At 47.7% G+C, this 141,899-nt stretch overlaps 4 protein-coding genes and 2 long non-coding RNA genes across 8 annotated transcripts; 2 read left to right on the forward strand and 4 right to left on the reverse strand.

Annotated features, from left to right (window-relative positions):
- Positions 1–1,512: 1,512 nt before the first annotated feature.
- On the reverse strand, positions 1,513–28,123 carry LOC122201818 (olfactory receptor 6C75-like). Its single transcript, XM_042907796.1, has 5 exons — positions 28,068–28,123; positions 12,699–12,854; positions 12,107–12,211; positions 4,348–4,512; positions 1,513–2,491 (listed from the first exon to the last, which is right to left on the reverse strand). Exons 4-5 carry the CDS (start codon positions 4,380–4,382, stop codon positions 1,513–1,515), a joined length of 1,014 nt encoding a protein of 337 aa, XP_042763730.1. The 5' UTR covers positions 4,383–4,512; positions 12,107–12,211; positions 12,699–12,854; positions 28,068–28,123.
- An 11,090-nt stretch (positions 28,124–39,213) lies between these two features.
- LOC122202550 lies at positions 39,214–43,796 on the reverse strand. Its single transcript, XR_006194724.1, has 2 exons — positions 43,675–43,796; positions 39,214–41,198 (listed from the first exon to the last, which is right to left on the reverse strand). It is a non-coding gene; the product is annotated as an uncharacterized LOC122202550 (long non-coding RNA).
- A 3,622-nt stretch (positions 43,797–47,418) lies between these two features.
- On the reverse strand, positions 47,419–80,328 carry RASSF4 (Ras association domain family member 4). Of its 3 annotated transcripts, XM_042908062.1 has the most exons (11): positions 80,253–80,328; positions 70,001–70,096; positions 67,500–67,575; positions 58,077–58,219; positions 56,683–56,774; positions 55,839–55,996; positions 52,196–52,297; positions 51,859–51,910; positions 51,222–51,343; positions 50,276–50,373; positions 47,419–49,003 (listed from the first exon to the last, which is right to left on the reverse strand). In XM_042908062.1, the coding sequence occupies exons 2-11, from the start codon at positions 70,060–70,062 to the stop codon at positions 48,943–48,945; spliced, it is 966 nt and encodes a 321-aa protein (XP_042763996.1). In that variant the 5' UTR covers positions 70,063–70,096; positions 80,253–80,328; the 3' UTR covers positions 47,419–48,942. The 3 variants fall into 3 exon arrangements, with proteins under 3 accessions (XP_042763996.1, XP_042763994.1, XP_042763995.1); XM_042908060.1 differs by lacking the exons at positions 47,419–49,003; positions 50,276–50,373; positions 51,222–51,343; positions 51,859–51,910 and adding an exon at positions 51,353–51,834; XM_042908061.1 differs by lacking the exons at positions 47,419–49,003; positions 50,276–50,373; positions 51,222–51,343; positions 51,859–51,910; positions 80,253–80,328 and adding exons at positions 51,353–51,834; positions 74,584–74,901.
- DEPP1 (DEPP1 autophagy regulator) lies at positions 60,645–62,417 on the forward strand. The gene is made up of 2 exons (XM_042908063.1): positions 60,645–60,852; positions 61,422–62,417. The coding sequence occupies exon 2, from the start codon at positions 61,448–61,450 to the stop codon at positions 62,072–62,074; it is 627 nt and encodes a 208-aa protein (XP_042763997.1). The 5' UTR covers positions 60,645–60,852; positions 61,422–61,447; the 3' UTR covers positions 62,075–62,417.
- LOC122201983 lies at positions 66,020–69,305 on the forward strand. Its single transcript, XR_006194406.1, has 3 exons — positions 66,020–67,215; positions 67,296–67,583; positions 69,141–69,305. It is a non-coding gene; the product is annotated as an uncharacterized LOC122201983 (long non-coding RNA).
- A 19,730-nt stretch (positions 80,329–100,058) lies between the features above and the next one.
- On the reverse strand, positions 100,059–125,424 carry TMEM72 (transmembrane protein 72). Its single transcript, XM_042909088.1, has 5 exons — positions 125,355–125,424; positions 107,615–107,681; positions 103,615–103,686; positions 101,915–102,054; positions 100,059–100,537 (listed from the first exon to the last, which is right to left on the reverse strand). The coding sequence occupies exons 1-5, from the start codon at positions 125,422–125,424 to the stop codon at positions 100,059–100,061; spliced, it is 828 nt and encodes a 275-aa protein (XP_042765022.1).
- Positions 125,425–141,899: the final 16,475 nt, after the last annotated feature.

Genomic DNA, 141,899 nt, shown 5'->3' on the forward strand with positions numbered 1-141,899 from the left:
TGAGATCAGTTCTGTTACTCTCCAGCATGGGATTGATACATGCATATGTAGTTAAGCTAAGAGCCAAGAACAGCATTTAAGAGCATATGTGATTCAAACCATATATATTCAAAGGTGAAGGGTACTATGCCCCTTATTTCCTTGGACTAAGCATGGAGGGAATGTGGACCCAAGCATTGGTACTATTTCTGTCATTTCCTTCATAACCACAATGTAATATTGAAACTTATATCATTTTAATTATCTAAGTGCCCTTTGTAAACACTAATACTTGCTGAGCCACGTTTATGACTAGAGAAGAGAGAAATTACTAAATTTATGACATTTCAACCACATGGCTTATTTCAGAGGGAAGAATCAAAATTCAGCAAAGGATTTTGCAATTAATAAATTGTCATCGAAATGTGGAATATTTGCGAGAAGATTGTTATGCATATCAAGGTAAAGTGTGGACTTCCTTTTATTAATATGAAATTTATTGTCAAGTTGGTTTCCATACAATACCCAGTGGTCATCCCAACAGGTGCTCTCCTCAATGCCCATCACCCACTTTCCCCTCCTTCCCCTCCCCCCATCAACCCTCAGTTTATTCTCAGTTTTTAAGAGTCTCTTATGGTTTGCCTCCTTCCCTCTCTGTAACTATTTTTGCCCCTTCCCCTCCCCCATGGTCTTCTGTTAAGTTTCTCAGGATCCACATAAGAGTGAAAACATATGGTATCTGTCTTCTTCTGTATGACTTATTTCACTTAGCATAACACTCTCCAGTTCCCTCCACATTGCTACAAAAAGACTTCCAAAAAAAGATTTTGTGTGTGTTTGTGTGTGTGTGTGTGTATGTGTGTGATTTGATGAGTTTATTTCTTATACAATCTTCACCACAACTGTAGCTCCCTGCTGTCACAACAGAGCACTATTAAATACCATTGACCACATCCCTTGTGCTGTACCTTTCATTCCCTTGAATTATTCATTCCATAACTATATCACCCACTCCCCTGCCCCCATTTGCCCATTCCCCACCCCCTCCCTTTTGGCAACCATCAATTTGTTCTCCATATTTATGGGTCTGTTAATACTTTTTGTTTACTTATATGTTTGTTGAGATTTCACATATAAGTGAAATCATGGTGTTTGCTTTCTCCACTTCTGTCACTTAGCATGATTCCCCCTAGTTTTATCCACGTTGTTACAATGGCAAAATCTCATCCTTTTTTGTGGTTGAGTCATATTCCATTACACACATAAAATCACACCTTTATCCATTCACCTTTCGATGGACACTTGGGTTGCTCCCATACCTTGGCTATTATAAATAATGCTGTAATAAACAGGGGTGTGAGCTCAACAATGTTTTAAACTTTGTTGTAATTTAACAGATTTCCATTTTGCTCGGGATGTGCAGAAATCAAGTGTGGTTGCCAGAATGCCACACTAGGACCCTGTGGACTGCTACATTGGCCAGAATGAAGACCAATGTTTTTCTGAACCATTCCACTCCAAGGCCATGTGATTTTATTTTTGTCTTGATATTTTCATTCTGCACATTGTCTCTCTCAGAACCTGGTGGACCTGCTTATTCCGCAGAGTGTAGATGACAGGGTTCAACAGCGGGGTCACCACCGTATGCACAAGGGCAGCCTCCCTGTTGGAGTCCAGCCTGTTGGTTTGCTTTGGTTTCACGTATATAAAGACACAGCTGCTGTATATCAGGGAGAGGACTATGAAGTGAGAGGAGCAGGTGGAGAAAGCTTTCTGTCGCTCCTTGGCTGATGGGAGTCGCACAACTGTGACTACTATGTTGCTGTATGCAATGATGGTTATGATAAGGGATGTCAAAATGATAAACAAAGCAATGACAAAGGCCAACATTTCAACAAACCTGGTATTAGAACAGGAGAGATGAATCAGGGAACCAAGATCACAGAAGAAGTGGGGGATGACATTGGGGCCACAGAACGATAACTGGGAAACCTTTACTATCAGACCAGTGATGAGAAGGAAGGCCAAAACACAGCAGGCAGTGGCCAAGAGGAAGCAAGTCTTGAGGTTCATGATGGTTGGGTAATGCAGAGGCTTGCAAATGGCCGTGTACCGATCCACAGACATCACTGTTATGAGGAAGAAACCTGTGGCTCCGAGGTATACATACACAAAGGCTTGTATGAAACAGGCAAGAAAGGAAATGGTTTGCCGGCCTAAAAGAAAGATGACCAGCAACTTAGGAATAACAGCACTTATGAAACAACTCTCAAAGAAGGAGAAAATGCTGAGGAAAAAGTACATAGGTGTCTGGAGCCGGGAGTCAGCACAGGTGATGGTGACTATGACAGCATTGCCTGTAATGGATGCCAGGTAGGCCAGCAGGTGCACCAGGAAGAGGACCTTTCCCAGGTGTTGGATGGCAGGAAACCCCTCCAAGGTGAATTCTTGGACAGTGGTCCCGTTCCCCATTTCCATGGGCATCTCTTTCCACAGCATCATCCCTGCTGGTCTTAACCCACAATAAAGACATAAAGGAGGGCAAAGGTTTTAGCGGAGCACATGATTAAGTTATTTGCCTATCCTGGAAGGTGGCTAGGCAGATAGCAAAGTGGTTTACTCAGCTGGTTCTTGAATCAGAAGGACCTGAATTCATTACTAGTTCAACACTGAGTTCTAACCCCTGAGAGATGGGTTATCTTTGGAAAGGTAGTTAACCGTTATGAACCTCACTTTCACCCTCAGTAAAATGAAGATGACAGGATCTGCTTGTTCATGTTCTTGTGAGAATAAGTAAGATAAAGCATGTAGCTCACTTGCCATATGATGCCAATGTTTCTATGTGTTCTCAATGTCTAATTGTAATGTGATGGTCATTATTATGCTGAATAGAATATCATCAGTAGGCAATATTGTTGAAATTTTTTAGTTTTAAAACACTTTACTGTTTTTAACAACATTATTTATTTGTAGTAAACATAGCAGTTATGTTAGTAATATTCACTTTGAGCGTCTCTTTTAATATGTAACACATTCTAAGGTCCAAGCTATCATCATCATCATTTGTTGAGGACCTATACTTGTTCTGTGCTGGTCACTGAAATTCACTATTTCTATTACTCTTCACAGTAATGAAGAGCCTCTTCTAAAGAAGCAGAAACGGAGGCTTAGAGAGATCCAGAGAGCTTAGGTCATTTAGCTGGGACTTTAGCCACAATGTCCAAATCCAGAGTACCTGCTTTTTCTAAATGCAGTGACAAAATATTTTAAAATAGAAACAAATCTATAGTTGATGATCTCTCAACCTTAAGTGCAAGATTAGCTTTACTTATCTTGTTTCTCTCCCAGGTTAGTATCACTGATGAGTTACTGACCTGCAGATTGACATGGGGTCAGAGACGATCTACTTTAGCACTAGCAGTTTGTAGAAGAGACTGGAGACCAGAGATATTTTGGGCTTCTCAACAACATGACATGAACTGTGAATGCGGGATTTACCACCCACCCCCAGAGTTCATGCTGGGTTGTGAGGGCCATGGGAGTGACAATAGTTCACAGGATTAATACACTTAAGAGCATATGCTGGCAACCTATATTCACTCTTGCATGAAAGCTCAGTGAACATTCTTCTCTTTTCAGTCCTCCCAATCAGTGACATCTCTCATGATGGTGTTTGGCTGTAGCATCTCAATTTAAGCTAAAGTTTGGCAGTGTGGAATGTGTCACTCACTAACTCAAGGTGCGCCTGCTTCTTCCAGTTGACCCCAGAAAGTCCACCATGTCACCATGGTCCCTGAGGCTGTCACACACAGGAGTCACCACATGGTGGGCAGGGCTACCTCCTCTAGCTGCCATTGTGTCTCAAGAAAGCAAGAGCTTGCTGTGGGATGAGGGGAAAGGAGAGGAGAAGTAAATGCATTTGTCATAGCTTGTTGTCCCAAAGTGGGGTGAATATGCATCTCATTGGCCAGTGTTCCGGCTGATAAAGCCTTGTTTGTATAGCCCAGAATGTTTCCTACCACAGCAAGGCTACATGGCAGCCTTGCTCACTGAACCCCCAGAAAGGCGCAGACAGACTAAAACAACCACATTTCGCTGCCCCCAGTTCTGGGCTAGAGCTGGACTCTCGGACTACTTAGGGTTCTGCTGAAAGGTCTGGCTCTGCTCCCCCAAGTGGGTAAAAGCCCACCTAACATGCAACATTGCCATCCACCTGCTATACCAGTTAATGGGAGTAGGCAGCTGCTTCTTATTTCAGCCCTGGGTGCTGCTGAGACAAGGGTCCTTCTGCTGCAGCACTCCATGGTCATGGGCACACCTGCTCCAAGACACCTTCTACTGCACTGTGCTTCTCCATCATATCCTCACCTGTCTGTGTGAGATGCATCCTTCATTTCCTGCATCAACAGTGAGAAACAGCTGACATGCACGTTTGAAGTCCCTCTGATATTTTTGCCACAGGACTGTTTGGTCAGCAGCAGGATGGACCCAGCCAGTGAGCAGAGAGTGCAGGTCCCCAAACCTCATTAGATCCTGAAGAGACAGAGACAGAGACAGAAAGTAAAGGCATGATTGGTGTACTGGGGACAGCTAATTGGTCACTGTTGAAAATAAAGTTTACTGGCTCTACCCTCATATTTATCTTTCCATTGTCAATGGTGACGTTGACTCCCAGATGTCCACTGTTCTCTGCCAATTTTTTCAAGGAAATTATATGACAATTTCCCAAGGGTTTCTAAAACCCCAAGTTGAATGTTGCTACTAATTTGAGGTAAAAGTCCACACTACAATTTTCTCCGTGTGGTGTATGCACTGAGGCCAGAGCATAGTTGTTACAAGAATAGATTTTTGGTGAGAAAGAGCTTGATTACACCTGGCTTTCATGAGGCTTTGGGGAGGATACTGGGGAAGGCACCTCTCTTTGTCAATCATTCTCCATGCTTCCACCAACATTATGATTCTCTTCATTACATATTTTCATATGAAGAATATTTTTGTTCTCCCCGATCTCCTTGTAAAAGAAAGCACACAATTTTTTTCCTCTTTAGGGAAGAAAAGGAAGACCTGTGGTTTCTGTAACATCTCTAATCTGGTAGACCCCTCTCTCCTTAAAAAAAATCTGGGAAGTGAATTCCCAGATTCTTGCTAGATGCACATGAAGAAGAGATGTGAGTCTGAGGGTGGAGAAGCTTTATCCATAGGAAGCACCTGCTTGGAAAGCAGCTTCTTCTCCTGGGTTGGGCTGTTGGTGTCAGGAGTGACCTGTTTTTCTGTGGTCTCTGGCCTTCATTGAAATCCAGAGAAGTGGACTAAACTCTCAAAGTGTATTTGAATGCTACCCTGAGGCATATGGTCGATGGAAATTTGTTGTGCCTGAATCTGCCCTCATCATTGTGATCCTACCAGGTCAAGGCAAATATTATAGCAACGTTCAGGAATGTCAACTAGGTCCCACTCTCCCATAAATAGACAAAATCATTTTTATAACATCTGTCCATCTATACACTCTGCTTTAAATCCAGGCAAATCTCTGACCTCATGGTCGTATTCTCAGTTGGCCATGAGGAAAAATAAAGAATAATGGGAGATGAGTTACAGAAGCTGGAACGATATGAGACTATACATCCTCGTATTCAGATAAAGTCTCATTGGCAGAGGTTTTAATTTTATTCAGAGTGAGCTTCATGGTGCAAAATTCCTCTCACTCCTAATCGAGCCCCAACGCCAACATGACTATGGGAAGGTGGGAGGAAAGGGGCTGGTATGTGATTTGATAGAAAGGTTTACAAATGGCATACTCAAGGAAATGGACTGAACTAACTATGTAACATAAGGGATAGTGAGCTGCCATCAAGAAATGTTTCATATTCTCTTCATCTAGTGCCCGTTTTCTGAATAGTGCCTTCATGGCTCTCCAAAACCTACAATTTCTTTATGTTTTTAAATTATACCTTGAGATCTTATTTATCTTGGACATTTTCCAGCATTCCTTGTGCTTTGAGGATTTAGTTATCCAGTTAGAGTAAGGAAAGGGATGAACCTAGAGAATGATTGAGTTGAATTATGTGGGTGGGGTAGAAACAGGTGGAAATTGCTATCTATAAATCTCAGCAGTGAAACTACTTTGTAGGGTTCTGGATCTTCCACTTCTATAACTTTCCTGGTAAGATTTCTTCTACTTGTCCCACATCTGATGTGTGGATGCTCCAGGTGTTGGGGACAACCGTTGGTTCTAGGTGGTGCTTTTAGCACAAGATTCCTAAGTATCTTTATCTCTGTACCTTTCCAGAATGAGATGTGAATGTTATGTTTTGGAAGGTTAACATTTTACACAAAGTATGGAAGAGCCCTCCATAACCTCCTCCCCACTGCAAAAGCAAACTCCTTTGAAATGGGGGGGGGGGGCAAAGTTCACATTTCTAAGTTCACACCTTTTCCAATTACACTCTTAGAGCTTATTACATGAAATAGTTTTGCTGTTAATGGAGGGGAACTACTTAGAGGAGAAGATGAACAGTGTGCAATGGAGAGAAAACTAATTTATATAATCAATCCCCTTTTATGAAATGGGATTTTTTGGCTGGGCTTAAGACATCATCTGATCAATTAGTATTGTATTGGTTGGTGTCATAAAGTCAGGGTCCAAGATTCCTAAGATTCAGTAAACCAGACTGATCTCTTTTCACACATTTGCCTCTGGAGATGTAAGGGTGATCAGAACCTTTATATAGATACTGGTTTGGGAAAGTGTTCTCACGACTGACAACACAATCAAATTCTGTGTTCTTATCCAGCACTTATCACTGCTTGGAGACAGAGGTCCTAAGAAGAGTTCTCAGGAACCAGAGGAGATAAATTGGAATTCGTCAGCCCCCCAATATGACTGGACTGCTGAGCCTTGGGTGGAGGTATCTATCATCATCTTCCTTAGTTGGGAGGTCAGGCGACTCACAGAGCAGGGCAGGACAGTGGCCAGTGCGGGCATAGTGGGGAAGCCCACGCTCACATTGACTGAGAGGATACTGCCAGGGTGACATGTGCTGCATCCTCAGAAGGCTGGCTTCTGCCGGCAGTGTGCCTCACCTTGGTGCATCATGTCTGCTACTGGGGAAAGATACATCCAGCCAAAAATAGAGGAGCTGGGTGGGCTCAGCTCTGCTTTCTCCTCATGCCCATCTTAGTTTGACTCTTTGTCTTGAATGGAAATCCTATCAATCATGGCTAGCGAGGACATGGACACTGAAGGTGGAGAGTGATTCTACATTCAGACAGCTCTTGGAACTTCATTCAGCATTGGGTGTAGGGATCCTCTTTCCATTGCTTTTCCATTTTCCTTCTAGCCTCAGTCTTCATGTCTGCACCTTAATGGGCTTCTACTAAATAGTGTCCTCTATACTCTTAATTTCTATCCCTCTTTTCTCAGTGACAGGATACATAGTGGCGGTGACACTTTCTTGGGGTACACCTCAGTGCTTTGTGTAAGGGAGGCACGATACAAGTCTTATGTACTCTTTCAAAAAGTATGAAAAGAGTTAATGTAATTTCCCCCCAAATTTGTGAACCACAATATTCTCTTTTTTTCCCACTTTTATTGAGATATAATTGACTTATAACATTGTGTAAGTTTATTTGTTTGGGAAGACCTTTGTCTCTCCTTCTATTCTAAATGACAGACTTGCTGGATAAAGGATTCTCGGCTGCATATTTTTTCTGTTTAGCACACTGAAGATATCGTGCCAAGCCTTTCTGGCCTGCCAAGTTTCAAAAGAGAGATCAGTCACGAGTCTTATAGGTCTCCCTTTATATGTGAGGGCACGTTTATCCCTTGCTGCTTTCAGAATTTTCTCTTTATCCTTGTATTTTGCCGGTTTCACTATGATATGTCGTGCAGAAGATCGATTCAAGTTACGTCTGAAGGGAGTTCTCTGTGCCTCTTGGATTTCAATGTCTTTTTCCTTCCCCAGTTCAGGGAAGTTCTCAGCTATAATTTCTTCAAGTACCCCTTCAGCACCTTTCCCTCTCTCTTCCTCCTCTGGGATACCAATTATGCGTATATTATTTCTTTTTAGTGTATCACTTAGTTCTCTAATTTTCCCCTCATACTCCTGGATTTTTTTATCTCTCTTTCTCTCAGCTTCCTCTTTTTCCATAACTTTATCTTCTAGTTCACCTATTCTCTCCTCTGCCTCTTCAATCCGAGCCGTCGTCGTTTCCATTTTGTTTTGCATTTCGTTTAAAGCGCTTTTCAGCTCCTCGTGACTGTGCCTTAGTCCCTTGATCTCTGTAGCAAGAGATTCTCTGCTGTCCTCTATACTGTTTTGAAGCCCAGGGATTAATTTTATGACTATTATTCTAAATTCACTTTCTGTTATATTATTTAAATCCTTTTTGATCAGTTCATTAGCTGTTGTTATTTCCTGGAGATTCTTCTGAGGGGAATTCTTCCGTTTGGTCATTTTGGATAGTCCCTGGAGTGGTGAGGACCTGCAGGGCACTTCCCCTGTGCTGTGGTGTATAACTGGAGTTGGTGGGCGGGGCCGCAGTCCGACCTGATGTCTGCCCCCAGCCCACCGCTGGGGCCACAGTCAGACTGGTGTGTGCCTTCTCTTCCCCTCTCCTAGGGGCGGGATTCACCGTGGGGTGGCGTGGCCCGTCTGGGCTACTTGCACACTGCCAGGCTTGTGGTGCTGGGGATCTGGCGTATTAGCTGGGGTGGGTAGGCAAGGTGCACGGGGGCAGGAGGGGCAGGCTTAGCTCGCTTCTCCTTAGGTGATCCACTTCAGGAGGGGCCCTGTGGCAGCGGGAGGGAGTCAGATCCGCTGCCGGAGGTTTGGCTCCACAGAAGCACAGAGTTGGGTGTTTGCACGGAGCGAGCAAGTTCCCTGGCAGGAACTGGTTCCCTTTGGGATTTTGGCTGGGGGATGGGCGAGGGAGATGGTGCTGGCGAGTGCCTTTGTTCCCCACCAAACTGAGCTCTGTCGTCAGGGGGCTCAGCAGCTCTCCCTCCCTTTGTCCTCCAGCCTTCCCGTTTTCCGAGCAGAGCTGTTAGCTTATGACCTCCCAGACGCTAAGTCGCGCTTGCTGTGGGAACACAGTCCATCAGGCCCCTCCGCTTTTGCCAGCTAGACTCGGGGGCTCTGCTTGGCCAGCGGGCCGCCCCTCCACCCCGGCTCCCTCCCGCCAGTCCATGGAGCGCGCACTGCCTCGCCGCCCTTCCTACCCTCTTCCGTGGGCCTCTCATCTGCGCTTGGCTCCGGAGACTCCGTTCTGCTAATCCTCTGGCGGCTTTCTGGGTTCTTTAGGCAGGTGTAGGTGGAATCTAAGTGATCAGCAGGACGCGGGTGAGCCCAGCGTCCTCCTACGCCGCCATCTTCCCTCTCTCCCGACATTGTGTAAGTTTAAGGTGTACAAGTGATGACTTGGCACACACATATTATGAAATGTTTACCACAGTAAGGTTAACACATCCTTCTCTTCACATGATTGCCACTTTGTTGTTGTTATGGTAAGCATATTAAAACTCTACTTGCATAGCAATTTTCAAATGTGCAATACAGTATTATTAACTATAATCACCATGTGCTGTACCTTTGGTGCTCAGAACTTACTAATTTCATAATTTAAAGTTTGTACCTTTGAATAACATCTCCCCACTTCCCCCACTCCTCAGCCTCCGACAATCACCATCTCACTCTCTGTTTCTATGAGTTAGATATTTTTAGATTTCACATACAAATGAGATCGTACCCTAGTTGTCTTTCTCTGTGTGAGCTTATTTGACTTAGCAATAAAATATGCATTATCAGGTTGATGACAAAGATGACCAGTCTAATGAAGCAGGGAAGTGATAGTTCTTTCAATAAATATAAACGGTATTGCATCAAGTGGGTATTCAAATGGAGAAAATGCAATTTGATGCTTCCTTTATATCATACCAAAAAATGTTAAAAGAGGGGACAAAAAGGAAAGAAACCCAGAAGATGAGCTGTAGATCTAAATGTAAATGGTATAACAATCATCTAAAAGAAAAAAGGCCAGAATATCTTAATGTCTTTAGGGGAAGGCAAAAAAGCTACTTAACCAAGACAAAATAATTTACCATTAAAAATTATATTAAATACCTCTGTTTATTGAAACAGCATTAAGGAAATTGAAAGGCAAGTCACAGTCTGGGAGAAGCTATTTTTTTAAATGTTTATTTATTTTTGAGACAGAGAGAGACAGAGCATGAACGGGGGAGGGTCAGAGAGAGAGGGAGATACAGAATATGAAGCAGGCTCCAGGCTCTGAGCTGTCAGCACAGAGCCCCACGCGGGGCTCAAACTCACAGACCGTGAGATCATGACCTGAGCCAAAGTCGGACGCCCAACCAACTGAGCCAGTCTGGGAGAAGCTATTTTTAACCTGACAAACCTATAAATCAGTAAGGAAAAAGACAATGGAACAATAGAAAACTGGGCAAAATATTTGCAGTGTTCCTTCACAAAAAGAGATTGTACAAATGGCCAATATCATATTAAAATGTGCAGGTTATGTATTTACCAGGGAAAGATAACATAAAACCACAGTACAATAATAGTTCACACAAACCAGAAAGACTATAATGCAAAATTCAGACAATGCCAAGCGTCAATGAGAGTACTGGACTGCCGTTCACTGACGCTGGAAGTGTAAAATTTGGAAATATATTGAAGTTGAGCATATTTTACATGTCACATATTTTCTTGAAATAGTTTTATTTAGTGAATAAGTTCAGTTATTGACTTATTTAGTCAATAAGGTTACTTATTTCCCTTGAAGATTACAGTGATATGGAGGAATGCTTTGTACACAAGGGCAAACTTTGTGCTTTTATAGATTCTAGTGCAGCATATAATTCTGTTTCCATCACAACACATAATGATTCAGCTTTCAGATTATTTATAATACTGAAATAAGTATTACATCAGCAAACTCATTTTTTGGTTGAATCCAAATTTATGTGATATTAAGTACTGCAAAAAGTCAGATAAGAAGTGTCAGTTGGTTGTTAAAGTAGTATGTGGAGAGCATGATAATGCCGTATTTGTGAAGCCTTGTCATTAAAAATGTGTTTGTCCACTGCTCCCAGGACCCCTGAAGGAGAAAACTCCTGGAAGAATAAGGAGTGAATTTTTATTAGAAAAATGCCACTGGGGATCATTGCCAAAGTGTTATCAGTAGCTGGAGAGATTAATATCCTGGCCAACAGATGGAGCAGGCAGACAGAGAGGGAATGAAAGCTTCTGGCATTGTCAGCCCATCTTACTCAATATTTATACTTCACCTCCCCTCCTCCACCCTACCTGCCACTCAGGTTGCTAACAATAAGTCTTCTTCCAAGCATGGTGGAAAACCAATGCGATAGGTCCTCACAATTTGTCAGGTAATCCAAAGCTGAAATACTCTTCTCCCTCATTCTACCCCCGCCAGACAATTATTAAGTCCCTAGTTGCAATGGTTCCCACACTTTGGCATGCATCATTGTCACCTGGAGGGTTTGCTAAAACACAGATTATTGGGCCCACCCCAAGAGTTTTTGATGCTATGGGTGGTGCCCACTAATATGCATTTATAACCCGTTACCAGGTGATGTATTCCTACAGGTGTAGGGACTACACTTTGAGACCCGATGAAGTATTTCACTCCTTTGACATCATTCCAATTCTCTTCCAGTAAGTATAAGTTTGTCTTTGAAGAAGACGACTAGTGAGGGGAATTAAGCCAAGGAAATAATAAGCTGTTTTATATCCAGGAACAAAGTGGAGTATAAGCAAATGAATGCAGTGGAGAATAGGAGCTTCAGGCGAGGGGCTTATTAGAATTGAACTGTTTGTAGGAAGAAGGAATACAAAGAACAAAGAAACAGAGTGACAGGCAAGAGGAAGTTTATTTATTTGTGCTTACTTTGTGTATCAGTGGCTCTGAGAGTCATGAGCAGAAGTGGCTTCAGAGTTAGTGGTAATTGTGATAGCATTATCAGGGAATTCTGCAGGGCTACATAGGACCCTAGTCATCCCTGAACACCATGAGTAAGGAGCTACCATACAGAAATTCTCTGTCTACTTGGGCTTATAATAAAAAGTAACAAATTCATTTTCTAGCCTACCAGTGACTCCAGAGAGGATAAATTAGCAGATGATTAATTCTTCAGGGAGTACTTTTTCCATTGTTTAGGTCAACTTGAAAATATTTTTCGGTGAAACTTACATGCCTGTGGGAAATCATAAAATGTTGCTTTCATTATCTTGCTGATGCTCTAGGTAATTAATGCAGGGAAGTAGTTATCAGGCATTTCCCCCCAGGAAACCTCAGGGAGTCTTCCCTTTGATCTCAGGATGGGGCTAGGCAAGGCAGTTACAACACAAAAGGTGTGCAAATGATTGAATACTACAGTGACTGAGTACTGGACTTTGGCTGGGGAACAAGGAAAATGAGTCAAGATCAGAAGGTGTTCAAACACTGGAGGTCCAAGATTGGATGTAGGTGATAGGCAGAAATAAAGAAGTAAATAAATAACTGTAGGAACCAATTTCAGGTAGGTTGGGGGAAAGATGATATGCCCTGTCTCCCCCACTGAAAATGGCTGTAAAACAGGATGGATCTGGTAGCCATTAGAGGATTCTGCATTGCGAATAGTAGCAGAAGAACTGAAAAGAAGATCAGAATTTGAAGTACCACCAAATCAGTGGTGAGTTTACCATGGTTTTTTTGTCTTCTGGTTCTCTCACTTCTTGGTCCAGTCAAAGCAGAGCAGCAGAGAAGAGTGATGAAGTCCCCATGCTTCTGGCCACAGAAGCTAGAAGAGGCACTTTAGGGAAATGAGATGTATTGGGGAGATTGTGATGAGGGGGAACCTGAGGAAAAAGATCACATTAACTTGTTAAATAACTCAAAGATTTACTCCCAAACTGTGCATGACTAGATCTGATCTTGATCAGCATAATAAAGACTTTGAAAACAGAATTACCAGAAAGATTTCTGGCCAGAAGCCAGACTTCCCTGTTGATGCACATGTGTGACTTATGTGAATATTTTGCAAAGGTTTTGAAAAGTTCACTGACGTTGAAACTGTAGACTATAGAAGATGGGATGCAACTTATGGCCTGAACCAAATCAGGTCCATTTCTTGCCAGAATGAGGAAATAAACACTTTCCAAAGGGTTTTTAAAAAGACTCAGAGTCGGCAAACATGATATCCCAGTTCAAAAATGACTCAGCACATGAAGAACCAGGAATATCTCAATTCTTATGAGAAATGATAATGAACTCTGTAATAATGACATCAACTCTCACATGACAGAGATGTTGGAAGTATCTGACAAAGACTTAAATCAATTATTTTAAAATATTCTAACAAGAAATTAAAAGCACTTGTAAATTAATAGAAAAATAGGACTCAGCACTGATATTTAAAGAAGCAAATGGAAATATTAGACCTGAAAAATACAATGGCTAAAATATAAAACTCCCTGGCTGAGCTCAGATGCTAAGTGGAGATGATGGATAAAATTGTCAGTAAAATTGAAAATAGATCAGTAGAAATTATCCAGCCTTGAAAAGGAAGAGAAAAAAAGACTTAAATGAACAGGTCTTCAGGGACCTGTGGAAGAATAAAAGGTATAACTTCTTGTCATCAGAAGGACAAGCACAAAGAATTCAGTACTGAAAAATGTATTTTAAGAGATAATGGCTGAAAACTTCCTATATTTGGAAAACCATATAACCCTATAGATTCTAGAGGCTGAACAAAGCCTAAAGAGGATAAATCCAAAGAAATTCCATGCTAGGACCAAACATAATTAAACTGTAGAAAACCAAACACAAAAGAAACTATTGAAATGAACCAGAAAAATAAAGGTGTTTTACCTGTAGGGGAAGAACCATTTCAATGACTGTGGATTTCTAATCAAAAACTGCATAAGGAAGTGTCACGATATTTTTCAATTGCTGAAGGAAAAGAACTGTCAACTTGAAATTTTATACTTAGCAGAAAGCACCTTTAGGAATGAAGGTAAAGTGAAGATATTCTGAGTTGAAGGAAAGCTAAGAGAATTTGTTGCCGCCAGATCTGCTGTGAAAGAATCTAGGAGTAAAGGAAGCTCTTGATATTATTATTTTATTTCTTAATTTATTTTTAAAATTATTTATTTAAAGAAAGTTCTTAAAGACAGAGGGAAATGATACCAAAAGAAAATGGTACATCAAGGATAATAAGCACGAGAAATGGTAAATATGTTGGTACCTAGTCTGCTTTTGAGTTCTTGAAAAACACATATGATGGTTGACAGGAAAAATGTCATCTGCAGGGGTTTCAGTGTATACATATATGATATATAAAATAATTAAAACATACATAGGAGGCTACTAAATTCCACTTAAGTGGTTGAGTGTTTTTCTAGGTGCTTGTCCACCCAACACTTTGGGAGCAGGGCCTCCATGCTGCAAGCAGCCTGGCGGCACCACAGCTGCTGTGGCCTCGACTGCAGCAGGGAGCCCTGCATTGACATGGACCAGGGTTTATTCAGGGTGACTTACAGAGGAGGAGTTAAGATGGTGGAGAAGTAGGGGGACCGGGATTTCCCTGGTCCCTCAAACAGCTGTATGGAGGTCAGATCACTTGGAACACCCAGGAAATCAATCTGAGGAGTGGCAGGTGGAGGGAGACAGCTTGGTGGACTCAAGGGTTACTTCGGTGAACAAATCAAAGCACACCTGGTGGAAGGTCCAAACACTCCCCCACTATGAGCAAAGAGGAGATTTGCAGAGGACTGACCAGTGGGATAGAGCAGCCCAAACACAACTTCCTTAATTTGAGGAAGGAAACAGGCATCCAGATCTAAGAGGCACAGAGACCTTGCTTCAAAATCAATAAAAACAGGTTAACGCCATGACATATCATAGTGAAACTGGCAAAATACGAAGATAAAGAGAGAATTCGGAAAGCAGTTAGGGACTAATGGTCTTTAACCTACAAGGGTAGACACATAAGAGTAGTAGCAGACCTGCCCACTGAAACTTGGCAGGCCAGAAGGGAGTGGAAGGAAATATTCAATGTGCTGAATGGGAAAAATATGCAGCCAAGAATTCTTTATCCAGCAAGACTGTCATTCAGAACAGAAGGAGAGATTAAGGCTTTCCCAGAAAAACAAAAACTAAAGGAGTTCATGACCACTAAACCAGCCCTGCAGAAGATCCTAAGGGGGCTCTGTGAGTGGAAAGCAGGAAAGACTACAAAGAACCAGAGACATCACCACAAACATGAAACCTACAGATAACACAATGACACTTAATCCATATCTTTCAATAATCACTCTGAATGTAAATGGACTAAATACCCCAATCAAAAGATATAAAGTATCAGAATGGATAAAAACACCCATCTATATGCTGCCTACAAGAGACTCGTTTTAGACCTGAGGAAACCTGCAGATTGAAAGTGAGGGGAAGGAGAACCATCTCTCAGGCTACTGGACATCAACAGAAAGCTGGAGTGCTTGTATCAGACAAGCTAGATTTTAAAACAAAGACAGTAACAAGAGATGAAGAAGGGCATTACTATCATAATTAAGGGGTCTATTCATCAAGAAGAGCTAACAACTGTAAATGTTTATGTCCCCAATGTAAGCACCTAAAGATATAAATCAATTAATCACAAACATAAACACATATATAGATAATAATACTGTGATTGTAAGGGACTTTAATACTCCACTTACAGCAATGGACAGATCATCTAGACAGAAAATCAATAAGGAAAGAATGGCTCTGAGTGACACATTGGACCAGATGGACTTAACAGATATATTCAGAACTTTTCATCCTAAAGCAGCAGAATACACATTCTTCTTGAGTGCACATGGAACATTCTCTAAAATAGATCACATACCGGGTCATAAAGTGTTGATTATAATTAAGTTGTGGAAAGTTAAATATGTAAATTGTAATTTTTATAGAAACCATCTAAAACAATCTATATAAATAGATATTATTTTTAAAGACCTGATCAATTAAAATGGAATAATAGCGATATTCAAAGAACTCAAATGAAGGCAGGATATAGGGAAATGAATGAAGGAAAAACAGGAACAAACACATAAAACAAATAACAAAATGGTCCACCTAAGTCTAAACATATCAATAATTTCATTAAATGGAAATGACCTAAACTCACCCAACTAGAAGGCAGAGATTGGCATTGGCATTAACAAATACTGAAAATTCTACTTATGGGGTATCCCAAGTAGTCAAACTCTTAGAAATAGAAAGTAGAATGGTGGTTGACAGGATGGGAGGAGAGGGAAAGGGGTGTTGTTTGATGGAAATAGAGGTTGAGTTTTGCAAGATGAGAAAGCTTGAGAGATTTGTTACACAACGATGTGGATATATATTTAATGCTATTGTACTGTACACTGAAAAAAGGTTCAGATGGTAAATTTTATGTTATGTGATTTTTACCACAATAAGAAGGCAGAGACTGTCAAATTAAAAAACATAAAATTGAAGAAATAAAACAGGACCAAAGTATGTGTGCTTTACAAAAACAAATCTGAGATATAATGACCCAGGTAGTTATAAGCAAAAGGATGGAAAATGACAGAACATGCAAACACTAATCAAAATAATGTTGGAGTAGCTACATTAATATCAGACAAACTATACTTCAGAGCAAAGAGAATTACCAAGAATTAAAAAAAAAAGATTACATAATGATAAAACTGTCAATTCGCCAAGAAGCTGCAAAATTCCTAAATGTATGCATACCTAGCAAAAGAACTTCAAAATACTTGGGACAAAAAAAGGACAGAATTAAAGAGAAACAAATCCACAAATATAATTGAAGACTTTAACACTCCTCTATTAGTAATGGATATTACTGGGGGAAAGAAAATCAGCAAATATGTGGAAGAACTGAACAACACTCTTAACTAAACAGATATAATTGACACAGAATACTTTACTGAACAACAGCAAAATATACATCATTTGTAATTGTACTTGAGCATTTGCCAATATAGACTTTTTTCTGTTATAATATATATTTTAACAAATTTACAATAATTTAAATCATACAAATCATATATATTCTCTGACCATAATCATATTAAGCTAGAAATTAATAACAGAGATAACTGGAAAATTTTCAGGTACTTGGAAATTTTTAAAAAATTTTTAAATTTATTTTTGAGAGAGAGAGAGATGGAGCATGAGTGGCAGAGGGTCAGAGAGAGAGGGAGACACAGAATCTGAAGCAGGCTCCAGCTCTGAGCTGTCAGCACAGAGCCCGATGCAGGGCTCGAGCTCATGAACCGCGAGATCATGACCTGAGCTGAAGTCAGATGCTTAACCAACTGAGTCATCCAGGTGCCCCCAGGTACGTAGAAATTATATACTACACCTCAAAATAATTTCTTGGCCAAATAGAAATTATTAATTTATTTTAATCTATTATTTATTTATTACCAGTAAGAAGTATTAAGGAAAATATTTTCATATTTTTAATATAATAGTGATAATATATATAACATATCAAAATTTGTGGGATGGAGCTAAAGCAGTGTTTCCAGGGACATTTATAGTGTTAAATGGTTATAAGTAAGTCGCAAGCCTTGCCCATACTCAGTGGAAGGAGATTACACAAGGGTGTGAATACCAGGAGGTGAGATAATTGGAGGCCATGTGAGAGTCTATATGCCACACCACCTTTATAAGATTTCCAGTGGAATAGAGTTGGAAAGGTGGTCAAAGGTAAATCTGTCCTTAGAGGAGAATGGATTTTATTAGCCTTCTACACAGAAAGTGTTTAGAAAAAAAAGTGACTAATCTCTCCTTTCCCTTCCCGTCTCATGTCTCTATCTCCATCCCAACACAATCCCTTCCTGCAGCCAGTGTTAGTTACAGAGTTTGTAGCCTTCCTTAAATGCTTGTGTGCTTGAATACTCATGTATTAACTATACTTAAGTAGATTCAATGGGCATTTTTCTCTTTATAAAAGTCAGATCATATTGATTACATTATTTTTAAGCTTGCTTTTTTCCTCTTAAACTTTTCACTTTGAAATAACTTTAGACTTACCAAAAAAAGTTGCAAAATGAAGGCAAAGAAATCTCATACACTTTTCATATAGCTTCCTCAAATATTAACATATAACCACAGAACAATGATCACGATCAGGAAAGTAATATTTAATTTGCATAGTATATTTTTTCAGTTGTCCTAGTAATGTCCTTTTTCTGGTCCAATGTCCAATCCTGGGCACATATTGTATCCAGGCATAGTTTCTTGTCTCCTAGACCTTCTCCAGTTGGGGACAGTTTCTTCCACATTTCATTGACTTTCATGACTTTGATACTTTTGAAGAGTGCTATTTATTTTATACAATGATTGTCAATGTGGGTTTATCTGATTACAGTTAAGTTATGAAGTTTTGTCAAAAATCCCATAGAAATGATGTGGCTTTCTCAGGTATATGTTGTCACCATATCTTATTACTGGTGGTATTAGTTTACTAGTAGTTACAGGTAATCGCTTGTTTAAAGTGGTGTTTGTTTAAAATTAATGAAGTTACAGGACTCAGTTAGGCGTCTGACTCTTGATTTTGGCTCAGGTCATGCTTTCATGGTGATGGGGTCAAGACCTGAATTGGGTTCTATGCTGACAGTGCAGAAAGCCTGCTTGGAATTCTCTCTCTGGCATTCTCTCTCTCTCCATCTCTCTCTGCCCCTCCCCAGCTAGCACATGCACTCTCTCTCTCTCTCTCAAAATAAATAAAATAAACTAAAAAAATTAGTAAAGCTACTATTTTTCCCTTTGTAATTAATATCTTATTGGAAAATGCTCTGAGACTATGTAAATATTCCATCCTTACATTTTTGCCCACTCATTTAGTATCAAATGATGATTCTTGCTTGAAACAACTATTACTGAGGTATTTTCAAATGGTGATATTCTATTTCCATCATTCTGTCTACACTTAATAGAGTTCTACTGTTTTCCTTCTCTCCATATTTGTTTATTTATTCAATTACTTACTCATATCAGTATGATAACTCACAGGTATTTGTTTTGTTTAATGACCTTTATCTGTTAGTACCACTGTTCATTGTATTGCTCAAATTGTTCCATGCGTGGCCACTGGGAGTCCCTTCAAGTTAGCCCCATGTGCCATTTGACATGACTCCATTATTTTGGGGGCACCTCCTAACTTTTTTACACCCCAAGGACCTCACCTTGTTCTTTCCTTTAAAAAAAAATGTTTTAAATTATTACTATTATTATTTTTAATGTTTATTTATTTTTGAGAGAGAGAGAAAGAGACAGAGTGTGAGGAGGGGAAGTGCAGAGAGAAAGGGAGACAAAGAATCTGGAGCAGGTTCCAGGCTTTGAGCTGTCTAGCACAGAGCCCGACTCAGGGCTTGACCCCATGAACCATGAGATCATGACCTGAACTGAAATTGGACACTTAACTGACTGAGCCACCCAGTAGCCCTTATTTTTATTTAAAAAAATTTTTTAAAAGTTTTTTTAATGTTTATCTTAGAGAGAGAGAGACAGAACATGAGCAGGGGAGGGGCAGAGAGAGAGAGGGAGACACAGAATCTGAAGCAGGATCCAGGTTCTGAGCTGTCAGCACAGAGCCCGACGTGGGGCTTGAACCCACAGACTGCGAGATCATGACCTGAGCCAAAGTCGGACGCTCAACTGACTGAGCCACCCAGGTGCCCCTTAAAAATTTTTTAAAAAAGATTTATTTATTTTTGAGAGAGAGAGAGCACAAGCCAGGAAGGGGAAGTGTTGGGGGGAGACAGGAAATCTGAAGCAGACTCCGTGCTGATAGCAGTGAGCCTGATGCAGGGCTGGAACTCACACACTGTGAGATCATGACCTAAGCCAAAGTCAGATGCTCAACCGACTGAATCACCCAGTGCCCTTATTTAAAAAAATTTTTTAACGTTTATTTATTTTTGAGAGACAGAGAGAGAGCACAAACGGGAGAAGGGCAGAGAGAGAAGGAGACACAGAATCCAAGGCAGACTCCAGGCTCTGAGCTGTGAGCCCAGACTTGGGGCTCAAACCCACGAACTGCGAGATCATGACCTCAGCTGAAGTTGGATGCTTAACCAAGTGAGCCATCCAGGGGCCCCTTCTTTCTTTTATCTTTTTTAAAGTTTTTAAATTTAATTTGAGAGAGAGAGAGAATGAGCAGGGGAGGGGCGTGTGTGTGTGTGTGTGTGTGTGTGTGGACAGAGCCCTGAAGCAGTCTCTGTGCTGAAAGCAGAGAACCTGATGCAGGGCTCATGAGCCATGAGATCATGACCTTAACTGAAGTGGAAGGCTTAACTAACTGAGCTGCCCAGGCACCTTGTTCTTTTTTGTAGAAACATTGTAATCAGCCATGGTTCCTTTTATCATGGTGACTTAGGTCAACTCAGTCCGATCATGATTGGTGCATGTTCCTGTTGGTCATCAGAAGCTTTCAGTTCTTTAACAGAGCTTCTTACCACTGAATCTAACTGTGTTTATTTTGCTTTCCTAGGACTGGTGGTGTTGTAAGTCCTCTTGCACATGCCTTATTTGATTACTTAGGTTTTTAAAATTATAAATAGATAGGAACTTGTGATAGAAACCCTTCCTGAGAGAAGTACAGACTTTCCACATTGTCATTTTAGTTCACTGTTATTAACGAAGTTCTGAGGTTCTCTCTCCTTTTTCTTGCCTATATTGTTTGACCCTAGCTTAAATGTTAAAAGGGAAGCTTCATAAGGACAGGGGAGTGATTGAGACTTTTTTATTCACCATTCAGCTGGCTTTGGGGACTAATTTGTATTAGGCCAGCTTTTACTTTTATTTATTGCTGGAACAATAAATGCTTCCTCTAGAAAACACTCCAAGGGCAGGTTCCATCTTGTCTGTTTAAAAAAGATAGCACTTTAACACATGAGGCCTTTTTAAAAATTAAAAAAAATTTTTAGAGTAACAATTTATTTAATTTTTTTAACATTTATTTATTTTTGAGAGAGACAGACAGACCTCTAGTGGGGAAGGGGCAGAGAGAGAGAGAGAGAGAGAGAGAGAGAGAGAGAGATACAGAATCTGAAGCAGGCTCCAGGCTCAGAGCTGTCAGCGCAGAGCCCCATGTGGGGCTTGAACCCACAAGCCATGAGATCATGACCTGAGCCCAACCAATTGAGCCACCCAGGCACCCCTTATAATTTATTTATTTAAACTTTAATTTAAAGTTTAATTTAAAGTTTAATTTAAAATTTAAACTAAATTTATTTATTAAAATTTATTTAAATCAGGAGTAGATCCCAGTGATTCATCTTACATATGACACCCAGTGCTCATCACAAGTGCCCCCCTTAATGCCTGTCACCCATGTAGCCCATCCCCTCACCCACCTCCCCTCCAGCAACTGTATGGAGGTTCCTCAAAACATTAAAAATAGAACCACCCTACGACTCAGCAATTGCACTACTGGGTATTATCCAAAGGATAAAAAAAAATGCTGATTTGAAGGGGCACATGCACCCTAGTGTTTATAGCAGTGCTATCAAAAATAGCCAAATTATGTAAAGAGCCCAAAGGTCCATCAACTAATGAATGGATAAAGAAGATGTGGTGTATATATGCAATGGAAATGGAATATTACTTGGTGATGAAAAAGAATGAAATCTTGCCATTAGCGACAATGTGGATGGAACTAGAGTGTGTTATGCTAAGTGAAATAAGTCGGCCAGAGAAAGACAAATGTATGATTTCACTCATGTGGAATTTAAGAAACACAACAGATGAACAGAGGGGAAGGGAAAGAAATACAAGATAAAAATATAGGAGGTCTTTATTCATAGTTCCCTACTTCAGAGCTAATGATTTCCTGGCTATTACAGTTTTATAATAAAACACCTGACACACCATTTCATAAGGACCACTAGATGCTGGCTATGGAGACTTTCCTTTTTTTGTGCCCAAATGGGTGTCTCTGTGCCCACACCAAACCTTCTTCAAGCAGAAATCATAAGTATTCTCACTATAACCACAATTCACGTGCTTATATTCTAAAATAGTACAATTTCACTAAACATGATTTAGAATTGCAAAGTTTATCATGGGGAACTTTTGAGTTGGTGAAGTTAAAACATCTTGGAATGACTTCCAGAAGGAAGGAAACGCACCAAATACTCAGAAGGAAGTTGTTTTGATTGGTATGCTGAGGGCTCAAAACAAAATTTTGACTCCATTACAGCCTTCCTCAAAATTCCTCTGGGAAAAGCTAAAGTTAAGAGCACACTTTATTCGTATCTTCATACACGGGCCCTTATTGTCCCTTCTTGTGTCCTACCTGCTGTGATTTCACAACTTAGACTACTCTCCTCAACATCTTCCCCCAGTAGACTATTGATTTAGTGGGTCATTCCTCACTCCAGATTGCTTTGCCAGAACATAAATCAAAGGAAGATGAATATAAGTTGAATTATATTAGAACCATAATGAAAAAACTTTCCAAATCACAGAAAAACCAAAACATTGCTATGGGATTTTGAATTATATTAGTAATTTACTGGCCAGGGACTCTAGATTTAAACCAATTAAGCTTTCTCAGATGAAGACAAAATTTATTGAAACCTATCATGTGGGAAAGTTAAAATAATTTTTAAAATTCCATCATGGAAAACACTGAACAAGGCTTAGAAGCAGTAAGAAAAGTAGGTCATTTTTGAAGCTATCAAGATTAATAGCTACAGTTATAAGCAAATAAAAAAGACAACTCTAGACCAGATTCTAGAATTCTGTTTCAAGAAAATTTTAAACAATATTCTCAGGTGGACTCTAAGCTAATGTAAAAGTATCCTTGTCCTTTCTTTGTATAAGTGGGCTAAAATATGAAATAGGGAACCTAGTCAAAAATTATATGAGAAATTGTAGTTCTGAGGTTCTCCAATATTTGGCTGAACATTTTCAAATGCACTTGGAAAAATTGACAAGCTTAGGGCCAACAACAAATGTATGGCCCTTGAGATATAAAAAAACCAAAAACCAAAAACCAAAAAAACCCCACAACTGGTCCCTGAAACAGAGATTGAATTAAAAGGCCCTCCATCATCTAAGAATTAAAGAACTATTAATGATAATATGTGCAGCTATATAAGCAAAAAGGTAATGGGAAGAGTCAGTGTCCCACATTATTTAAAAGCAAAACTAATCATCCCTTTCACTGGTCCTTGTAATACTTCTGTTTTATCTATAAGGGCTAAATAGACGAGATTGTGGCTCAGTTCAATATTTGTGTGTAATTAATATAATAGTATACTTTGTTTTTTTATATAGCCTCGTCCAAACAGCATAGTTTCCTTAGTCCTACCTGAGGATAAATTCTTGTGTAACAGACTTGTGCTCAGCATTCTTTACTATCCCAGTAGATAAAGACAGTCAATATCTACCTGCTTCAGGGGCGCCTGGGTGGCTCAGTTGGTTAAGCGTCTGACTTCAGCTTGGGTCATGATCTCGCATTTCCTGAGTTTGAGCCCAACGGCTCGGAGCCTGGAGCCTACTTTAGATTCTGTGTCTCCCTCTCTCTCTGTCCTTCCCCTCTCACACCATGTCTCTCTTTTTCTCTCAAAAATAAATAAAGATTAAAAAAATTTTTTAATCTTATCTGCTTCACTTGGGGGAAAGTTACAATGCACTTAGACAGGGATGACTCCGTAATGTATTATTGAGGCTCTATCTTATATCTCCTGACTTTTAGATCAGGATATTTTTTTTTTAATATATGAAATTTATTGTCAAAATGGTTTCCATACAACACCCAGTGCTCATCCCAAAAGGTGCCCTCCTCAATACCCATCACCCACCCTCCCCTCCCTCCCACCCCCCATCAACCCTCAGTTTGTTCTCAGTTTTTAACAGTCTCTTATGCTTTGGCTCTCTCCCACTCTAACCTCTTTTTTTTTTTTTTTTCCTTCCCCTCCCCCATGGGTTTCTGTTACGTTTCTCAGGATCCACATAAGAGTGAAACCATATGGTATCTGTCTTTCTCTGTATGGCTTATTTCACTTAGCATCACACTCTCCAGTTCCATCCACGTTGCTACAAAAGGCCATATTTCATTTTTTCTCATTGCCACGTAGTATTCCATTGTGTATATAAACCACAATTTCTTTATCCATTCGTCAGTTGATGGACATTTAGGCTCTTTCCATAATTTGGCTATTGTTGAGAGTGCTGCTATAAACATTGGGGTACAAGTGCCCCTATGCTTCAGTACTCCTGTATCCCTTGGATAAATTCCTAGCAGTGCTATTGCTGGGTCATAGGGTAGGTCTATTTTTAATTTTCTGAGGAACCTCCACACTGCTTTCCAGAGCGGCTGCACCAATTTGCATTCCCACCAACAGTGCAAGAGGGTTCCCGTTTCTCCACATCCTCTCCAGCATCTATAGTCTCCTGATTTGTTCATTTTGGCCACTCTGACTGGCGTGAGGTGATATCTGAGTGTGGTTTTGATTTGTATTTCCCTGATAAGGAGCGACGTTGAACATCTTTTCATGTGCCTGTTGGCCATCCGGATGTCTTCTTTAGAGAAGTGTCTATTCATGTTTTCTGCCCATTTCTTCCCTGGGTTATTTGTTTTTCGGGTGTGGAGTTTGATGAGCTCTTTATAGATTTTGGATACTAGCCCTTTGTCCGATATGTCATTTGCAAATATCTTTTCCCATTCCGTTGGTTGCCTTTTAGTTTTGTTGGTTGTTTCCTTTGCTGTGCAGAAGCTTTTTATCTTCATAAGGTCCCAGTAATTCACTTTTGCTTTTAATTCCCTTGCCTTTGGGGATGTGTCGAGTAAGAGATTGCTACGGCTGAGGTCAGAGAGGTCTTTTCCTGCTTTCTCCTCTAAGGTTTTGATGGTTTCCTGTCTCACATTCAGGTCCTTTATCCATTTTGAGTTTATTTTTGTGAATGGTGTGAGAAAGTGGTCTAGTTTCAATCTTCTGCAAGTAGCTGTCCAGTTCTCCCAGCACCATTTGTTAAAGAGACTGTCTTTTTTCCATTGGATGTTCTTTCCTGCTTTGTCAAAGATGAGTTGGCCATACGTTTGTGGGTCTAGTTCTGGGGTTTCTATTTTATTCCATTGGTCTATGTGTCTGTTTTTGTGCCAATACCATGCTGTCTTGATGATGACAGCTTTGTAGTAGAGGCTAAAGTCTGGGATTGTGATGCCTCCTGCTTTGGTCTTCTTCTTCAAAATTACTTTGGCTATTCGGGGCCTTTTGTGGTTCCATATGAATTTTAGGATGGCTTGTTCTAGTTTCGAGAAGAATGCTGGTGCAATTTTGATTGGGATTGCATTGAATGTGTAGATTGCTTTGGGTAGTATTGACATTTTGACAATATTTATTCTTCCAATCCATGAGCAGGGAATGTCTTTCCATTTCTTTATATCTTCTTCAATTACCTTCATAAGCTTTCTATAGTTTTCAGCATACAGATCTTTTACATCTTTGGTTAGATTTATTCCTAGGTATTTTATGCTTCTTGGTGCAATTGTGAATGGGATCAGTTTCTTTATTTGTCTTTCTGTTGCTTCATTGTTAGTGTATAAGAATGCAACTGATTTCTGTACATTGATTTTGTATCCTGCAACTTTGCTGAATTCATGTATCAGTTCTAGCAGACTTTTGGTGGAGTCTATCGGATTTTCCATGTATAATATCATGTCATCTGCAAAAAGTGAAAGCTTGACTTCATCTTTGCCAATTTTGATGCCTTTGATTTCCTTTTGTTGTCTGATTGCTGATGCTAGAATTTCCAGCACTATGTTAAACAACAGCGGTGAGAGTGGGCATCCCTGTCGTGTTCCTGATCTCAGGGAAAAAGCTCTCAGTTTTTCCCCATTGAGGATGATGTTAGCTGTGGGCTTTTCATAAATGGCTTTTATGTAGATCAGGATATTTAAAAAGCTGTCCATATTGACCTATCTTGATACAAAATGTCGATGATCTCCTTATATACTTCACTGATTTATTCTTCTAAAACTGATTCTAAATATCTGTTGACTGAATTGGTTTAAAAAGGATGCGGGGTGCCTGGGTGGCTCAGTCGGTTAAGCGGCCGACTTCGGCTCAGGTCATGATCTCGCCGTCTGTGAGTTCGAGCCCCGCGTCGGGCTCTGTGCTGACAACTCAGAGCCTGGAGCCTGTTTCAGATTCTGTGTCTCCCTCTCTCTCTGACCCTCCCCCATTCATGCTCTGTCTCTCCCTGTCTCAAAAATAGATAAACGTTAAAAAAAAAAAAAAAAAAAAAAAAAAAAAGGATGCAAAGTTTTTAAGGGAAAGCTTATGTGTCAGCCAAAGGTAGAGGTTATTTGGGGAAAGACTGTCGACTATACAAAATTATCCAAAAATATTTTCTAAAAGACAAATGAGAGAATTTCTTGGATTTACTATTTATTGCAAATGATAGGGTCCCAGTTTTTCTGAACTATTAAGGTCTTTATATGAGCTTCACTCCTGTGGAACTCAGAAGTTAAAGATAATTATAGTAATATCAGACTGTCCTTTCAACAACCACCTTTGCTGGGTCTTCCAGATTATGATAAACCTTTCTTCCAGTATGTCCAGGAAAGTTCAGGTCATGGTCTAGAGGCATGAATGTAAATATAGCCATTAAGGACACATTGTACATAGCCTTCCCTGACCTACAGGTTTATTTTTCCTGCCTCTGAGCAAATGGAACTCTAGCTAAATTTTTCTACTAGTGAAGGTGGCCACTGTTTTCCCCTTATCCAATGACTGGGCTATGTTGTGTTTTTTAATGGAATTATCCATGCTCAAAGCTGGTTGTCTGGATATCCCCTCCAAAATCTTGATATGATAGTATTTGTTGATGGGTTTTATCTAAAAAGTGACAAAGGTCAATACCACATGTGGTTTGTCCTTTGTCCAGGCAAGAATTTTGAAGTGCATTTTTTTTAGGTTTGAGAGCAGTGTGATTTCCTTTAATAAACAGCTGCACAATATCCCATCGTATGACTGTGCCATATAGTTCGTTATTAACTGAAGCCATAAAGTTAATTATTAGAAAATAACTAAACTAAAAGCTTCATATTCAATGACATAAAAGATTATTAATATTCTATATAGAAAAATATGTTTATATATAAACAAATCAAGTACAAAATGATAGATTGGAAGAAAATATTTACATCATACCTGACAGATAAAGGTTAGTATCCTTAATATACCAATCATTCCTAAGAGAAAGGCAAACAATTCAATAGAAAAATTAACACACAATATAAAGGACAATTCTCAGAAGAGGAAATGTGCATGTCAAATATACTAACAATCAAGAAAATGCGAAGTAAAATAATAGTTAATAGTGATTCAACACTTTATCCATCATATTGGCCAACGCTAAAAAGAATTACAACAGTAACGCAAGCTAAGGGCACTGGGAAAAGGCTCCATTCCTCTGCTGTGGTTGTGTGAATCACTACAACTTTCATGGAACAGAACTTGGCAGTATCTAGTGACATTTAGAGCATGCATACCCTTTGATCCAGCAATCACACTTGGGAGATCCATTCCACAGAACTTAAAGTCCTAGTATATAAGAATCTATGTGTAAAGATTTGTATCCCAGACTCGACCTCCATACTAGTAACTTGATGATGATGTATTCTTTTTTGAGGCCATTGTGGGGATTAAAGATAATATGTAAGAAATGTATTTTGCCAATTAGTTATCAATATTTAAAATACGTGGGAATAGTATGGGATTTCCCAAAGAGGACCCCACCTTTCCTAGTCTGACTCGTCATACATCATCCTCTGTACCTGGTGTTTCCCATAGCACAGCACTCAGCAGAAGCCAGCAAGAAAAGAAGGAAATAACAGCAAGGAATAGCAGAAATAAATTCAGCAGTCAGGGAAAGAAGCCTGTGCTTTCTCAGCCCATTATGAAGAGACCCTGGAGGGCCACCTCCTGGAACTCTGGTTCACCAGTCTATTGATGTTTCTCTCAAGTATTAATTACTCCCAGAAAGTTTAGAGTAAGGGTGAAAACTCTTACTCGAGTTTGGAGTAGGGCAGAGGCTGAGCCCTGGTCATATCTGCAGGGATCCTGGGGTCTGGCCATTACCTGCTTGTCTCTAATGGCTTTATTATCTCACAGAGGTGGGTCTCCCAGTGGATACCTCCAGGGAGCTTAAAGGCTCTGGGGCAAGTTTTCAGGGACCACTTCTAGCCATAGGTGATTCTGGGATCCTTTGTTAAATCTCTCCTAGTAGGTTAGATACATCATGTGGGGAATTAGGCTTCAGCATATGAATTTGGGGGGACACAAACATTCATTCTATAGCAACTCTCCCAAGGGGCTGCCTTCCACTCTCTGAGATTTCCCCCGTTAATTACCTGTATACATATCCTTGCTCAGGCTCTGCTTTTGGTGGTGTCTGAAGCCAGAGTAAGTTCATTTTTCCTTTTTAATTCCAGGACAGTATTTCCTTTCCATTATTCTGCACTATTTGCCAACAACCTGAATGACTCAGGGCAGATGCTAGTCCGGAGTCTCCAGATAATAACATAGACTGGATGACACTCTGATTTTGGTTTTGTGAGACCTTATGCAAAGAACATAGTCAAGCCCACCCAGACTTCTGATCAACAGAACTGTGTTGTTTTAAGCCACTAAATTTATGGCACCTTGTTTTCTCACTGATCTTGAGTCAAGGAGCAGGTTGAGAGATAGAACCTGTACGTGTTTAGTGTCCTTCCAAAATTCATGTCCTTCTTGGAACACCAGAATGTGACCTTATTTGGAAACAGAGTCACTGTGGGTATATAATTAGTTACAATGAGGTCATGCTGAAGCAAAGTGGCTCCTTAATCCATTATGACTTGTATCTTTACAAGCAGAAGAGAAGAGACACAGACACAAACAAAAAAGGGAGAAAGCCACATGAAGGTGGAGGCAGAGTTTGGGGTGATACCAAGGAGCACCAAGGATTGCTAGCAACACTGGAAACTAAAAGAAAGGAATGGAGCCCTCAGAGCGAGACCATGGCCCTGTCTACATCTTAATTTCAGACATCTAGCCTCCAGAAATGTGAAAGAATCCTTGTTCTGTTGTTGAAAGTCACCTACTTTGTTACACCAGCTCTAAGAAACACATCTAGGACCTGTGTCTTCCTGCCCTTTTAGGTGGTCTTTGTTTCACCAATCAAAGCCTGAGCTCTTCACCAAAGGAAGCCTATGCTATCATTTCCTTAATCCAGCCTTATCTGCTAATAGGTTGTCTATCATTCTTAAGTTTTAGTGAGACTGTGGGTTTTTATCATCACAGATTTCAGCGGGAGGGAATAGGAAACCACTAGAGGCTGCTAGACAGCACAACCATCCTGACCGTTGTTGATGATCATGCATATTTTGGAAAACTACCACAAATCTCCTCTGGAACCAGGTGAGGGGCTAATTAACTAATTAGCAAGATCATAAATATTGCTAGAAGGTAAGAGAGTACTTCAATCTGTTACATAAGCTTTGCCTTGATTATGGGGCTTTGAAAGTTTAAAAGGCCAGCTCTAGAAAGGACAGGCATCTGGTCAATTTCTCTTCAATCTCAGAAAGGGAATAAAAGAATTTATGATTGTCAAGTGGTATCATTTGGAATAACATACCCTCAGCATCAGAAAGTGGATAAGGAGAGAGAAAAGAATCTGAAACATACAACAGGATACATCCTCAAGCCATTCTTCTACAAGAATGTAGAAAACATCCATCAAAATGCAAATCTGGTTCTGCTTTGTCCCTATTTTTATACCCCTCTAATGGTACAGGGGTATGCCTTCAGGATATCAGGCCACACTTCTTAGCTGGGCATTCAAGTCTCTCCATGATCTGTGCCCTTCCTAACCTCATCTCCTCTACCCCCGCAGCATAGGCTCTAAGCAGAAGCCACGCTGGGCTATGCACACCCCCTGAATATTCCATGCTCCTTTACCTCTCTGACTTTGCCCACGTTTCCACATGGACAAGCCTTCTCCTCCCCCATCCTTCTCTCACTACGCTAGCAAATCCTTCCCTGCCCTTCCCAACCCAAGGTGGTTCCTTCCCCCTCCTAGTGCCTGCTGTAGCCAGTGCAGGTCTTTGTTTTGCACACATCCCCATTCCTATGCAGGACCTTGTCTCACAGTTGACTTTTCTTCTACGCAGAGAGCTCCTAAGTTGGTTCTATGGCCCAGTGAACTCTGATTAAGATACGAAGTGGAGCGCTGACTACACATTTAGAGTTGCATCAAAGGCAAGCAGCAGCCTGGTGTCTATGTAGTGGAAAGCCATAGTGGCCCATAAAACTTAATATATATTGAGCAGGCTGTGGCTACATAACTTTTTAAGTCGAAAGAGCACACATCCTTTAAAGGCATACCTTTCCCATTTTCGTGACTCATGTACCACAGTAACCAGATTTTATCTCTGTTATTATTTCCCAGTAAAAGAAACCAAGATCCCTTGGAGGAAAACGGATTCTATGGCTCAGAAAAAAATCACAGTGGGTCTGGACTTACCAATAACATGAGGTGAGGATGCTTTCAAGAAGTCAGGGGGAGGTGTTCCCAGTAGGGAAGATGAAAACTCAGAAAAAAATTTAGGATGAATTAGAACAAGTTAAGCCAGGGGGCACCTGGGTGGCTCAGTCAGTTAAGCATCCAACTCTTGATCTTGGCTCAGGTCATGATCTCATGATTTGTGACGGTGAGCCCTGAATTGGGCGCCGTGTTGACAGTGTGGAGCCTGCTTGGGATTCTCTCTCTCTGCCCCTCCTGCTCTCTCTCTCTCTCTCTCAAAATAAATAAATAATTTTAGAAAAAAGAACTAGTTAATCCAGTGTAAGGCCATGAGTTAATAAAATATTGAAGAGTTCATATTATGTGATAAAAGAGTAGTCGTGATCTCAAAACAGAGGAGTGTAATCGGATGAAAACAAATTTTTTTATTTTAATAAGCCTCAGAATATTAATATAAGGAATTTTTCTCCTAATTATATGTTAGTAAAATGGTTTTATGTGTATACATGTATTTATATGTAAGAATATACAAATATGTATTTTTTATCTAAATAAACAGGAAAGAACAAAATAATGTGTTCAGAATAGTAATATGCAGTCTGAAGGGCAAGTTACAAAGTATATCTTTAATAATTCTGCCACAAAGAGTAAAGTTAAAACTAGTGTTTGAGTTAGCTTAAGAAGTTTAAGGGAAAACTGACTATGAACTTTTCTCAATTTAAGTGTGAGGTTAAAAACAAATTTAAATAAATTTGCTCTTATTACTTCTGCATAGATATTACTTATTGGAAGTCCTCAGAAGACTTGATGTGATAAATGTGAACATTTAGTAGCATTTTTCTGTGAGAATGGATACAAACATAATACGAAAACATATACAGAGAGATGAATTATTTTTTCTTTTAAAGTAGTCACATCAGAAAGTATGTGCTCACTGCAATGTTTCCATTACCTAAACTATTGTTAGATTATTCATTTGGAAATTTAGAAATTGTTTTCAGAGCTAATTTATAAGTTTTAAGAATATAAGTCCTATTCTTTTATTTTTTTTCTTTTCTTGTGTCTTTTCTGTCTCTTCTTCTCAATTACCCTCCCCACCCCCATCCCTTCATTATAAATGGCGTTCCTCCTTCCCCTTGCAAAACACATCCATTAAAGATGGGAACGAGCACTGTCATCACAGTTAGCAGGCAGATTGTGGCTCGAGCTGAGAACTTCCGATGGCAGCCTCTTAAAGATCCACCTGTGACCCTGAGATCCCTGGGGTTGCCCTGGCTGACCATCCTTCCTACGACCTAGTGGTTCAATTCTTTCTTTAGCCATCTTTCCTTACATCTCTTTGTTTTGTTGTGGTTAGCCAAAGTTGGCTTTGGCAGCCTGCAGCTATAGAGTCATAACTGAGACAACCAACCAATTTACTTGTCAGACTTGACTTCATTTGATGGATGGGAAAACTTAGGGTCCGAGAGGAAAAATGAATTGCCTAAGGGCATGTGAATATTCCACAACGGAACAGGATCTGGAACTCAGGACTAATCACTCCAATTCAGACATAATTTCTCTTATACCATACTGCCCCTTATATTCAACACCCCCTTTCCCTCCATACCCACCCCAGGTGTACCCAACCGCTGAACACAAATAAGTTCCCATACATGGACTCTGTGATAGAATTCAGCCCTTTAGAAGTTGGGGAAAGAAAAGCACAGGGAGAAGGATTGGAGGAACGAGTACTAGATGAGATGGTATGTTTATGAAATGCAATGCTCCTTAGGACTTCTTGCCCACCAGGCAAAGGTGACAAAGGCATTGCTCGGGAAACACCCCCCCCCCCCCCCGATTTCCTGTTTCCCCAGACTGTCCTAGTCTTGCTACAGAAATGTAATTGGCTTTACATTTATATTTTAATTGTAAATATAATGCATGTACATGCTCAAAAGTCCAAACTCTGGAAAGCAAACTGTTCTTCCAGCTCTAAAGCTCTGGCATCAGTCTCTACAACTGCATTCAATTCTCCATGGGGTCTAGCCTTGTCTTTGAACCTTCCTGTCAGTGGCCTGTGCTGCACAAATTCCTTGAGAAGAGTTTTTCTGAGCAGAGGGGTGGATGGAAGCATGGTGACTGAAGGGAGAATGCCAAGTAAGGAAAGGGGAAAACAAGCACAGGCAGATCTTTCAAGGAAAGCAAAGAAGAGGGGAGCAGAGAAAACAGCTATGGTTTGGTTAGCAATCACTTCAGGTGATTTCTTTTCCTCTTCTGCCAGGACAAGAAAGGTACCTACTTATCCCTCTGTGCCTTAGAAGTAATTTAATATCCAAGTTACTGAAGAAATGGAATGACAGTCAGGTAATTTGACTGAAATGTGCTTAATCTTAAAAATTATGTTTGTATTCCCAAGGACACTTTACTGAATCCCAGATGACTGCAAAGAGTAGCCTTAAGTTTTCAACATTTTGAGTATGGTATTTTCAAAGGAAAATACAAATTGAATGTGGATCAGCTATAGTCTGGTTTCCATTATGTCTCCTTTGCTCCCATGCAGTGACAGTTCAAGGAAGTACAAGAATCCCAGTGTCCTAGGGGCTCCTGGGTGACCCAGTCGGTTAAGCATCTGACTTTGGCTCAGTCATGATCTCACAGTTCATGAGTTCAAGTCCTGCGTCAGGCTGTGTGCTGACAGCTGGGAGCCTGGAGCCTGCTATGGATTCTGCCTCTCTCTCTCTCTCAAAAATAAATAAACATTAGAAAAAAAAAAAAGAATCCCAGTGTCTTAGAACAGTGAAGACTTTTGTGACGGAGTATCTTCTGTTTCCTTTGCCCACATGGTGCCTTCATTGGGTGGACATATTTCTGAGTCTAGGGATTTAATTTGTTGGTTTTCTTCAGTGGTGAAAATCTCCTCAAGAGCACTTACTAAACATGTTTCTGTACGAAGTGAGGCAAGCAGACCCCTGAAAATGACATGGGGTCCATCTCCAGCTCAAACAAAATCCATGAGGACATCATGAAAAATAAGCCCATGAATGAATACTTTGGTTGCTTCCATATCATAGCTATTATAAATAATAGCCTTGCCCCCTTTTTTTCTGGAACACTTTCCATGGAATACAGTCTTTAACCTGCATTAATATGCTATATAACTTTCAACATCAAAGAAAACAAGGGAGTGTTTAATGAATGAAATGAGGAAAGAGGATTGATATGTGTAATCCTGTCCTTTTGCTGGCTGGTCTCCTGTTGGCTTGTGAGGAGGCCCAGCCAATAGGGGGCAGCAGCAGCATTTTGTTTCATGCTCACTTCCAGGGTGAATGCTGTGTCTACTGCCAAGAAGGAGACCATAGTCGACACCAAAGCTGATCAGACCTTTGGTCCCACTGAAAGACTTTCCTACAGGAGACTTCAGCATGCTCTCCATACTTGGGAGCCATCAGAGTGCAGCCCTTTGCCTCTCCCCAAACCACCATTCACTTTTTATCAAAGTCTGCAAGAAAAACCATAGACATGACTTGTAAAATTGTCCTTGGAGTAGCAGAGTTGAACAGCCAAAAGGTCCACAGAACCAAGGTAAAACAGAACCTAGTTTTGGATCCGTTTGGTTTTCAAAGGGCAAATAAATCCATACTTATGGGTGTCTATGCAACTAAGGTAGATCCAGCCAGAGAACCAGAAGAGCTGGAGGCTGTGTATAGAGTCAACACTCATTCCTGTTATACTCTATTCTGGCAAGTCTCCTCTCTCTTTGAGGTCAAGGAGGTTGGGACTGTTACTTTTACTTTTGATAGCCATAAAGGTGTATCCATTTCACATGATCTAGGATGGGATAATGAGATGTTTAAAAGACATCCAAAAGACCATGGACCTTTTGGTCTGGTTTGATGTTGAATAAGTTACTTGAACTCTCAGAGTCTGTTCCTTTATCTAGACAATGGGAATAGTATCCCTTGTGAGCTGAATTGTGTCCTCCCAAAATTCATATGTTGAAGCCTTAACCCCCAATGTGAATGTATTAGTAGATAGGGCTTTTAAGGAGGGAATTAAAGTTAAATGAGGTCATGAGTGTGAGGCCCTAATCCAACAGGACTAGTGTCCTTATAAGAAGAGACCCAGGGAGCTCTCTTCTCTCTCTCACCCCCTCCCCTGCATGCACAGAGGAGAGGCCACGAGAGAACACAGTGAGAAGATGGCTGCCAGGAAGCAAGGAAGAGAAAGCAGAAAACAACCCTGCCAGGACCTTGATCATGGGCTTCCAGCCTCTAAAATAAGAAGACAATGCCTGTTATTTAAGACAACCAGCCTGTGGTATTGTTATGGCAACCCAAGCAGATTAATACAGAATCTAATGTATGTAAAGCATCTAGCACAGGGTGGTGCAAAGATGAATTTCATTCCTCAATATCTTCCATGCTTAGACACAGATATTCAATTTTCTATTACAGTTGTTTACCCAGATACTACCATAAACATCTCAAAATCAGTATCTCTTAAAACAAATTCATCGTCTTCTCCCCAAACCTCCTAGTCACTTGGACTGGAAACCACTGTGATGTTTCCTCTCTTGCTTGCACCTCAAATCTGTTGTGTCTCAGGCCTGTCCATTCTATCACCACAGTATCTCCTTACAAGACTTCCCCACTCCAGATCCCCTCTTTAATTTCTTCCTGCGTGGACTACTCTAAAAGTCCTCTTGACTCTCAGTGCCAGCAAATGGTCTACTTGATTAACGTCTCTACCTTTCAAATCATCTAGATAACATTCTGTCCAAATTACAGACTTAAAACTCTTCCAAAAACGTCAGACTTTCCAATTTTGGAGATCTGGTATTTCTTGGTCACAAAACCAATATTAAATGTGTGTGTGTGTGTGTGTGTGTGTGTGTATGTGCGTGTGTGTGTGTGTGTTAAAGTCTGCAAAGTCCTTAAAATGCTCCAGATCCGGCTTTAAGGTGAAAAACGCAGAGTGTTGGGTCATTTAAAAGTTGGAAATGGTGGTTTCCTAAAATGATATAGACTCTATGTATATGTATTTTATAACTCCAAAGAGCATAAAAGAATTTGGGTCATTAAAAAATAATCGTCCAATTAGGGGAAGGTGAAATAAGTGGGCTTTCAGGTCCCTTAAGACCATGAGAATCTTTTTCCTTAAAGGTTGATGCCATTTTATACACATTCATTCATTCATTCAACAAATATAAGTGTGTACTTTGTGCCAGGCTAAAGAATGAACTACACAATGAGCCAGGACCTCCAAGAGGATAGAAAGTTTGAAGAAGAGGATAAGGATGGCAGATAGGGGAAGAAAAGTTCTATGGGGGACTCTTCAGCTAGGTAGGTATGATAGCTGACAAGTAGGCTAGCAACTTTCCAGAACTAACTTCTTACCTCTTTCTCTAACCTTCTTTCTGTACTTCCCTCTTACCATTCTTCACTAAAACTTTGACTTGATTGACTACTGTAAGCCAGGAGCTCACAGTCTAGTAGGAGAGAGGAAGAATGGGAGAGATTGAAACATGGATCACTACAATTCAGTTTAAAGGAAGAGCATCTAAAGAAGGTCCAAGGCTGACATCCTGGGTGGTCTACCTCAGAGTAGGTACTGCAGGATATTTGCAGGATAAGCAAAGCTACAGAGCAGTTTGGAGTCGCTGTCAGTGTGGGGCAGGGAATGGAAGGAGAGAAGATTTGAGGCCTGAGGCAGGAAGGGAAGCCCTGTAGATCCAATTAGTCAATTGGGTCTCTTCCAGGGGAGTTTTTCTTCTCACCAACGGGGTTGTTCTCCTTCGTGGGTTCATCACCTTCCAACCTACACTCTAAAAACCTTTGTGCATTTCGTCTCAAACTGTTTCACTCTTAAAGTAATATTTAAGGTTCTTCTGGAGGCCCCAGCCTTATCTCCCACATCTCTTGGATAAAACTGGACTGTTAATAAAGCAGCCGCTCGCTGTTTGCTGGGCATTCTTCTGTGTTTTGCAGCTTCGATACCATCATGCAGCTGGGACTTTCCCCTCCATGCTCTCCATACACACAGAGGCTTCATATTCTTAAAATTCTAGTCCAAGTGTGGCAAACTGACAAGAAGGGTTGTGACTTTTAAAATCTGGATTTCTCTTGGAAAGTCAAGAGCTGGTAAGTCTGGGCCTGAATCTCTATATGGCAACAAGGGGTTGAACCTGAGTCGGGTTATCTTTTGGAGGGGACAGGCACCCATTTACAGAACACATGTCTTTGGCTTCACTCATTACATTAGCTGCCTGGCCTCCACAGCCTTTTCGGTTCCATTCCCTAATATAAATGTCATTCCTTTCATGATTATTTCCTTCCTTCTGGTACTAGATGTAAATTCTCCCAACTTGAATAGCATCACACTGTATATTCATCACCTGTTTTCATATTACTTAAAAAAAAAAATGTAACCTCCCTTTACTCCCAGTCTTTTATACATGGCCAGTACCTACTTTTATACATGGCCAGTACTCAACAAATTTTTGTTTCCTCAACAAAATGAAAGCTTCTCCTTCCCCGATATGGAGTATAATCATTGTGTTTGTGGCCATGTACTTCTATTTTGAACAGGTACTCCCATTACTTGTCAAAAAATTAATGGATTCTAAAATTTCTCTTAGAAACTTAGATGGTCCTTGCCCTTTTTAGGCATCTCTTTCTCTCCCAGGGTCTTGCCTCAATCAAAGTAAAAGAGAACTCACCTTTAAATTTATGGGAGTAATACTTTTGCCACTGACAATTTCAGATTGATAGAATAGCTTCTCTGAAGAATAGACTGTCTCTGGCAGTCTAATAAGCTAATCAGTAAATTCTAAACAATGTCCCAGGCACCATGCTAAGCTCTCTGCCTGCATTTGTTCATTTAATTCCATCCACAAGTCAACCATAGGCATCTTCTCCAATTTAGGCAAGGGCAATTATTCAAACTGCCCAGTTGCTAGGTAACTAAGATGTAAACCTAAGTAGGTAGATCCCAGGGCCATCTTCATCATTAAATCCTGCCCATCCTTATCAATGAATAGTACTATGTATCTTGGGATTTTATGTGAGCACATCACTACCCTCCAGTAATGGGTTATAGTAGTTCTCAAAGTGTGTCCTAGACTGGGGTGCCTGGGTGGCTCAGTCGGTTGAGTGTCTGTAGGACTTCGGCTCAGGTCATGATCTCATGGTTCATGGGTTCGAGCCCCCCATCTGTGCTGACAGCGTGGAGCCTGCTTCAGATTCTGTGTCCCCCTCTCTGCACCTCCCCGGCTCATTCTCTCTCAAAAATAAAATAATTGTAAACATTAAAAAAAAAAAGTGTCCTAGACCAGTATATCAGCATCACCTGGTAGTCTGTTAGAAATGTAAATTATCTGGCTACAACCCAGACCTACTGGATAAGCAATTCTGAGAACAGACTGAGGAATGTTTTAACAAGCCCTCCAAGTGACTCTGATGCACCTTGAAACTGAGAACCACTGGGCCAGAGGAACTGCCCTTATGCTCAAACAGCACCCTGTGCTTGCGCTCCTAGTTTAGTTTCCCAGTTCCTCTACCCAACTACTCATTTAACCAAAGTTCCTTTAAACTAAGGGTGTCTTGATTGGCTTTATTTCTACCATAGTTATGAAATGACTGAATAAACGAATGTGGAAGGCAAAGACATTGAACAACACCGCTTACTCACTAGTGTAGGGCGAATGAAATTTCAACAATACTTTAAAAAAACACCTTGGAGCTTTTTTTCCCCCTCTTCTCCAATACAACATCCAGAGACTGTATAAGAAAAGAACCTGCCAGAAGGATAAAAGGATTCGGTTTAGTAAACGTGAGTGAAGGTAGAGATTCAGCAGAATATTGAGGGGCAGCATATTTTCACATGAGACGGTGTTTAAAGAGGCAGTGCCTGTCAGATTTACATTCTCCCGTAACTCAATTTCTAGCAGGGGAACATATCCTTTAATCAATTTAAAGCAGCTGTGATACTTCTCTGGTAAGATGTCACAAAAGCAGATGAAGGCTGCCGCCTGTACGTTAGGTCCTACGAAAGGCCACCATGTTATTGACCTATTTGCTTCCAGTTTTAGGGCTCTGAGAAGACATGCATACCACAAACTGGGAATACACAAAAGTCTGAAGAGGATTTGCTTTACTTTTCTACAGGATATGGAAGTCTATTCAGGGTAAAAATATAAACTATGAAATCTAACAATATACAGAGGTCTTTCTATTGCAGGTTGCTGTCAAAATTGGCAAATTCATTAAAGAAAGTGGTGTTGGTCCCAGACAGAAGTTACTCCAGACACAAAACTGCTATAAATAACACTCCTCAGAATGGCCCCAGAGCCATGCCCCTACTACAAAGTGACTTGGCTGTGATTCAGGGGACACTTGCTAAGCAAATGATCAGGGATCAAGTCTTTTGTAGAAGATAACTACAATCACCTGGTACTCACCAAACACTCTGTGGATATTCTGTTGAATGAAACTGTTGTCAGTAAGGCATCTTCTATGACTTGCACTCAAATGCAAGGCCAGGAGGGAAGCCAAGTTCAAGCTTGAGGAAATAAGAAACAGGCAAAACAGGGATTCTTCCAAAAGCTCTGATTTCTACATGTTGCCTAAATCACTGAAACAATTTCCCAGGAGCAAAATAAACAGAAGGTGGTCGTATGCAAAATATTTCATTTTCTTTATTTTTATGGATGTCATTAATACAGCAGGAACTGGTATGATTACAAAAGATACAAAAAAATCAGAAGAATGTTAGCTTTCAATAGAAATTAAAACCTGAGCTGAAGGCTGATCAGAATGTCTGACACTTGGCACTGTCCTGACAAAAGTTAAGAAACAGGTTTGCTCAACTTCATAAATAATTCGTATCGACTCAGAGGAAGTTAACTTACATTTCAAAATCTACACATTGAGCTACAGATGCACGGACACTGGAGTCAAATGGCTCTCACTGTCGACAAGCATTTGTTTAAGATAACCAGTGTTACCTAAAACTCTCCAAGGGGGAAAGCAGGGAAGCGTGTAAATTGTAGATTTCTAATTAACAAGTTGAGATGTGCTGGTAGGATATGGTTTAATTATTTATTCATGTAGATCTAACAGGCTGGCTCAGTTTGTCAGAGGGTAAGCGAATGCCGAAAGCCAAAGGCATGGGGATGGGTGAACATGAAGCCACCCCAACTTCTCAGAAACAAGTGGCACAGTGTAACACCATCTCAAAGAACTGTGCTAGTGGGAATAGGAGACTTGTGGTCTACTTCAGTTCTCACTTTGGCTTCTAGAGGATCTCTTATTAAGCACTGGGTGAAAGACAGGGAAATTCAATTCCTTTTATTAATAAGTGTCCATAAGCAGGAGGGAAAAACAAAAGCTAAGTGAACAGGAGTACATTTTAATATGTTGAGTCTTGAGTCATACTTACATACCAAATGGTTAATATACTACAAAACTTTACAAACATAAAATCTCCTCATCGGCTGCAGAACTTCCACACTAACGGAATTAATTTCTTCTCCCTTTTAATTACTTCCACAGAAAGTCCTAAAACTGAGGAGTCACTAGAATACCTGCACTTTCACACGTGCCATTAAAACATAGTTATTTTTGTCAAAATGATGCAGGAAGCAATTATCACATGAGGTCAAGGATCTTATATTCTCTCAAAACATAGTTTCGGGTTTTTGTCTTCCAAGTTACATAAAAAGAAACGAGACCAGCTGGACTTGTAGTTTTTCTCAGCCCAAGGTCATTAAACTCCCAATGTCTCCATGCTAGGAAAGGATACAGTATTTAAGTGCTCTATTACAAAATATCTCCAGTTCTAAAAGGGACAGCTTTTATTTTTGTATTTAAAAGAAGGCTGAAGCAGTGCCCTTTACTTAGCGGAGACCAGCCACTGACTTCCTACCTGTACCAGCTTTCCAAGATGACACTAAGTGAGTTTTTGCCCTAATATTTTTGCCCCGGGTTTTACGAGGTTTCTCTTCTTTGTGCACCTTCATGTGCTGCCTAAGATGAGAGCTCTGGCTGAAGCATTTGCCACATTCACTGCACTGGTAGGGCTTCTCCCCTGTGTGGGTTCTCTGATGTTGAATAAGGTGGGAACTCTGGCTGAAACATCGGCCACACTCATCACACTGATAGGGTTTCTCTCCAGTATGAATTCTCTGGTGTTGAATGAGATTTGAACTCTGTTTAAACCTTTCTCCACACTCATCACATTTATAGGGCTTTTCCCCAGTATGGATCCGCCGATGCTGAATGAGGTTAGAGCTCTGAAAGAAACTTTTCCCGCAATCGGCACATTTATGGGATTTCTTTCCGGTGTGAATCTTCTGGTGTTGAAAAAGAGTTGAGCTCTGACTGAAACTCTTTTCACATTCAGTACATTTATAGGGCTTCTCATCCAACCTTCTTCTCAGTCTACTCAAGCTTGAGTCAAATCGAACAGTCATTCCCCATTTTTGCCGCTGCCGGCCTGTTTTGCGTGGGTTCTCATAAGCTTTTCCTTGGCTTGAGCTCCGAGAAATACCTCCCTTAGGTTTTCCTAACCTCATGGTGATGAGCCAGATGTACTCTTAACACTCTGCTCTGTTCTTCTGAAGTTTCACCTCCTAGAGCTCCTCAGCTCAGAATTTTCTGCGTAGAAGAAAAAAATAAAAGCCAACTTAGATCATTTGTTAATTATTCAACTTTAATACCTCTTCAACCCACTAAAATTGTATCCATGCTTAAATTAACAACGTATCCAGTACAGGGGTGCCTGGGTGGCTCAGTTGGTTAAGCGTTGGACTTCGGCTCAGGTCATGATCTCGCTGTTCGTGAGTTCGAGTCCCATGTCGGGCTCTGTGCTGACAGCTCAGAGCCTGGACCCGGTTTTGGACTCTGTGTCTCCCTGTCTCTGCCCCTCACCCCCTCACACTCTGTCTCTCTCTCTCTCTCATAAATAAACATTAAAAAAAGTTTTGTTTTTTTTTAATGTATCCAATACATATGAAAGACAATTCTGGGGGAAAAATACTTGAAAAATAATTCTAATAATTCCTAAGGTTTCAACTTAATAAATATCCCCGAATTTTGACCAAATTTACCCATGGAGTTTTTGTCTGTTGAGACATGACAAAATAAAAGTGATAATGTGAAATATATGTTTTTATTAGGCATTGTCAAATGGATATATAATTCTGAAGGATGAAAAGGCTGAGACAAAATAATATCTTCATGGGAACAGAAGAAATAATTCCAAAAGACAATCAAAATTTGGGTAATAGACTATCATTACATTTTAGTATTTACTCCCATGTTAAAATTCTACTTTCTTACTGGTGACTACATAAGGCATCCAAATGAAAATGAAATGACAAATCATACTACTTTATTAAATATTTTTGTTTATCCTTACTTGGTTAGCCATTCTACTTTCACTGCGTGAATACTACTTGGCTTTAACTTTGTAGCATAAATTGCTTTGACAGTAGGAGCTCCCCTCTAGGGAGTGGCAAGTTTGTGAATCAATTCAATAACACGGGATGAGAAAAATATAAATGAAGAGATGCTTTAGTATTTTTTCTAGATTCGAATGATCCAAGAAAGAGGACAATTCTTTGAAAATTTGAAACAAGGGAACTGTTTTTGGAGAGAGGAAAAAAAAATTACAGAAGAACTTTTAGTGGACAGTGGAATAAAACGGAGTAGGAAAAAAGCGGGGTGAGCAGGGCACAAGAAAAGGAAGGGCGGCAAGTTTACATGCAAAAGTAGGACAGAATTTTGTAAATACCCAAATGCTAGGAAAATTCAAATAAATGAATTTCATCTATTTAGCTATTTATTGAAATCATGGCCATAAACAAGTAAGTCACTAACTCCAAATAGGTGACAATGTGGGATAAGATGGGCTACAAAGGTAATAAAATTATTGGAACTATTTTCCACATCTTGTGTCAGAAAGTAGACTTTAAAATCAGAATAATTACTCTGGGTCTCTGCATACAAGCTTATGAAGCAAATAACTGAAAATACAAATTACATCACTGTTCTTGCTTTTCCTTCATCTCATATTGTATAATTGAGACTCTAGGCCTGGTAGTGCTGAGGGCTTTATTTGGATATTTAATAATTAGCTCTGTTGTAATTATGGTAAGTATCAGAAAGAGCAAACTGCACACACTATCAATTACTGAGAGGGCACCACTCATTCCTTTAGTGAATATTTACGGAGTATCTATTACAGAATGTATCTACTTACAGAATATCTATTACAAGGAAACATTTGTTAGGCACATGGTCTTGTGTTCAAACAACAGCTATAATGGGACTTACACATTGAAAAAAGAAATCATTTTTCATACTCTAGAAGTCAGATCTGGTAGGAAACTTTTAGATTGTGCAATCCACCCAGAACACTACAGATGAGAAAATCATGCTGAGAGGTAGCCTGTGATGCCAGAGACTGTGCTATGATATTTCATTCTCGTAGCAGCTTCACGCGACGATCTCTATTTTACAGCTAAGGAAAGGCAGGCATACTTCGGCCAGGCTCCCAACCCCTAGCAGCCAGGCCCCAGAGCTCATGCTCTTCAGTGGAAGACCCAAGTGCAGCCACAACTTCTAACACCAAGTCCAGCGCTCCGCCCCGGTGCTCAGCATAATTCCTCGGCGGGTGGAGGTATTAAGGTAAACCCGAGCGATGGGAACTGTAGTCGTGCGAACACGCGTACCGGAGCGGGCCTTGCTTTCTCTCGCATAGAACTGGGAAGACAATAAGGCTGCTACATCATCAGGGTGTTAGAGGTGTAAATGAGTCAGTCTCTGCGGGTCGCCCCTAACAGCCCTGTGCTACACAAGCGTTTGTTCAAACTAGTTAGTCCTGAAACGGCGATGGCCGGCGTAGGGGATGCGGCCCGACTCGCAGGGACTCCCGCGCAGGCCTCCGCCCTCCCGAGGCCTCCGCCGGCCGCTCCTCGCAGGCCCGGCCCGCCCAGCTCCCTCCGCCCCCGCCCCCGCCCCGTGGCTCCGGGAGCGGGGGCCCGGGTCCGCGCCGCCCCGCGGCGGCCAGCTGGCGCCAGAGCGGCCTCCGAGCACCGAGCACCGGGCCTCGCGCCCCCGGCCCACTCACCGCGCCGCGGGCCGCCGGCCGCCACCCTGGCTCGCTCACTCGCTGGGCGCCCCTCGCGCCGCCGGAAGTGAGGGCCGCGCCGTCAGTCGGCGCCGAGCTGCCGCTCTAGGAACGCGGTGGGGGCGACCCTCTATGGTGCTGGGCCCACCGGAAAGAAGGAACCGTATGCTTCTCCTTGTTTGTTTCCCGCTCTCGCCCCTCTGATGGCATCCGGAGGCCGCCGGGACAGCAAGACCTGTGGCGGGGCCCCTTTGTGGGCGCCCAGCGGCCTACGGGGCCAGCAAACCAAAGCCCGATCAGTCAGGGCTTTCTTAAGGCAGCGCCGGCCTGCCCGACCCCCTAGACCTCATTCTTCCTACAAGTATTGAGCACTTATGAATTATAAGAGGTACTTCTGGAGAGCCGAAACTGTTACCGATAGTTTTTCATGAGTCACCTGTGTTGAATTTTTTTTTTTTTTTTTTTACCAAGTAAATGTCAAGATTTTTTTTTTTTAATTCCAGGGTAATTTACTGTCTTATATTAGTTTCAGGTAAATTTTAAGATCTTGATTTGGCTTTGTTAAGCAATTCCTGAATGGGCAGCATCCCATCTGGGAAGTAGAGATGCTCCAAGGAGTTGTAACAAAATGAAAGATTTTTATAGGAAGGAGGGACAATAAATTATCAGCAAAAGAAAAAAAGTGTTGTTACATTTTGGGGGGAGGGAAGGAAAAGCAGGGTTTTTGTCATGCAGATGACCTCACTAGTGCCCATCAGGAAATTTCAGGTGTTAAAAGGCCACAGTCCTGGGACAGATTGAAACTAATTAAGTCTTGAGTTCCTGTTGTGGGGGAGCGGCACAAATGACCCCATTTTGGGCTTCTTTAACTCCTTAATTATCACCAAAAAGCCTTTGCAAAGTGGAAATGATCATACTCTCTAGTTCAGGAAACCAAGACCTAGAGAAGTTTGCTCAGGTTTATACAGTGTGTGAAGTGGAAGACCAAGGATTGGGAGTGGCCTTTTCAGCAACAGTCTTCTGATTTTCAGCATAGTCCCCTGTTTCGCTTTAATAATGATCTCTCCTGATTATTCTCTCTTACAAGCTCCTCCTCCTTCTCCAGCCTGGCAGGTGCTGGGTCATCTGACCTTTCTTCCTCTCTGTGCCCTCATTCCCCTGTTGAGCTACTCCAGTCTGATGGCTTCAAATACCATCTGTTAAAGCTGGAGACTGCTGACTTGGTAACTCCAGCCTGATCCTGGGACGCAAATATTATTGAACTCCAGGCCTGTATCTGCAATTGATTACTCAGCTGCCATTTGCATGCGTGATGGACACCCCAAACCTAACATACACCACAAAGGAACTTATGACATTCACCCAACCTGTTCCTTCAGTGGTCTCCGTCCCAGCAATTGATGGCAACTCCATCTTCGTAGTTGCTCAGGTCAAAAATCTTGATGTCATTGTTGTCTCTTTATCCACCCCAAACCCAAACCCAATCCAATCCTCAATTCTGGTGTCTCTATCTTCAAAATCTACCCTGAATCGAGCCACTTTCAACACCTTCACGACTATAACCTGCCCCAAGCTGCTGTCATCTCCTTGAAGGCTGGGGCTTTTCTGGGAAACCACCCAGCAGGGACCAGTGTGCCCTTGAGCCTGGTGGTATTTGACAAGCTCATTCTAGGAAGAAGCGCCTACACACGTGACACAGAAGCCCCGTCTCAGCAGGGAGTGCCGCTGCATTTGGCAACAATGCAAGGGAGCCTGGTCACACGTGTGACCCAAGCACAGTAACAGGAGTGGTCCACACACAGGGACCCCTGGACAATAGTTCTGTCTACCAAGCCTGAAACTTTGCTTTCTGTTTCCTTTGGGTTCCCTGGGAAAGGAAACTGTGGGAATTCCCATTCCTGGGTTTGTAGAAAACATTCTATTAAAATCCTGGCTGGGGGGGGGGGGGGGGGGTGAGGGGGGGCGGGATAAGCAGAGCCCCACCCTGCATGTTCTGAGTCCAGGCGCAGGTCAACAGCTGACTTTCTTTCAGACAATCTCAGCTTGTGGGGCCTAAATACAGCACGTGTACATATGCTGTTTTTACGCTTAGAATGGCTTGGCTATGACTGCACTTCCTGCCTGATCACGGCTGAGGGACTGAGGCAAAGGGGCTGCTGCCCACCTGGGCACCTAAGAAGGATGTCCTGCTCCTTCTCCACAGCTGCAGGGTGCCTGCGTCCTGCCCACCTTGGGGCACATTGCACACTCCTGGCTCCTCCACAAATCACCTGGTCAGACTGAATAAGCCTTGTGCTTTGTTTCCCTGCGACTAAAGGCCCAGATGTATCCTGGGTGAACACAGAGCTTTATTGTGAAAGTAGGAAGGTCTTTAATCCGTTTTCTGGTAAACATTCCAAGCAGGTGGCATATGGTTATCACATGAGAAAAACAAGCTGTTTTTTGGTTCCTTCTGATAATTTGTTCTGGGCAAATCACCCTGTTTTTCCTGAGTCCAGGCCATCTTTTGCAATCATGTTGATTTCATCCTGTGTTTATTATTTTCTCTGGTTGAGACCTGGCCTGGGAAGGCAGGCTTGTTCTAGGAGAGGACACTCACTCACAGGAGTCTGTACTTTGTTTTTGGATACTTTTATTACCTGAGATACTAGTTAGTGAGGGAGCACGTGAGAAATATCGTAAGCTCTATGGAAAGAGGAAAATAGAGCTCCCACACAAACCAGCAGGAAACCACAGAGCCCAGCAGAGAAAGTCTGCAAGTGTGGGGTCACTGTGAGCTGAATTAGCAGCTTTTCAAATTGCCTCTGAAAAGCAAATATGCTGTTGATGAAAAGATTTGCTAACCCCTTAGATGACTGTAGAAGTGTACATTCCCCCCTTTCCTATACAACTTGCTAGTGATTTTTCTTTGCTATGATAGTCACAAGTTAATTTTGATAATGTCTATTTCAAAAGTGATCCTTATCTAGAGATGTCTTGAACAGTAATATTGTAGCAACTGCAAAAAAAGAAAAAAAAATCCCGAACACCGAAAAAACTACAAAATGAAACCAGGGACTGCTTTCAGAAGGTCTCCTGATCCAGTGGCTTTCCCCTGGGCTTTGTCTTTCTCCTAAGCTGGCACGTGTTTCTCAGGCTGGAGTGCCACATACTCCAACCCGGGCTCAGCCTCAGGCCTCCTTCCAGGGACTTAGATCAGCTCTATCCTCTCTGGTCCAGCTCTGCTGTTCCCCTGGCCCTCCTGGGTATCCAGCTTGCTTCTCCAATTGAGGGTACCCCTGAACACCTCCCGGTGAGGTGAACCGTGGCTCTGTCTTTGTCCCTCCAGGGCTGAGCACAAGCCTGGCATAGTTACCGCTGAACAATGGATTGGCGGTTGTCCTAGACCTGCGCTTGTCAATAACGGGTTGGGGAGTAGAGCGACCTGGGGGAGCCTGTTTGATTTGTTTTCTACCCTCGCTTACGTAGAGATGCTGCCATCCCATCTGAGCTCCTGCCTGGAAGATTCCTATGGTCCTGATGCCAAGATTTTGTAAATCACGGTGGCCCTATTGCTTATCATTCGGGCTGCCCACAGACCCCCATCAGTGATTCTTTCTCTGTGCCCTTTGGCTGCCTCTGTCCTCAGGCCCCACACCAGTCCCAAGGATGTGCACTGAAATGAAGGAGTCACGTTGGGGTCTAGAGCAGTGGGCTGCCCCCAGCATTGGCTCTTTTGCCAACTTTGGCCACACGTATCGTAGGATAAAATTTGAGAGGTTCGAGCAGGGAGTTAGGGTGGACACACACAACAAAAAGAAGGCTTGGTCCTAACTCCTTCACTTCAGCACACCTTTATTGAGCACCTGTGAAATTACGTTGCCAAAGGAGAACAGAGACGACAGAAACTACAGGGGATCTCCCTGGGGCATCTCTGCATGTCTCTGTGACGGCAGAACTAGGTCAGGGCACCCCCGGCACGAAGTTCACCCTGAACAGTGGATCCACAGGACAGGGCTGCTCCCAAGCTCTGCTCTTTATGGGGGCCAGTAAGGAGCCACTGCACGGAGCAGAGTTGGGATCTCTCTTATATCTGGAAGACTCTCTAGTTCTTCTCTTTAAATCCACTATCCACAGGCCCCAGTGGGAAAAGAATTTTGTCTTTAATTTGCTCTGGTTTGGACAAACACTTCACATGACCAACGTAAACTGTTGCACAGTTGTGCAAAGGCCTTCTTGTTCATTCCAGAAATTCTCCAACAGCTGACAAACCCAAATTTTTCTGGCCCCAGGGGGGTTCAAAGCGCTTTCTCCTCAAATACACATTTCTTCTCATTGTGCCCCTTTGACGGGAAGCGTAGAGAGTGGAAGAAAGAGACCAGAAAGGGCAAGAGGCACACAGGTATCCATGGGACAGCGCGACGGGGACGGACCATTGCCTTCCCGAGTCCACCACATGGCTGCCCCCCGCACAGCCCCCTGGACTCTGCTCCACACATGCTGGCACCCTTCCAACGCCACATGGGCCACCTCCTCCATGTGATCAAAGTGCCATGTTTCCTGCAGCAAGCTCCTTATAAGAATTCCTTCAGGTCTCACTGAGGATGTTAAGAGTGAGTGCTGCAGAGGGAAGATGGTGCGCTCATGGTCTTACTCCTGGTCTGACCTCTGCTGCCAGGGTGCTAGGCTGCATGGGGCTCGTGGGGTGGGCGGCCAGGGATGCCGTGGAGAAGTGATGGCCGGACACAGGGCACATCCCGTGTCTGCTAGCAGCCCCTGCTTTTCCCAGCAGAGTCCGGAGCTGCTGCATGAGGTGAGGGCAGACGGGGATCTTGTGGGTCACGTGGATGAGGCGGTGGGGGGCTTGTGGCTGTGCAGAAACTCTGGGCCAGGCCCTGGGAGAGCAGACAGAGCGCACACCTCACGGGCTCGATCGGGTACTGCTCTCCTGAGCCAGAGAGGTACGGCGTGCACAGGACCGGCCGCGACATCCAGCCCCATACTCTGGCCAGCGCCACGGCTTCGGGGCTACTTGCCGCACAGGCAGGCCTCACACAGACACCCCACCCGGCAAATTTCTGGCTCCTCAGGCCTGGCTCTGGGCCCTGTGAGGGAGCCAGGAGCCAGGGGCACGGGACTTATGGTGCTCGGGCAGGTAGACATGTAGAAGCACGTGTGCTAGACTCCTCAGCCGGTGGCTCTCGGTCAATGTGACCGATCAGGGCCTGGCCACCGGCACTCGGTGCGCACCGGCCGTGGGGGGCTTCGGAAGAGGCTGGTGCCGGCTGGCTACTCGGCCTCCACCAGCTGCTCCAGGCGCTGCAGCATCGTCAGACGCAGGGCTTGGAACCTGGAGGGAGACACAGTCAAGGGGACTCGCTGACACGGGAGGACACAGGGAGAGGGGAGAAGAACGAAGGAGCACACAGGTGCCTGGGCCAGTAGACCCGCGGCTGGCAGCCGTCATCTCTCCTCCACCAAGGAGAGGGAGGAGCCAGGCCCACACCCTGCAAGACGGCCGGCTTAGAGGAGCGGACAGACAGGGCCTCACACCCTGCTGGGCTTCAAAAGCAGAGCGCGCTGTTCCTTTCTGAAAGGGGCGTGCTGGAGTGGACAGGTGGCAGGGCAGGGATCGGGAAGCCTGCGCTCAAGCCCAGGCTCGTCAGTGACCTGTGCTGCGACCTTCCTCACCTCAGGCCTCGGCTTCCTCTCCGTGCACTGAATAGACTGACCAGGTGCCCCCCAGGTCCCCTTCCAGCTCCAAAACCCTACAGTGACACTGCAGACTGCACGGTGGACCGTCCTCTCTGACTGGGGGTCTCTGCTGACTGCCGGAAGAGGCCTCACCGCATGGACGGAAGCCCGCGGGGCGTGGGGAGGGCCGTGGCTTTCCAAAAATCACTCAGCCAGAAACCGGAATCCAAAGCAGTCTCCCCACCGCAGGCCCTTGCCGTGAGCAGACTCCCTCCTTCCCTTCCTAAGGAGGGGGACTCCAGCCCTGGCCCTGGCTGATGCCCCAGGTGCTCTCCCTGCCCCACCCTCCACCCTGCAGGGGGACAGACCAGTCACTGGGCTGTGCATCTTGGCTAACCTCGCCCAGCCGGGCCTTGATGTATCTTCCCCAGGAGCCGGCTCACCTTTCCATTGGCCAGGTCCCCTGCGCCCGGAAACATCGGCTGTTACAGAAAGCTCCAACAGCCACCGCTTTGGGGCAGGCTCAGAGAGCCCACTAGCACAAAAGGTGCAGACCAGGCTGAAACCGCCCTGAGCAGGCCCTCTCCTCACTTGCCCCTACAGAGCTGTGTCACCAGAAGAACTCGTTACCCTGGCCCAGCACCCAGCCACACTCCTGCCTGACTCTCCCACTCAGTTTCAACAGCTGTGCCCTTCCCGTGCTGGTGAGGTGCTGGGGCCAGATGGGCGGCTTGCACCGCAGCCTGCCATTCTGGCAGACTGTCACCCCATCTTGGTGTCAATACTGAGCAGGGGGCCAGAGGGAGGTGCTGGGGAGCCAGGGCTGGAAGGCGAGGGGAGAGCTGTCCCAGCCCCAGCCTGGGTGCTCTGCCCTGCACGCTTGCCCTGGTGTTCAGGACCCACGACTGGCTCCTTCTGTGCTGCTTACTTCATGGTCAGTTTGATTATTTCTCTTTCCTCCTCTTCTTTTAATTTTTCAACAAAACTGTCCAGCACCGGCATTTCAAATTTAATGTACTGAGCGACCTAGAAAATCCAAGAACATTTGAGTGTGCTTTCAATTAGAGGCCAGACATGTGTTTTCTTTTCCTCGTGGCTTCCACGGCAGCCAAATCCGGCAATGTCTTATAGCCGAGGAAATGGCTGCCCTCCTCCCCAGCCAACCCCAGCACTCTGTCTGCTCTGGGATGGAGGACAGATCGGCTCATTTTTACCTCACAGGCCACTATCATCCCTGGGACGAAAGGTTAAGCTGGATGTGAGGAAAATTATTCAAGAGAGAGCAGGACCACACTGGGTATTCTTTGGGGTGGGGGTGAGGGGGACCGGGAACACCACTGTTTCTATCAGTGGAACGAATCTGCACTAGTCTGTGAATGGTCTGAGGGATACAGGGTCACCGGCCTTTGCCTTGGGTTCAAACCCTATGGGCCTTTCCTGTGTAGGGGAGTTTGGCAATGTGCTCACTCCTAGCCCAGGACTCAGGCTGTGGTAAGACTTAGCCAGCTGGCTCCCTTCCACAGGCCCTGGGTAGGTCCTAGTTAAGGAGCCCTTGTGTAGGTCTTTAAGGTAATAACTAAACACACTCTAACAAAGGAAAAGTTTCTACCTGCCGAGGGGAAAAGCACAGGCTATGGTTTTCTAGGACCCAACTTCTTTTTTCCCCTAGGCCTGCTGTTAGAGCTGGTGGTCACTGACAGGAGGAGGGAGGGCTGGAGCCCTCACTCTGCCAGGCTTGGGGCCCTTGAGGACAGCTGTGTGGCCCCTGGAGACAGGGCCTGGCCAAGGTGCCCTTCAGAGCCCTTGGGGCCCCCATGCTGTCATCCGGCTCTTCCTTCAAGAGCAGGCTTCCCAGAGCCTCAGCCCCAACTCACGTCGTGGGGGACTTCCTCGCCCAGGTCGGCTTCCATCAGGAACATCCTGGCGATCTTCTCACACGGCCCGTGCAGGATCCTGGAAATCAGCGGGTACTCACAGTCTTTTAATTTTGTTCGCTCTGAAAAAGAAGGCAATTTACAAAATTCATGGGGCATTAGTACTGCCCCTCATTGTTCCAGGCCGGGAATCTGGTAGAAAATGGATGTCCGGGGGGCCCAGGAATCTTCTCCAGGCTTGGAAGAGAAGGGTGCCCGGAATGACATGTGATTGTGGCACAAAGCAAAGACCCAGGTCAGAGAGGAATAGGAGCCGAGGGAGAAGCAGAGAGGGCAGAGTGGCCATGGGGAGGCCAGTGCTGTACAGAGGGCCGTGCGGGTTCGGCAAACGTACTTGGGGGGGAACCTTCAGCTCCAACTCCCGGACCCCGACACATATCCCCCAACCCCTCCCAACTGAGCGAGGCTGGAGATGGTGACTTCCCTTGGGATTCTGAGAGGCATAGCGAGGGTGGCTGGGTTTCGGTCTGGCAGAGGCATTCGTCGTGGCCCCCTGCCCAAGCAGCACGGCCATTGAGCCTGCCAAATGGACAGCGGCTTTTGTTTTCATGATCTGGAAGCACAGGCAGACACTTACCCCCAGACTCGTGAACAATGTAGAGTGCAAATTCACTGGGGCCATTTTCCACCTGTACAGGCAGTGATAGGCAGTCAGACCACGGCTTTCTGGGACAAGACGGACAGAAAGGGATCCCTGGCAGTAACCACACCCCCAGTGCTACACACACAAGTCCCCAAGGATCCTCCCCTCTCCCTGCTCTAAATCCCAGAGATGCTGCTTCAGTCCAGGAAACCTTGCTAGACCTTCTACCCAAGAACCACGGGCACCTTCCCCAGCCTTTGCCAGCCCCCTCCTCCAACAAAACAGCAAACCATCAGCCTCCCGGGGCAAGGCCGCTCATGGCCAGACTTACTCGGAACTTGTTCAGCAGCAGGGTGAGCACGTGCAGGGTTGTCATGGTGCTGTTGACCCTCACGTTGGTCACAGACCCATAGGCAGGAGTAAACACTGAGGTCTGTGGAGGGAGGCGGAGAGTTCAGGGCAGGGCCAGAGGGACATGGAAGTGACATCAGGCAGGGTCTGGGCACACTGTCAGCCAAGTGGTCCAGAGAGACAGGTGAACCTGGGCTGTGGGAACACCTGTGCTTGTCCGGTCACAGGTCTACACACAGCTGTGCCCGCATCTGGGTGCACTTGGGGAAACTGTAGTAACAGAGGACTGAAAGAAAGATGCCTCCAAAGCTGTCAGGGCCAGCTCTCTGATCCTAGGAGCCATTCCCATGGAAGTACTTCACAGGGGGTGGGGGGGGTGGGGGGGACCAGTCTCCTTCTCACTCTGTCTCTGAGTCAAATTGCCAAGTGTCTGTTGATTCTAAGACAGAAAGTTTTCGAATCCGTCCGCTCCTCCCCATTCTCCCAGCAGTACCCGAGAAGAGGCTGTCCGTCTACACTGCCTAAGTGTCCCACCTTTCTCCTGTCCAATCTCAGCACTTTCCATCCATTCTCCACCCTGCTGCCCAAAGGAACAACCTTTCAAGCACCTTGCAGCTCTGTGTGTTCTGGACCAGCTGCGTTAGCACAGAGTCTTGGCTCCCAGCCCCAGCCTCCTGAATCAGAACCCGCATTTTGAGGAAACCGCCAGGTGATGCTTTCCATACAGGACAACTTGAGAAGCACTGTCTTTTAGCACGGTTCTTGTTAAAAGTCTCTGAAGGCTTCCCATGGCCCAAACGGCACCATCCACAGCTCCTCTCACTGTTTACACATGTGGTACGATGATTCTCTCCCCGTCTCCCTGTGGTCCAGCCACACAGACTCTTCACATTATGTTCCTTGCCTTTGCCTATGAGACACCATATATCCAGCCAACCAGGGCATCGCCTGAGGCTTCATAGTCCTCAATGAACACTAGCCAGGTTATAGACCTGCTTAGCATTTCATCCCAAATCTTTGATTGGCTCCTACAACAGCTTTTCGAAGTACCTGTCACTAGTCTTCCTTTTAAGAAAGGACGCCGAAGCTCGGAGAGGTTAAGTAGCCCATCAGGGTCACCCATCTAGAAAGGACAGAGCCATTGGAAAGCCCTTGCTTTGGATCCTCCCTGTGAGACTCACTCCCCCCCCCCCCCCCCAGGTGAGCTCTTCCTCACTTGCCAACACCAAATTCAAATTTGCACATTCCTCCTCTGTGGTCCCAGCCCCGCTGTCCCCAGGAAGTAACTGGAGCTCGGGTGTATGAAGGACCTGCTCAGTGTCCCCAAGCACCAGGGTCAGACTCAAATCCAGACCTGCCTCCTCCAAAGTTGAGACGTAGAATGACTCTGGGAGATACAGAACGCCGGAATAGGCTTTCAGTCCCCAAGAAATATGGACTGGAGGAGTTAGGCCATTTCAAGGAGAAGAAAGGTCTTGTCAACAAGACGTTGTCAGTGCTTCTGCCTGGTGCCTTCTCTCACGATGATACTGACCAGCTCCACGTAGGAACGAAGCTCCCATCTTTGCCATCTCTAACCACAAAGGTTTCTCTCGGGTAAAACACATTGGAATCCAACAGCCCAGGGCAAAGCACTGGGACAGGTACCAAGTTTAACCCGGTCTGGAAATCATGTCAACATCACTGCGAATCACAGCAGTTTTGAAAAATGATGGAGTCTTGAAGTAATAGTGTGCAGTCCTCAGAAAGAAAATCCAGACTAACAGCCTCAGGAAGTCAATTCTAGGAACTTCTTTTCTCCCATTGCTGCCTGTGACTCAAATACTGTGTCACCTGATTTCTAAGGACACGGATTCTGAATGGATCGTAAGTAAGGTGAGAGAGGGGGAGCCCCTTACTCAGCCAGGAGATGGGAATCCACTGTCCAACATGCCTAAAGACACTAGCTCACGTCCTGGGGTTTAGTCAGTTTGCCTGGAAGAAGGAACCCACCTTCTGTAGGTAAATCTGTCACTGGGAGAAAGAACCACCCTGACTGGATTACAGGCTAGTGGGTTCAGTGTTGGGCTGGCTGAGGAGCCCTTCTCGCCAGAGCAGCTCCAATGGGCCGAGACAAAAGCTCTCGCTGGTCATTGCTGTTCATTTTAAAGGATACAGAGTGCTCAGATCTCCGTGTCTCTGGGATATTTGTAATGACTAAAATAAGGCTTAATGTGCCAGACACACATCTTAGAGATGAGTCACTCTCTCAGAAGAGGGGGGTAAACGTACTGGAGATAAACCCCACTCTTTGGTACCTCGAGTCACGGATCAAAATGTTCCTTTTTTAGGAACATAGAAATACAAAGAGCTTAATCCCATGCAAATATTCTTTTAAAATTTTTGACTAATTCCTTAAACTAGCATATAAATATCTAATATGCTTACATAACGCCTTACAGACCAACCCCCTTTGGAACCAGATTTAAAGAATATCCAAGCCAGATTGTGAGTCCTCTGGCTAATCCAAACCATTCTTAATCTCTGCTTAACCTCAGCCCTACCTCCCCTGTGCCCTTTCAGGAAACTTGACTCTCAAATAGTCCTGGGTTTTCCTGCACTTAGCAAAGATAACCTATTGTCACCCCTGAACACTCACCGCCAACCCAGCACAGAGTGGAAGGCGGGTCCTGACAACAAGCTTGCCTTGCTGAATTCTTCACCCCGAAGTCCAGGGTGCCCCCAGAGCACTCGAGTGGCTCCTGGCAGGCCTCAACTGTGTAACCGTTCTTGAGATCTGACCCTGAGACCTGCCTTTGCCAGGCCCCCTCCCCCTCCCATGAGTCATTGCCTATCAAGACGGGCAGCTGCCTCAGCTGGAAACCCCTGCTTCCATTTCCCAGCGCTGCAGGATGTGGCCCCGTTACGGGACACTCCATCCGGGGCCTCACCCACACTGCCACTCATGCCATTTATAGCAACAATCAACTTCTCCTTTTACACTTCGGTTTGTTTAGGGACTGATGTCATCTGGGGAAGGAGATCTCTTCCTAGGGTCAGTACAATGCGCACTCGGACAAAAGGCTAAGTGCTGGGAACCAGGAGCAGGGCAGGTTCTCTGGGACACAGGAGCACATGCCTCTGGGCGCACCTCAACCGAGGGGGCTAAGCTGCCCTGTAAGAATGCCAGTAGCACGTCATGTTCCCACAAAACCATCAGCTGAGCTCTGGTGGAAACCTCATAGAAAACTGCCTCATCAGACGTAAACATGGCATTGCTTTCCAAAAATCCATGCAACTTATGAAAATGGATGGACAGTGAGTAAGCATGTGGTAAACAAAACAAAACAACACAGGCTTTGGGGTCACCAGGTGGAATGCTTTGCTTTGTTTTGTTTTGTTTTTTTGAATGCTACTTTGATGTGACTTTGGGCAAGTTCTTTCTCCCCCTGAGCCCATCCCCCCCATGAGGACACAGATACGACCACCCCAGTCCACAGGGCCAGGGTGACGGTGAACCCTGACAAGACTTCGGTGCGGCCTGGCCTAGCGAAAGCCCGACAGTTGCACCCGTGCAGGCTGGGGGCTGGTTCCCCGTGGCCTCAGCTTCAGGGCCCAGGGAAGAGGCCGGGCTGGGACATCACCTTGTGGTTGTAAAAGTGCCCGTTGATGGAGAACCGATGTCGCCGGATCCTCTGGGCCTCGCCGGGCGTGCGGGACCGGGGCCTCCTCTGGATCACACAGGCTGCGTCGCTCTTGGTCCGCATCAGCTGTGGGGTCTCCTCATCCTCCTCCACGGGCTCTGCAGGGAGGAATGAATGAGAAAGTTGGTCCCGGGCGGTGCACAGGTCCAGAGACCTGCTGTGCTGCCGTGCATGGGACCTGGCTTCCTGGGGCTTTGTGGTGGCACCACGCTACAGCAGACAGTAATGTGAATGCTGCTGCTGTGACAGAGGCTGGGGTCCAGCTCGGGTGATGCCCACTTTGCAGACCGGAAAGGTGACCCCCAGGCAGGATGACCTATGTCACCACACCACATGGCCGTGGTGTGGGCCTCTGTCTCTGGGCACTCAGGGCAGGTCTTTGGCGGCCCTGTCCCAACCCTCTGAGCCCCGACTGAGTGCGAGAGGGACAGAAGAGCAGTCTGGACCCCAGAGTGTGAAGATGTCCCAGAGGTTCGCAGGGCCAGGAGGGCACCATGCCCACTACTGATGTCTCCTTTCTGTAATGCAGCACGGTCCAGGGGACTCAGGCAAATTATGTCAAATAATGTCACCTCTGCAAGCCTCTGCTTCCTTTGCTATGAGGAGCTGATGAGACTACCTCATACTGAGGAGGGATTCAGCCAAGTGTTGTTCCTGAAGACAAGTGAAGCCACTCTGTGCCCCTCCACAAAGCTGTCCTTCGGAGACAGTCCTGACCCAAGCCCTTCCGCTCCTACCCGGGCTGAGTGAGACACGGTCCCGGGTAGCTTGAGGCCCCACTTACCTGAGCTGTCTCTGGAACTCTCGGTGCTGTGCGCCGTCTGAGCGTTTGGCTCCTGGGCAGCGACCTTGCCATCCTGAAGAAGCGGCTCCTTTCTGAAAAGACAATCATGGTGCTCACAGAGCTGCTGACAGAGAGAAGTAGCTCAAGTTAGAGAGACAAGGATGGATGCCTCTGTGGACGGGACAAAGGTGAGAAGCAGGGCAGGCTGAGGTAAGGCTGGATTTCACACCGAGTTAATGCAAAATATTAAAAGAAGAGCAAAGAATTGCCATGGTGTCTGCTGGAGGGAGAGGGAGTCGGGCCCGTTGACCCGAGTGAGCTTGTCCCTGTTGCATAGACACAGGGACACAGGCGGTGCCCATGCACTCCTAGGCATAGACTGGGGAGGCGCTGTCTGTGGCCAAGCGCTGAGCGGGCCTTCTGGGCTTCCCTCAGGCCTGATGGAGCGTTGGGCAAGGGCAACCTTGAGGGGCTAACCTCTGGGCCTCTGGGCAGGGTGGACTCCAAGCGAGGGTAGCTGGTGCCAGGCTGGAGAAGGGCCTCTGAGGGTCCTGCTGTCTGTCTGCTCACGTGGCTGCTTTACCCCAGGGAGTGGGATGCATGAATCGCACTAGCAGCCTTTCTAAGAAGTCCGTCCAAATGCTATACTCTCAGTCTGCATGGGGTGCAACGGGGCGGCGGTGGGGGGTGGTGTTCAGTGCCCTCAGAACAGCACCTGTACTTGAATTTTCGAAGGGGAGAAAGTTTTGAATTTCTGCCTCTCAGAAGGATTCATTATAGGCAGGAGCAAGCAAAACACAGCAGCCAACTGCCCTTTATTGGGGGTGACAGGGCAAGAGGAGGCAAATGTCCACTAAGCAATAAAATAGGGACCTGTTGTGTCACGATTAAAACGTATTTCTGATATTAAGATAAATCTGGTATCGAGTCCAAGTACATTTATAAAAACAAATTCTGATATTAAAATAAAAGCAGAGCAGTGAGAGGTGAAATCTGTGTGAATTTTTGAGCTAGAACAGATGCCAAAAAACATTCACTTTGTCCAGGATGGGGGGAGCCCCCTGGCTGTAGCTTGCCTCCTTGCAGATAAGGTGGTTCCCGTGAATGTATGAAAAACACAACTGGAGGTGATGGGAGTCTGGAAAATTCTCCAAGAGTGAGGTGACTTGGTCATCATCTAGAAAGATCACTTGTTGGCAGGTGAGGCCATGGGCTCAGGCAGTCGCGGGGTGACAAGGATTAAGGCTGGCTTGTGCTCTCATGTGCCCCATGATGGAGCACGGCTTCTGCCCTGAGACTGAGGACCCCAGCCCCCGAACCTCTCGAAAAGTAAGCGGGGTTGAACAGTTGTCAGGGAGGCCCCCTGGCCCTGCCTCAGCCATCCCGGCACTCACAGGTGGCAGCTGGGCTGTCCAGGCGTCCAGGAGGCTGCCGACAGATGCACTCGCTCCCTGTCATCCTGGATCTGGAGCCGGATTGGCCGCCTCAGTCCCCAGGCAATGTTGAGAAGTCCCTCAATGATCAAAGCGCCTTCCTCCTGTGGGGACCCACACAGGTTAGCCTCAGTCCCCAGGGCGGCCCTCCTCGGGGGTCACTGCCCACCCTCCCCCAAGCCCCCGTAAGGGCCAGCCTGTCATCCACAGGACGCCCTGCACACTCTTGGCCGCAAACACATCCTCTCCTCCTTGGGGTTCTCCCCAGGGGGAAGGTACACAAGCCTCTACATGCTCCAAGGCGTAAGGCCATGTGACTGACCAGAGGAAACCTGGGGCGTGCCCTTTCACTGCTCAGCTCTCGTCTGGCCAGGGGCACGGCCTGGGACAGAGCGGCTGAGTCAGGCGTCCCACAGGAACCCAGCTGCTATCCAGCAAGCACGTCCACACAGGAGTAAGGAAACATGTTCCAGAGAAGCATGGCCACAGTGACACCAGTGCCAAGCAGAGAGCCTTCCCACACCCCTCCCCCCACACTGCACCTGGGAAGGAGGCCCCACGGTCACCAGGTCCTGCTGGGAACATGTGCAGGGCGCTGGATTCCATTCCCTGCTGGTCCTCGGAGCTGGTCTCAGCCTCACCCTTCTCCCCACACTGCCACCATTTGCCACAGTAACCACTCGAGTGGGCCGGACCCACCCCCATATTTCCAAGCTGCTTTCTTTCCCGAGGGCGTCTTGCTTTCCTCACCACCTGGACACAGCCAGTCCCGTGGTTCACCACTGGCATGAACACTCAGAAGATCTACAACAGCTCTCATTCTGTGTCCCCAACCAGACTTGATTTCCTAAGGTCTGCAGATGGCACAGCTACCTACTGCCCTTCCGCCAGACTCTGAGGTCCTCATTGTCAGAACCCTCCAGAGGCACCCTCAGCGAGTGCCCTCAGGTCTCAGGGGTGCCACTCACACCCCTCAGGTCTTTTTGATTCTGTTTCCGACCTAGTTCAGGCTCCTATGTATGCGCGACCACCTCCAGGCTCCTTGTGCCCAGCCTAACGGCCCCCACGCGTGTGCCTGGCCAGGCTGCTTCAGAGCATCTGTCTGAACTCTTCTCGGCCTCATTTTCCCCAGAGGTGTGGTCCTCCCAGCTCCAGGCTCCTAATCTGCTTTGATACTAGCCTTTGGGCAGTGAACTTTGAACATCATTCTCCCATTGCTATCTTGAACATCACTCTAGATTCACAAATTCCATTTCTTTCTCCTTAGAGGCATGGGAAGCCTTGCAAGAAGAAGGGACCTTGTAGAAACTTCTTCATATCCCTGGAAGGCCTTACGGGGGATGTGCCCTGCAGTGTTGACTTCATACTAAGTTAGTCATCGCTTAAAACACTCCGCCATCCACAGAGAAAACAGTTCCACTTTGTTCAAGGTTATCAAAAGTACACACAGCTTTCTGGAATGGCCTTGCACTACTTGTTAAAAAAGAAAACAACAACAACAACAAACCAGAGTGATTTTTGATAACCACTGATGTTTCACAGTCACAGATAGGTAACTAACCCTCCCAACAAAGGAGAGACTGGATTGATTCACTGGAGTTAGAGGGGGCAGTAAGGAAACCCAAAGTGGGGTTCCTCCGAGCTGCTGCCCCACCTAAAACACCTCAGCATGTCTGTTCACAGAGACCCGTGCCTGCCGGCCCGGCTGACCCGGGTGGAGGGAGATCAAACCAGTCAGGTGCTGGGTATGAGAGTCAGGAGGAAAAGAGAGCACGGCTGGGGCAGGGCAGTGGGGCCGGACACGCTGAGGCTGAAGCTTCAGATATGCCATTGGAAGGCTCTGGAGAGCTGGCAGGGAAGGAGGCAGGGGGAATTGCCCTGGGGCTGGAAGCAAGGAGCTAAAGCAGAGCAGAGCCTCCCAGGTCAGGGGTCAGCTGTGCTGGGGACTGCTGGCCCTATGTCCCTGCATGGGCCGCGTATGAGCCCCCACACTGTCCCCCCAGCCACGACTCCACTGTCCCTCAGCCTGCCCCCTATGGAATGGAGGGGAGGCCCTGTCAGTCTGCAGCTGTCTCTGGTCAAATCAGAGGAAACCAAGGTCAGAGGAGGACCTCCGGGCTTCTGGGCAGCCCTCGCCACACAGGTGGGGAAGTGCATGCAAACAGACAGACAGAGGCAGGACTAGAATGTGCTGTTCCAAGGCCTCATGTTTCCGTAAGTCAGGAAGTCATTGTGTACCCTCAGTTCTGGGTGTTAGCGAACACCTTCCTCCTTACTGGAGCCCCCTACTCCTCCCTCTGCCCTCCACTCCCTCACCCTTATTCCACTCGCCCCTACTCCACTCTTCCACAGGAATGGTGCCCCTCCCTCTCCTGCCCTGTAGAGTAAACATCCCCCAGGGCCTCCTGTAGCTCCAGGCTGGTTGCTGGGCCAAACCCCGCCCCACCCGGCTGTTTTCCTCCCAGAGCCTTCCTGTGCACTGCTATTTTTGGCCCTCGTGACAGTAATTGATGGCTGGTGGAAAAGTATAAAAGCAACTGCCACACCTCCAGGTTCACCAGACGGCTCCCGGAGGCCAGCGCTCCGGACAGGGGCCAGTTGTCCCCACATTCCACGCGGGACGCGGGACTCAGCCGGCTGGGCCCCTCGGCCCTCCACCCTGAGCTCTGTGGGTCTTCCCAAGGACTGTCCTTGCTCATCCGGCATCCCTGCTCTCCCCACGTTCCCTCAGCTACAGGTAAGAGGGAGCAGCTTCCTTCTGGTTTGAGATAAAATGGAAAGGTTTTGTTTCTCTTCAAGGGCAGGGACCTACACAGCCTCACTGGCTACAAGAGACCGGGGGATGCAGTTAGCGGCTAATAGCTGCAGAGGGCGTCCCATTCGAAGAGATTTCACGTGTAGGGTCATTCCATGTGTTTCTTACATCCTTTCCAGCGGGTATTTATAACCCTGTTTTATGGACGGGTAAGGGGGGCTTGGAGAGGTGACCCTGCCATAGGTCCCCAGGTCAGGAACTGGCAGAGACTGGCTTTACTCCCAGGTTCCCTCTGACTCCAGTCCGTTAGGCCGGCTTCTCTTATTTGTATAGGTTCTTAAACTACAGGAATGACAGATTCTTAAGCACACGGTGTCCAGGGTTAGCAGGAAAGGGAGAGTCCAGGAGATCCGAGCCTGGGCTTGGGGCTGCAGACTTCACTCTGCTCTCAGGCCCATGATTCACCTAGGCAGCCTCTCAGGTGAGGGAGGGGACACAGGAGGGGTGACAGGATGGCAGACGCTCACCGCTGGTCCTCTGTCCACCAACAGGGTACTGCTTCCCATCGCCGGCAGCCATGAGGTCCCGGCTACTGGTTCCTGTGGCCCACCTGCCCACGATTCGGGAGACCTCGGAGGAGATGCCGCCCGGGGGGTCTGGGCAGGAACCCCTGGCCTCCCCCAGCCTGGATGACTATGTGAAGTCCATTTGTCAGCTGGCACAGCCCACTTCAGTGCTGGACGCGGCCACAGCCAGGGCCCAACTTGGCAGACCGCCCCAGCCAGCCCAGGCCTTCGAGACGAGCTGCCCTACTGAGTCCCTACGGGACATTACTACCCGCTTCAGTGGCCAGCAGCCTGCACCGCCCAGGGATGGTGCTGCTGACCCCCTGGACTGGCTGTATGGGGAGTCCCAGGAAAAGCAGCCAAGTAGGAGGGACCCACCGAGGCGGACTGGCTCCTCTGCTGACCCCTGGGGTCCACAGAGACAGATGGATGGTGGCAAGGCCCGAGGGACCCCCGGAGGGAGACTCTGTGACACCAGGGTGCAGGGGCACTCTCTGGCAAGGCCCTCAAGGGACCGGCACCAGGGCTCCCGGCCTTCCAAGCCACTCTGTGGGACTGCAGCCTCCCCCCCACCCCCCCGCCACGGCAGCACCCTCAGAACTCTCTATTTGCACCTCCCGGTGATCCATGAACTCTGATCCCTCCCAATAAAGGCTTCTGTATAGAGCACGCTGGTCTGTGTCACCTTCTGGCCCTCTTCCCCTGCGGTGGGCGCTGTCCCCGGCAGGTCTCTGAGAGGGAGACACCTTTCTGCAGGGGCTGCCCGCCTTGGCATTTCATAGCGAGACCCCCTCCTCTGAAGAGTGAGAACAGCCTATCTGGCATGATGTGGTATTACTGACCCCGCTCGCACTGTTCCTTGCTGGATGATCACCTTGGGCAAGTGACTTAATGTTTCTGTTCATTGGTTTTCTCATGGGTAAAATGGGGTAATTAAAGGGACCTGTTTCTGATGAGTAAGTGGGATAAACCCACATGCATCATGGGGGGTGTGTTGTAAGCCCATACTCGGAGCAGCTACTGTCTATGTGGTGGCTTCAGGGTGGGGAAATGAGGTCGGTGGCAGGTAAGAAGCAAAGGTCTCAGCCCCACGGTGATTTCAGAGTGAAGCCCTGGGCACTCCAGAGTCAGCCTCCTGGCTCCCACCCTCAGAGCCTGTGCTCCATGTGGCCCAAGAGAAAACAGCATTTCCCGAAATGTGCCCGCTCGGGTTTGGGGGGAACTTATCACCAGGGTACCTGGGGGTATCTCAGTGGCTCCAGCTCACAAGTCCTGTTGTGTCATTGGGGGTGTGTTGTCCATGCTGAGGGCTGAGACAGAACCTGCACCAGCTCAGCTTGCAGACCAGGTGGCTCCGTCCTCACTGTCCCCATCCCTCCCTCCACCCAGGGGGCTTCTCAGCTCTGGGGCCAAAGTGCAGGCTGTTGTCCAGAGCCCTGCTCTCCGGCAGGTCTAGCGGCCAGGGCCTCACTTCACATGACCTAAGGTCTGGGCCAGCCCTGGGTCCTCCAGCCTGGAGGCGTCTGGCAAGGAAGGAGGTGAGGGTGAGGAATAGGGGAGAGGAAGGGTCTCCTTCCTCAGAGAGGCAGGTGAGGCATCAGAGAACTCAAAAGAATCAGGCCTGAAGACCCATTACCCTGCTCCCTTCGGCCAGGTCAGAGCTGGCTGACCCTGGTCAGTGCTCAAGGGACAGAGGGGAGAGGAGGAGGGCAGAGCTGGGGCCACATTCAAGTTCACAGCCTGCTTCAGTGTCCTCTGTCTCTTCTGTGGGCTATCAAACTATTTTCTTCCTTTCCTCTTCCCTTCCTACTTTTTTTTTTCTGTTTTAAAATTGCTTTTCACTTTAAAAATGTTTATCTGCCCTCTTTTTGAAACATTTAAAAAAGTTTATTTATTTTGAGAGCGAGAGAGCCAGGGAGAGCCACTGAGCAATCAGGAGCAGGGGAGGAGTGGAGAGAGAGGGAGAGAGAGAGAGAGAGAGAGAGAGAGAGAGAGAGAGAGAGAGAATCCCAAGCAGGCTCCCTGCCATCAGCACAGAGCTCGACGTGGGGCTCAATCTCACAAACCGTGGGATCATGACCTGAGCCGAAACCAAGAGTCAGATGCCCAACCGACTGAGCCAGCCGGCGTCCCTATCTGCCCTCTTTTATGTGTGTTGAGTGGGGAGGCAGAATGTAAACCATACATTGAAAAGTTTCAGACAAGTAATTTACTCAGTTTCCTTATCTGTAAGATGCGGTCACCAACCCTGCCCTCCACACCCCACAGGGTTGGGAAATGGGGCACGTACTCTTGGAGATGGAGTTAGAAACAGCATATACGAATGCCTGCATCTGCCACAACCTGCTGGTCCCTGACCTTCGCTGGCAAATAAGTGTGGGGCAGCCTTCAGCCAGAACATCCGTAGGAGGCGGCGGGGAGGGCTGACCTGGGAGTGGGTGCTGGCTGGTGCCCACAGGGGTTGGGCTTGCCTCGCTGTAGCCCCTTCTACGAAGCTGTGTGAACCAGGGTCAGAGGGAGGCAACTAAGGATGAGTGAGCTTGGCCAATTCTCCCCAAGCTCAAAACCACGTGGCTGCATTTGGGACATCAGACAGGGCTCTGGCTCCTCTGCTAATATGTACTGAGATGAAAGAAGCTAATGATATCTTCAGAAGGTGTCCCCCCACCCCCCCGCCACCACCAAAAAAAGAATAAAGGGCAGGGGGAAGGGGTTTCTGGCATTATTCCAAGCTTCCCATGAGACACAACAGCCTAGGAGAGAGTCCCTGTGATGGGGGTCCTATGGAGAAGTCTCTTCCCCACAGCCACCAGTGGAGTGGGAAAGGACACAATGACCTGAACAGGGGGCAGCCTGGCAAGCGCTTTGGAGCTCTCAGGGGAACTCGTCCATAGCCGAGTACTCACCCCAGGTGCCAGTGGTCTGTCAACTGCCTGTCATTTCTGCCTCCAGGCCTTAGAGGAAGGGGGGTCATTTTAAGAGGGAAGGGGATCCTGACTTTCCCCACCCTGGGAGAGACAGAGACCCTGAGCCCAGGCATGCTCCTCCCCTTTCTTCCCCTGCCCAGGAGCCTGGCGCCAAGGATGGGGACTGGGTGTTGTGCGTGCTCACGGCCACCAGGGGGAGCATCAGAGGCGGGCTCCCTGAGGGGGCCACACGCCCCTGCACGGCATAAGGGTCCTGCTTTTCATCACAGCGATATATTTACCCACTGGTATTTCCAGGTGGTCCATTTTTCTCTCAAGAAGCCACCCAGCCTGGTTAAAATGCTTTGCTATCTTTCAAAAGGCACAGATGGCTCCAGCTTGCTCAAGCTCTTCATTGTAATACAAGCAAAAGTATCCAAAAGCAAAGTTTATAATACAATAGAGGAAGCGGGTGCCTGGGCCTCCTGAGTGGGGATTCCTTTGCCCTTTGGAAGCTGGGGGAGAGTTCACAGGGAAACACTTGACCTAGGGCGTGGCCCCTGCTCCCTGACACACTTCATTTCTCCAAGGGCTCTGGACCCCCGAGGAGACGGTGGCAGAGGGGGTGTCCCCAAACTGTGGCAGGCCACAGCTGCTCTGGGGGAAACCTAGTGACAATGGGTGGGGGGGAGGTCTCTTCTGGGCCCCACATGGCTCTGTGAGGGCGCAGCCTGTGCTGAGCCCCTTGGTAGCTGGAAGGCCCCTTAGCTTGCTGATTGAAGGTGACAAGCAGCTGCCTGCATCCCCGAGGCCCCTCAAAGCTTAATGCTGGTAATGCTGTTGCTGTGTTACAAATTCGGCGCCCACGCCTTGCAGCCACGCTGGCACCTTCCACTTGCTGCAGTGTTTACCTTGCTGGAGACTTCAACTCTGAAGGCCTCAATCTCTGTCTGGAAAATGGCCATTCTGATGTCACAAAGCTCTTGTATTGTGAGAAACGAGTCGGAGGCAAAGTGCCTGGTGCCTGTCTGCCCCACCCCTGAGGAGAAGCCGGCCTGGGGTGGCCCCACAGTGCAAGTGCCTGCAACTGGGAATTCTCTGAGGTCCAGGAGGTCCCGGGGCTGCATTCCGAGAAACGGTGGAGGCCTGAACACCGGGTGGTGGGTGGGTCGCTAGGCCCTTGGTGTCCAGGAACCAGTCATGCATTTCAGCATCAGAACTCGGTGCTGCCCAGGCCTACAGCCCGTCTCTATAGTGGCGATCACCTCCCGAAGACACATACTCCCTCAGGCTGGCATCCCCTTGATGGCTAAGGCTGTGGAAGTTTCCTGCAAGGTGCTTTCTGGCTCCGGGGAGATCACGTCAGGTCCTCATACCTTTTGTAGGTTAGGAACATGAAAATCCCCAACTGCGGGGCGTTAACTTCTTACCACGGGGGCCCGTCGAGAATACCTCTTCCCCTTTTTGGGTCTCTCACTTTTCCACGTGGCCTGTCCCATCACACACAAACACAGGGCACAGGTTTGGGGCTTCCCAGCCCTGTTCCCCACACAACTGCTCCTACAGAGGGGACTGTCTTGGGGAATCCCAAGAGTCAAGACCAAACTCTAAGAGTAGCAGTTCTCAAACTTGGCCTTCATCGCAATCCCCTGGAGGGCTTGTTAAAACACAGCTGGGAAGATAAAGAGTTTCTGAGTCAGGAGGCCCGGGGGAAGGAGGGTGATAAGAATTTGCATTTCGAGCCAGTTCCCAGGTGACTTTGGGGCTGCTGAGCAGAAACCACCTGTTGAGAGCTGCTGGGTCTTACATCAATCACTGAATGGCCCAGGGCTAAGAAGCAGGGTGCAGCCAGAAGACCCCATCGCATGCCTCCAGCACAAGGACTGAAGTGGGTCCAACTCCTCGCTTAGTATAGATTAAACTGTCCAGCACACTGGAGCTCGGGACTCATCTCAGCTTGCCCTGGGCCTGCACTTGCCGGTTAGTCACCCAGCATCTGTGCTCAGGTGCTACACCGTGCCTGGCCGGGGGACACGAAGCCGGGCGGCAAGAAAAGAAACAGCAAAAGCAGAGATAGCAGGGCGGTGGCATCAGAGCCCTTCCAGCAGCAGTACAGAGCAGGGTAAGTGGCCGATAAGACGCGTATCAGAGAGGCTGCTCTGCAGAAAGAAGAGCGGGAGCGAAGGAACAGTGCAGAGGGGCTGGGAGACAAGCTGTCAGGGCTGGCCCCAGGCCCTGTGCAGGGCGGCGGGTCCAGGGGAGGTGGCGTGCGAGGTTGGCGCAATTCCAGGTCGCACTACTGGCAGGCCAGTGCTGCCTGGACTGGGAGCCAGCTGCTTCCCTCCCCTCCAGGCTCCGGAGCTGTGTGACAGTAGCCTGGCCTGGGCTGCGTTTCACGTACGGACGTGTTTTGTTTAGCCCGCTTGGTGTTTCGAGGTTTGGGAAATTGCACATGAAATTCCAGATGTCTGACTTCTCTGGCTCCCTGGAGCCCATCTTCCTGCACAGCAGCAACAGGTTCGGTCCGCAGGGCGACAGCGTCTGCAGACAGCACGTGCTCTCGAGTCCTCCACTCCCCACGCCTGCCCTGTCTCTCCCGTTCTGACCTGCCCAGCTACGTGAGCATCTTTTGGGGAGCTCTCCTCCGTTTCAAGCCTTCTCTGATGTCTATTCTGATTGGCAACCACAGAGACTGCTCCCACTTCTTGATTGCCCTGTGAACTTGGGCAAACCCGAGCCCTGTGCTGAGTTCCTTATTTGTGCTGTGGGCTGGGCACAGAAGGGACTGGCTGTGCGGTCTTAAAGATTTTAGTCTCCAGGGTCCTGGCAATTCACGTAGGCAAAAATCTCAGGTGGAAGGAGAAGAACTGCAGGTGATTATTTCCATCTGCTCTGAACTCTTGCTGGGGGAGGGAGAGGGAGGGGACGCTCTGACCCTCAGCACCCCTTACAGGACGTCCGGGAGAGAGAGCTGGTAACCTGGTCTCTAACTCAGAAGATGGGCGGACTCATACTTCATTATCCTAACTGGGACACTTCTCAGAGTGAAGGGAAAGGTCTTAATAATGACCCTGGAATAGCAGGTATAAACCAGGACTGTCTTCAGCAATCCAAGATAAACGGTGACCTATGAATAAAGAAGAGAAACTGGCCTTACCTCTCGATGTCTCAGCTGAAAGCTTCTGCCCTCGTGGTAGCAGTTGTAAGTTTTTAGCAAGCTTAAGAGCTCCGACCTAAAAAGGTAAACACACATATAATCTTGGGGCGTGGCAGGGCTTTGGGACGTGATGATACAGGTCTCTCCAGCCACACATAATCAGTTTAGAGACTAGACTCTGCCATCAGACACATGCCTTTTAGTCTTCTAGAGGTTTCCACATGACAGACCTTGTGTAAGGTGTAGGGCTGGGAAAAGAAGGAAGTGAGCTCACAGCCCATAGAATTGTGCAAATGGTGTTTGCATGCTTTCACTATCACAGATAAGAGTTCCCGAAAATCTCCCTGTACTTTACTTCTGAGTCATTTCCTCAATAAATCCCCCGGGATTGGATTATTGGCATTTGAAAGACTCTTGCTTCCCCCCTCGGCTCCCCCCCACCAATATTACTTCCTGTGAGTGCCTGGTGTGGCTGCTCTGGGGGCATCATGAGGGGTGTCTGCCTCTTCCTCATCCTGGCTTTCTGGAGGTCTGACCAAGAGGTGAAGGTGACAGCTGTGAGATAAGATCCCGAAGGTCTGAGGGAGGCCACTCTGCCCAAACGCCTTCTCCCCAGAATAAAGGGAAGCCTTAGCGGATAGAAGCCGGTCCCTGCGCCCAAGCTGGGCTCTGCCGGGGAGTGCAGTCCAACAGATAAGAAATGCAAGGCACACGCGTGCTTTTAACCCTTCCAGCGGTCACATCACGAAGGAAAACAAAACAGGTGAAATTAATTTTCATAATGCATTTTATTTTATGACACAATATATCTAAAATATTTTCATGTCCACATGTAATCAATATGAACATGATGAATGAGGCCTTATTCATTATTTTATTTTGTAATAAGTGTTTGCCACCTGTATTTCGTATTAATATATGAACGTTTTACATAAACGTTATTAACGAGATCTTGTTCATTATTGTATTTCGTAATATGTCCTTGCCACCTGTCTTTTATATTAACTGTACTTCTCCGCCCGTAAGTCATGTGCTTGGCGGCCACACGTGGAAGTCACTCCCCTGCTGGCCGGGGCCGCTTTAGAACCTCTCTGGGCAGTGCCTTCACTGACACTGGAGCACTCCAGGGAGTGGATAAGCAAAACCTGCCGTTGGTGCCCTGGTGTGCTGCCTGATGTGGGGATGACGGTAACTGATGACGGAAGTGATTCACCTGTGGTTCAGTTAATGTTATGGCATTAACATTGCAAGAGTCAATGCTGCATATTCGCTGTGCTTGTAGGTGTATCAATGCTGAACATAAACTTATTAGGATATATACACATGAAATTAATCACGTTATGGCTATTATTATGACTTTCCCCAAAACTATATTTTTTTGAGAGAGAGAGAAAGAGAGACAGAGAGAGAGAACGAGCAAGCAGGGGAGAGAGGCAGAGAGAGAGAGAGAGAATGAAAGAATCCTAAGCAGGCTCTACCATCCCAGGACCCTGGGATCATGACCTGAGTTGAAGTCAAGAGTTAGCTGCTCAACCGACCGAGCCACCCAGGCGTACCTACTGTTATTCTCATTATAAAATTTAAACCGGGGATGTGAGAGTATGGGCAGCACTGTGAATGGGATGCTGTCTGTTTTCTCAGGTGTCTAACTGGAGGACCCAGGAAGCAGCTCAGCAAAAGCTAGGAGGCTGGCTTTTCTTCAAGGAGGCAAATAGGAGCTGCCCAAATCTAGAAAATATTTGGGCCCAGCACGCAAAAAGCAAGAGAAAATGAAAACTTACGTTAGTTCAGAAATACATTTGAATAAATACTCCAAGCATTTTTTTTATGGTAAGACGGAGTAAATAAAATTGAAAATAAGCCAAGCTAAAAAATCATCATGTCAATAAAATAGGCTTTTTTCAAGAACAACTCTAAACCTATTTTGAGTTTTATTTTTTCCCCAAACTGTTTGACACAATAAGAGTAGTAGTATTGCTCTAGCTTTTGTTTTTTTTTTTTTTCAACTTTTTTTTTTTTTTTTTAATTTTTTTATTTTTGGGACAGAGAGAGACAGAGCATGAACGGGGGAGGGGCAGAGAGAGAGGGAGACACAGAATCGGAAACAGGCTCCAGGCTCCGAGCCATCAGCCCAGAGCCTGACGCGGGGCTCGAACTCACGGACCGCGAGATCATGACCTGGCTGAAGTCGGACGCTTAACCGACTGCGCCACCCAGGCGCCCCAAGCTTTTGAATAAATTAAATGCCATCTGTGCAGAGTCACAGTGGACATGGCCATGCTTTCCTGCTTTTGCGGGCCTGAGGGGGCAGGGGTCAAACCCTCAACCCAAAGAGATCCTTGATCTCCAGGGCGCCAGGCTTCAGAAAGAAGTGCCCCCATCACTGTCCCTGGGGCAGGCACATGGTCCTATCTATGAAAAGTGCCCAGAATCCCTCTACCCAAAGGCTGCCCATGGCAGGGAGTGACCACCAGACCCCCTCCCTGTACACAAAGGCTTACTTCAGGATAGACTTGCTGTCACTGATGGGAACATGAGAACTGGGTGGACAATCTTCCTTCATGTTCTCCTCTTGTCTGTAGCATCAGGGAGGCTACCTGCAGGGAAGAGGAGGAAGAGCATACAGACAGGTGAGCCGGAGAAGGAAGTGCTGGCCAGTGCAGTGCCCAGAGCCCTGTTGTGCAGGCCTTGTGGCTCCAGCCTCACCTCCCCCCTCCCCCCTTCCACCCCGGGGCACAGGGTGGCCATAGCTCTGAAGGATCAGGCTCAGAGGACTTAATGGGGTCCCACACCCCACACGGGGCAGCCACGTTTCCCTCGGCGGGAGACAAGGTCAGAACTGCTGAGCTAGCTGGCACCCAGTACCAGCCCAACAGCCGCCCTCCCCGAACCTCTCCATAATCCCTAGGGATCTGGATCCGTCTCCTAAACGTTTCAGACCACAGGCTCTCTTGCCTCAGCTGGGACACCCTAAATGATGGCTACTGCCTCCATCACTCCTCCAGCCCCCCAAAGCACCCTGGGCCTTTCTCCTCCATTCCCACTGAGCTCAGGCTGGTGGCCCTTTGGAACCAGCACACCTGGGCCGGCTCTCCTGGTGATGGGTTAGTCGGTACTGGGGTCACTACATGCTGGAGACCGTGTTGAGCATTTTCTATGAATTATCGTTTTTACTCCTTACAACAACGGTATAAGGTAAGTACTATCCTCATACCATTTTATGGGCGAGAAAACAGGGACAGAAGTTAAGAACTTTGCCCAAGATTCCCAGTGAATCGGTGGCAAAGTCATTGTTTGAACATAAGCATTTGGATCCTAGATCCTGGTCACTAAAACCCATCTCGCACAGTGACTTAGACCCTCCAGACTTCCTTTTCTTATTGATACAATGGGGTAATCTCTATAAAGATTATAAGATTGCTAGTTGATTCACACATGAAACCGTGTATTCACAACCCAGAAGGCTTCACGGAGTTTCTTAAACCCTCCTGGGGAAATCCACTAGTGTTTTTTTCTATCTTGTTGGCATCTTCCACGCAGATTTCTACTACTTTCCCTCTCCAACTTACCCTGGCTGAGAACTTTCTTATTGAGGCCCCCCGTGTGTCAGGCAGTGAGCCACAGTACCTCTCTCTCTCCCTATCCCAGTCATGGCCCTGTCTCTACCTTTCCTCTCAAGTTGCAGCTAGGACTCTGAGGGGTTAAGTCACACTGGGAAGTGGCACAGACAGGGCACACAGCCTGTCTTTCATATCACAGAGTGGCTCCTTCCCCAAACCCCAATATCTGTTCACACAAACCTGGCTCAGTCGGGTCTTCCCCACCTCTGTGTGTGTGCAAATGTTCCTGGGGGTTCGGGGTCAGGTTCAACTGCTGCTGTGTCAATGCCCTCAAAGTGGACAGGGTGCTCCGTCCCCTTGGGCCCTGACTCCCTAGCTGAACACACTCTCCTCCCACTTGTTTGATATCACCCACAAACAACACAGGCTTGCTTTCTGTGTTGGTGTGTCAGGCCTGAATGAGCATTTGATTCTGGAAGCAGGGGAAACAGGGAGAAGGGGAATGAATTGAGGGAGGTGGGCTTCTCAGTGACCTCAGAATCATCCTAAAAATACCTCCCTTCTCCCTGGGTCTAGAGAGAAGCAAAACAGGATCTAGACAGAGGTCAGACCCTACCTCTATAGGGCACAGGGCAGGGCACTGTGGGGTTCTGGAGCGGGGGCCTCACTGCTGGGCAATAGGATTTCAAAATCGGGTTTCAGTTCCTCAGCACCTCAGTCTCCAGTGGAAAAAACTGCTCTGCAAGGCTCCCTCTCTGAGGAGTTCCTCAAACACTTCCATGCAGAGCTGGCTTCAGCCCAAGAAAAAAGTATCTGAGTTTCTCACTCAACACTGTTTCTGTGGGTCCCTGGCACAACTGTGTCTTGCTTTACACAGGCTCATTACTGGAAGGGAAGAGCTGGATTTACCCAGAAGTAACAGCAGGCGGTTTTCCCTCTGGCCTCCTCTGTAGCCAGCTTCTCTCCCACCCCTTCTCACTTCCTGCTCTCAGCTCTAGCTTCCCCGAGCTGCTCTCATCTCGCCTACTGTGCTCTCTGCTTTGTTCTCCTTTTGGGTCTTGATGGAGCTATTCTCTGTCCAGAAAACAGCCCACTGCTTGCCCTGTATTCTGCAAGCTAGCTCTGCCAGGAAACCCTTGCCAGAGTGGTCCCCTCCTCTAGTATCAGGAAAGGTTCCTCTCTAGTCTAGCACCTGTTCTGGGCTCCTGGATGTTCTGGGCCCGCAGGGCCTGACCCATTGAGTGGGGAGCTGACAGGACGACGGGGGAGTACAAGTGGGGGAGGTGGGAGGGGAGGCTGAAGCCGCAGACTTCTGCACCACGGATGATACTTTTCTGGCTCACCTCTTATTTCCAGCCCCGAGCCCGAGCCTGACACACAGCAAGAGGCCCATAGATGTCTACTAAATTATTGGATGGATTTGAGAAGCCTCATGGGGTCCTCCAAAGTCAACTTTCCCAGAGTTGTGCATCCCCAATTGGAATAAACCACGTAAAAGTCTCCAGGGGCTAGGAAAGTGACTCAGCTGAGACACTGGTCAGTGGAGTCCATGGGGAACAGGGAGACACATTCCTTCTCTGGAGGGGCAGCTCTTCTGGCGTTTCATGAGAAGCCAGAAATCTGCATCTGTAAAGGCTGTATTTCACTGTTTGGAGTTGGACACTGTGGCGGAGACATTGCCCCTGGGATGATCTGTGATAACTCACATTCCTCCACCCCCCCCCCCGGGTGGCCATGTGACTAACATGTCACACGCTACACATAAGAGGTGTTGTGTGTGTCACTCTCAGACTAGTGCACTCAAGCCAGCCTGTGACCCCGTTCTTTGCCGTGGTGATCCAGAAAGCCACATGTCCCGATTGGTGCAGCTTCCAGATGGTCAGCCTAGGTCCCAGAGCGCCTCTGCCGACTAGAGCTCTCTGCCAACCCACGGCGGATATGGACTGGGAAAGGGATTTTAATAAATCTAAGCTGCTGGTGTCTCAGGGATCTGTTACTGCAGCATAATCTACACTATCCTAAGGCCGTAAATTATTCAATTAAAACTATATAGTTTAAAATTGTAGCTAGACAAAACATACTCGCAATACAGATGCCTTTAGCGGGGCTCTGGCGTGTGACTTCTGATTCATGACAGGACCCAGTTTACAATACTTTGATTCTCCTACAGCATGTGGGGACTATGCTGATTTTGCTCTATTTAGGAGGAATACTTATAAGTGAAATCTCTGTAAGTCAAGCAGTGATCAGTTACAGCTCTGGGCCAGGGGCTGCCAAAGACCCTCATGGCTCTAGCTTCCTGCCTTTTCCTCTCTGAGCCTTCATTTTCCCATCTGTACAATGGGGATATTGATCTCCAGCAGGTTAGACGTTTTCTTAACTATAGAAGACTTTTTTTTTAATTTTAATTTTTTTATGATAATGTCAAGTTTAATCTGCCAAATATACAAGTGGGGCTTGTGGAGCATGTTCTCCCTGGGTGTCACACAGGAAACAGAGGTTTCTTGAAATGATCAACGGGCAAGGTTAAGAATGGGCCCTGGCTCTAGCCAGAAGGGTGGGAATGGGGCGGGGAAGGGCAGAGGGGACTGGCTGGGGAGGAGCCGTGACCCTCAGGGACTCAGGGCCACAGGCTCCTGGACAACAGCCCCTCTGAGTGAGCACCCAGGCAACACAGACCAGGGCTGGTTGTCAGCAGCCGTCCCTCCGTGCAACCAGCCCCTACTGTGCCATCTACAGGACAAACGGAAGCTCTTCGTACCCCACCTCCCAGGCTTCCCCAACAAGAGTTCTGAATTCTTAAAACGGCAAAAACATTCAAATGGTTACATATGAAATGCTGTCCTGCATCTTTCTGTCTCGAAGATGGCAGCTGCCCCTTCCCACCCCACCATGCCCCACCCTGCGATGTTTTTTTTTTTTTAATTTTATTTATTTTTTATAGACAGACAGCACAAGTGGGGGAGGGGCAGAGAGAGACGGAAATACAGAATCCGAAGCAGGCTCCAGGCTCTGAGCTGTCAGCACAGAGCCCGACGCGGGGCTCGAATCCACAAACAGCGAGATCATGACCTGAGATGAAGTCGGACCCTTAACCAACTGAGCCACCCAGGCGCCCCTCCCCCAAACGCTTTCTAGGCCAAGATGAAATGGAAGCCTGGTTCCACTGAACTTGGTTCACATCGAATATTTATGCAAATCAGATTAAAAGGGGCTGCTCAGGTTGACAGTGAGGTGGGTGGCCGGGATCCCCCATCCAGGGCTTTGCCTAGGGCTCTGTATAATATTATTTGCAAAGCACGGTACAAAGTAACACATGAAACCTTCCAAGCACTGGCTTTCGGGAGAACTTTGCCCTCCAGAATCTGCTTTTTAAAAGGACATGACCAACAGGCCGAGCGGCTCTAGCCGGAGTCAGGTGGCATCAGCTGGGGGATGGGGTCAGGAAGAAAGTGGAGAAGGGTCCTGGATTATAGGTGGTCAAGTGAAGAAGGAAGGGGGAAGGCAGCCCATAAAGTAAATACCTTAGCTCGGCAGGAATGGAGAATGGGGTTGTACACTGTCCCAGGGGAGGGCAGGAAATGAGTGAGCAAGGCTGGAGGTAGGCAATAAAGGGCCCACTTCAACAAAGGGGGTCTCTTCCAACTTGCTGGGCTGGGTCTGAGCCTTATGTGGCAGGAACCTTGGCCCCTAGAAAAACAGTATCTTCTTTGAGAGAATGACGGACTTCTGATATGCATCATCTGTCTGTCTGATTCTCACATGTCCACCCTTCCACCCGGAGGAGACAATGTCTCCACCTCCCTGAGTTCCAGACCTGAGCTTGCGGTCACTCATAAGATCTCCATTCCAAATCTGAACACTGTGCCTTTGTGCCTCCTTTACCAGACTGAATGTTGAGATGATTTTCATTCATTTTGATAATCCCAGTGTCTTGTAGAGCTCTAAAGTGAGGTGTACATGCACCTTAGAGGTGCCCTAGAGATAAGTGCCGAATGAGAGAGTTGCAAGGGAGGGAGAGAGAGAAGAGAGCAACAGGAAGAAAGCAAACAGAGATCCCTCTCTGTTTGGAACATGTACCTGAAACTGCCCCTTTTTAAATATTCACTCTCTTCGTGCACTGGACACGGCCTTAGCGAATCTCTTAGTGGAGTGCTTTTCAACCTTTAATAAAAAGCACAATCTCATATTTACAGGCAGAAGTCCAACGCACAAATGGATTATAGCAAAGCTACTTTGTGGGGTGCCTAGGTGGCTCAGTCGGTTAAGCATCCAACTTGGGCTCAGCTCATGATCTCGTGGTTCACGAGTTCAAGCCCCGCATCAGGCTCTCTGCTGTGAGCACAGAGCCTGCTTTGGATCCTCTGTCCCCCTTTCTCTCTCTGCCCCTCTCCTGTTCTCACTCTTAAAAATAAATACACATTTAAAAATTTTAAAAATAAAAATCTTAAAAAAAAAAAAAAGCAAGGTTACTTTGGTTGAAGCTGGAGCGGGGGAGAGGACGGGCTGGGGCTGGCCTGCCACCCTGGCGCAGTCCAAAAACCAGAGTGACAGATGCAGCTGGGCAGGCCAACCCTCTGGCCCTAGGATCCAGCCCTCTTTGTCCTGGCCTCCACCCCTCCCCCAGGGCCCCAGGGGACACAGCTCAGGTCTCCGGGTTTTCTTCCCCAGGCCAGACTAGGCTCTGTTCCCAACCAGAGACTCATACAGCAGCCAGGGCTCCTTGTCCCCCAGAGAAGGGCCCCCGGGGCGACCTGCCAGCCATGGTTACCTACCTGTCCCCAGTGAACAAGCAGTGAACTGTTTTTGCTTTCCACTTCAGTGGCTGCTCCGTCAGCCATGCAGAGGGGCTGCTGAGGACAGCAGGCACCACAGCCTGCCCTTGCTATTGTCTCTGGCCTTTGGTTTGGGACAAAGGACACTGAAGCCTTTACAACTGCTAGGCTTGGCCCATCTCTCCCTTGTTTGTGGTCATGGAGCCGGTTATCACAGAAGGCAGCTTTGTGGCCCTTCGGGTCACCATGACAGCCCGATTCCTACTGGCCAGGGCCGAAGGGGAAAGAAAGGCTAAGAGAGTGGGGTTTCCAAGAAGCCAACTGAGTACATTTGAAAGCCTTTTCTTTCACGACTCCGCGCTGCCTACTTTTCCCTCTTACAATGCCCTCTCTTTTCCTGAAATGATGGCAAAAATAGATGGTCATTGTCCTCACTTGGCAAAATGGTCAATGCGTCACTATCCAAATTAAAATGCTCCGGGGATGTCTGTGAGATCTGGGGGCTTGGTAACCTCTGTTCTAACGCTTCATCAAGTTATGATTATTCTCTTATTTAGGCATGATTACAATCCAATGTGTAAATAAAGCGACGCGGGAAGCAAAAGAAAGGAGGACAGAGGTGTGGGGCCCAGGATGCTCCTGCCAGAAGGAGGCAGGCTCCGAGAGAGAGGGCAGGTGCAGGGACACTGCCTCGCATTCCTGGGAAGCCGATGTACTCCGCTCAGTAGCCCATGACCAGCCAGGGGAAGCAGGGGGCACTGGAAAGAAGGGGCCTTAAAGGGCCCCCCTCCAACCCCCCAGCACCTGTCAGCCAGCAAATGGCGGAGCTTGGCCATGAAGGAAGCTGCAGTGCCTGCTGGTACCAGCTGCCTCCGAGAGGACGTCTGGCCACACACGGGCTGCCCCTCAGCGACACATTTTTGCTGAGAAAGCCAGTTGTTGGGATGCAGACAGCAGACAGCGACTCAGCAGCTGCTGCCCCCCGCCCCTCCACACTGCTGTCCTTACCCTCCCCTCCATATCCATGGCTGTCCACCCCCCTCCCTCTGCCGCCATCTGCCCGCTGGCTCAGCCACAGCCCTCCTTGCCTCAGCACGGTAGCTGGGAAGGAGGTCCCAGGAGGACACTGTGCACACTCCAGATGGTGGTGATGGTGGCTGAGAGAGGGCAGGAGAGGTGGCCGCAGAGACAGCAGCCACTCCATTCACTGCCATCTCCTGGGCTGACTCACGGACCCCAACTCGCCTTTACTGCATCCTCCCGCCTCCTGGGCTCCCACCAACAGGTCTCCCTGAGCCCATTCTGGCACCCGGGTCTCCCTGACACCATTGCCCTTCCTCTGAAGAGCCTGGCCCTCTGTCCACACGTAGGCTGGCCTTCCTTACGGCTTCTCACCCGAGCGCACAGGCAGCGCTCACCCAGCCCCCTATGGCAGGATTTTGGGCTTCTGCTCTTGCTCTCAAGGCATGGCAGCTTGAGGCAAGAAAGCCATTTCCGACCCTCCTGCTCGCTCTCTCACACACACTTGGCCATGTGGGACCCTTCCTTGCCTATGGAAGCAGGAATCCCCTCAGCCATGCTTTTTGGGCCAGACAGGTGCTCAGAATGACCAACAGCCTGAGTGTCTGGGGCCAGAGGTGCGGGGGGGGGGGGGGAGGCAAGCCCTCCAAGGGTTCAGTGCCAGCTGCTGTTGGGCCACACCGGGTGCCCTCTGTGGCTTCCCCCACCCCTGCTATCTACTGCACCAGGCCTGTGTGCCAAGGGCAGTTGCTGGAGGTGGTTTCTTGTGACACATAGTGGGGCTCAGAATCTTCTGGGCCATAGAGCCCTTTGGAATCTCTTGAAATAACACACACTCCCCAGAAAAATGCACATGTGTGCGTGAGTGTGCAAGTGTGTGCACCAAATTTGCATACTACCGCAGGGGCCTTGGGAAGTCCCTATTCATGTGCCCCTGGATTCCCAGAGCCCAGGTTAAGAACTCTGCTGAAACGTGTCACAGCGAGAGGGAGGAGGCAAAGGGGCATCCCAGACAGAAGTCTGGGTGTGGGTTTCGCTGCAGCATCAATGTGGCATGTGACGTCACCACGTTGTGCCAGCCCTTGGGCCTCAGTTTAAGCAGGATTGTACCGGCAGCTGATCTAGAGCGTCTTCAGGGTTCTTCCCAGCTCTGCAGCTATGGGGCTGCATGGCCTCCCTGCTCCCATCCCCCAAAGTCAGGCAGGGCAAGGGGAAGGGGTTCCAAATCTCTCCCTCAGCAGTGCCTCCTGGGGAAGGAGGTCAGACAGCCAGAAAAGAAAACCGAGCAAACTCTAAGTTCCCCTTTCACTAGAGCAGAAGCTCTGGGAAGTGTAGCCGCTTTCTATTTGGTTTTAATTTACTTGAAAACAATTCCAAAACACTTCCTTCACTGTACTCTGTGACCAGATACAACCCAACCTTTACAAGGATCCGGGTTTCAAGCTCTGCTCTGTGATTCTTCAGCTGTGTGACCTTAGGCCAAGTCCCATTCCCTCTCTCAGCCTCAGGTCCCTCATTAGTTGAATCACTGACTGCTATAAGATGGGCCTCACAGCAGGCTCACCCATAATAAACTGAAGCTCTCATGATAGGGCACAACGGGGTGTGCTCTGGAGATGGGGACAAGGGACTCAAAGAGGGTGGCAGTCCTCCCCTGGAGTGGCTGTGAGCAAGGACATATGGCTGAGTTTGCTCTCAAAACCAGGGCCCAGGTCCCCAGAGGCCCAGTCCAGAGTGCCTTCCAGTAGACCTCCTGGTCAGGGTCTCCCCGTGAGGCTTCGCACTTACAGGATCTGAACTGAGACATGCTGAGTTCTGTTCATGTCCTTTGTTCTCTGTCATTGTCCAGGTGACCTTGACCCAGGGGGACCCTGGACCTTCACTCTGTTCTCGACCTCCAGGCCACCCACCGGAGTCTCAGGGTGGAAATATGGCCTCCCTTCCCACTTTCACAGGGGCTGTTTAATCAGTAGCGTCCACCTCATTTTCGCTGTCAAGTCGAACCGCCAGCACTACCCACACAGAGAATGATGACAAGAACTGCTGAAAATACACTTCACCACCGACAGAGAGCTGAACCACACCCCATTACAACTTCCAGCCAGAAATGTTTCGACTTAAGTTTAATGCGGTCCATCTTCTCTGCTCACCCTTCCCCTTCTCTCCCCCCCTTTCTCTCCTCTCCCTCAGTCTCTCCTTCCTCCCTTCTTCCCTTTCACACCTCTCACCCTGGTGGTAGCAGCTCAGGGATTATACTGGGGAGCAGGAGGCAAGCAGACCTGCATTAACCTGTCAGTTCTACCAATTCACTGCGGGTATCTTTTTTTTAAATCATGACTACTGGCAACAAATCTTGACTGTACCCTGAGCAGTTAAACTATAGAGAAGCTAGGAAGGGTTTCTTCTGCCTTCCTAAGTGCAAGTGTGAGGCTTTGGAGTCTAACCTGCCTGGGTTCAAATTCCAGAATCCTAGCCCCACTTGCTGGGACTTTATTTACTTTGCTTATGAAGTGAGTTTACTAAAGCTTTCCTTACAGTGTTTTAAGAAAGCACTGACCAGCACTAACCCTGCACTGATCCTGGTGTGGGAGGAGGCTCTCCCTCCCACAGGGCTGTGTCCCATTGTAAAAACACTGAAGCATCTCTTGGGGATTAGAAGTGCCTGATTGAGTGTCAGGAGCTGGGGCGGCGAGGGGTGGGGCGTGGGGGTTGGAATAGGATGGTGGGCAGGGTGAGCTCTGAAGTCAGCTGCTGAAATGAATGAGACCTGGCCCAACAAAGTCTGAGTTCAAATCCTGTCTCAACCACTGACTCATCTGGGTGAAAATGGACAGTTCCATAACTCTCCATGCCTCAGTTTTCTCATCTGAAAATGGGGAAAATGAAAGTATCAGGGCTGTGAGAAGTAGGTGCCATATTGTGCTAATGACCTTTGCACAGGTCTGGGAACAAGGCAAATCCTCTGTAAATGGCGTGGTGAGGCAAGCCCCTCCTTCTGCTATTATCTCGGCGCCGGTTTTCCATCTGTGAAATCCGAGAGTTGTGCCAGAACCTCTTGGAGCCTCTCCCCACAACTAAGATCAATGCTTCTAGGATATTGCCTAAGATGAGAGGCAAACTGGGCAAAGGTGTAGCCTGCGGCCGCTCTCACCCATCGTGCTCAGGTTTGAGCCCCTGAGGTGCCTTCCCTCTGGAGAAGGTGGCTGGCGCAGTGCCCACCCTCAGCAATGGCCGGGGCTGCGCCAGGCTGGCAGGGGGAGGGAACTCTGCACGCGGCAGCCAAGGGGCACCGGTGCCCAGGCTTCAGAGCCCATGGTTGGGGGCGGTCTTGGGCTCGGGGACGGGGGTGACGGTGCTCCGTGGATGCCCCCAAACTCTCCTGCCTCTGCATCACTCACCGTCCGCTCATCGCGCCGTCCAGAAGCCGCTGCCAGTGCTGTGCCCTCGCCGGCACTCGAGCTGTGCAGGCAGCGCTTACTGCCCCAGTTCCCTGGGGCTTAGCGCGTAGGGCCCGCCCCTCCCCCGCCCCTCGCCCGGCGCCGGCCAATGGCCCGCTCCATGTGTCCCTCTGCGCCCCGCCCCTCCCCGCCTCTCCCCGCCTCTCCCCGCCTCTCGCCTCGCGCAGGCCAATGGCGCCGCCGCGTCCGTCCCGCCCCGCCCCGGGCACACAGGGGAGGGTGGGCTTCGGGCGGTGCCCGAGAGGCAGCGAAGAAGGTTCGGGGACTCGGGCCGGAGAGGTGGCCCCGCGTCACGACGAGGGCGCCCGGAGACGCTTGGAGGAAGCAGTCCCGACTCTGCCGGGAGGGTCCGGTGCGTGGGCGGAGTCTGGGACCCTTGGGTGATCAGGACCCTTGGGTTTCCAACAAAGGCCACTTCGTGGGTACCAAAATTACTAGTGTGCACTGGGGAGGATGTTATCAGTTAAAGCCAGGCCGTTGTCATCTTTTTCGCTCAAGGGGCACCTGTGTGTGGTCCTACTGTTTGGTGTGGCCTCTTAGAACTCATTCTGAGTTTAAGAAATACGATCCGATGGTAAAGAGGAGGTAAACTTCTCGGGGCCCCTGGGTGGCTCAGCCAATTAATCGTCCACTCTTGATTTCCGCTCAGGTCCTGTTCTCATGGCTCCTGTGATGGAGGCCTGTGTTGGGCTCTGTGCTGACGTTGGGGAGCCTGCTTGGGATTCTCTTTTTTTTGCCACTCCCCTGCTGGTGTGTGTCTGTGTGCTCTCTCTCTCTCTCTCTCTGTCTCTCTCTCTCTCAAAATAAAAATAAACTTAAAAAAAAAAAAGGAGATAAACTTCTCTCCCAATCACCGCCTACCGGATGGGGATTTGCTTGCACAGAGGCAGAGGGGACAAAAGCACACAGGCCTTTTAGAGAACTCAGAAGCTCATTGTTTCTGGGGTATGGAGGGGGTGGGGGTGGGGTGGGGAAGAGGCTGATGGAAGCATTCGCAGTTTCTGTTTTACATCACCATCCCTAGTCCTGACCTCCAGACCTCTTCTCTTGAACTCTCAACACGAATCATTTTAGTGTCATTCAATCTGTGGTTCCTAACTTTGTAGAAACAGATGTCCATTTTAGAACCTGATACGTACCTTCTAGAAAAATGCGGGTATATTCAGCCTGGGATTTGAATTTATGGGCCCTTTGGACCCCTCTTGAGAGGGGCTGTGTTAATTATTGCTGCTGGATTTGGGGTCAAGAGATCGGCTCTGCTGTCTATTTCCTGCATGAGCTTGACATGTTGCAACTGCTCAGGGCCTCAATTTCCCCACTTGCAAAAATGAGGGGGCTAAAGGTGACCAGAAATACTTCACCTTTGCCCTTACATGAGTTCATGGAGAATGGCCCATCCTCTGCCAGCTTAGGGCCTGTGGTCAGGGACTTCCACTCCTGCATAGCCAAAAGTTCTGGTCATCAAAGCTAAGGCCAGTAACTGGTGCTTCTGAAAAATTTTCAAAAACAGTGAGCAACAAGTGTCCATCAACTGAGGAATGGATTAAGAAGATGTGGTACACACACACACACACACACACACCACACCACGCAATGGAATACTACTTGACGATGAAAAAGAATAAAATCTTGTTATTTGCAATATCGTGGATGGAACTGGAGGGTATTATGCTAAGTGAAATAGGTCAGTCAGAGAAAGACAGATACCATAGGATTTCACTGATATGGGGGATTTGAGAAATTTAACAGATGAACATAGGGTAAGGGAAGGAAAAACATAATAAAAATAGAGAGGGAAGCAAACCATAAGAGACTCTTAAATACAGAGAACAAACTGAGGGCTGATGGGGGTGGGGTGGGGACGTAGGGGGATGAGCTGAATGGGTGATGAGCATTAAGGAGGGCACTTGGGATGAGCACTGGGTGTCATACGTAACAGACGAATCATTGGGTTCTACTACTGAAACCAAGACCACACAGTATGATAGCTAACTTGGAAAACAATTATGTAACAAAACAAACAGACAAAAACAGTGGGCAAAATTCAACATAGCCCTTAACCTCTGAGTATTCATCCTGTGCCCAATAGGATAAGTAAGCACAGCACCAGGGTAACATGCAATTTCCCTGGGACTTTCCAGCCCTTGAGAATGAATCATTCCCTCTTATCTGGTTGATTCTGTGTCCAGGGCCAGGACCGGTCTGGAAAGATGATTGCATTTGAGGAAGCAACCTGATGTGTCTTGCATTCCCACTGTGTGTCAGGCACTGTGCTAGTGCTACACATCGGGGACGCCACACAATCCCCTCGACACCCCCTGGGGAATAGGTGTTTCCACCTGGATTTTACATGGAAGACAAGTGTCCGTCATCAGGGTCCTCAGTTCCTTCAGAAGGATGATCACCTTTTCCTTTCACTCAGTATTCAATGAAACTGTGTTTGGTCTCCAGCTCACTTATGGTGGGTGTTGTGGCTATTGTTAGTTGCCAATCCATTATCCATTGTCTTCTTTGGAGAAAAGAGAGGAAGGAAGTAAAGGAATGGAAAAGGAAGAAAGTTGAGAGAGAGAGAGGGAGAGCCAGGAACTTGTTTGGAGCAGAGCTGTGCCAGTCCCTAGCGACAGATTGTGACCACTGCATTTTTCATAAGGCACTTGCACCATCCCCACAGTGGGTGATGAGATTAAGTGAGTAGATGATGTGACTCATATTTAAAACACTGGAAGATAAAATATCAGTTTATAGCACACAATGTAAATGTAAGTTGCCTCTTACGAAACTTTTGTTTGCAATATTTCAGTTACGTGCATTAGGCTATGATATGACATGTTTCTCACTGTGGGTTATGGTCAAAAAAGCTTGAAAGTGATTCAGTCAATCTTGACGGTCCTTTCCGTGGCTTTCCCAACTTCCTTTGAAGCTAGAAGGGCCATATGACCTACTTCTGGGCAAAGAGACAGGGAAAAGCATTCCAGGGGTGGGGGTGAAGTCAACTTTTGCTTTCCTAGGAGAAGGAACAAATACCTCTTTCACCTGCCTTTCTATCTCAGATGTGGATAGAATGTGCTATTTCTGGAGCACTGACAGCTATTTTGAGAACATGATGAAACACATCCATAGGCTAAGACTAGTGGACCATAAGGATAAAAAGAGTCTGGGCCTTATTAACATCATGGGGCTCCTGTACCTTGCCTGCACTGCCCACTCTAGACCTGTCATGGAGAAAAATAAACCTATTTGTTTAAACTGGAGACTCCTAAGTGTTTTCTGTAAAAGGACAGATATTAAATATTTTGGGCTTTGTGGGCTAAATAGCCTGTGTTGCAACTACTTAACTCTGCTGTTGTAGTTTGAACGCATCCATAGACAACGTGGAAACCAAAGGGCATGGTTGTGGTTCAAATAAGACTATTTACAAAAACAGGTGGCAGGTCACGTGACCCTAGGCTGTTGTTTTCCACCTCTTTTCTTAGATGATCTTCCCCCCTTTATTGCCTCTCTGACCTCATCTCCTACTTCCCCTCCTTCTCTCTGCTCTGGTCATACTCTTTTTCCTGCATAGGTCCACTCCCACCACAGGGCCTTTGCACTTGCTGTTTCCTCAGCCTGGAAGGCTCTGCCTCCACAGGTCCACAGGGTTGGTTCCTTCGCCTCCTTCAGGTCTTTACTCACAAATCACCTTCCCTTTGAGGTCTTTCCTGGTCCCCTAACCAGAATGCTCCTCACTGGCCCACATGTACTACTCTCTGGCAAGCTGTATGTTTCATTTCTTTACCATGAGCTCCTTGAGGGAGGAAGACTGATTCTGTTTTCTAAGATACTGACTCTGGAATGTGGTAGTGTTTAGTCAATATCTGGCATATGATTTTTTCCCCTTTTCTGCCAGATTCAGATTAGAAAACAGATTCAAGGAAGCTCAATTGCCCATCCAAGAGGACATGGTGAGTAAAGTGAATAAAGAATCTGGGTCTGGGACACTGTGTTTGTGCCACCAAGGAGTGGGGGTAAAGCCACATCTACTCTGTTGGAAGAGTAGTTTCTGCAAGGCTTCTTACCCTAGCACATGGCCCCAGGAAAGGGGGTCTTTGAAAGTCCATTAAGGACCAGGGCATTATCCTGTTCACCTGGGGCAATTTCACGTTTTATAGTGTTCCTGCATCAGAAAGTCTTTGGAGAAGTCATTATTTTGTGAACAGTACAAACTAACTTGTAAGATCCGTAAAAGGCCACATGGAAACAAACACAAATGGATCCAACATTTTTAGTCAAGAAAGAGCCACAAAGAACGAATTTGTGTTTGATTTTCGAGGGGGTAAGTGTACAGGAGCCCGAGTCTGATAAAACACATGTGACTTATTGCATCAGCTAAGTCAAGGAAGAGTGAGGAATTGCCTTCTTCCCTCTGGTGCTTTGAGAGGCAAGTTGTGAAAATGCCTGGGCATAATCACATGTTGTCGAGATGCAATTTAGATTTCTCTGAGTCTTGAAATATAGGTTTATGTAATTGGACATAAATGCTATTAATAATGAGGATCACTTTCAAGGCCATTCCCTTAAAACAGTAAAGGTGAGTTTGCATTAAAATTGCTAGTTAACTATCTAAGGCCTTTAAGGGATGACTTCGTATGACTTTTTCCCCCCTTCACTCTCCCTGACATAAGATTCAGAACAAGTGATTTTTAAAGGCACTTTTTCAAAGTCTTCACGATTTCAAATGTATATTCTTTAGGAAACAATTGGATGATTGCACTTGTTTGAGATCTGTAAGATCCAGTTTAAACCAAGCAACTTTTCTTTGCCTTTAATGGGCTCCATTTTATTAAACCCACCAGCAGGAAGAGGCCACTTACAGAATGCTCCTTGCACCACTTGGTCTGATGGAATCCTTGAGCAGGGAGGTCATCCATTGCATGATCTTAACACATAGAAGGACTTGCCATCAGTTTTCAGATGATTTCTCAATCTGCATACCATCTACCCTTCCTTCCTATGTGAAATGGTTTTCATTAACTCCATTTGTTAGCATATCAATAACAACTTCAGGTTAATATATGGAACTCTTTAACCCATGCTAGAGGCAGGCTGAAAATGAGAATTTATTCTCCAAATGGACATAACTTTGCATAATGTGTGCCACATAATTGCCTTCTTACACAGACACATACATACATATACATGTACACACACATGCATGCACTTTATATACTACGTATTGTTTGTCCGTTATGGTTATGCTTTGGAGAAACTTTGTATCCGATGTTGCAGAACTAGTAAGTGCTTAGGCACAGGGTTTCCTGGGATGGAGAGAGCTTACTTTAAATTTTTAAAAAGTGTTTTTATTTTTGAGAGAGAGACAGAGCACAAGCCATGGAGGGGCAGAGAGAGACAGACATAGAGTTCGAAGCAGGCCTCAGGCTCTGAGCTATCAACAAAGAGCCTGACTTGAGGCTCCAACTCGTGAACTGCGAGATCACGACTTGGGCCAAAGTCAGCCACTCAACTGACTGAGCCACCAAGGAACCCCGGAGAGGGCTTGCTTTAAAAGGTGATAGCTAGGGGTGCCTGGGTTGCTCAGTTGGTTGGGCGGCCGACTTCTGCTCAGGTCATGATCTCACGGTTTGTGAGTTCGAGCCTTGCGTTGGGCTCTGTGCTGACGGCTCGGAGCCTGGAGCGTGTTTCAGATTCTGTGTCTCCCTCTCTCTCTGTTCCTCCCCCGCTAGCACTCTGTCTCTCTCTCAAAAATAAATAAAGATTAAAAAAATTTTTTTAAAGGTGATAGCTAAAAATTGCTGATGAAACTTCCTTTTGGGGAAAAATATCTGCTTAGCTCAAGCCCTTTTTCTACTGGGTCTTGAGAAAAAGATGTCACCATCCCTAGGTCTGCTCCAAAGAGGGGGCACCTGGGTGGCTCTGTCCGTTAGATGTCCAACTCTTGATCTCGGCTCAGGGCATGATCTCACAATTGTGAGATCCAACCCTGCATCGGGCTCTGTGCTGACAGTGTGGAGAATGCTTGGGATTCTCTCTCTCTGCCCCTCCCCTGCTTGAACACACACACGCTCTCTCTCTCAAAATGAATAAATAAATTTTTAAAAAATCTTAAAAAAAAAAAAAAGACATATGTGAAGACAAGGGTGGCATGAACATCCATAGTCAGAGAGCATAAATAAGTCTGGTTTGTAATGAGTTAAAGGTCTTTCCCTTCACCTTCTCCTCCCTAGGTTCCTGACATTGGATATATATACATATATATGATTTTGGCTCATCCAACAGTACAGATAAGAAGATGCACTTCTTTAGAAGGCACATCTTTCGGGGCGCCTGGGTGGCTCAGTCAGTTAAGCGTCTGACTCAGCTCAGATCATGATCTCACGGTTTGTGAGTTCGAGCCCCGCATCGGGCTCTGTGCTGACAGCTCAGAGCCTGGAGCCTGGTTCAGATTCTGTCTCCCTCTGTCTCTATCCCTCCCTGACCAGTGCTCTGTCTCTAAAAAATAAATAAGTGTAAAAAAAAAAAAATTTAGAAGGCACAGCTTTCCATTTCCTTAGGCTTTCCCTGTCTTCTTGAGCCTCCTGTAGATCTATGTGACCGCCCCCCCCATGCACCCACACTTCATACACTTTGCCACCTTCTACTTGGGCTATGCTCCTGGGGGATCTGGGGGATGCTGACAATGTGGGGCTGCCAGAAACTCAGTTATTATGAGTGGACTCCGTAATGGCCATGAGTTGCTAATATCTCAGAAATAAGATGAAAATAACTATGGCAATGCCAGATGCCTGAATAAGTTGCATTTTCAATGGAACTAGAATTTTAATAAATGACTTTATGCTGTTCAATATTTTGACTCATTTAACAAATGGCAAGACTGTTTGCTGGACATGGCATGAAACAGTACAAGGGCAGGAGGATTTACAGAAGGACGGTTTTGCAAAGTATAATTTCTTAAGTAAGGATTTCCCTCTACAAAGAGTCTGGTGTTGCCTGAGAGCCAGAATTCCTATGAATAGACACATACTGAGACTCAAGGGGGCAAGCTAATCAACGATTAGAACCTTCCCTCAAGCCAGGATGTTAAACAGCCAACGGAAGTGGAGACTTTCGACATGGAAAAGAAAGGAACCTTGAGAGAGCACAGAGCATTTGCCCAGACAAGGGCCATTTGTCCAGTTCCTGGGCTTTGTATTTCAAAGCAGATCATCCTCAGGGCACTCTGGGGAGACTCCCCGGCTGGAGACTGTGGCTCCTGCTGTGTCCTGGAGGGAAGTACAGCCCCGCTACCTCTTCTTACAAGCGTGCAGTTTCCCAAGGAATGTAAGACATCCTCAACGGAGAAGTGGCAAGCTGGCCGGACTTGACCTGTGAACCTTGTGTTTAAAAAGATGTTTCAGCTGGGTTGACCTCACCTCTGAACCTGCCCTCAGAGACACCTCTATTTAGTTCTTGGTATGACAGGGGTCGGCTTACCCAAGGTTTCTTCCCAGTCTTTGTAACTTTGAACTCAGGATCTGTGTGTTGGAGGCAGGATTGTGCCATATAATAATAAACATCTTGACTCTTGTGTCCATTTGGGAATCATCTCTGACTTTTCGCTTTGGAAACTTCCTCTCAACAAAATAAATAAGATGTCGACCTTACAGCTGGGACAGAATTAGAATGATCAGTGCAAAATCTTTGGGGTAGGCCAGCAAGCTGGAGACTCAGATGAGAGTTGATATTGCAGTCTTGAGTCTAATATCTTCAGGCCAGCACGCCGAAACCTCACCCAGGGGTTCTCTGTTACAGTCTTGAGGCAAAATTTCTTCTTCCTTGGGAAGCCTCAGTCTTTTCTGAAAGGCCAACTGACTGCGTGAGGCCCATCGTGTTTTCCAGGAAGGTAATCTGCTTTACTCAAAACAAAACAAACAAACAAAAAACTTCACAGCAACTTTTAGACTGGTATTTGACCATGTAACAGGGTGCCGTGGCTTAGCTAAGTGGACGCATAAAATTAACCAACACAAGCTGTGAGATTGATCAACACTTTGTACCCCATCTTGTCCTTCTCAGGACAGACTCTGTGGCCTTGTATCTGTGGCAGAAGCTAGGCATTCCAAGACTCTTCGGGATTAACAGTGCCTTCTTTTCCAAGGATTTCATGTTTTAATGTACCTATATAATCCGTGGCAAGTTTTGAGGAACTTTGCTTCTCTATCTAATGGATCTAAATTAGAAGTTGGCATTTTCGGTAAAGGGCCAGATAGTAACTATTTTCATATTTGTTGACCATACCATTCCTCCTGCCACAAATCAAGCCGTAGGCAATCTGAAATGAATGGTATGGCTGAGTTCCAATAAAACTTTATTTACAACAGCAGGCAGAGGGCGTGGATTTGGTCCATGGGTAAAGATAGAGTTTGGGGTGATATCAGACCTTTTCTCCCCAGCAAACCTGGCAAAGGGGAGAGAAAAACCACACTCTGGCTTGAGATGCTTTCAGCTGTGAGGCATAAAAAACCCAAACAAAGTGGATTTTATTATCTCATATAATAAAATAGCCCAAGAATGGGTGGTTCCAAGGTTAAGTCAAGGTCTGAAAGACATCTCCAAGGACCAAAGTTCTTTCTACTTCCGTACTCTGTCACCTTCAGCATATTGGTCGGTTTAATTTCACCTGGTATTTGAAAATAGTTCTTACATTTCCTGGCAGACATGACTACATTCGATGGAAGAAGAAAACAGATATGGTCCAGTGCAGCTCATTTTTGTAGCAAGGAAACCTTTCCCAGAAGGTACTGGACCATCTCTCTCAGTTCTCACTGGCCAGAATTAGGGTGTGAGCATTGCTATACAGGATGGACCCTCTGTGCCTGGCTGGGTAAAAAAAACATGGCTGGCCAAGAGGAAGAAGATAGATCGACCATGAACATTCAGGCTTTACCAGCAAGCAAGCGATCAACAGTGCCCCTGGGAAGAAGCCCAGCGATGCCTGCTCTAATCCCGGGTCTATCACAAGAGGGGGGCTGAAGAGGGGGTGGGGGAAGTTGCTGCCTTGTGATAAGTGAGCAGGGTTTGAAGGGAGAGAAGAAGGGAAACAGTCTGGAGAGAAGCTCAGGAGAGCAGTTTCCTCTGTGAAGCGCCATGTAAGGGGTGGGTGGGTGGGAGGCTCTGGTTAACTGTGAAGGAACCCTAGCTAGAGAAACGGAGCCACCCAAGCCAGAAAAATGGGAACTGAAAATGCCTGTGGAGAAATGAAGAGCTCCAAGGGGACCTGAGGCCAGAAAGCTTCCCACTCCCTCACCCAGTTGCCAGCCAACTCCGGGCTCAGGGGAGCGAGAAGCCTTGGGAAGCCAGCTGTACTGGCTGGTCTCTGCCTGCTAACCTCCTTTAGAGCCTCCAGGGACTGGAGTGCAGCAAGGAGGAGCAGCGAGAGATCTGGGCCCCAAGAAAGAAACTGGAGGGGTACACCAGGTGTTTAAACCGCGTCCCTGGGTGTCAAGGTGACATTGACTTAATTATTCCTTCTTGCATGGGGTGGGGGACACTCTGCTGAGGCTGGGATTTTTGTCATGGGCTTGGAGGCAGGCCATGCAGGAGAGCTGGACATAGCACCCAGGCTCTGCTCTGGCCCATCAGCCAATGAGGGAAGTCCAAAAGGTGCCCCCACCCCTCCAGTATGAGTAGGCCAATGCTGATCAGGTGTAGGGACAGGGTGGAGAGCCCATCTGACCCTTTCCTTTCCTTTTCCCTTTCCCTCCCTCTTTCCTTTTCTTTTTTCAAGAATATTATTTTTTAATGACATAGGATCATGGATAATACACATGCTTCGTTCCTATCTATAGTTGTACCTGCATAGGATGTGCCAACAATCACATTAATAACCAAATAAACTCCATGACTTTGCTTGGGTGACACAGTAACTGTCACCAAGGTTTCCACCCAAGCAGGTGGCAAATCGATTCTGAATGGAAGCTGGTACCACCTGTAGGGAATCTAACTGTGGGGATAGTTCATCAAGGCAGCTGCAGAATAGACTCACTCTGTTGAGGTGAGGGCACTTTGTGCTCGGGATAGAAACCACGCCCGGGCATGTGAGCACAAGGGTGAAAAATGAGGTAAACCCAGTCACCACCAAAGTGGGGAGCTGGCCTTCTGCCGTGTTGCACCTCAGCCAGTTCTCTCCAGTCTCTGGCTCTCTTGATCCCTCCCTGTCCCTTGCCTCCTCACCTTCTGCAAAGCACTGAAGCCTGGCACACACTCAGGTCTCAATTCTGTCAGTTGTTACTGTCATTGTTGGTGATACTGCTCTTTGCCTTACGCTCTTTCTGCTGCACAGAAGTCTCCTTTGTCACGGATGGAAAATTCATCTGCAGTCTTCGGACTCTGATGGCCTTGGCCATGCTTCCCTTGTCCCAGGATGGACAATTATGTGCCTGATAATATTCTAGTCCTACTTCTGAAGCTCAACACAAATCTACCTTCATAGATTTCCTTTTGAATTCATGTCTCACGGCATATTGTTTGCAATTTCATTGTAGCCTTTATATCTGCCTCTTGTCAGCCATGCTCACGGTCCATCCTATGAGATCAGACAGCATGCCTGACTCACCCCTTCAGCCCAGCACTTTGCATGGTTCACCAGTAGGTGCTTAATGAATATTTGTTGGGTTAAATTGACTTTGATCACTAGTAACCTATGTCCTAAGTTTATATTGGTGCTGTTGGTTTCCAAGAAAGGAACCTGTTCCACTCTGGAAAGAGGAACCCAAGACCTGAGGTCTAGGAATATCTCAGCGAGTTTCCTGGGAACTGGAAAATGAAATGATAGTGAGCTATCACACCCTCATCCCGATCAGAGCCTTGCACGGCCTCAGACAGAAGCGGCTGTTTAGGGACAAATGAATCACCACAATCATTGCCCATCCACTTTACTTGTGACCTTCTCTTTAAGGGGAAATTTGATTCGAGACTCACAAAGGCTTTCAGTATCAATTAGGTGGTAACCAGTCCATTGGAGGGGCTCTTGCAGCTGCCCCAGTATATTCCCAGTATACTTCTCCGGTTCTAATGCTCCCCTCTGTCCCAGATCATTGTCCTAAGAGATTATGCAAATTTCCCAGAAACTCACGCTGCACAAAACATCGCACAGCCTATCTTTAGACTCAGAATTGGATTTCCCTTGGGCCTGCTCTGAAGTCTGGGCAAATGCTCCCGGTTAATGCATACAGCTGTGCACTTCTCCCTTATGCAGATGGCAGGACTTTTTGGAGATGACCTAATTCCCTCAGGCCCCAAATCTCAGCAGAGCCCCATGGGAATATACTCTTGGTCTCCTGGAAGCTTCTTTTTATGAAGCTGTTTTCACCCTGGTCATAATGTGAAACTGGAAGTAACATGTTTCACTTAAATGACACTTGGCTTCTTTAAATTCCCCTTCTCTTCTGCACAAAGGTCTTGACTTATCTGTCCTTCCTTCTTCTCAGAACAATGATAAGATAGCCAGCCCGGCAGATCCCGTGGAAGCAGCCCCTTTCCAGCCAATGGGGACAGTCCCTCTGTGTCTTCCAAGAGCCTTACATTTCCTTCAGTCTCCAGGTGGTCAAACAACTGACTCGTCACCAGCAGGCCAGCAGCTGTCTAGACTCTGGCTGAGCCCAGAGCTTCGAGGGGGAAGATGCAGGCTCGATGACTGAGCAGTTTACAGAGAAGGCTTGACATTTTGTGCAGGCAGGGGGTGAGGCAGGGAGTTTTCCCATTTGGACTTACTAATGAGTATGTTTACTCTGAGAGATTAGTGAAGAGTGGGACTGCGTAGAATCCAAGGAAAAGAGGCTCAAGTTTGTTCCTAGGATAAACATACCACTGCAAGGGATGGCTCCATACTGAGCTGAAAGGAGTAGGTGGGAAAAAAAAAAAAAAAAAAAAAAAGAGGGCGCCTGGGTGGCTCAGTTGGTAAAAGCTTCCGACTTCAGCTCAGGTCATGATCTTGTGGCTCCCGGGTTGGAGCCCTGCGTCAGACTCTGTGCTGATAGCTCAGAGCCTGGAGCCTGCTTTGGATTCTGTGTCTCCTTCTCTCTCTGCCCCTTTCCCACTCATGCTCTGTCTCTCTCTCTCTCTCTCTTAAAAATAAATAAACTTAAAAAAAAAAAAAAAGGATTAGGTGGGACTGACAGCCCCACAGAGGGAGCAGAGGATACCAGAGCAGCTTTAGGCTCCCATGTTCCAGGAAAGGACTATTCAAAGGGGGCCAGGGGGCTGATGTTTACTGAATCTCTGCCAACTACCAGTCAAGTCTTGGAAGTAGGTTCTATTATTATCCCCTCTTTACAAATGGGGAAGTGGGGGCTCAAGGGGGTTTTATGAACTCTGGCCACGTAGCTGGTGAAAAGCAGATCTAGGGCTCATGCTCAGGTCCGGTGCACTTGATGGTCAATGTTTTCATCCATGCAATCAATTTCAACAAGGTCATGGCAAAAAAAAAATTAAGATATAAACTTCTGGACTGGCAGTTTAAGGAGCTCAGGGGAACTCTCTCCAACAAAACAGCTATTTAACTGGAGAAAATTATAAATATCAATTATTTAAAATCTCTGGAAATTGTCTTAAAGGCATAGGGCAACTGGAGAAACATTCATTTAAGAGTATCCACTAAATCTTGGTGAGAATGGGGAGGGTCTATGGCATTGGAACCATGACTCACTCCCTCATCCCCTCTTAGCTCTATCTCGTGGAGCTGGTGCTCCACTCTGGGCAGGTGTGGCCGATGACACAGGGGCTCCCTCTCCCTCTAGCTCCCCATCTAGGTTACAGTTTGTCTCCAAAGGTGCAAAATGCTGGTATTTCTCATCCTCACAGCCCTGTGTTGCAGAAGTTCTGTTCTATTCTGAAGAGGCCCATGCCAAGATGACCGAAGCTCCCCTTCTTCCAGGAAGCCCTCACTCCTGCAGGAAACACTCTGCTCCAGGAGCAGCGGGCAGAGAATCTGGGGCCTCAACTGCCTCACCCCACTCGCTCCCAGGATGGAGGCTCCACACTGGGAGAGGCAAGCTGAGAACACAGAGGGCGTCTCCGTCTCAGTACCTGCTTGTAGAACAGGGGTGTCACTCAGGGGAAGCAGATTTCTGTCCCCATCTCTGGCTCCTGCACAGTGCTACGGATGTTCTACCCTGGGGAGAAAGCAGACAGTGTGGATGAAGGGCTCAGAAGGGCTGTGTGTTGTTGTTGGGCTGCAGCTACTCAGACGCCGTCAACTGGAGGCAGGGCAGACTTGAAATCATTCCCCAATTCACACACAGCTCCATCAGCAAATGGTAGATGCCTCACTGGCACAAGAGGCTTCATTAAGCACAATTTCTGACCAAACACTAGGCTAGGGGCAATTCCTAGAAAGCCAGGCTCAAAAATAAAGTCACCCATATGCCTGTCAGGCACACAGCCCGGCACACAGCTTTCTGTGTCCAAACTTGGACTCTCTCAGGAGTGACACGGGAGGCAACATCCAAGCTACTGGTCCCTGGCTAAATGTGGGGAAAAGTGTAAATTTCTAGAACTGTGATAGAAGTCTCCAAGTTTCACACACACACACACACACACACACACACACACCAGTGAAGGGTAAGTATCTAACTGGCCAAAGGCACTTAATCATAACTTTCAACTGATAAAGGGCTTATGCTCACCCAGGGGAGGCTTCTAGAGAAACAGGCTAAAATACAAAACACAAGGAGGGGCGCCTGGGTGGCTCAGTCAGTTAAATGTCTGACTTCGGCTCAGGTCATGATCTTGCAGTTTGTGAGTTCGAGCCCCGTGTTGGGCTCTGTGCTGCTGGCTCAGAGCCTGGAACCTGCTTCAGATGCTGTGTCTCCCTCTCTCTCTGCCCCTCCCCTGCTCACGCTCTGTCTCTCTCTGTCTCTCAATAATAAATAAATGTTAAAAAAAAAAAAAAAAAGATTAAACACAAGGAAAAACATCTGAGCAGGACATAAGAGACCAAATGGGAGAAACGGATCAACTTCACAGAATTGGTCCAGCCAAGTCAGTAGACAAATGATGACAGGCTGGGGAGGGGGAGAACGAGTATCCAAGGTAATCGTATATTATTGAAAATGTCCAATTGTGAACAAAATCTTGAGATATACAATGAAAGAACGTGTGATACCCAGGCAATAGACACAGTGTTTGAGGGGGTCTGGAAGTAGGACTTGGTGACAAAGACTTCAAGGCAGATATAAATACGTTCAAAGGAAAACTAAAAAAATTGAAATCATGCCAAGTGTGTTTTCCAAACTCGGTGGAGTTGAATTAGAATATGTGTAAATCTGGGGTGCCTGGGTGGCTCAGTCGGTTGAGCGACCGACTTCGGCTCAGGTCATGATCTCGCGGTCCGTGGGTTTGAGCCCCTCATCGGTCTCTGTGCTGACAGCTCAGAGCCTGGAGCCTGTTTCAGATTCTGTGTCTCCCTCTCTCTCTGCCCCTCCCCTGTTCATGCTCTGTCTCAGAAAGGAATGAACATAAAAAAAAAAATTAAAAAAAAAAAAAAGAATATGTGTAAATTAAATAACATATTGTTAAATGGCAAGCAGGCCAAAGAAGAAGTCAAAGGGAGCTAGAAAATACCTTCAGATGAATCAAAACAAAACTCCCCATATTAAATCATATGGGATGGATGCAGCTAGAGCAGTGCCCAGAGACAGATGTATAGCTGTGAATGCATATATTGAAAAATAAGAAATATCTCCTATCTACAACCTAACTTCTACCTGAAGAAACCAGAAGAGCAAACCAAATGCAAAGTAGGCAGGAGGAAAGAAAATGAAAGATTAGAGCACAAATACATGAAATAGAGAATATAAAAACCGTAATGAAAAATCAACAAAATTGACAGTCCTATAGTTAGAAGGACCAAGAAAAACAGGGAGAAGACTCAAATTACAGAAATGAAAGGGACTATAATGTAATATTATGAACAATATTACACCAACAAAGTAGATAACTTGGGTGAAATGGACACATTCCTAAAAAGATGATAGATGTGTTAATTGTGGAAGTCATTTTACAATGTATATGCATATTAAATCATTACTTTGTACACTTAAATATACACAATTTTGTCAATTGTACCTCAATAAAGCTGGAGAAAAAAGGAAAACCAGTCCGTGTACAAAAGCATGAAAAAATACAATATTTAGGAATAATTTTAACAAAGAGAGGCAAAACTTGCATGTAACATTGAAAGAAACTGAAGATGATCTAAATATACCATGTATTCTTGGGTGGAAAGACAACATTGCGAAGATAGAAATGCTCTCAAAATTGGTCTACAGAGTCAACGAAATCCCTATCAAAACCCCAGTTGGCTTTTTTTGCAAAAGTTGACAAGTTGATCCTAAAATTCATATGGAAACATGAGGGACTTTGAATCGGCAAACCATCTTAAAAAAGAACAAAGTTGGGGGGTTCAATCTTCTGAGTTTCAAAGTATACTTACTACAAAGTTACAGTGGTCAGAATTGTGGTCTCACACTTCCTAGTTTCAAAACACACTTGCTACAAAGTTACAGTGGTCAAAATTGTGGCAATATAAAGGCAGATGCACAGATCAATGGCATAGAGTTACAAGTGCAGAAATATATGGTCTATGAATTTTCAACAAAGGTGCCGTTAACAATTTAGTTTGACAAACGGTACTGGGACAACTGGATATCCATAAGTAAAAGAATTAAGTTAGATTCCACATCACAACATGCTCAAAATTACTCCCAAGCTGATATTTCTAAGTTTAAGAACCCAAACTACAAAACTCTTAGAAGAAAATATAGGAATAGATCTTCATGACCTTTGGTTAGGCAATGGCCCCTTAGATTTGACCACAAAGGAATAAGCAACAAAAGAAAAGAAATAGGTAAATTGGACTTCCCCCCAAATTAAATCTTTTGTGCTTCATGGACACCCCTGAGAGAGTGAAAAGGCAACCCACAGAAAGGGAGAAAATATTTGCAAATCATACATCTGATAAGGGTCAAGTATCTGGAATAGATAAGAAACCTTTACAACTCACAATTAAAAGACAACTCAGTTTAAAAAAGGCAAAGCATTTGAATAGACATTTCTCAGAGAAGGTACAAAAATGGTCAATAATCACATGAAAAGATGCTCAATACCATGAGTCATTAGGGAAATGCATATCAAAACCATAACGAATGGATGATTGTAATAAAAAAGACAAACAGTAACACATGTTGGTGAGGATGTGGAGATACCAGAACCCTCATACACGGTTGGAATGTAAAATGGTGCAGCACCTTTGGAAAACAGATTGACAGTTTCACAAGAAGTTAAACGTTGGGTGACTGACCCAGCAATTCTGCCCCTAGGCATACATCTAAGAGAAATGAAAATATATATCCACCTCAAAACTTGTAGATGAATGCTCATAGCAGCATTGTTCATGATAGGCACAGAGTGTAAACAACCCAGATGTCCATCAACAGATGAACAGTGACACACAGTGTGTGTGTGACATATCCATATAATGGAATAGTATTCAGCCACAAAAAGGGGTAACATGAGGATACATGTTACAACATGGAGGAACGCTGAAAACATTAGGTTAAGTCAACAAAGCAAGTAAAAAAGTTCACATATTATATGAGTCCATTTATATGAAACGTTCAGAATAGGAGTATCTATAAAGACAGAAATTGATTAGTGGTTGCTTTCGGTGGGGCTGGGGTGGTAATTGCTAATGGGTACCAGGTTTTTTTGGGGGGGGGAATGATGAAAATTTTGGGAACTTAGATTGTGATGAATCTGATGATGACTATACAAAAACCAAAAGCCATTTAATTGTGTACTTTAAGTTGGTGAATTTCATGGTGTGTGAATTATATCTCAATAAATACATCTTAAAAACTAAAAAATGGAAAAAAGAAAAAAGGAAAACAACCCTTAGTACTGATGGGAGTCAGAGAGGACATCTTGGATGGTCCCCAGGGCATGGGTCCTCATGATTGAGGGTCCGCTGTGGCTCTCTGTCGAAGCCGGAGGATGGTGGCTACACCCTTCCGAGGCTCAAGCATGGGACTCTGGAGTGGCCTTGCCGCTGAGACATATGCTGGTGGTGTTTCCTCAGTGCTTCCTTACTTTGGGGCCTCTTTGAAGAGCACTCACACACAGTGTGAGGCCCCCACAGCGATGGGGACGTGGGACATGGGTGGTGTGTAATCTGAACATCATTTTCCCCACTTTTCTCAGTTGAGTCATTGCACCAACCCTGAGAGAAAGCTGTTATTCCCACACAGTACAGGGAGAACCCGAGACCAGCGACCTGAGGAAGGCTGGCCAAGGTCAATCAGCATGTTAGCGGCAGAGCCAATGATCCCAGCCCAACGCTGTTCTACTGCCAGTTGCCCTGTTCCACATCTACAGAATGTCTGCCCCACTTTCTGCTGAGAAAGAGAATGGGACAGGCTAGGGTCAGTCCCTCTGGTCTTTGTCCCTGTCAGGGATAAGGGCCATTATACCATCTTCACAGGGATAGCAGGGGATGAGGACGTGGGTGGAGAGTGTCTCGGCCGAGAGTCAAATGGCGACATGTGGTACTCATCTGCCTCTCACGAGGTGCCACTTTCTCGTCTGGTCTACTGACAGAGGCACGGGCTGCAGCCTATTTAACGACCTCATCCCAGCTTTGTTGTGGTTTTGGGCGGCAGTAAGAGTGAGAGCTTTACTTTGCTGAGCGAGGCCAGACCGTAACTGTCCGAACCTCTTGCTCCAGAGCCCTGCAGACTCTCCCTTAACTGAGGACGGGCACCAGGAAGCCCAGATGTCACAGGACGGTACGCACACCGTGTCACCTGGAACCCCCAATGTGCAGCTCCCTCTAGGGACCATACCAAGCAATGCTCTAGCCCTCGGGTTTACAGAAGTTTATTTGAAATCTGACACTCTGATAGCACACTTCGGGGTTGGCTTCTTGTGACCTGGGCATCCATTCCACTCTACTGGCTTGGGTTCTGAGAACAGAGCAGAAGTTTTGGGGTTCCCCAGAAGACCACCATGCCTATACTGTGAGGGTGTCTGTGCCCATCATGTCCCCCTCCACGTGTGACGGATGCAGGAGCCCTGCCCCCTCTCCACGTGGGCTCCTTCTGTGCACCGGGGGCCTGCCTGGGACACCTGGCCCGGTAGGAGCTGGGGGCCGTCCCTGCCTACCAATGTTCTTCACTCTCCCCCGGGGACCCTGGGACCCTGAAGCTCTTCTTTGGTGGCAGCTAAACAGCTCTGCCGCTTCCGGCATCGAGGGTTCATGGGAACATATTTCTTTGTTCTTTTCTCACTTGGTTTTACAGGAGACCTGGCTTCGTGCAGGAAGAGGGCTGCTCGTTTGCAACACCTATGGGATTCTGGCACCAAAGTGATGACTGGACTGGCTGTATTCCCACACATTTGCCGTGTGACTCCCAGGGGATGTGGAAGGAACACGTGTTTCTTACCCAGAACCTAGAGCAAGTGCTGGAGGAGTTGCTGTGGCACAAACTGGTCAACAGTGTAACTATTTTTTTGAGCTTGCCCATTCATCGAGCTTGCTTCCCAAGGGTAACGGGTCTGCTCCTCCTTGCCACAATCCCACGGACCAGAGGACGCTCTTTAGAAACAAATACCATGGTGAAAATCCTTTAGGAAAGGTCTGATTCGAATTTCTTCCTTCATTCTAAGCGGACTGTCACTTCCACAGCCCAGGGGCAGAGGGCTAGCCTGCCCGCCCCCTCTCCTATCTCCCCCCTCTTTCCTTCCTCTTTCCCCCCTTACATTTTAAACAAATGTGCATTTGTCACCTATTCTGCCACCACGCACCCTCACCCACACGTGGCGGGGCCACCTCTCTGTGCTGAGTGTCTCCAGGGCACCACCCCCGTGGTCCCTGCATGCCCGAGGTACTGTGTCCTGTGCTGCGGTCTTCACAGCCGGATCGTTGTCGGCTTTCAGGACCTTTCAGTTTACATCATCTACTTGGAATCTCGGGAAAGTTTATGTGGTGGGGAGGCAGGGAGTTCTCAGTGATGCTTCTGGAATGAGCCTCACTCATCCGGCCTGGTTTTCCCTGCAGGGAGCACAGTGTGGCATTGTGTCCCCGAGCGCCTGTGCAACTCAGGCGGCACAGGGCCAGCCCCAGAGCACGCAGAGAATGCGGCCCACTGCTCGAGCTGCCCCCTTCCTGAAGGCCTGAAGCCGTGCCTTCCCTGCACATCCTGAGCCAGCTCGGCTGGGGCTTGGGGTCTATGGCTGCCTTCACACCTGCCTTTGAGATGCTTAAGTAGCCCACGCATCCTTGGGCCTTCAGAGCTGGATTGCGGCATCTGACGCGAGATGGACAACGAGGCCTTGCTGGGCCCCGTGTCAGGAGCAAGAGAAGCTCATTGGCTCTTGGGGCTGGAGCAGCCTTGTGTGAAATGGGGCTGATGGTCTCTCTTGGGGAAAGCACAGGGACTTCCCCACCCCCTGGCCAGGAAGGAGGAGCTTCTGTTGGCTTGAGACAGCACGAGCTTCATCTGTGCCTTGCCAGAGGCGTCTCCAGGATCTGCCATGCCACTTGATGGTCCCAGTAGCCCAGCTACCACGGGGATGTCTGGTCACCCCTTGAAGCACTAACCTGTGAAGACCCCAAGCTCCCTGGGAGGGGGGCCCTCAGATGTCAGGAAACTCCAGGCAGGGCCATCGATCTATGCAGACCCCTTGCTGAGTGTCCCCTCGGCTGGAGCCTGTAGCTCAGAACAGGCTGGCGTCTGTGAGAGAGGACAGGAAGGCAGGGGCCTGCGGGGGAGGGATGATGGGGGTGGTGTCAGAGGTGGTCTCCTCTGGCTCGCTGTCCCCCCCGTCCAGGTCTTCGGTGAGAGACGGGATGATTCTGACCATGCTGTCTTCGAAGTGCACCTGCTTCTTCTTGACCAGCGAGTCGGCTGGCTCCAGGGTCAGCTCTGTCAGGGTGTCCGGGCACTGGAGGGCACCGGGCTTCTTGGTCCCCTTCAGGATGCTCTTCATGTGGATGAAGAGGGAGCCGGTCCCCTCCTTGAAGGCCCCGTGGAAGGTGTACGTTTGCTCGGTGTCCCCAGAGCCAGTGGTGCTCACGGCACTGCCGGAGGGGTCCGTGTACTGCTCTGGGGGAGCGGGCGCCTCGGGCTTGGCCTTGCTCTTCTTCCGCTTGCTCAGCAGGAAGTAGGCCAGGCCAGTGATGATGAGCATGGAGCCTGGAAGGGATGTGGGAGGTCAGCATGCTGGGTGAGTGCTGGAGAAGGGCCAGAGGCCGTCCAAGCCCGCTGTCCCAAAAGGCCATCGCGGCACCCTCAGGCCCTCCTGTGCTCCAGCCTGCACATGTGACTTGTCCTCACGCACCTACTTCACATTCAGGGGGCAGGCCTGATGCCCGGCTGAGGGACGTCAGCAGGGCCAGAGCTATGCTGGGGTCCTCACCCTCATCGTTAGCCAGGGGGCCCCATGCCTGAGGTCCCCCGCCTAGTGACAGCCAACCCTGGTTCAGCCTGCCTGGCCTCTCATCACCGTGCTTGGCCTCCCTGCTAGGACAGCGTGTCAGGCTGGACCTTCAATGGGTCTGCACTCTCTTCTGAATGCTGGGCTCCAGCGGCTGATCTGGGCTTCCTTCCGTTCCCAGCAGCGGGGACATGCTCCTTCCTCAGCCTCCCCAGTGAACACAGAGGAAAGAGCAAATCCTATGGGGTGGGGCTGGCCTAGCATGGGCCCCCCTCCTGGGGGCCCCCCACCCCCAGCTTCCAGGCCAGAGGTCCCTCTGTCTCAGGCAGAGATTGCTGCTCTGGCCAGAGGAAGCCTCCGGGCATCTCTGAGGAGCGGGAGGCTGTGGCTCGCTCTGGCCTCGGCAATGCTGAATCCTTCTCTGGAGTCCACTGAGGGCTGTGCAGAGTGGCCTTGAGATGCTATGACAGGTACATGAAAAGAAACCACAGGGAGGAAGAGGAAGCTCTGCCTTTCGACTTTGTTTCCCTGGGGCAGCTGGCTTCCTGGCATTTTAGGTGGGTCACGAGAAGGGACAGAGTTTTCACAGCTAGGGAGGAGGGGAGAGGAGGGTATTAGCCGAAGAGGTCATGGACAACACTGAGGGGCGGGATCACGGAGTCCTGGCTTCTAGGATCAGACACTAGGCTACTGGCAGGCTCTGTGAAGTTGGGGTGGGAGAAGATGAGGAGGCTTTGAGGGTCTGCCCTGGGTCCCATCATGGGATACCTTCCAAACCAGGCTGAGGAGTTTGCCCCTGAGTGGGTAGGCACTGGGGAGACAGGGATGGGTTTGTACAGAGAAATGACCATCTCACGCCCTCCGAAAGCTCTGACCACACAGAGGCATTGGAGGACAAGTCTCTGTGGGTGCAGCCTCTGGATACCTGCATGAAGGGACATTCTTGCCCCTTGACAGCATGAAGGATGTCTGACACTTCCTCATCCCCAAGATCTAGGCCGGAGAAGTCAATGGGGTCAGTGGGGGCCCCGGGAGCCAGTGTCCGTGAGGCCTGTGAGAAGGGGATTCAGCCCTCCCTGCTCAGAGCCCATCTGTGGTGGGGGTTGCTGGCCTCCACTAACTCCTGGAGGTCCTACCTGGGATGGTCACGTGCCAGACCAGGACAGGGTGGAGAAAGCAGGCCACAGACAACAGCATGTATGCCAGGAACTTCTGGAAGCAGCCCAACCAGCGGGCTTTCTCCCTTGCTTTGTAGGCTAGGGACGCTGGCCGACACCTGGCGGGAGGGAGTCCAGGATTAATAGGAGACAGGAAACAACCCAGACAAGCCCCAGCAACAAGTGAAGCTATTGGAGGCTGGGACTGGGTCTTTCTGTGTCCATGTTCTCTTTAGTGACCTCCGGCTGAACACTCCCCAGGGGCTGGTGTTCTCACCAGGGGTTCCACAGTTAGGGGTCTTGTCTGAGTCCCTCCAGAGGGTCCACAATTTTTCTGAAATGCTGTCTAGCCCTGCCTTTAGGTCAAGGGGGAAAGGAGCCAAATGATATCAGGACTCAGCCAAGACTGGGAAGGAAACCAGGGCCCCATTGGGAGGTCCCCCGTGGAGTGGAGAAGGCACACAGTAGGGGAGATAGCCTGCTGGGACAGTTGTGTTGACTGTGCACTGCACAAGCTGCCTGGCCACCTGTATGAACAGGCTGGAATCCAGTTATACCTTGCTCACGGAGTGTCACCTAGGCATAAGATGGCATCAGCCCGGAGGGGCTTTTTTAAAAACTGTCACACAAGGACCACACATGGGTCTGGCAGAGGCCTGATGCTGAGCAGTTTTCCTCAGGGGTGTTGCTTCCAGGTTTCAAAGGAGGATAGGGCTTGCCTTTAGGTCTATCTCCTTCATCCTCTGAATTGGTCTGGAGCAGGGCTCTGCACAGCTGAATTCTGGCCAGGCAAGTTTGGGGGCAGTGGAGGGGCCTGGAGGATGCTGTGCTGGTCCAGAGCAAGGCCCTCCACCACGGCCATGGCCATGGCTCATTGGTGCCCTCTGGTGGACGTTGTTTTGTGACCAAACCCGGGCTGGGAGAAGGGAGTCCAGAGCAGGGAGAAATGCCCCTTCAGCTTCAGGGCTCTTCCCTGCCCCCTCTTCCCTGCCCCTCCTCCTTCCAGAGAAGTTGCAAAAGATCCCTTGGCAGTAACATACATCAGAAAGGAGGAAGCCTGTGGCCTCAGGGCTGGTGACCTTGGGAGGCAGCTGATAGCCTTGCAAGGTACCGGGACAGCTGGATTTGAGGCCTGGCTCTTTCCCTGACTACCTAGAAACCCAACTGTTTAGGTTCTGAGAGCTGTGGTCCAGGGACAGCCCTTGGCCACATTGATGACAGCTTCTACAAACTGAGGCTTCCCAAGATCCTTGCAGCCCCTGACTTGTCCCTGGGTCCCAGCAGGAAAAAGAACCAGTTCTCAAATCTAGTTCTGTTTACTCCAAACCTGTCCGGCCTTCTGCAGGGTCCTCACCCCTCTGTGGGTGCCTTGGATGGCAGGTGCAGGTATGATCTGTTCTTGGTGGTGGGGACAGACTCTGCGGGGAATTCTGGGTGGGAACAGGCCCTCAGTGAATGCTTCACTCTACTCCCCTGGTTGGGAGCGGGGAAAGGAGACCACTGAGCCGTGCGGGCCTGATCCCATGTCTAGGCGGGGGCTGGCCGCACTGTGGGGAGGGAAGCCATCCGCAGCGACTGCAGGAGCAGAACATCACCTGGGCTGTGGCCTCACAGGTGGGGGTATCTGGGAGCATCTGGGGCTGGGAGGTGGTGGAGGGGCTGCTCTGGAGGGTACTTACTGGAAGCAGATGGTCAGCAGCTGAGCCACAAAGTAGGCCCCTTCACACACAGAGATGACAGCTCCTATAAACCTGTGGAGGAGACAGGTAAGGGAGGTCTGGTGCCATCTGGTCCGCGCTTCGCTCTCCCATAGCCTTTTTTCTCACAGCATCCGGGGCTCCTGGCCAGGCACAGCCAGCAGACTGACCAGGGGTCTCCCGATCTGATGCTGCCGCTAAACCAACATCTGCCAGGAGCTGCCTTCATGCTAGGACCTGGGCCTCAGTGGAGGGGTGGGGGCCAGGGCCCAGACATGGGTGAGGGAGTATGGGCCAGCAGGGGAGGCCGCCTTGATCCAGGCCCCTGTGTGGACACTGGCAGGCACATACTTCTACTTACCGTCACTAGGAGGACATTCACTGCTTGGCTGTAGAAACCTGAAGGCTGGATCTGTTCCAGACTCCTTCCCTTCTTCCTCTTTTCCCACTGTCCAAACCGTCTCCAGGAGGGGCTGGTTGTACTCCTTCCACGGTTTAGAGTCACTCCCATTCTCTCTAGCCTCACCTGTCTGACCTGAGTTTGGGCACTGCCCTCTCAACCCCTGCACTAGTCTCCCCTTCTCTGCCTCCCTGATTCCCTGCTTCCCCTCTCCCCTTCCTGCCTCTCCACTCTGCCCCTACTGGGCTGCCCCCAGGGCTCCTTCTGACACCTGAATGTGACGGTATTCCTCCCAATCCAGAATGCTTCAAAAGTTCCCTGTGCTCCAAGTATGGTCCAGGGGGTTCCAGTCAGAATCTTCTGGGAAATATGTAAAATCATAGATTCCTGGGTGAGCCTCAGACTTTATATATTAGAATCTTTGGGAATGGAACTTGAATGTTTTGTTGGAGGGTCCTACTGGCCCATAACATGGAAATTTCTTAGCATGCCTTTAAAGTCTTACATGAACTTCTATAGTCCTCTGACTACACGGGAAGCTACTAGTGCCACAGGGCCTTTGCACAGGCTGGTCCCTCATGGAAAGACTCCCCTTTCCTCCTTTTTCTGTCTGGTGACCTCTTGCTTCTCCTGGTTTTCCTGTGTGACCTGAGCCTCTGTGAACGCCTTTTGGCAGTTCCCTCTCTAATTCTTCCATGTAGCCCAGGCCCACTGCGGCTGGGGGCCGTGGTTTCCTCAGGTTTCTGGGCGTTGCCCCTGCTACTGACCAGCTGTATGCTTATAGGCAAGCGGCTTGACCTATCTGTGTGTCAGTATCCTCATCTGTAAACTGAGGGTAATTACACTGCTTCAATAACATTGCTTATAACAACTGAATGAATTGATATTTGCAAAGCCTTTCAAATGTGGCACATAGTGCTCATTATATACATGTTAGTTATTATCTTTTTTCTTTCTCTCTCTGTGACCATTTAGTAATTAATCCCCATTCTCTCCTATTCTCTTTATGTCTCCCAGTATCTCCCTCTTACTCCTTAGCTATTAAATTGGGTAACTAACATTTATATAATGACAACGATGCGCCAGCTATGTCCTAAGGGCTTTCAAATATCAATCCATTCAGTCCTTGTAACCATATTACTGTTGAGGCACTGTAATTACCCTCAGCTTACAGCTAGGGGCCTCGAGGCACAGAGAGGTCAAGATCCTTGCTGTGGTCACACAGCAGATCAGCAGCAGGGGCAAAATTTGAACCCAGCACTCAGACTCCAGAGCCTGTGTTCCTAACAAGCACACCAAGGTGCATGCTTTGTAAAACAAGCGTCATTGCCTGGGATGGGGGGGGGCAAGGAGGAAACTGAGGCTTGGGCAATAAAGTGACTCACCAGACGTCCTGTTTGGTGCTATAGAGGCTGTGCCTCTTGAGGCCAGGGAAGTCTGCTTACTCAAGTGGGGCAATGAATCCAAGGCTAGAGCCCTGCAGTGGCAGCAACATCCTACAAACCAAGGCCTCTGTCCAGGGTGCCACACAAGCCACGCAGACCCTTCAGCTAAAGGTGTGGCTGCTGTTTGTGGGTGCATGTGAGGAAGACAGTGAGGGGCCTTGCAGGGAGGAGGAAGATGGGAGAGGAAGCCAGGGCAGAGAGAAGTGAAGGACAAGCGAAAGCCAACAACAGCTCAGTTCCTCCTGGAGAGTGCGAGGGTCCCGGACATGCAGGACGGAGTGGCCGTCCTACAGCCACTGCCATCGATGCGCTGCCACTGCCTCAATGCGCTGCCATCAAGGACTGAGGACCGCTCTGAGGGAATGCAGAGGCAGGAGTCTGAGATCTGCAGGGAAGCCTGAGTGAGTGCAAAGGAGTACGGCAGAGGAAGAAGGAAGAGGGAGGCTGGCGTTTAGATGGCCCTTGAGGTGTGGGTGGCTGTGAGCTCAGGAGGGTGGTGGCTGCCCGTCCCGTGGGGTTATAGAGCAGTGCAGGGTGCAGAACCTAAGCCAGTTCACCGCAAGGGGCAGGGGGACCGGAGGCTGGAAATAATGTCTTCGAGGACTGGCCGCAGAGTGACCAGATGGGCACAGCGTCCTCTCAGGAAAGGGACAGAGCGGTCAGGAAGGGGCAGGGTTCTGGGCAGAAAGCAGTTTGCATTAACCGGCTACTGACCTGACCTGTTACAGCAGGATGATAACCCTACCTCTTACTTGAAGTGACCGTGTGGGTGAGCTGCACAACCGTGCGGAGAGGGGGAAGGCCGGGCCCGCTTCTGGATTCCGGAAAGACAGCGCAGAGCGGCGGGGACAGGCTCAGTGGGACATGGAGGGTGTTCAGAGCGAAGAGAAGTCACTTTCAGGCAGAGGGGGCTTCAGGCTCCGGGCAAGCTTCCCAGGGCAGAACGCCAGGAAGGAATATCAGGCTTTGGGAATGTCGAGGTGGGTGGAAAATCACCTTGGGTGCTCACCGGGATGAACAACGGGCTAGGAGGTGAGGTGGTGCAGGTGAGTTTGAGAAAGAGTCAGAAGCTCCGGGGGTGGAAGCTGAGTGACAAGAACTAAAATGGAAGCCAGGAAATGGCAGAGAGTATGGCCGGGAGACCCTGGCAGCTGCTGAAGGTTCTGGAAGAGCCCTGTGTTTATAGGTGGCTAATTGTGTGGTGGTGTGGATGTGGGCTGGAAGGGTGGAAGATGGGAGATGGTGGGTGTCTAGCAGATTGAAGACCTGCCCTGGGCAGTGATGAGGGTGGATGTAGATGGGGAGGAGAGGGAGGAGCTGCAGAGGCAGCCTGGCCACCCTGCAGGCCAAGCCCAGGCTCCCTGTGTCCCTCAGGATGGGGCTGCCGAGAAGCTGGTTGGTCAGAGCCGGCAGGGACCCAAGGCTTTCCTCGCTCCCTGGGTCACCACCGCACAGAGATCTCCTTCCTGCCGGGAGGCATTTGCAGAGGCAGCTGGCTGGGAAGGATGCTGGGGAGGAGCTACATGGGCCCAGGCCTGAGTCTGTGCCCTGTTGCTCTTATGTTTGGTGACGTGGCTGAGCTGCTTACTCCCTCTGAACCTTCTAACCTGAAAAACTAGGACAGTGTGCACTTCTGTGATGCGGTCAGAGTAAAAGAACATGATGTAAATAAAACCTTTTTTGTGTGTGTGCATGGCATGTAGAAGGGCTCACAAATATAGTCTCTTGAGTTGATTCCTCTCTCTTTAAAACAAGAGCTCAGTTAGTGGTTGCTGAATAAAGAAATGATTGGAAAGATAGATGGGTGGGTAGAGGGCGGCTGGCTGGCTCGCTGGCTGAATGGATGGATAGATGGACGGGTTGTTGGACGGATGGGTGGATGGATGGATGGATGGGAGGATGGGTGTGTAGGTAGATGAATGGAAGGAGAATTGTTTGATTTATGGGATAGTCCAACTAAAGCCCTGCTTAAAGCAGAGAATATCCTAAAAGCCCTCTCTACTTCTTCTACCTGTGGGATGTGATGGAGTTAGCATGGGAAAGGGGTGGGGGCTGCTCTGTGTTAGTCTGAAGAGACAGACTTGGGATGTGCCGAGCAGAACATGTGGGCAGGGAAAGCACATTCACGCATACTCACAGCAAATAGAAAGCCAGGCTTTTGAACCGTCCCTGGAGGAAGGTCTCAGTGCCCACGCCGATCAACACTAAGAGGGGAAGAAGAGAGGGGAGAGTGGGCCCATGTGCTCCAGCCAGAGCATGGCCCTGTGGAAGGTTCCTTGGCTGTGGAGTGAGGCTTCTCCCTGGGGACCGGGAGCCAGGGTGGGCTCTTCTACACATGGCACAGGGGTTGGTGGCTGGGAAGATGCAGGAGAGCAGGGAGCCTTCTGGAATGGTCTCTGGAAGCCAGAGGGGTTTCAGGCAGAACCCCAGCCGTGCCCCCGGGTTACAGATGCCTGTCCTCTGCCCACAAGGGCCGTCCCTTAGTGTCCCCAGAGACAGTTCACACTGACGGGCCACCAGCCCCTCTGCTCCATGGCTGTCTTCCATGTGGCATGGCCTTAAGGGCCCTCACTGTCCTGCAAGCCATACCCGTGTATGCCATGTGTCTGGGTCCGTGCTTGGCCGTGGGACCTCCCCAACCCCTGTCCCCTTGCCTAGCTCACTGTTCTAGCTATTCCTGTGACCTCGTTTTCACTCGCTGGTTTCATGCCTGTATCACACAGTCCTGGCTCCTTGCTTTGGCCCCAGTGCTGGTTAAGCCCCTGAGGGTTTGCTCGGACACAGGAAGCTGATTAGCCTCGTCCCTCCTCCTGCTCTTACTTGGCGGTTGGTGTTTGTGCTCAAGCACCTGACCTTCCATTTGTCCAGCGTGAATTTCTTCTCGGACTCTCCTTTCTAGACTTGCTGGCTCCGGGCTGTCTTCTCATGGGGATTCCCTTGCTCTTACCGCTTCACTCAATGAGCCGTGGCTCAGACCCCATCCGCTCGCTGATGGAAACATTCCACAGACAGCACGGAGGTGTCCTGAAAACTTCCTCCAGGGCCACATGGCCCAGTAACCAGAGTTCTTTCTGGTCCTAATTGATTACACTGCATCCTCTATTTCTTCTCTGGGCTCAGATGACCCCCTCTGCTATTGGTCGAATTGTGGCTTCACCTTGTCTCCCTCCCAGAAAATCACAGATGGCAGGGCTAGGCTGTCGTGTTTGGTAGCCTGTCCATGTGTGGCCCTTCACCTCTGCTGGTCGGGAGGCTGCTTCCCTTGATGAGTCCTCTCCTCCCTGGCAGAGACATTGTAAACTTTCATCCCCATGTCCTGACACTTTTGTCTGCTGCAGAAATTTTGTCTTTCATCCCCATGTCCTGAGACTTTTGTCTGCTGAAGAGCAGTGGAGAGCCCCTCATTGAGGCCACGGCACCTCTCACTCCTCCTTGGGGGGACTGGATGTGAAAGTGCTTTGGGGAGCAGGGCACAGAGTGCTTCTGTCCAGGAAAGGAGGGGCGGTGCCTGAGGATTCGTAGTGATGGAGGGCTCCAGTGCTCCCCTGGGCTTGGTCTGGAGCCATGGAGGGCCCCGTGCCCTCTCCAGGTTCTAGATGTTCACTGGCTTGTACCCCGTGAGGGGCCAGGGATGCTGGTCGGCCACATACATCCAGCAGGCCGGCGTAACCTACAGAGAGCTTGATGCTTTCTGCACGGTGGTCAAGCTCGTCCTGGCTCCTCAACAGCAGCCCGAGACACAGGGAGGTATATACTTCCTACTCAGTCTGTCATCTTGGGTAGTTCTCCCAAGGACACATGTCAGAAGGTAAACGATCTGCAGACCAAACTTGAGACTCTGGCTCCGGGTGATGGGCGGTTTCCTGGTTTCCACTGTCGGTGTGTGTGTGTGTGTGTGTGTGTGTGTGTGTGATGTGGTATATGCTGCAGGCAAATGCCCATCTGTCTATTCAGTTTTCACTCAATGTATGTGTCTTGCCCTGTCCTCAGCACTTAGCGTTTATTAACTTTCCAAGTCATCACAACAGTGCTCTGTGAAGGTACTAGTGTTACCGTCCTTTTACAGAAAGGAAACTGAGGCACAGAGAGTGTAAGCAAAAGCAGCCTACCAACCAAGGTCATTCCTGCATTTCAACCTCACATCCGCCAGTTAATAGCTGAGGCACGCAATCTCTTTGAACCTCCGTTTCCTCGTCATCCCTCTTGCACAGAATGGTTGTAAGGATTCAGTAAGCTAACTGACGCCAGGCACACCACAGTTGCTCAGTCGCTTGTTAACTTTCGGCGGGTGGCTTCGTTCACATTTGTAGATTCGCATGCTTTGTGGCCACTGGCCAGCAGGTGGCAGGAAAGGGTCTTGGAAAGAGCCCTTTGCCCTGGTTTGTTAGGCCTGTGGAGAGGTATTTTGATGCCTTTTGATGGAAACAGAAGGTCAATAGTCAGAGGGGCATTCTAGGAATGCTGTAGAGGCAGCACTGGTCTGCGATTAAAAAAACAAATCAATGGAACAGTAGAGAAAAGAGAGAGCTCTCTCTTTTCTCAGAGGGGGCCTTGGGCAATCCATGTGGACTGAGGCTGGCGGGTGGGTCTTTAAATATCAGCCCCCACAGGATGGGCAGGGAGGGCCTTGAGTGTTTTGGAGAAGTTGAGCAACATGTTCAGATTGGCATTTCAGAAAGCATCCCGACCTCGGGCAGACAGGGCAAGAGGCTTTGGTGATTGGCCGAGATCAAGCAGCAGACGTGAGGCGGTGACCGAGAGACAGGACCGTGGTCCGGCTGCTCCTGGCCTCCCCATCTCCCAGCACACTTGTAGCCACGAGCTCTGGTTTTGGCTCCTGCTGGCGTGCCCAGGTGCCCTTGCTCCCCTGTTTAATACTAGGGTGCCAGTAGGCACAGGAGCCCAGGCGGGGAGGGCTGGTTCTGTCTGGGGGCTCAGACCAGGCAGAGAGAAGGGCGTGCCTTGCCATTTCTTTCTGGTTTTCATCTGGGTAGTGGAAGGCGGAAGGGTGGGACCAGAAGGCGTCTGGGTTTGGAGCCTCCCTGGACGTGACCACCCAGCTGCCTCTCAGGGAGGTCCCAGCACGTGCCGGCACATTCCAGTAGGCCCCTACGTGCATCTTGTTTAGTCTGCACAACGTCCCTCATGTAACTTATGGAAAAATCCCAGCAAGCATCCTGGAGGTGCGGCACCTTGCCCGGGGCATGCTGTTGTAAAGGGCAGAGGGCAGCCAGAATCAGGACTGATTCCCAGGGGCCCCAAGAACCCCCAGCAGAGGAAGGACTCTGGTGACAATGGTGCTGGTGGGGAGGACATTTCCTGGGGGCCCTCACATGGGGTGATGGGGGTGTTACATGGATGACACCCTCATTGCCATGGGCAGTGGACCACTGTGTCCCCCAAACCCAGCTGTGAATGGATTTCTCTAATGTCTGCCACAGAACGAGTCAGGAAACTCCTGCCTCACTGCCTCGATGATCTGCCGAATGTCTAAACTCTGGCTCAGTGTGGTAGTAACCCATCTGGCCCTCTCCCCAGGCCTCTGGAAAGGGGCCGTCAGTCTGAGCAGAGTCATCTTCTGAATGTCAGAAGTAGCCGCGGCTGAATCTCCTTGCCCAGGGCAGTGCCCCCCAGAGACCCAAGAGTTGTCCTAATAAGCCAGGGTCCAAAGTCCCCAGCAATCAGCCTGCACCCTCATTTATGGCACATCCTCTGTGCCAGGCCTGGGTAAAGCACAGCGGTGCAAAGGAAATATACCCTGGGGCTTGGGCAGACTGTCGCGGACCCAGGAAATGAAGAGCGGGGGAGGGTGGGAAGAGGCCACGGCACCCCTGGAACAGGACGAGTGCTGGCTCCATTCTGTCTGGAAGCCGAGGACGGTTCTGCAGGGAAGGAAGGCAAGGTGATGCCAGAAGCATGGAGCAGCATGAATAAGAGCCTGGAACCGCCGTGGCTGAAAAGGGACAGGGCCTTGTCTCTGGGCTTCTCTGTGCAGTTCCTGGGACCAGGTAAGGTCATGGGTTCCACACTAGGGCAGTGACAGTGTGGCTTCCTGGGCCCACACCCTCAAGTCCTCTTGTACTTTGCAACTTCCTCCTGTTCCTCCAAGGGAGCCAAGTCCATTGAGAAAGCTGTGCCTTGTGGTGCTGGGAAAACCCTTGTCCCTGCAGCCTGGGTGCAAACACATACCCTGGGGATTGGACTTGTTTCTACGAGAACTTGCTCTTCTCCCTAGCACTTATCTCCCCAAAGGTCTCCCGGACTTCTGAAGGTCACACTAGTTGCCATGACTAAGGTAAGTGAGCCAGGGATGGTCTTGTGAAGATGTTCCCATGGATCCCTGGGGCAGCCACACTCCCAGACACCTGATAAACTAATTGCTGGGCTCTATGGCAGAAAAGGAGAGTGGACGCCCATGTACTTTACACAGTTAGGTGAGAGAGATACCCCTAACTTTAGCAACGTGATTTGGGGTTTCTTTGTTACAGTAGGATGTGTTAATGGAAGCTGCCCACAAATTCTTTGCAATGCCTCCCATCAAGAGGTGGAGTCTAACTCCCCTTCCCTTGAATATGGTCTGGCCTTAGTGACTCAGTTCAGTAGAATGATGTAGACAGTTCAAGGACTTAGAGTGCTAATTCACAAAGAGCTTCCACCCAGGCCTCTTAAAATGCCTGTTCTGGGGCCACCCACCCACCACGTAAGAAGTCTGATGCTCCCGGGACCATTGTGTGAGAGGAAGCCATGTAGAGGGAACGCCAGAGAAAGAGAGAGACAGACAGATACACAGCCAGCCCCAGCTGGTTCAGCCCTCTCCACCAGGCAAGTTTCCGTGAGGAAGTTCCGTGGACATCCCAGCCCCAGCAGGTACCAAGTGGAGAAAAATGGACGAGCCAACCCAACAGTCAGAACCAAAGCTCCAGACATTCAGCCCTTGAGGAGTCATTCCAGCCACCCCATCGTCATGCAGCAAAGATGAGCCGTCTCCACTGTCTCTGCCTGAATTCCCGAGCCACAACATTTTGAGCGTAATAAAATTGTTGTAGCCTCAAGCGACTAAGTTTTGGAGTGGTTTTATTAGGTAGCCACAGAACTGGAAAAGCAGCTTATCCTATCTTCTTAACTACCTGAGGTTTTTGGCCCAGAAGTCCCTGTGTCTGGTCTGGTCTATATTCTGACTCTCAATGTTGAGCGTGCGCCCAAAGCCCCTTGGGCCTCTGGCCCTTCTCACCGGTCCTCAGCTTGGTTGTCAGAAAGCCAACTTGTGGGCTCCCAGGTCCTGTAGCAACTCTCCCCCTGCTCAACTTTGGGCACGGGCCGGGCCGGGAGAGGCAGCTCATTAGGAGTGGGGGTGGGGTCTCTAGGATCCTATTCGCTGGTATAATAGCTTAGGCTTTCATGCAGGATCGGTGGGGCTCTGCCTCATCCAAAGCAGTTCCCTTCTGCAGATTCATTTTACAAAGGTTCCCAGTGGAAAAAGTGAGGAAAGCAAACACTGAGACCCGTCTACTGCGGGAGAACGCTGTGACTCGTATCTAGCACTCACCCCAGACAGCCACATCAGCCATTGCCATGGCAGCTCCCCGCCTGCTGTTCTCACTGAACTGTGCTGGGAACGCACTGTCTTTGGGAGGCCCCACAGTGCCATGTGATGCAGATATAGGACTCCAAGGCCGTTTTGACTGAGGGTCTGGAGCTTCCTAAATGTTTTTCCAGGGGACTAGTTTCCAGAACTGGGGTATTTCAGAAGCCAAGAAATGAGCATGATGTGTGGCCTTCGATTGGAAGGAGGGGTGTTAGGTGAAAAATGGGACGGGTGTGTGAGAAGTCGTTTGGCCATCTTGTCTCCTGTGCGTTTGTCTTCCCAGGACCGCGCACGTGTGGGCCACCTGCTCTCTCCGAGGCCTCTTGTCAGCCCCGTGGATGAGAATGGGTATAGTCCTTGCTTGGTGGAATCGGACCTAGGAACTCTGCCAGGTTTCCAAATTTAGGCAGGGCTGTCTATAAGACACAGAGAAGTTTCGGCATCCAGCGAAGCCAGGACTGATGTAAGGTGAGCACAAAATTTAAAGAGGCGCTCACTCTAAATTTAAGACCTAAATATAAGGAGGTGCTCACTCCCAGGGTGATGCGGAGGCGGCATTGGCCCTTTTGTGACCATGGCAATGGGTGTCTCCGGCCCTGGCATCCAGAGACGCACATGGCCCAGGGTTTGGGAGCCTCTAGCTACTCCTGGAATCTGGTCTGTACTCCTGGTCCCCTTTCCTCCTGACAAGGCAGCCTGGCTGGTGTCTCTGCAATGCTGGCTTCACGGGGCTCTAGTTCAGTGTGAAATGGACAATCTGTGTCAGCAATTCACTCCGACAAATGGCCCTGAGGCCTTTTCCCAGAGCTGGGCGTGGAGACAGAGGAGCGGACAGTTCGACCATGGAAACAAACACCATACGTGTCCCCAGAATCAGGGCTTCATTACGATAAATTCTCTGTAAGAAAAACTTGTCCCTAAGAACAGCCTTGATCCCTAGATGTGTTGTTGTCATTGTCGTTGTTGTTGTTGTGCTGCAGGTGGGAGGGTGGTGCTGGGCAGAACTGCCATGTAACTACTTTTATACCACCATCAAGTGACCCATTGACTCCTTCCAACACTCCCTGTTATCTGTCCCTCAGGGCCCTGTTACCTCTCTTCCCAGACCCACAGAACCACATTAGGAGCTCCCCACCCCCTGTACAGTCTGCCCCACCCTTCTGTCTCCCCCCTCCTGCACCGTCCCTTGGGGGAGGCATCCTACTTGGTGCCTATTAGGGCCAGTTCTTCCTCCACAAGCATTTGTGGACAGGCCTGGCCTCTTCACCTTGTCCCCTGCCCTCTAGCCTCTGTCCCTCCTGTCTGGGCCGAGGCACGGTATTTTCTTCTCCCAGAGGCCAGGGCTTTCTTCTGAGTTGCCTTCCTGAGTGGTTTGTTCTAGTTCAGGTTAGCAGGGATCAGAGGTTCTGGCCCGAGACTCTGTGGTGCACCGCTTTCTGGGCATCCTTCTAGGCGTCTTGATGTGCTGGTCTCAGAGCAGGGGCGGATGGGAGCTGTGCGGGTACTCGGCTGTGGCAGAGAGAACGTGAGGCCTGATCAGGAAAGCGGAGCCCCGGCTTCTCAAGCAAACCATAACCCTCTCGTCTGCTTCCTCTTCCGGAAAATGAGGGTAATAAAAGCATGCACAAATGGCTCTGAATGCTCAATCTTAGTACATTACAGAGTGCTGTGCAAATGTAGACGATGGCTCATAGAATTATCAGGAGAGGCAGGTTGTTCCTGCCCGAGAGAGGCAAGCACTCTCAAGGGGGAGGAGAGGGTTTATTCTCATCCTTTCCTTCCATTAATACGCAGTGTTATTGTGGCTAAAGAGCTCTTCTCTGCACACTGATGTTGTTCATTGATTTTTCTGCCTGAGGTCCCTTGTGCAGGCCTGATTGGGATATCAGTAGTCCAAATCCCCATCCATTTCAACATCTCTTGTGTCACGTCCTCTGTGTGACTTGCTAGGGATGCCAAGGGCTTAGGACCAGTGTGCTCATGAGGACGTGGCCTGTCCGTGGTGCTGACTGCCGAGGGGCTATCCTGGGGGCCTCTGGCCTCGTGCTGCTTTTGTCTCAGGACTGACTTCATGGTTGGCTGGGGGTTGTCTGTTCCGACTCCATCACTGGGTGGAGTTTTGATATCTGTCTTACATTCAGTGCGGTGCCCTGATGGCAACAGAGGTCACTAGAGGTCACATTACCTGGCTTTTCATGCCAGGCAGTGATATTGGCTCTGGCTGTGTGGGGAGCAAGATGAGAATGTCATATTCACTGCTGCTGAGGGCAGCCTCATAACTCACCACGTCCTGATTGTCTCTCCTCTTCTTCCTCAAGTATGGTGTATCTCCTACTGGTTGTAAGATACACAAGGACATCTCAGGTAAGGATGTACCAGCTGATGACAATGGCTGGGGATGGTTTAGGTTCTGAAAAGGTCACAGCTCATTGTAGAGGTAAAAGCTACACTTGCACCATTTCTAAGAACATGAAGATGTTGGAGCCAGTTGCTAAGGATCCATTGAGATAATGAGGTAGTAGCTGTAGACTTCTTAACCCAGGAGAAGCTTTGGCAGGGTCTAAGCCTGGCAGGGAGGTTTACCTGTATGTTGAGAGACGGTCAGCTGACACATATGGGCCACGGTTCAGAGACACTGGGAGAAAAGGCCAAGATTTTATAGTAAAAAATTCTAGATATTCAATTAGAAGAGATTTTAGAGTATAGTGTGGCAGTCAGTACCCTTAATACCTCTCACAAGCCTGTTAGGGGAGAATTTCCCAAAGGCAAGATTTTGCACCCGTTCAATTTTCTAGACTAGATTCTTTTAACATGAGCTATAGACCAAAGTTGACCATCCAGGAGGTCTACTTCATTTGGCCTTGTAGAAGTCCTGGGGTAGACTGCAGTAAGTAATGCCCCTCTCTGTGTCCACACCCCTTGTTTTGTGACTTTGCAGTCCCCCGCATTAAAGCGAAGGCTGATTCCCCAAGCCCTCAAATCTGAGCTCAGAAATGTGACTTGCTTCGTGCAAGAGGATGTTATCAGGCATCATGCAAGCAATGATGTGAAATGGGTTTGTGAACCTGGTCTGCTCTCTCCTGCCTCTACCATCATCATGCACAGCTACCTGAGCCAACCTGCTGGAGCATGAGGCATGCAGAAACCAGAGTGGCCCTTGTATCCTTGTAATACAACACTCCCACCCTTCCATCCACCCCCAGACAACCACTGACCTGCTTTCTATCATTGGAGATTAGTGTGCATTTTTTAGAAGTTTATAAAAATGGAATCATACAATATATACTCTATTTTGGCTGTCTACTTTCATTCAGTATAATTACTTTGAGATTTATCCATGTGGTAGCACATATCAGGACTTATGCCTTTCTATTGTTTATTTTTTTTAAGTTTATTTATTTTGAGAGAGAGAGAGAGTGCATGTGAGTGGGGGGAGGGGTAGAAATAGAGGGAGAGAGAAGATCCCAAGCAGGCTCCGTGTTGTCAGCTCAGAGCCTGATATAGGACTCAATCCAACAAACCATGAGATCATGACCTGAGACAAAATCAAGAGTCAGACACTTAACTGACTGAGCCCAGGTAGCCCCTACGCCTTTCTATTGCTAAGCAGTATGGATATACTTGGGCTGGTTTATAACTCATCTGTTGACGGGCATTTGGGTTGTCTCTAGCTTCTGGCTGTTACAAATAAAGATGCTATGAACATCCATGTACAATCTTTTTGTGGACATTGCTTTTTTTTTTTTTTTCTCTTGGGTATCAATAGCTAGGAATGGAATGGTGGATCATATGGTAGTTATATGTTTACTTTTTAAAGAAATCGCCAAATCGTTCCCAAAGTGAGTGTACCATTTTACATCCCATAAGTACTGTATTAGAGTTCCACATCCTTGCCAACACTCAGTACTTGGTAGAAAGCCATTCTAATACTACGTAGTAGTATCTCATTGTAGTTTTGATTTGCATTTCCTTAATGACTAATGATGTGGAACCTCTTTTCATGGGCTTATTGGCCAGCATGTATTTTTGTCAACTTGATTTTTCAGTCTCTTAACATTCTATTTTGAAAAGTGAAGTTTTTAATTTTGATGGCATGCAATTTATCAGTTTGTTCTTTTACGGATTGAACTTTTGATATTATAAATAAGAAACGTTGGCTTAACTCATTACCTAGAGTTTATCCCGTAGTATAAAAGTTTTTTAGTTTTAGGCGTTCCTGGGTGGCTCAGTCAGTTAAGCTCTGACTCTGGCTCAGGTCATGGTCTTGCCGTTCCCGGGTTCCAGCCTTGCATCTGGTTCTGTGCTGACAATGCGGAGCCTGCTTGGGATTCTCTCTCTCTCCCTCTCTCTGCCTCTCCCCCACTCACACACACACACACACTCTCTCAAAAATAAATAAACATTAAAAAAAATAAAAGTTTTGTAGTCTTAGGTTTCACATTTAAGTCTATAATCCACTTTAGCCTTTTTTTGTGTATGGTACAAGCTATAGATAGACGTTCATTTTCTGGTAAATGGATTTTCAATTGTTCAGTACCATTTGCTGAAAAAGTTACACTTTCTACACTAAATTGCCTCTGTACTTTTGTCAAAACTCTGTTGTTTATAAATGTATGGGCCCATTTCTGGACACTATTCTGTTCCATTAACCTGTTTGTCTTCCTTTATGTCAATAGTGCATTGTCTTGACTTCTGCAGACTTACAATAAGTCTTAAAATCAGGTAGTGTTAATGTTCTAACATTTATTTATTTTTCAGACAGAGAGAGACAGAGCATGAATGGGGGAGGGTCAGAGAGAGGGAGACACAGAATCTAAAACAGGTTCCAGGCTCTGAGCTGTCAGCACAGAGCCCGACGCGGGGCTTGAACCCATGAACTGTGAGATCATGACCTGAGCCAAAGTCAGACGCTTAACCAACTGAGCCACCCAGGCACCCCAGGGAGTGTTAATGTTCTAACTTTGTTCTTTGATTACAACATTGTTGGGCTATATTAGGACCTTTGTATTTGCATGTGAATTTTAGAAGCAGTCTTCAGGTTTTGGAAAAAAACTGTTGGGATTTTGACTGAGTTTGCTTTTAAACTGTATGACAATTTTGGGAAGAATTGACATCTGAGTAATGTTGTTTTCTGACCCATGAGCAGGATAGATTTCTTTACTTATTTAGGTCTTCTTTGCTACCTCTAGCATTTTTTTTTTTTTTTTAGTTTCTTTTTGGGTCAGATTTATCCTGAAGTACTTCATATTTTTGACGTTATGTAAATTATATTTAAAATTTTTCATTAAAAAAAACAACAAAAAAATAAAAATTTTCATTTTCTATTTTTTTGTTGCTGGTATAGAGAAATATGGTTGGTTACTGTATATTGATTTTGTCTTATGCAACCTTACTACATCTTCTATTAGTTCTAGTAGCTTTTCTGATAGATTCCATCAGATTTTGCATAGATGATCATGTCATCTGTGAATAACAAGTTTTCTTCTTCCTTGCCAACCTGTATGTACTTTATTTCTTTTTCTTGCCTTATTATACTGGTTGTAATCTTTAGTACCATGTTGGCTCAGGTGGTGAGAGATTCTTGTAACAAGATTCTTGTCTTATTACTAATCTTAGGAGAAGGTCATTTGATCTTTTACTTGTAAGTAGCTGTAAGGTTTTTGGTAGATGCTCTTTTTAGGCTGAGAAAGTTTTCTTCTATACCCAGTTTGATGATAGGTTTCCTCATGAAAGAATGTTAAATTCTGTCAAATGCTTTGTATAATATAAGCTTTTCTTTTTTCAGTTTGTTAATATGGTCAATTATATTAATTGATTTTCAAATGTTAAAGCAATCTTACTATTCCTGGGATAAACTCCACTTGTGTATGATATACTATCCTCTTGACATATATATTTTTTGATTTTCTAAACCACTGTTTGGACTTTTACATCTATGTTTTGAGGGCTATTTGTAGTTTCCTCATGATGTTTTTGTCTGGTTTTGGTATTAGAGCAATGCTAGTTTATAGAAGAGTTGAAAAGTATTCCTTCCTTTTCAGACTTCTGGAAAGGTTGTGTAGAATAGATGATATTAGTTTTTCAATGTTGTAGAATTCACTTGTGAAGCCATCTAGGCTGATACGCCACTTTTGGGGGATGACATTGTTGATGGCTCTGCAGGGATCACTGATACTATTGAGGATATCACCTCTAGCACAGAATAGCATTCTTGTAAGGACCTACAGGGGGAATTTCTTCTAGGTCTTGATTTCAGGTCAAGGTATTTGCCCAAGGTATTTGCTTCTTATTCTTGCGTTCAAAGAGAAGACATTTGCTCACCCTTCCATATGGCAGTTTCCTGGTGCCGGAAAACAATGGCCATCCCTCCAGATACTCTATCCATGCCACACAAGCCATGTTTCTTCATCTGACTTCACCTGGCCTCTGGTGATCTAGGAAGCCTTGGGGGGAAATCCGCAGAAGGCTCTTCCTCCTCGGCATCTGCCACTTACATCTAACGACAATCTCTTTTGATAATAGCCCTCTTCAGATGGTTGTTCAGAACTAAGGACAATTTTAAGAGAATTGCCAGCTGGTAAAAAACAAAACGAGGCTACCACCTTTCTTCTGATTTGATCACTACGTGTGGTTTAGAAATGATCGGTTTTTCTGTGGGCTGATCCTAATGACCCAACCTCGAACTGTGAAGGAAAATGTTATTCAGTAAAAGACTCTTCACATTCTAAGGACTCTTCCTCCTCCCTTTGCAGCTTCAAGGGTCATAGATTGCCTTATTCCTTTCCTCTGGTCTTTCTTCTTTTTCCATCCTTCAGGAAGAGCCCATCACTTATGCTCTACCATCCTTGTGTTCAACACATCCCTTTAAAAATTAACCAGCCCTGATTGAGAATATATGTGCCAGGCATTTTCATGCTTCAGTCATCGTTTTGTTGAATGTTCACAGCCCTAGAGGGTAAATACAGTCATTATTCCCATTTCATAGGTGAAAAAACTGATGTGTAAAGTGGTTAGGTAACACGCCTAAAGTCACACACCTAGTAAGTGGTAGAGAAGAACACAAATTCACCCCTCCAACTCCACACTGCAGCACTTGGTGCTGGGATGTGTATTTATTGGCTTGTCTCCCTGGTCAGACCATGTGCTTCTCAAGGGTAAGGGTCAGACCATACTAATCTATGTGTCTACACGACACAAAATGGGAACTCAGCACATGTTTGCTGAATAAATGAATCCTAAATGGAGTGACAGATTCCTTGATTCTAAATCTAAGGAGGACACAGGCACAAAGAGGTAAAAAAAAAAAAATGACCCAAGTCATATGATCTTTCAGTGCTAAGGGAGCGGAACAGAAGTAGGGATATCTCATTTGCTCATTGGAACAATCAGATCAGAAAGGAAAAACAGTCAACACCCATTTGGAGGATCTGAAAACAATGTGGTCTCGCTTGGGTAATAAATTCACTTGTGGACATGTTGAAGTGCACAAAGCTTCCTTAGATGGCAGGAAATGGTCACGGGGATACACATTTAAGAAGGATGGAAATTAGCATGGAGGGCCCAAGATGGTTGCCTCAGAAGCATTAGTTGTTGTTGTTGTTGTTTTTTTTTTTTGAAGGCTTTGTCAGGGCTAAGGTCAAACTATGCATTTGCTGTACTCTTTAAAAAATAATGAGAACATCTGGGTTTAAATGCTTCTTTTGTCTTAGGCTATATTAATAAGCCAAATCTCCAGTTTGAACCGAATATTGGCAAGGAATGGGACTTTGGGGAATGTGGCTCTGTCCTTTAGAGGACAGAAGAGGTTAATAGGTCAAAAACCTGGAACAAAACAGACCCTTAAGTGATTCCAGGTTGATCTAAAATAGTTGATTTGTGAGAAAGAGCACATTAGCCTGACAAGCAGGGCTCATTCAAAATGGCCCTGTCTCAGTGCCGGCCCATTTCCCAGCTGGCTGTGTGGCACCCCTCTCTTTGGAGCAGTGTACTGATGGTCCCTGGATGTTCCACCGCATCCCTGAGAATGGGCAGACTGGACCCCCAATACCATACCCGCTGTCTACTGGCTGTGCGACTTCTGCCAAGCTACCCGAACGTTCTGAGCTTCGGTTTTCTCATTTGTAAACTAGGACTAAGGTCAGCACTTGGCCCTCAAAGACACTGGTGGGGCTTTAGCAAGATCATGACTCTGCTGTTGTTATCAGTTGTGCATCTCTGGACCCATAAATGGGAGGTCCTGCTGTGACAGTTCCCTCCAGAAAGGTGAGCAGATTTGTCTGTCCTCAGAGGAGGTCCAGGAGTGGATTTGGTAGTGCCAGTCAAAGTATGCATGTTCAGAGACAGGAAGTGATGAAATGTCAGTGTCTTTAGATTCAGGAAGTGTTTGGTCATGCTTACTAGGCTTCAGTGTAGCTGTGCCCAACTCGCTGTGACCCCACATGCCTGAGCCTGTGTATGGTGTGGCTTCGGTCCGGCCTCTTTGGGACCCTCTGTGTGTTTTACCTCCCGCATCTTGGGGTAGCCAAGACATATAAAGACGTGTTCTTTAGCCGGAATTTGGTGGAAGAGTCGGGTCTCAGGAATAGACCACCATCAATCAGAATCTTGCCTCTTTGCTTCCTGTTTGTGAGACTCTGAATGAGGTGTTTCACTCCACCAAACCTCAGTTTCCCCCCCCACATACAGTGGGGATGGGGAGGAGTATGATGATGGTTCAAAGAGTCACTATGAGGACGAAATGCAACACTACATTTGAAACAGGCAGTGCAGAGCTTGGCTCGCAGTAAATACTCAAATAATCATGTTCATTATCGGCTCTCACACCCGAGCGGGGCTGGAAGAACGATGAAAGCCCTCAAGCACTGGCAGTGAGAAGCCTCAACCCCGAGCCACCATTGCTCTGAGGAAAGTTGCAGGGGTGTCACCAAAGGGCCAACACAGTGGGCTCTTTCCATTCTCTTCCCCAAAGACTCGGGGCTGAGGCTGAGGAGTGGTGAGGAAGTGCCTGGAGATTCTCTCTCAGGGACTAAGAGGACTGCCAAAGTTCAAAGGGAAGCCAATCCTGCTTTCCAAGAACAGGGATGGGGACCAGTCCTGCAAGACAGAGAAGGGGCGCCCTTTACCTCTGGCCTCCCATCTCAGTTACAACCCACTTCCCAGGTTCCCTTTTCTGATGGTGGGTTTGTAGTGAGAATAAAGCCCAGGGTTGAACATCCCCTGGGGCCCGAGTCTCTAACTCAGGATGGCACGTCCCTGCCTTTATGTGGACACAATGAGAACCCGCTTTGAGGGTTGGACAAGTGGGCATCTGCGAGGGGAGGTGTGGAGAGCTCACAGTCTGTGTGCATTTCCCAGTTGTGTCTGCTTCTTTGAGCGACTCCAAGAGCCACATCTCAGCAGCAGAGGCACCAGACATCACATGTGCATGCGCGCGCGCGCGCACACACACACACACACACACACACTCACACACGTATTTCCTTCCATGCCAAGGAGGTAATGCAAATGAGTGAAGCCGGCCAAGGGTAAGACAAACGTTTTGGGGGGGGGGGCAGCTCTGTGATGACTTGGAAACTTTATGACTGGTTCAAAGTCATAAAAAAGTCTCATGGGAGAGAATTTTCTAATTTTAGAAACACTTCCAGCTGGGTGCTGTCTGCTCGTGGCCTGTCTGCCCCTGTTCAGCAGTGGCAATGCTCTGTCTGTGCCCACTGGTGTTGTGGGGCTGGGCATGGGGGTGGGACAGCAATGGCCCGTGGGACTACTGGACATCCTGAAGAAACTTCATCCAAAGGGCCTGGGAGGAGAAGAAGAGATGAGCTCAGCTAACCAGGCCTTAGCCACTGGGCTTTGCCATCATGGTGGAGTCTCCTGGGGTCTGGTACCCTTAGAATCTCTAATAGTCCCAGATCCCATCTGCAGAGGGGATTGGCAGGTGGATTGGCAGGTGTCACCTTCAGGTGACACTGGGCAACCTTGGGCCACATGCTTCTCCTCATTTCTGGAGATGCCACGTTCCTTCTGACAAAAGGACCAGGGGCTGCGTTAGGTCTCCTGGGGTTTTTGTAAAGTGACAGCCTCTGTCTCAAGTCTTTTTTCCTCTCTGGTAGCAATGCCCCTGTAAATGAGGCCCAGATTTCTCAACGGAGATTTCAACAACAAGAGGCTTAAGGGAATAAAGAATTTGCAAATCTTACACACTGGAAACGGGCCAGGAGTTTAGTGACGTTGGAAGAAACTTGAGATTTGCCCAAAAGCACCAAAGCCCCTCTCTCTAGCTTCCCACGTGCTCCCAGCACTCTAAAAAGCTCAAACAAGATTATTGGAAAGCCTGGCCATTAAAAGGCAACTTGTGGCCTATTTTTAGCCTGGATCTTATCAAAACCAAGAGGAAGACCCATCTTCAGCATTAACAGCAGCCCTCTGCACAGAGATAAGAGTGTGCTTAAGAGGAGGTGTGTGTGTGTGTGTGTGGCTGCAGACCCTTCCACTGACTGAGATAAATCAGACTTTTAAACTGTCTTTTGCTAGGCTATTAGAAAAATAGATATGTCTTAAAACAGCTTCCTGACAGGAGGCAGCTCTGGGCAGAATATCACCAAGATATCTGATAGCTAAAAAGGATACATTATAGTTATCTGAAAACCAAGGCCTGGAGGAGGGCAGGGTGGGCTCAAGATCAACAGGGGTAGACCAGGACTCGAACCCCAGACACAGAAACACTGTATAGGTTTACCTTTCTCTCCCCAGGATGTAAAGTTACGGGCGTCGGCATTCATTCCCTTATATGTAGGTAACAAGGCGGTTCTGTTGGAGGTGGGAGCTGGCTACCCTGCCAGCCCATTTACTCAGGACCCTCAGCAGAGCAATTCCAGACCCTTCCTGGTGTCTGCTGGGTGGGGCTTCCTACTCTGAGAAGCAGGGTTTTTTTTGGCCAGAGTCCTGGCCTTTACAAAAGTTGAGGCACCTGAGCTCCAGACTTGCTGTCCCTGTGATCTGCAGTGTGACCTTGGGCAAGGTCACTGCCCCTACTTGGGCTCAGGTGCTCCATCTTGCAATAAGAAGGGTGGCATTAGAGCTTCGCCAACAGCTGACTTCCTGTGCTGAGGACCTGGATGCTAGAAGAACCCACTGGCCAGCCTCCCCAACAAGCTCTGAACCATGTCATAGAGGCTTCTCCTAAGAGGTTTATGCCCTCAGTTCCACTTAACTTGGCTCAGCTTATGCATCCTTGATCCTTCAAAATACCTGGCCCGGAGGTCCAGATCAGAAAGTGCCATCCGAGGGGGTCTGGGTGGCTCTCCCAAGGTCACACATCAGCAGATGACAAGGTGGGGGGCTGGAACCAGCACTGTTGGAGTCTGAGCTGGGGGACATTTCCTATTTGCCAAGACCCATCCTGGATTTTGTCCAGTGGCAAGGAAGGACCTGGTGATCAATGTGTGTCTCTTCTTTTTCCTAAGGGTCAGTGGGACAAGAGCTAAGAGCTCAGAACGATGCCTTCTCACTTCCCTCACACAGACTCTGGCCATGTGGGGCCTATGGGACTAAAGGTTGGGGTCTGCACTGGGGAAGTGAGCAGGCAGAACTCAGGATAGTGGGTGCTCTGGTTCTGCTCTGTCTGTGCTTCCAGAAAGTCAAGCAGCCTGTGATCAGGCCGGGTAAGGGAGAGGAGCCCAGGGTAGGGAACCATTTCTTCTCCAGACCCACACTGTGTTCTTGTAGTCAGGCCACAGGGAGGGGGCTTGGGTTTCTACAGGACTTTCTGTTAATGAGGTGGGAGTGGGCCAAGGGAAGCCGGGGATCTCCATGTTTAGTCCTAGAGTTCAGCCTGCCCCAAGTGCTGGGAATTCTCTTTTTATGAAATAGGGCTGTGGTTTGAGCTCTGTTGATCATCTTTATAACTATACGGGGAGGCATCTGATTCTCACATTAGCCTGGTTTTTTATACCTTCACCTTCAGACCCCACCTCCACCACACAATAGCCCTCCAGGAGGTAGAGCAGACCGTCTCTACTCAGTTCCCAGATGAGGACACTGAGGGCTCCCAGGGTCACATGGGTGGTGGGTTACCAAGTGGAGATTTGGCATCAAGCTCCCTCACTCAGGCTCACCCCACTGCACCTGCCGCTGCCCTGCAAAACAGTGTTTCTGGAGGCATTGGGAAGAAAAGTGAGAGCAGATGTGGCCCGATGTGTCCATCTGTCCCCAGCCTGCTGGCCCCCACCCCTTGAGCAGCCATGTCTGCTGTGTCCAGGGCGCAGGGGACTGTAGCGGGGAGGTGGGGTCTTACCTGCAGCAGTGGTGATGCCCAGGAGCCGGCAGGTGTATTCCAGCCCAGTCCAGAACATCTGCAGCTTCATGGTGCCAGGGTCGAGGACAGGGTCCTAGTAGGGCAGGCAGCAGAAGCTCCGGCCTGAGATGCTCCTGGATGCCCGTGTGCAGGGGGAGGCTGTGGCTGTCGGCTCTGGGCCCCCGTGCCCCGGGGCCCTGCCTTCCAAACCAGTCCTGGCCACCACAGCCTGGCCGAGGTGTGAACAGGGCTCACCTTCCCGGCTCTGCTGCCTGTGCCCTTGCCAGACGCTCAGCTTAATCATTACCTTGGAAGAGTGCCCCTTTCGCTCCGCGCAGCTCCGGCCTGGCCCAGAGTTGCTGTGGCTCCAGCACGGCCGCTTGAGATCGGGCCAATTAGGGCTGGGCTGGAGGCCGCCTGGAGCTGGCAATTAACCATTTCTGGGTGGGAGGGGAGAGCCGAGGAGCCAGCCCAGGCCCTTCCTTACTGGTCAGCTCTGAGAAAGTCACACCTGGACCTCAGGCCCACAGGGTCCGGGGAAGTCATTGTCTAGAGGTGACCGTTTCGTGTGGAAGAGAAAGCTGTGTCTTTAAATCGCTAGCAGAAACAACTCATGAAATGAGCTCCAAGCTTCTATTCTTCTGCATATAGGTGGATTAGAAAGCTTTGCAGCCATGCTAGATTTGGACTCCGACCAGTTATACTTAGCTCAGGCCCATAGCACACATGGACCTTCCTTTATCCCCGACAGGCATCCCTGACGTGTGATGTGGGAAACACTGTGATTCTTTGGGAGGGGACTTTCTGTGTCAATAATTAACTGGATGACCTTGGGGAAACCCAAAGATGTTTGTTAGCCTTAGTGACTTTTGCAGACGATAAATGAGAGGGTTTGGCTGGATCGGTGATTCTCAGGGTATGTTCTGAGAGCTGCTCCAGGAAGCCCAGCCTCTAAAAGCTGACAATCGTGGGCTTTTACTAATTCACAATTTACTCATTGATGAAAACTTTTAGCATTCCTCCCAGGCATTTTTCTGAAATCTTTTCTCCCTTTGCTCAAGTGGAATAAACAGCCGAACAACCAAATTAGGAAAAAAAAAATCCCCAAACTAAATTCTAATAATAACGAAAAGCTCAGGCATAGTCTGTTTTGCTTATTGCTTTGGTGAGGATCATATGCCTTCGTATAACGAATACATATTTTTCTCTAGTAAATTTTTTTTTAAATTTTTTGATGTTTGTTTATTTTTGAGAGAGAGAGAGAGAAGGAGTGTGAGAGGGAGAGGGTCGGAGAGAGAGGGAGGCACAGAATCCAAAGCAGGCTCCAGGCTCCGAGCTATCAGCACAGGGCCTAATGCGGGGCTCGAACTCATGAATGGTGAGATCAGACCTGAGCCAAAGTCAGAGGCCTAACCGACTGAGCCACCCAGGCGCCCCTCTAGTAAATTTATTGTAAGTTTCCAGTGAAGAAAACAATCAACAGAACTAAAAGGCAACCTACAGGATAGGAGAAGACATTTGCAAATGATATGTCTGATACAGGGTTAGTATCCAAAATACGCAAAGAACTGATACAACTCAACACCCCAAAACAAATAATCCATTTAAAAAATGGGCAGAAGACACCTGAAAAGATGTTCATCATCATCGCTTACCATCAGGGAAATTAAAATCAAAGCTACAAGGAGATATCACATCACACCTGTCAGAATGGTTAAAATAAAAACCGCAAGAAACAAGTGTCGATGAGGGTGTGGAGAAAAAGGAACTCTCTTGCACTGCTGGTGGGAAAGCAAACTGGGGCAGCCACTCTGGAAAACAGAATGAAGGTTGCTCAAAAAAAAGTAAAAGTAGAATTACCCTATCATTCAAGAGTCACACTACTGGTTATTTTACTCCAAAATACAAAAACACAAAATCAGAGGGGTACATGCATCCCTATGTTTATTGCAGCATCACTTACAATAGCCAAATTGCTGAAGCAGCCCAAGTGTCCATCAACTGATGAGCGGATAATAAGATGTGGTGTATGTACGCATTGGAACATTATTCAGCCATAAAAAGAATGAAATCTTGCCATTTGCAATGACATGGTCGAAGCCAGAAAGTATTATGTTAAGTGAAATAGTCAGAGAAAGACAAGTGCCATATGATCTCACTCAAACGTGGAATTTAAAAAACAAAACAAACACGCAAAGAAAAAAGAGAGAGACACAAACCAAAAAACAGACTCTTAACCATAGAGAACAAATTGATGGTTACCAGAGCGGAGGTGGGTGGGGGCATGGGGGATATAGGGGATGAGGATTAAAGACTTATTATGATGAAAAAAATAAAAATAACAAAGTTATTCTAATATGATTGATTAATTTGGTCAAGATTTCATAACATTCCATAAAGATTACCAAGTTTTTTTTAATCTCCCCCATTTGAATCAGTTTAAGAATCGCTGTTGTTCATGTGACCTTTAAGATCAAGTTTAAAAATGTATGGTTTGGGGACGCCTGGGTGGCTCAGTAAGCTGAGCGTCGGACTTCAGCTCAGGTCACGATCTCATGGTTTGTGAGTTCAAGCTCCTATGGAGCTCTCTGCTGTCTGCTATGAAGCAGGGCTTGCTTTAGATCCTCTGTACCCTCCCCCCTCCCCTACTCTCCCCCCCCCCAGCACCTCCCCTCCCTTGCCCCCTGCCAGCTCATGCATGCACATGTGCTCTCTTTCTTTCTCTCAAAAAGAAAGAAAACAATTTTAAAAAGATTGAAAATGTATGGTTTGACATATTTACTTCTTGGGTCAGCTGTGTTTATCAACTCCAAAGTTCCCAGTTTTTCTTTTTTTAAATTTTTTTTTAATGTTTATTTATTTTTGAAGGAGAGAGAGAGACAGAGTGTGAGTGGGGGAGGGGCAGAGAGAGAGGGAGACACAGAATCGGAAGCAGGCTCCGGGCTCTGAGCTGTCAGCACAGAGCCCAACAAGGAGCTCGAACCCATGAACTGTGAGATCATTACCTGAGCCGAAGTCAGACGCTCAACCGACTGAGCCACCCAGGCGCCCCACAAAGTTCCCAGTTTTTCACAGGTCTTGGCGCTCCACATCCCCTCTCCCACATGCTGGTACCTGGGTGTCTGTAGCACACATTGAACCGCACAGATGTTGTTGCGGGCGGCCGGGGGGTCCGCAGTCCTGTGGCTCCGTGCCCCGTGGGGGCCTGTGCCCTCAGCTCCTCGGGAAGCTCTGGCCAGCCCTGCAGCGCGCTTTGCTTCCTCCTTGCTAACAGCAGCTGGTTTTGCTGGGTGTCTGACATCCGCCTGCTCAGAAGACATAGACTCCTTCCAGGCCTTGCTTGCCACGGTCTGTTGAACTCCACAGGCCCGATTATAGCCTTCCCTTCCTGGTGCCTTTGTTTTAGGAGCGAGCGTGTGACCCGATTCTGGCCAAACAGCCTGGAAGGGGTATGTGCTGATGTACTTCTGGGAAAGTGTCCCTGGCTTTTAACAAAGGGCCTGAGGATGGGTTGGGCTCCCCCTCCGTGAGTGCACCTGTATCAGGACGGGCAGCTCCTTGGTGATGAGGGGGGTCAAGGCAAAGGGCGAAACAAGAACTTGAGTCTGTCCAGTGCTATGGCAACAACACTGGGCACTGGATGTCCTTAGGGAGCTGCTAAACTTACCTGTTCCTTATTTATTTATTTATTTATTTATTTACTTATTTACATTTTAAAAAATGTTTACTTATTTATTTTGAGAGGGTGTGTGCTCACAAGTTGGGGGGTGCAGAGAGACGGGGAGAAAGAGAGAATCCCAAGCAGGCTTCACACTGTCAGCCTAAGAGCCCAGTGCAGGTCGGGTTGGTGGAGGAAGGAGGGTATGGCCCGTTGTGAAAGCACGCAGTGGACGAGACCCCGTGTATGCTGGCTTGAGGAAACTGCAAAGAGGACTCTGGCAGAGTTTCTGGCCTTGCTGTCACTAAGCCGATTTGTGGAGCTCCGTGGGGAAAGGAGAAATCTGGCTGGCAGACAAGGTCCTCAGACATCTCAGAATTCAGAGAAAAGATTTCCAGGAACCGAGGGCCAGAGGCCCTGAAATAGAAGCTAACTGTGAAGGTGGGGGAAGCTCCCAGACCTTCAGGTCTGACTTTGTAGTCCTTCATGGGCTCAGAGGAAGAAGAAGGGGGCACTTCCCTGAGAGATCGGGGGGCTTCCAAGAGGCTTGTGAAAGGGTGGAGGGAAGGACCCAGGACTGAGCACGGCTGTGAGGGACCTGTATAAAGAGTGCAGAAAAGTACCCTGCACAGCAGGAAGGGAGCCTCAGACTACAGCAGTATAGGGACCAGAGAGCTAGGGGCCCCACTGCTCCTGACAACAGTGTGGCGTGGGTACGGCACAGAGAAAGCACACTTTCCACTCCGGCTGCGTTGGGAAGAATTTAAACTTGCCCTAATGGGTGGGCGTTATGGGGAGAAACTTTCAGTTCACAGTAGGGGAAGGTGTTCTCTCAGTTGTTCCCCACTCATAGGATGGGCTGGTGTGGGAGGTCATGAGCTCCCTGGAGCTCCCAAGAATACCGTGTGTGTGTGTGTGTGTGTGTGTGTGTGTGTGTGTGTGTGCGTGTGCACGTTTACATTGCTGACACTGAGGGCAATTCTCAAGCTCTGATCAGACGATTTGGACCCCCGAGTCTGTGATTCCAGATGACTGTCATTCTTAAAGGAATCCAGACAATTGCCCTGAGAAGTGCCAGGAATGCACCTAGAATGCAAAGGAAGAGAGCCAGAATTTCCTACCTTGCCTGGTTCCTCTTCTGTGCATCTGTCCACAGCCGGGCCAGGGCAGAGAAGCAGTGCAGAGAGGGAGAGGAGGGGTGCCCAGTTCAGTTCCGCAGTTAACAGCTGTGTGGCTTGAGACATTCTTTATCCTCTCTCAGTCCTAACTTTCTTATCTATCAAATGGGTCTACAAGGTGTCTCACTGGGATAGAAGTATTGTGTCAAAAGTACCTGTCTACAGCAGATGCCGGGAAACGGGATCTACTATTAGGAGTGAACCAAGAAAACTTTCTGCACTGTGGTCAAGCTTTTGTAGGTTTTGTAACAATAGGATTCCACCCAGTGAACCAACGACACTCCCAATTAGGGGCACGGCCCGGCCCTGACCTCAGGGAAATAGAGGGAAAAGCTGTTCTTTGGGATGACAGGGCTCACCCAGAGCTTTGTTTGCTATATTGTTTCATTTCACGGCACACTAACCAGAGTCCCTGTGTGTTGTAACCATAGGAAGGCAGTCAGACTCAATCAGCTTATAATAATTCAAGCTGCTTGGTAATAAATGTCCTGCCTCCAGGGCTGTGAAAACTAGTGATAACTAGTCAGTGACAATTATAATAACTAGTGTTTGTTCAACATTAACTGCATTCCAGGTGCTGTGCTAAGTGCTGTATATACAACCCTATTCTTTTATTCGCATTTTATAGATGAGGAAGCAGTCATGTTAGATTAAGTGCATTTACTCAAGATCACACAAAACAGACATGAGGAGACAATGAGCCCAGTGGTCTCTGCTTGGCTCCCTCTGCTGTGCCCTCTGGTTTTACAGGTGCCTTTATCATAAGGCTGCCCAGTGAGAGAAGACCATTCCAGTAACCCTGGGGCAGTTCATCCAGGAGGGCTTCTAAAGGAAACTGCTCTCAGATTGGAGGAGGTGATGGTGGACTTGCTGAAGCTCTCCACTGTCTTCCCACGATGGTTCATGGGAATGAGTGTCCCCGGAGGCTGGGTTGCAGCTGCCTCTGGCCTTGTCTAGAGCTTCTGTGCGTTGCTACATATGGACGCTTTACAGATATACTCTGGCATATGGGATGGCCATAAATTGTGTGCCATTAAAAGCAGCACGAAACTTCTAGATGCCCAGGATGACTCTGGGGAGCATGAGAAGTCAGGAAAGGATGAAATGTGGGGGTGTGCTAATCTTCATCTGTTGGGGGATGAGGAAGCTTGCACAAAATAGTAGGAAGCTCATGGGCATAACTCAAAGGAAGTGCCTGGCCCCGGAGACAAATCCCTGGAGCGGATCTAAACCTTTGACCTCTTCAGGCCCTCATCTCAGTGTCTGCAGAAGACAACAGAGATCCTCAGACCTGCAGCACCCCAGCAGCCGGTCGCATTGTATTAGCAATTGCCGAGTTAACGTTGGCCTCTTCCACTGGCTGGTGAGATTTATGGACTCGGGGATGGTAGATACTTGAATGAATGAGGACGTCTTGTCCAAGGGGACCCTTCGTTTATATTTTAGTTCTTTAAGATCAATTTAGCCAAAGCACAGGAAGTAGGCAAAGCCACGTACTCGACAGTGTAAAGGGTGCAGAGGATGCATTTTCAGGCAAACTCACGTTTGTCCTTCACCTCTCCCTCTTTCTCTAAGTTTGGTGCCATCTGTGTATGCTTCCTCACAGTGCAGGGGCTACCAACGATCTGCATGAGGCCTGTGCTACTGTACAGGGTTGTGTTAACAATTTCTCTGTGAGTCTGAGTTCACAGGGAGGCAGAGCTGCCCAGGGTCCACCATGTTTTGGTCTGTGCAGGGCAGGAAGAGACACCTGCTCTGGAATGGGGTGAGGTGGGGGGGGCTACTGAGCGGCACGGGTCTGCCATGCTTGGCAGCTGCCATTTTAACACACTGGTTCTGGGAAAGGGGATGGTGCGGTGGTCTTCAGGCCAGGTTGCCCGGGGATGAATTCCAACTTGCCTCTAACGGTCAGTGTGAACTAGGAGAGGTCATGCTTCTTGGGGATTGGTTTTGCCACGCTTACAGTGAAACAGGTGGTCCCTTCAGATCTTTCCAAGTCACTGAGGTTGTGGACTTTATAACTCTGGACTCCATTTCAATTAAGTTGTCCTGAAAGGGTAGACTGACAGAGTGAGGGATGGCCGTGCCTGATGGGGGCCTGACACACGGGGACCACCTGCTCTGCTGAGCAAGCTTCGTCGAACGTGGTCAGACGGCCCTGCCGTCGCAGCCAGCTCTCCTGGGACTGTCTGTCGAGACACAGATTTACAGTGCGAGGCCACAAGAGGTTTTAAACATTTCACGGGCTTGGCCCTCTTGATGACCACAGAGTTTGGGAAATTGGTCTCTGACATCAGTCCTCCCAGGGGGCACAGTGAGACTAAATACCTGTCCAGGTTTGTAGCATTTAGGAGGTTAAATCCCCAACGCTCCCAGGAGTGAACTCCAACATGTGGAGGAAATAATATTTTAGTCAAAGGCGCCAAGTTGCCTCAGACAAGGTTCCCCTCTGTTGTTGCTGGAAGGAAGGGGTTTCCACATCAATCAGAACCCCAAGGGGAGCTCAGGAGAAAGAACACAGGCTCCTTCATGAAGGCCCTGGCTCTGCTCTCCCCAAAAAAACCACACCCGCCATGAAATGTAAGGGCAGGGGTGAAGTTAGGAGGGGAAGCTACAATTTCCCCTTCCATGTCCGTGCTTTTCATGATAGTGTCTCTGAAAATTTTGATTTTTTGGTTTAAATTAATTCTCAAAAGATGTCTAAGGCTCTGTCAGGAAAAACGAGAGTCCTGTTGGTGAACTTTGTTCAGAAGTCAAGCAAGGTCATTTGTATCTTCTCTAAGTGCTGAAACCATGTTTTATTCATTTGAGTCTCTTCATTCACTCACATCACCCAATTGCTAATTTTTTTTTTCTGATACAACTAAAAAAAAAAAGTCAAAAACCAAAAACCAACAACACCAAGGTTTAGTTTTGAAAACACAGGGGCTTCCAGATGAATGTGGCTTTTTTTTTTTTTTTAATGATAAGCATTTGGCTCCTTCCCACTCAAATGGAGTGTGACAATTTAAAAACGATTACTCTATGGACACAAGATGAGAGCAAACAGCGGAATTCAAGTGGAGGTGGATGGAGAAGTGGCAACTGATTTTGCAGAACATGGGACGGTTCGAGCTACTGGCCGGCAGTGGGTATTTCCTGTGAGCAGTGAGTGTTTCGCCCTGAAAATCCCTGAGGGGCTCAGCACTCAGGGACACCACGGACCAGGGAGCCGGGGTCAGGCTTGGAGCTAAAAATGGGCGAATAGTTGAAAGTCTGGAAACTGAGCAATTGGACTCTCAGGTCCTTTCCCTCCCCCATGCCATCTGCCCCCCCCCCCCCCCATCCCTTCTCTCTGCCCTGCTCGTCTCCTGTTCCTCCATCCAATGGAGACCAGAAGTTTATTGTCCAGATGAACTGAATGACAATGTGTCAGGCTCTGGGAGGCTAGGCGAGGCACAGGACAGAAGATAGGGGTTAAAGTCAGACTTGTGCTGAACTGTCGGCTCTCCAGCTCTTTCCCTGACTTGACTCTAGAACAGCAGAGGCAGACCTGGGACCCTAGAGAGCAGCTTTCCTGGAAAGTGTGAATAGCCCCACAGAACACCTGAAAATTAACTTTAGGAGACCAAAAAGTCTCACGGCCTTCTGGTGAAAACCCCAAGTCCTCAAAGTCTCCACATCAGTCTCCACATTTCCAATCAGTTTTTTAGTACCTTGTCATAGGTATTAGGTCATATTTGAGGAAAGGGTCCAACATCACAGAGAGAGTCCCAGACAAACAGAAAAGAAAGACCCAGAGAGAAGGTACAGACAATGGAGGACACATAGAAAGCTTAAAAACAATAAACCCTATAATTACTATCTTGAGAGACATGTGAGAAGGTATCACATCTATGAAACAAGGACAGAATACACTGTATTTTGAATACACGATAGCAACCCCAGAGCAAAAGAATCTCAAAATGAAAAATAAACAAAACCCAAACAAAATAAAATAATAGACCAGTTAGAAGCTAAAATCCAGTACAACAAAAAGACAAAGAAAAGGAAATAGAGGAGAAAGTCTAAGGGTATGTCTATTGATTTCTAGGACTTCCAGAAAGGCTGACGGGGGTGGGGGGCACGAAGTATGGAAGATGCAACACAAGAAAACTTCTGAGAACCGAAGAAAAGAAGTCTCCAGAATGATTAAATTTTAGGAAGATGAAAGGAGAGACAGTGATGGGGAGGTCAAAGGTTAATGCCTACAGCTGACCAATGAAAAATTGCAACACGAATGTATTACCAAAAAATAGCACAGTGAATATCAGAAGAATTTGCTAGAAGAAATGGCAATGCTTATCTTTGGACAGTGGATCTGGGGAGAGGGATTAGAGAAATAGGGGACAACTTTTTGTAACTGTTGTTTTTGTTGATTTGCTGCTTTAAGCCTCTTATTATCTCTTGAAATATTAAGCTTGGCTACTTTTTTATTAGTTGGAAAAAAAATAAAATGCATTTTGAAAAAGGAAGCAGGGTTAAAAATTAAGAAAGTACCCCTTCTCTGGATGTTAATATAGGAGAATGTGTTCTTTTAGCTATACTATTATGCGTAGACCAAAAAAACCCCATATTTTCTTGCCACAACATGATAACATGCATGTTGCTAAATAACTGATTTTTTTAACTTAAAAGTATCCTGGAATAATGCACCTGCATTATAAATGCTTATATAAGGAAGGCCTACTATTTGGTACTGCAGAAGAGAACAAAGCTGTATACAGTTAAAAACCTTAAAAGCTGCACAAATTTAGGGGCATGGGCGAGAAACAACACAGGGGTTTCTTAGCGGAAATGGTTTAGAAACACTCCAAGCCACAGATGTGGAGGCCTCAGTGATGGAGAAGACACAGTGTCCCAGGACCATCATGCCAGCCCATGCCATCCACAGGCACCGAAGCCGATCCCTAAGACCTGCTGGAAGCCTGGGCCCACATCAGTCATGACTGTGGCCCACGTAAAGGCCAAGGGACATGGAGATCCCAGCTTGGTTATAGGGGACTCTCTCCCCAGCTGGGAAGGAGGGTGAGTGGGGCAGGGGCCTTCCCCATCTCAGCGATGATATTCACCACTTGTAGTAATTCTCCCACTGTGTGAGCTGCCTAATGATGAGCTGAGCTGAGCTTGGTGAGGTCCCATCAGGGGATGTTTCCGGGGAGAGGCTGTGTTAGGGCAGTGGGGACGCCTGCAGAACCTCCCTCTTGGGACGAAGTCCCCCACTCTGACTGCCACCTTGGTCAGCTCCTCATGTGTATGTTCTCAGGTTTTAAACCGGTCTCAGGGCGCCTGGGTGGCTCAGTTGGTTCAGCATCCGACTTCAGCTCAGGTCATGATCTTGCTGTCCGTGAGTTCAGGCCCCGCATCTGGCTCTGTGCTGACAGCTCAGAGCCTGGAGCCTGGTTCAGATTCTGTGTCTCCCCATCTCTCTTCCCCTCCCCCACTCACGCTCTGTCTCTGAAAAATGAATAAACCTTAAAAAAAATTAAACAGGTCTCACTTTTCCTGTTTTCCTGTGATGCCTCACCTCTCTGTTCCTTCCACCTACAGTTTCTGCCTGTATAATTCCCACCTGTTTTACCTGATCCAAAGACTGTCTTGGAAGGGGATTCTGGAAACTCTGGGATGGTGGGGATTACACCAGGGCACAGACATAGGATAGCACACAGGGATGTAGAACCACAGAGCTCTGGTCTGCAATGGGGCTAAATCTGGTATCTGGGCTAAAATCAAGGTGTTGCCTCTTTCTGGAGCCTCCGTGGGAGGACCCATTTCCTTGCTCATTCAGGTTATTGGCAGAGTTCAGTTCCTTGTGGCTGTAGGACTGAGGGTCCCGTCTCCTTGCTGGCTGTCAGCTGCGAGAGGGCACTTACATTCCTTAGTTTGTGGCCACCTTTCTCCACCTTCAAAGCCATCAAATGTGGCTGCATCCCGTGTCTCACCTTCAAATGTTTTCCTTTATCTCATCTCTTTCCCAGATGGGGAAGGGGCTCCGCTGTGCACCTTGCACTGGGCCCACCTGGTAACTGACAGTATCTTAGGGTCAGCTCCTTAGCAGCCTAATTCCACCTACAGCCTTACTTCCCTTTTCCATGTAACTCATCACTCACAGGTCCCAGGGATTAGGATATGGACATTATCGGGGGCCATTATTCTGCCTGCTGCACTGGCCATCTTCCCTCTGCAAATCCTGTTTTCTACAGAAGATTGGGGCAGGGAGCCTAAGCACAAGAAGTTGGGGTATCAGATTTAGCCTTGCAGAGAATCCTGTGGGAGGAAAAGCTGCAACCGTGGGAAAGGTAGAAACCAGCAGCCTTTGGATCAGTGGTTTGCAAAGGATGCTCTCGGGACGGGCAGCATTAGTGTCAGCTGGGAATTCGTTAGAGATGCAAATGCAGTGGTCCCACCCAGTCCTACCAAAGCAGGCACTCTTGGCGGGGTGGTCCAGCAATCTGGGGTTTAGAACGCTGTTCCGGAGCAGTCATCTTTCCCTGCCCTCATTGTCGTCGCTGAGCTGGTCCTCCGGGGTGATCTGAGGCTGAACCTTCCTCTCTGCCCTCTCTGCTCGGCTTCTCCTTAGGCTGCCAGGCCTCCCCAGCCACTCAGGGGCCTCCTTGGAGAAATGGGAACTCGATTTCCTCAGATGTCAGGCTGCCAATGCCCTTGCAAAGGTAACATGACCCAGAAAATCGACGAGGAAGAACTGAAAAGCCTCCGGCTGGGTCTTCGGGGAAAACAGCTGGGCTCATGGCTCCAACAGTGAAGCAGGAAGTCAGGACGGCGGGGGAAGAGCCTCAGAGATGCTCTGGTCTCCGGTGCAGGCCACAGGCGGGCCTGAGCCCTGTGGTGTCGCTGCAGGGCTGCTCTGTGTGGGGGGTATTTCGGGAGGGGAAGGAAACCAGAGACTCTGACCCCAGACAATGGGGTGGATGGCTCCCTGGGGGGTTAAGCACCCAGGTGATGGGGTCTTTTGACCTTTCGGAGAAATCCAGACTCACTCTTTCCCTAAGTTCACCTAAGACAGTGGGTCTTAACTTGACTGCTCATAGGAATCAGGTTTAAAAAAATCCTGATGCCCAGGTCACACCTCAGACCAATTTAATCAGAATGTCTGCAGGTGGGACCCAGGCTCCATACCTTTTTCACAGATGTGACTTTCCATGTGCAGGTGACGCTGAGAGCATGTCGAACACAGGGGCTCTAAATCCTGACTGCACATTAAAATCAACTGGGAAACAAACAAACAAAAAGCAGGAGACTCAGTGCCATAAACCAGTCTCTGGGGAGGCCGGCTTGGGCATTGTTTGTGTTAGAACTCTCCAGGTGGTTCCAGGAGGGTGCAGCCAGAATGAAACCCCTGGTCTAATGGGAGCAGTGCTATCTCTTGCTGGTCGCGTGGGGTCCAGCTTAGCTCCCTACCCCATCTGCAGGGCGGGGGTGGGGTGGGGTCCTCACCGTTTAATTTCAAGCATGAAGCACTGGGTCCAGCCTTGGCACATGGCAGTGTTCAGTGAAGGTCTCTTTGTCCCGTATTAGACTGGCTCTTGTGTTCAGCAAGGAAACGTATAGCGGAAGAAAGGCCTGGGTCCCACATGTGAGACCTGGGAGGTACCCCAAGGTGACCCATATAATCTGAGATTGGTTTTAGTCCAAGCTCTTTTTTAAAAATATTTTTTAATGTTTATTTATTTTTGAGAGAGAAACAGAGCACAAGCAGGGGAGGGGCAGAGAGAGAGAGGGGGACCCTGAACCCGAAGCAGGCTCCAGGCTCTGAGCTGTCAGCACAGAGCCTGATGCGGGGCTCGAACCCACAGACCCTAGGATCATGACCTGAGCTGAAGCCGGACGCTCAACTGACTGAGCCACCCAGGTGCCCCTCTTTTTTTTTCTTAAATGAAGATCCGGTACTTACATTTTGATGGACTGCAAAATGATTTCCCTCATTTGCCCTTCACTGCCTTTCTGCTCTGTGCATTATATAGAACTGGCAATTCTATACAATGCACAGACCAATAAGACAAAAGAACAGAAAAGTTGGCTAATCCTCTGGGACTGCAGGTACGGCAACACAGAGGCCACACATACCTTCCAGGTCCCCGTCTGGGGAAAGAGGGGAAGCCGCAGTGTCTGGAAGCCCAGTTCCCAGTGCCCCTTTCTTCCTGACGGGCAGCTGGGAGTCTCCCAAAGCTTTCCTCTGGAGCTGTCAGTCCCCAGGGTTCATTCTATGACTTCCCCAATCGGTGGACCATTTTCCTCCAGCCACGGGCACCCAGGGTATCATGTGGTATGGTTGATTAAAGCAGGGCTAGGGGGCTGTTCAGGGTTCAGCTACTTACTAGCTGTGTGACCTTAAGCAAGTTGCTTAGTCTCTCTGGGCCTTTGTCACTTCAGTTTTTTTTTTTTTTTGGTGAGTACAGATGTTAGTCCATAACACTCAAGTATAAGAACTGTCACACTGCTCCCAAGCAGATAACCTGCACCTGCTTCTAACCACTAAGCCGGGGGATGATGCATTCTGTGCAGTTGGAAGTCCTCGCTCTCCATAGGACTAAGCACGAGCGTCAGGGGTTTAAATGGCCCAAACACTCAGAAGAGGCCCTCTGGTATTCGTTCTATACGAATCACCCCTGAAGTTCTCTCTGTTCAAACCCGCAGGTTTCTCCAAGGCAAGTGGTTCTGAATCACCTGTATCACATCACGGGGGTGGTGGCAGAATCCTGCTCTCCTTCCTGTACCCGTGCTCTTTGCAATGTGCCTTTGCAGCTCCTTCTGGTCCCCCCAAATCGGGGCTGGCCTGGGTCTCGCTTTGGCCAACAGAATGCAGTGGAAAAGAAGGTGGGCCAGCTCTGGGCCTCAGCGTCTCGCATGCTTCCACGTCCCCTCTTTCCTAACTCACCCAGTTGCTGTTGGAACATGCCCAGGCCAGTCTGCTGGAGGTCAGGAGCTGAGATGAGCTGTCCCAGCCGAGGCCATCCCAGACCAGCCAGCCCCCGAGCTGACCCAGCAACAGAAGAGAAAACCATGTAGCTGAGCCCAGCTCAACCACCAACACACAGAATTATAAGATAATAAGTGGTTGTGTTTTAAGTGACTTAGTTGTAGGGTGTTTATTAGCCAGACCTGGCGGAGTGGCCTGCCCCACTCGGGGACTGCACAGAGCAAGACATAGCTGCTGTTATTTGATGAAAAGTCCAACTCATGCTCAGACTCAGGAGATATTTGCTATGTCCCTCCCTATGCTCTCTCCACAGGGTCCCCAATTCCTTCTCAGCCTAGGCCAGAATGGCAGTAATGTTCTTAATAGACCTTGGAGGGCAAGTCAGGCCCAAGAACTGGCTGGGAGGACAGGCTTGGGGCCTGCTTATCTCGCATAAATCCTGGCCGTGATGATCTCATCTGTATGATAACGTGACGAGGTCTGAGGGTCACAAACATCCTCCCAGCTCTGACACCCTGAGATTGTAAAACAAGGTGAAAACTTGCTGAGCAGGGAGGGATGATCTCCAGCCAAGGACACAGACCTCTTTCCTCCAATCTCTGCCTAGCCCTTGCTGAAGTCCCTAAAAGTGCTCAAGTTCAGGACCTGACCGTGTGGAACTCTTAGTCAGGAAGGCATCTTCTTGCTCGTTGTTCTTTTTCAGACCACGGAGAGTCAGCATATGAACGAGGTGGGATTTATATTCATAGAACTGGCTGCAGTTTGGCGCTTGTTTGGATTTTGAGATACAAACTACTGGGGCGCCTGGATGGACTTCTGCTCAGGCCAGGATCTCATAGTTTGTGGGTTCAAGCCCCGCATCGGGCTTTCTGCTGTCAGCACAGAGCCCGCTTTGGATCCTCTGTCCCGCCTCTATCTCTGCCCTTCCCCTGCTTATTCTCTCTCTCTCTCTCTCATAAATAATAAAATAAAATAAAATAAAATAAAATAAAATAAAAACCCACAAAACCTTAAACTACTGCTGTATCTTCTGCTCCAGGCACGTGTTATTTATTGTTGGAGGTTAAGGTATGTGGCAGATCAGATGTGGGCAGCAAGGTCAGTCTGGCTAGGGGCAGTTTATAGACCTTGTATTACTTACCCCTGTTTACTCATTCACATTGGTTCCAGTCATTTTGAAACTGAGCAGTGGCCCATAAACATGAATGTGAAGCCTGCATGAGTTGCCCTTGGACTTGCCATCCTCCCTGGCACGAGTCTGTGGCGTGCACAACGGTGGCGGAGTGGAAGGGGAGAGGACAGTACTGGAACTGACTTTTAGACTCCCTAGGTCTGACAGGGACACATCACCAAGCTTTCTAGACAGGGTGCCAGTCCCCGTAACCACTCGTGCTATGGAAAGAAACAGAGACACTTATAAATTTGTTGAGATTACCTTTGACAATGCCTCAAATTGTCCATAGGGCACAGAAGACATAGGCTGGTATATCCAACCCTATATAAAAACATGTACTGTAAATAAATAGCGTAGATAGCGATGTAGGCGTGTAATGGGCATACAGGCAGGATGCAATCTAACACTATCTGTTAGTACATAAAAGAGAGCCAAAGATCACATCCGTTAGGCTGGCTATTACTCGAAAAGTGGAAAATAATGGGTGTCGGTGAGGATGTGCAGAAATGAGAACCCTTGCGCATTGCCGGTAGGAATGGTAAAATGGTGCACTTTGGAGAACAGTCTGGCAGCCCCTCAAAAAGCTAACCATCGAATTATCGTGTGATGATTTGGCAATTCCACCTCTGGGTGAAGCTAAGTGAAATAAGTGTGACACAAGACAAACAGTGTGTGATTCCATTTATGTGAGGTACCTAGAAGAGGCAAATTCATAGACAGAAAGTTAAAACAGGGGTTAGCAGAATCTGGGGGCGGGAGAATAGGGAGCTGAGGTTTAATGTGCGCAGGGTTTCTGTTTGGGATGATGAAAAAGTCCTGGAGGTGGATGGTGGTTAGGGTTGCATAACATTTAGCCCCTTAAAAATGGCTAAAATGGTGAATTCATGCATAATTTCCCAGAGTAAAAAAAAAAAAAAAAAGGTAAGGGTGCCTGGGTGGCTTAGTCAGTTAAGTGTCTGACTCGATTTTGGCTCAGCTCATGATCTCAGGGTTCATGGGATCGAGCCCCAGGGACCGAGCCCCGTGCCAGGCTCTGCGCTGAGAGCTTAGAGCCTGCTTGGGATTCTCTCTCTCTCCCTCTCTCTCTGCCCTTTCCCCATTCATGCCCGCATGTGTTCTCTCTCTCTTAAAATAAATAAATAAAAACTCAAAAAAGAGGGCGAAAGCCCCCTGTGGTTGCATTCGGCTCATTCGCCCGGCCCTCTGGGGGACGTCGGCAGGTCCCATTTGCACTTCACCTGATGGGGGCGGTCAGTGGCCACATCAGTCCCATTTTGTAGATGGGTAAACAGAGGCACAGGGCACAGGGAATTTGCTCAGGGTCTCTTATTCTCCTTTCGTTTCTACGTGACATGTGCACACGTGTTCTCATTGGCGTGCCCGCTTACGATCTGTCTCCCCTCCACGGGGATATGCATTTCTCAGGGCGGGGACTACGTGGGGCCGCTCACCCCAGTATGGGGCAGTGCTTGGCACACGACAGACATTGATAGTGAATGGAGAAGCAAATGATACTAGTTGCCTGAGGCTGGTTCCTGGGCTGGCAGGGAGCATGCGCCTCACCCTCTCACTCTGGCTC

This window comes from Panthera leo, chromosome D2, assembly GCF_018350215.1.
Source record: "Panthera leo isolate Ple1 chromosome D2, P.leo_Ple1_pat1.1, whole genome shotgun sequence".
NCBI classification, from domain to species: Eukaryota; Metazoa; Chordata; class Mammalia; order Carnivora; family Felidae; genus Panthera; species Panthera leo.

Bases quoted from the DNA above. Each gene is read 5' to 3' on its own strand.
- LOC122201818 (XM_042907796.1), bottom strand. From the start codon at position 4,382: ATGCAGGAAATGAAGGATGCATCTCACACAGACAG. The intron at 2,492-4,347 runs GTGAGGATATGA...TTGTGGGTTAAG, and splicing joins GATGCATCTCACACAGACAG to ACCAGCAGGGATGATGCTGT.
- DEPP1 (XM_042908063.1), top strand. From the start codon at position 61,448: ATGAGGTCCCGGCTACTGGTTCCTGTGGCCCACCTGCCCACGATTCGG.
- RASSF4 (XM_042908060.1), bottom strand. From the start codon at position 70,062: ATGAAGGAAGATTGTCCACCCAGTTCTCATGTTCCCATCAGTGACAGC. The intron at 52,298-55,838 runs GTGATGTCCCAG...CTCCCTCCACAG, and splicing joins GGCACTTTTACAACCACAAG to ACCTCAGTGTTTACTCCTGC. The intron at 51,835-52,195 runs GTAAGTCTGGCC...CTGTGCTTCCAG, and splicing joins TGCTGCTGAACAAGTTCCGA to ATCATGAAAACAAAAGCCGC.
- TMEM72 (XM_042909088.1), bottom strand. From the start codon at position 125,424: ATGAAGCTGCAGATGTTCTGGACTGGGCTGGAATACACCTGCCGGCTC. The intron at 107,682-125,354 runs GTAAGACCCCAC...TTCCCCTCTTAG, and splicing joins GGGCATCACCACTGCTGCAG to TGTTGATCGGCGTGGGCACT. The intron at 100,538-101,914 runs GTAGGACCTCCA...CATCCCTTCCAG, and splicing joins CTGGCACGTGACCATCCCAG to GCTCCATGCTCATCATCACT.